At 39.3% G+C, this 142,991-nt stretch overlaps 11 protein-coding genes across 14 annotated transcripts; 7 read left to right on the top strand and 4 right to left on the bottom strand.

The window, feature by feature from the left end:
* Nucleotides 1–1,062: 1,062 nt before the first annotated feature.
* LOC130718628 (uncharacterized) lies at nt 1,063–5,920 on the bottom strand. Its single transcript, XM_057569243.1, has 6 exons — nt 5,567–5,920; nt 5,421–5,471; nt 5,238–5,289; nt 4,934–4,992; nt 4,666–4,711; nt 1,063–1,431 (listed from the first exon to the last, which is right to left on the bottom strand). Exons 1-6 carry the CDS (start codon nt 5,774–5,776, stop codon nt 1,289–1,291), a joined length of 561 nt encoding a protein of 186 aa, XP_057425226.1. The 5' UTR covers nt 5,777–5,920; the 3' UTR covers nt 1,063–1,288.
* Nucleotides 5,921–6,170: 250 nt separating this feature from the next.
* LOC130718627 (dirigent protein 22-like) lies at nt 6,171–8,867 on the bottom strand. Its single transcript, XM_057569241.1, has one exon. The coding sequence runs from the start codon at nt 8,752–8,754 to the stop codon at nt 8,188–8,190; it is 567 nt and encodes a 188-aa protein (XP_057425224.1). The 5' UTR covers nt 8,755–8,867; the 3' UTR covers nt 6,171–8,187.
* Nucleotides 8,868–54,051: 45,184 nt separating this feature from the next.
* LOC130719337 (uncharacterized) lies at nt 54,052–56,949 on the top strand. The gene is made up of 2 exons (XM_057569963.1): nt 54,052–54,564; nt 54,697–56,949. Exons 1-2 carry the CDS (start codon nt 54,052–54,054, stop codon nt 56,947–56,949), a joined length of 2,766 nt encoding a protein of 921 aa, XP_057425946.1.
* A 2,038-nt stretch (nt 56,950–58,987) lies between these two features.
* LOC130719336 (uncharacterized) lies at nt 58,988–60,868 on the top strand. The gene has a single exon (XM_057569962.1). It carries the CDS (start codon nt 58,988–58,990, stop codon nt 60,866–60,868), a length of 1,881 nt encoding a protein of 626 aa, XP_057425945.1.
* A 24,309-nt stretch (nt 60,869–85,177) lies between these two features.
* On the bottom strand, nt 85,178–87,628 carry LOC130717902 (uncharacterized). The gene is made up of 4 exons (XM_057568301.1): nt 87,227–87,628; nt 86,458–87,131; nt 86,071–86,359; nt 85,178–85,983 (listed from the first exon to the last, which is right to left on the bottom strand). Exons 1-4 carry the CDS (start codon nt 87,626–87,628, stop codon nt 85,552–85,554), a joined length of 1,797 nt encoding a protein of 598 aa, XP_057424284.1. The 3' UTR covers nt 85,178–85,551.
* A 24-nt stretch (nt 87,629–87,652) lies between these two features.
* LOC130717904 (uncharacterized) lies at nt 87,653–97,925 on the bottom strand. 3 transcript variants are annotated; one of them, XM_057568302.1, is made up of 7 exons: nt 96,543–97,925; nt 91,290–91,387; nt 90,977–91,204; nt 90,672–90,853; nt 90,383–90,496; nt 89,113–89,828; nt 87,653–88,985 (listed from the first exon to the last, which is right to left on the bottom strand). In XM_057568302.1, exons 6-7 carry the CDS (start codon nt 89,319–89,321, stop codon nt 87,653–87,655), a joined length of 1,542 nt encoding a protein of 513 aa, XP_057424285.1. In that variant the 5' UTR covers nt 89,322–89,828; nt 90,383–90,496; nt 90,672–90,853; nt 90,977–91,204; nt 91,290–91,387; nt 96,543–97,925. The 3 variants fall into 3 exon arrangements, with proteins under 3 accessions (XP_057424285.1, XP_057424286.1, XP_057424287.1); XM_057568303.1 differs by having other exon boundaries at nt 90,406–90,496; XM_057568304.1 differs by lacking the exon at nt 90,383–90,496.
* Nucleotides 97,926–100,016: 2,091 nt separating this feature from the next.
* Nucleotides 100,017–100,968, top strand: LOC130721143 (dirigent protein 22-like). The gene has a single exon (XM_057571883.1). It carries the CDS (start codon nt 100,120–100,122, stop codon nt 100,720–100,722), a length of 603 nt encoding a protein of 200 aa, XP_057427866.1. The 5' UTR covers nt 100,017–100,119; the 3' UTR covers nt 100,723–100,968.
* Nucleotides 100,969–101,462: 494 nt separating this feature from the next.
* Nucleotides 101,463–108,707, top strand: LOC130719335 (protein FAR1-RELATED SEQUENCE 5-like). Its single transcript, XM_057569960.1, has 3 exons — nt 101,463–101,856; nt 107,035–108,327; nt 108,406–108,707. The coding sequence occupies exons 1-3, from the start codon at nt 101,463–101,465 to the stop codon at nt 108,705–108,707; spliced, it is 1,989 nt and encodes a 662-aa protein (XP_057425943.1).
* A 5,715-nt stretch (nt 108,708–114,422) lies between these two features.
* Nucleotides 114,423–116,881, top strand: LOC130719334 (uncharacterized). The gene is made up of 5 exons (XM_057569959.1): nt 114,423–114,586; nt 114,686–114,779; nt 115,356–115,547; nt 115,997–116,050; nt 116,840–116,881. The coding sequence occupies exons 1-5, from the start codon at nt 114,423–114,425 to the stop codon at nt 116,879–116,881; spliced, it is 546 nt and encodes a 181-aa protein (XP_057425942.1).
* Nucleotides 116,882–125,150: 8,269 nt separating this feature from the next.
* LOC130717763 (carbon catabolite repressor protein 4 homolog 1-like) lies at nt 125,151–132,821 on the top strand. 2 transcript variants are annotated; one of them, XM_057568125.1, is made up of 12 exons: nt 125,151–125,710; nt 127,228–127,975; nt 128,436–128,522; nt 128,604–128,687; nt 128,762–128,848; nt 128,963–129,049; nt 129,985–130,038; nt 130,118–130,209; nt 130,318–130,432; nt 130,553–130,697; nt 130,782–130,939; nt 132,168–132,821. In XM_057568125.1, exons 1-11 carry the CDS (start codon nt 125,553–125,555, stop codon nt 130,928–130,930), a joined length of 1,806 nt encoding a protein of 601 aa, XP_057424108.1. In that variant the 5' UTR covers nt 125,151–125,552; the 3' UTR covers nt 130,931–130,939; nt 132,168–132,821. The 2 variants fall into 2 exon arrangements, with proteins under 2 accessions (XP_057424108.1, XP_057424107.1); XM_057568124.1 differs by having other exon boundaries at nt 132,163–132,821.
* Nucleotides 132,822–136,259: 3,438 nt separating this feature from the next.
* LOC130720365 (putative ripening-related protein 1) lies at nt 136,260–137,567 on the top strand. Its single transcript, XM_057570995.1, has 2 exons — nt 136,260–136,422; nt 136,961–137,567. Exons 1-2 carry the CDS (start codon nt 136,281–136,283, stop codon nt 137,383–137,385), a joined length of 567 nt encoding a protein of 188 aa, XP_057426978.1. The 5' UTR covers nt 136,260–136,280; the 3' UTR covers nt 137,386–137,567.
* Nucleotides 137,568–142,991: the final 5,424 nt, after the last annotated feature.

Genomic DNA, 142,991 nt, shown 5'->3' with positions numbered 1-142,991 from the left:
GGTGGAATAGGTGTCAACATAAAATTATTATATTTAAAAAGGTTAATATGTTTTTGGTCTCGCTAGTAATCTTCCGGTTTTCATTCCTGTCTTTCAAAAAAAAAACATGTTTTAGGGTAGGATTTGGATCCCCTCATGTGGCTCTCTGACATGACCATGTCATATGTGGGATCTCAACCCTTAATTTTGAAATCTGATGGACAAAATTATTTCATTCACAATTTTAATTTTCTCTCTCCATAAATCTATTAATGGTCCATATTTTATTTAAAATAAATTAAAGGCTGAGATCCTTCACATGACATGGTCATGTGAAATAGATACATGAGGGGATCCAAATCCACATCCAAGTGTTAAAACTTACAAATGTTAGGCCCTATAAGCACCGGAGCAGAAGGCTCCAAACGTAGTGATTACGAGAAGCCACTAGTGAAAAAAATGAGATACTTCCTGCGCAGGGGAAGGTCCATTAGTGCAGAAAGGGGAAAAGGAGGGAATACTGAAAGAAGAACACACATTAGAGTGAAAAAGAAGGAAAACAGGGATGCGGGAATGGCTAATCTCCTTTTCCTTCTATCTTCAACCTCAGCCAAAGTCCCACATTAGGACTAAGAAATTAAGTTACAATTAGGGTTTGTGGTATTAGGATTAGGAAATTAGAAATGATATGTTACAATTTGATCATAAACATCCCAGCTGGTATCCGTGTAAGCTTCAATATTAACATATGTGGGTGTTCCATAAGAATGTCCACTAGACACATGTACAATACCGTGGCTGGGATTTAGGCATAACCAAAATAGCATATTTTCATAAACTTAGGGATGTAAACTTATAAACTATTCTCTGAAGAGGGATGCAAAACCATATGAAACCATATTAAGGGGCCTAATGGACCTTAGCTCCAACCAGAACACAAGGTATAACCTAAAATCATGGTATTCAATTTCCTTCAAATACAAGGTTTGTAAATAAACCTTATGGATAAAATAATCATTATAAAAGGATGACTTGAGTTTCGTTAGTTTTCTTTCTAACAGCTGTTCCCTAAAACACAAGGTATAGTTCAATAAATAGGCAGTTGCTACTCAAAAGTATAATATACAGAAATATTATTCACATTGTAAGTATTTCCGCCTGGAGTAACAAATAGATTATAAGTTATATTCTAATAATCCTAACCAACAGCATGGTACATCTGGTACATAGATTTTAAAAAAGAAAAATGTAAACAAAATTGCCATACAGTATAATGCTTCATCTTTATAAGTTCACCTCAAATGAATTATCAGAGCCTCTTGAGATGCTGTGTTTCAGAATTGGACTTGTCTTCAATATGCCGGGTGAGAAGTGAGATTCCGTAGTGTGAGGCACTCGAGGCAGCATAATAGGATGTCACAGTGAGTTGAGTGAACTTTGGAAGCATGTAACCTACAAGTTAAACATACATCCATATTAATAATGAATATTTAAGGCTTTATGCAACATCACTATACTAAACACACTTAAACACCTCAAGTGATGTATGCTTCCGGAGACTATATGACATATCAAAGCCCCTGAGTTCCAGACTCGGTTATCAATGTGGTTTGTGGTTTATCCGGCTAGCCGGGTCCAGGATTAAAAATACTTCAGAAGTTAAGATATTTACAAGAATATAAAGCAAATGCTCCCTTTTCAGCTGACAAGGCATTTCCACCATTTGAGATGGGTGGAAAAAAAAGAAACAAGAAGACTCATCGCGAAAGAGATGATAATGGATGCAAATTCTAACATAGTGATTGACTGAGACAAAAAGATTCCCTCCATACAGACAGAAAGAGAGTTTTGTCTTCGATTTCAGTCATCCTATGAGACAGATTATAATTTGAAAACTATTTAATCATTTTTGTGTCAATGAGCACAGATTTGTCAAAGACCAATATTCTTCTGAAAGTTCAAGCTACTATTAGGCAGAAGTTCATGAATGGTTTTATAGATCAAAGTTTTTTCAGACAGTTATGGCCATTAACCAGGCAGAGTGTGTAGGAAATAATAGGGAAACGGAGGAAGAGGAAAATAAAGTTTTGAAGAAAAATATGTCTAGGAAAATAAGGCTCTAACTTTTATTGTAAGCATCAAATTTCAAATTAATTAATAGCATAGAGCCCAGCCAATAATTCAGAAAATACAATTTTCACCACTGCGATTTGTATTTGTACCAAGAGCTCAAACATAAAATGCAAAGCTAAGAAAATATCTAAAGTCAAGGCTGCCAATTTTTTGGGAAAGGGATCCTGGTCATACTTACTGTAACTCAATTCGGTGAGAACAGGGTAAGATTTCTGAGCAAGATTGTAAAAGTGATAAAAATACCAATCTTGTAATGCTCAGGTGAGCCAGCATTTGTGGCTGATCGAAACAATTTGACGGAAAAAAGCCCAGACCCACCTGAACACTAAAGTGATATTTAGCCTCTTCTACCTTATCTAACCCTCTATGTTCCATGACTCACAACCTATGGCTTGGCTTTTTCTTTGACCTATGAGTGGTTTGTTCTTGCTGAAAGCTGAGTGATGTGGCCTATAGCTGACAGCTAGGTGTCTGCTTCGAACTTGTGTCTGGCTGACAGTAGTGGTTGAACTCTTACCTGCTTCAAAGTTCGGTTGTGATTGCTTGCTGGTTTGTTTCTATATTTTGTCACACTATTATCCCTTAAACTTGTTTTTGGTTGTTTGCTGGTTCCTCTTAACTATATTTTACTAGGAGTGGCTACAAGGCACGAACACGACATAGATACAGACACACTAACATGGGCAATGACGAAAAATATAGAATATTGGGACACAAAAGTAGTGTCATGGTGACATGCTGCGTCACAGCTAGTGGCCACAACCAAACTCGGGTTGCCGAACAAATTCATTGCACTGCAATTTGTGGCCCAAATCACATCCGTTCAGTCATTTGCATCAAATCCTTTTCATTTTCATATTTATTGGTTGAGGGTAAAGCCCCCCAATTTTCCCCTGCTTCTTTACTTATCTAAGCCTTGTACTATATTTCATCATTTCCCTGACATATTTGGCACTCTACTTTTAAATATTTTCATCATTTCTGAACATCATTCACAAGCAAGTTTGTTAATTTCATCCATCTTTATGAGCTCAAGCTTATTAAAGGCTGGCAGTATTTCCAGCAGCTCCCAGCATTTTCCATCACCCCCACTGATCACCAACATCCCCTGCTACCTGATCTCAACCATGCCCCTTCTTCCCAGTCTGCTGCAAATCCTCTGTTCATGCCTGTTTCCGTTTAAATCGGTTTTTTTACTCCATGTTCTTCTACTCAAGCTCCCCTCTCTCTCTTTTTCTTTAAAGACTATGACTTACTAATTAGGAATAGTTCTATACTCTTCATGGGTCTACAGTTTTGGGTAAATTCGTTTTTAAGCATTTATATGTATATAGCATAAATTATTTATGTTGGATCTATTATCGTTGATAGCCATCCCTTTATGGGATATGCTGCTTTTTCATTTTTGGGGCCGATCTCACCACGCTGTTATCCGATAACGATAATTATGCTTGATAATATACACTACCCATAAATACATGTGGATGTGGGGTCAACCAGAATAAAAAAGCGAAGAACTGACATTCCTAAATAAAGTGAGAAACTTTTTTTCAGCTTTTATCTACTTGTTTACATTTTAACTTGAGTGTTTGATCCATGTTGAAGATAGCAACAGGTTTTACATTGGCTGGCGAGGCCTAACACAACCCTCCTCCTTCGTCCTGGCTTGGGACCAGCTACGCAAGCATAGGAAAGGTAGAGGGAGACCAAAAAGAACATGGGAAGATATTGTTAGAGATATCTCATTATTAATAGTATCCCTCACAATTTAGTTATTGCTCGAGCTCAATGTCGTAGTGTGATCCATATATCCGACCTCACTTAGTGGGATAGTAAGGCTTTTGTTGTTGTTGTTTACATTTTAACTTGACTATTTTGAAAGTTGTGCAATAACAACTTTTTCTACAAATACTGTGTCCTTCTAGAGTCAAGTCATATTGAAGTGTAAGCATATGTCCATGTCAAGTCTGCCACATGTCTGAGATGATAAATATACCTTCTTAATCAAGCATCTCGTGCGGAGTTCCAAACTCGTGTTGTACAGGTGTCACGTAGGTGTCATGTTGGTGCCAAAGACGTGTCCGTCACTATGACACTTCAAGAAGAAGTGTTCATGGTTATGGCTAGCAATTTAGTGTGTCTTGTATATTATGAGTTATAACATCAAATAGAGTTCAGTTGTGAACTTATGCATTTTCATTTGAAGTTAGATTACATGTTAGTGATTTAAAGTATCTTTGATTATTTGTCTTATATACGTATATATGTTTATTTAAATATAACTTTGTATCTTAGACAGGATCTTATGACCCATGTTACTATCAAAATCACACATTTCACCCTGTTAATAGTGGGTAGGATCTTAACTTTGACAACATTGATTCAAGCAACAAAATTAAAAACAAAGGCATAACCAATGATTTCATACTTCGATTTATGTTAGTACTACTGCCGTGCAATAGTTGTCAAAAGGTGTCAAATAGCCAGCGGCGGGAACTACTAAATTTCTAAGGCCCCAACAAAATATAATCAATATTCATGTACAGAAGTTACCTCCAAATGCAGCACTTGCTCCTGAAAATATCAACAATGGAGGAAGCTGCAAACAAATAAGAAAAGAAATAAGTTAGCTATAGAATGGACCAAGCTTTATGTTTATATAACAACAACTAATCTGCTAAATAAAAAAAGAAAGAATGAAGAACATGAAACCAACTTCTAAGATAGGTCAATTCTAGGCATTAGCATCTAAAAGCATAAAGCTAGGTAATTCCAATTCGCAAAAGAACCTCAAAGCAAAAGTTAGTTAAGTACTACATACCCCAACTACAAAAGGCAGCCACTTCGGTCCTTTCAGACGATTTTGAAGATATGGCAACCCTGCAACCGAAGATCAATGAGCAATACTTTTGACAATGTAACGAGTTTTTACACCATCAATATATAATACAACAACACCTCAAAAAAACATCTCTACACAATTTTTTTCTACTACAACCAAACGATCTGAATTATTATAATCTAAAGACAATAACATGGCAGCTTCTTATTTATCAATTGAACGAAAACATCAAATAGACGATAAATCAAATGCGAACTCAAGCAGTACATCATGATAAAGCTACCTGTATTCAAACCATGAACTGCACTAAGCATACTACCAATTCCGGAGCCAGCCTATTCAACAGGAAACACAAGAAAACATTATCAACAAGATTACAAGATAACACAAACCCAATAAGAAACAAAAACCTCTTGTTTTTCATTAATCTTAAATCGTTTGTTTGATACTATTATTAGGAACTCACAACGGCAGTGGCATCGTGCAAGACGGAATTGATGGTCCATTCGCCTCTTTCCTGAACGCACACAATGACAAAAAAAGATGGGTCAATCTCGTTGAGGCAATTCATCGAACACCTCATACGCAACATAGAGATTAGAAGAGACTCACGGGATTAGGGTTGAGAAGGGAGAGACAGCGAGGGCAACGAGCGGAACCAAGGCCAGGGTTGAGGGTGGGATCGTGGTCGAGATTTCCAGTCTTTAGCTTCTGTTCGTACACTTCTCTTGTACCCATTATTCTCTTCCTCTTCTCTTTAGTTTGAACCTCAACGCTGTGAAGAGAAGTCAGTGCTACTTGGAGTGGTGGTGGGATGCTCATATTATTGCTTAGCGGAATCACAAAATATACATATTGGTGAATAGGGAAGCTAAGAGAGGAAAGCCCGTTTGGAAATTTGTAAGGTGAATTAGGTTGGTTCTTGGGCTTGGGCTTGGGCTTGGGCTGGAATAGTGAACATATGTTACACAAGCTCAACAACGTGGGAAAGGATTAAAGGAACATGAAATAGAAGGGAAAATTGAAGAGCTTTTGGATAACTAATTTTAATAAAATCATGTATTTGTTGAAGTAGTTATAGTGTTTTTAATTTTCTTAGAAAAAAAATCACGAGGTGTGGCATGGTGGTGACTCATCTCTTAACCATGATGTATAAGGGTTCGATTCTTATCATTAGAATGAAGCATATTTCATGGTCAACTGTTTATCGCTTTAATACAAGCACCCGTGGTGAGAGGTTAGTCATTGCTGTCTAGAGGTGTACATGACCCGATCTGACCTAAGTCCTTTATGGTTGGGTTTAGCCCTGTTTTTTTTTTAAAAAATCGACAGTTTTAGGTTAGGACGAGCTCGGTTTAAACCTTCGGTCTCCCAAATATGCATAATTATTTTAAAATAGTTAAATAGATATAGATGTAGCGTATTTTCTACTACAAGGTTTGGCAATATAAGGGGCTTCATTCTCTAAAATTTCTTGACAGTGTGTCCTTCCAACAGCAATAAATAAAAACTATATTTCGAAGTTACCTGGTGGCAGTGTAAAACTTACTAAATAGACATTTAAATATACATGAATAAGCTTAAGGGTCGTGGGTTGTACTTTTGCTAGAGTTTCTATCGGGCAATTAGCTTGTAAGAAGAAATCATGTGATGTACAAATATATGAATGTTGGCTCAATGAAAACATATACATTTATTGGTACACATCATTTTAGGTATCACTCTTTCGTATGAATTATGGTACAGCAAAATTCTAATATATTTTATTTGATCACACAATAAAAGCATGGGTTCTCACTTCTCTCTAACCAATTACTTTATATACCAAATAAATTCTGGCTTACGATCCAATAACCCAAACATAAAATCATGCCCCATTTGTATCTTATGTGCTGTAGCAATCACATTTATTCCCCATTGGATGCACTTTCAAATCAATGAAACTAAGGGCCTGTTTGGTTTGCCTGTTTTCTATTTTCATTTTCACTGAAAATAGAAAATAGGGCTAAAAACACGTTTGTTTAAATTTTTGAGAATATTTTCTCCGGAAACGTTTTCAAAAATAAGCCCAAAATTGAAAATAAAAAAAAGTCGTTTCCGTGTTTTCGTTGAAAATGAAAATGAAACAGTTAAAACGCGGTGGCATGTTTGTAATTTTTAATACATTCTTCTTCTTTTTTATTTCACTCGATGTGTGACTCATTTGCCTGACCCGATACTCTTTCCTGGTTTCAATGCATTGTGTGTCTCATTTGCCAACCGCCAAAGTTCACCGTCCTCACTTTCTCTGGGTATTTGCAATCGGTGAATGCTTTAATCTGTGCAGTGGTGCTAATTTCTTCCTTCGAGTGTCATTCTATTTTGATGTGGATCAATATCTTTCCAGATTTATTTCTTTAATCTTCAGACTTCAATGGAATGAGTCTCCTCTTACTGCGTTCCATTTTTAAGACGTCAATGGATTTTCTTTTTCTTCTGCAACATCACGAAGCTTTTCAAACGAGAATGAAGCTTTCTTCTATTTGCACACGTCAATGGAACTTTATCCAATGTTTATCCGTGCCCCTATCTTGTACACCACACAAATGCCATGCTCTGCATACTTAACTTTAAGTTCAATTTTTTTTCCATATGTTGATAAGTTCAATTCCTTTTTCTTATTGAAATTCCACACACACATATATATATATATTATATGTAAATTGGGAGCAAATATTTATACATGTTCTTCATATTTGTCATGGAATGATAGCTAAAGTGATATGAGTTATGAGACATATGAGTTGGGTGAGAGAGATACAAGGATTAATCTTTAAAGAGTGTCATTTATCTTTTCGTTGTACTAAAAAATGTTCTTCATATTTAAATTCAATCAGTATATTTTTAAATAATATTTTTTAAAAAATATATTATAAGTATATCAATCATTAATATCAATAGTTTTCATTATAAATTTTATTCATAAATTTTTCATAATCTAAAGTTTGTTCATAAATTTAATATAAAATATAAATTATATAGTTCAATTGAAAATGGTTAAACCAAACATATTTCCAACATTTTCATTTTCTGAAAACAGAAAATAAGAAATCAAACCAAACATGTTTTTTAAATGTTTAAAATTTGAAAATGAAAAGTGTTTTCAGAAAATGAAAATAGAAAATGAAAATAGAAAATATTTTCTCAAACCAAACAGGCCCTAAAGCAAAAGAAGAGAAAGAAAGAACTACATCTTAATAATGGAAGACATAGACGTTATACTCCACAACAGCTTCCAATTCACCCAAAAAATGAGTCCTTGCCTGAGCGTACCCATGGGCAAACCGGAACAACCCACTGCCACCCACCACCGGCATCTCCCTCACGGCGGAAAACACCCTGTTCCGGCCAAGCACGCTGAGGTTGCTGCCATTGTACTTCCCTTCCGTGAATGCAAAGTTGAGCACCATCAGATACCCCAATTCGTCCATCGAAGCCGACGCGTACATCCCCTGCGCCCTCCCGACCACTTTGGAACCCAACTCTGGTAGCTCCGTCAGGGGGTTGTCCATCATCACCACCGCGCCGAACCTCGTCGGCGATTTTACAGTAGCCGGAGCTTCCACAATGCGGAAAGCCGTTTGGTTTGGTCCGCCGATGATGTCGTGGAAGAAGAAGCGCAGGTGGCTTAGTTTCTGCGGTTTGTTGGTGAGTCCCAGCGTTGCAGGGGAAATGGTTCGCCCGAAAGTGTGGGTTTCTGCTGCGGTGGTGAAGTGGGAGAGGAAGAAGATGGTCATGATGAAGATGAAGGGGTTGGCCATGGTGAGAGATCAAGTTGCTTGAAGTGTGTGATGAGAAACAACTTAGCGCATCACATTTTATAGATAAAACGATTAAAGTTTGCAAAGTTGTATCACCTATACCATTACCATTTACCAATTACTTACCAAATAGTATAGTTTTAATATTTTCCATTATGACACGTTGGTATTTTTTATCAAGGAAAATAGACAGTTGTTGTACACAAGGGGTAGCCATCTCTAATAAGAAATAGGTAAAACTTACAAGGGGCAAATTTATCATATTGGTTTACAACATATTAATTACTTTTTTCGTTCTAATATATGAGTGGTTTAAAGATATGCACATTATTTAATACTCCTTTTGATAGAAATACTTATATTTAAATTTAGGGTGGTTTAAATGACTCAGGTGGGTTACTAACCCACAACTCAATTGACCAATTGAAATTTTTATAAATTAATTAATAAATAAAATATAAAATTCTAACTCACTTATCTTCAATTATGTACATAATTAAATGATGAGTTATTTAACTCAAGCTTTCTCATGAGTCATTTAGATAACTCCTTAAATTTAAAGTTGTATTATTGATATGGAGGATCAGGGTGTCCAAGCTACCTGGAGCGCTGGGACCGCAAAGAGGGAAGAAGGGCTGGTGTGCTGGCGAGCTGGGTGATCCCGGGAGGGGCTCCTGCAAGGGACTCCAATGCCAAAGTGAGTAGGGGAATCGAGTAAGTGAGTAAGTGAGTAGTGAAGTGAAGAGAATAACGTACCTTAGAAAGGATGTGTCGCCTCCTTTATATACACGTTGGGGTATTAGGGTTGGAGCCATGCAACGTCATGCATGGTCCGTACCGGTGAACTAGGGGCCGTTGGATCCTTCTGCTCCTCCTGTTGTCAACAGTGATCCAACGGCCTAGAATTCCTAGGGACCCACCTCCCAACCACCCTAGTTCCGTAGGGTGGTGGGCCTAGGTCAACCTCTAGGTGGTGGGGGCCAGGTACTTGGATAAGGGGAGGATGTCGTCTCGCTTGTGGTACCAGGCCCGAGGCGCCCCACCCCGGTCGTCCCCTCGGGGCCTTCACTGGGTAACCCCGGTCGGGTGCTAACCATACTAGGGTAGAGGTCGGTGCGTCTACGTCTGCTCTGATATGGGCGTATCAATACATAAGATATTTGGGCTGACCGTTTGTACATTAAATGGGCCGGGCAACCCATGGTTCGTTCGGACCAAAACCCAAGCTATAAATAACAGGAACCACCCCAGCGGTGGGGATCCTATCATTTTCACGCATTTTCACTTATCTTGTTTACTTCTTGTTCGCCTTATACTTTGATTAGCCCGCTGACTAGTTCCATTCCAGAACATTGGCGCCCACCGTGGGGCCCAAGGATACTTTCCTAGGCTTCATTTTTTCACCGCAATGGTGACTCGATCCGGGGCGAACGGAGAGAGGAATCATGTTCAACAAAATGATGTTCCTCCCGATGTTCTTCAGCGGATCATGGATGATCTCAATGAACTTCGTCAACACAATAACAGTTATAAAATCAACTTAATGATCTCAATCAGACTCAGGGGTTACGAGAGGGCGATCGAAGAATGGCTGATACAGTGGTGGACTTTCAACCTTTTACAGAGGAAATACCGAACACCGCCGTCCCAGATAATTTGAAGACGTTAAAGCTTGATTCTTATTATGGCGACTCAGATCCAAAGGACCATTTAGTGTATTTTAACACAAAAATGGTTATTGTAGGCGCATCAGACGCGTTGAAGTGCAAAATGCTGCCATCAACTTTTAAGAAGTCAGCGATGATTTGGTTTACAACTTTGCCTTCAAGGTCAATTGTCAATTTCACAGAGTTATCAACAAAATTCTTGTCTCAATTTTCTACCAGTCGTGCACAAAAAGTGACTCCGGCGACATTATTCAATGTTCGTCAAGGACCAAATGAGACTTTGCAGTCTTACATGGGGCGTTTCAATCAATTATCTGTTCATTTGGAGGATAAGATGCCGGAAATATGCATTGCAGCTTTTGAGTTGGGTTTGAAGCCGGGTGGATTAAACAGTAATTTAAGTAGAAAATCAGTGGAGACAATGGCGCATTTGCGCGAAAGGGTGCAAGGGTACATCAGGGAGGAGCAGAGCGACCAGATAAAAAACAACCGCCCAAATGCAGCTGTTACAGGACAGAAACAGCAGTTTGAGGCGAAAAAGGGAGCGGTTGCGGATCAATATTCGAAGGGATGGACTGAACGTGGAAACGCAGGGTATAACAATCGCAACCGTTATGATAGCCGATTTGATAACCGTTCTAATTTCAAAAATCGTGCTCAACCGTATGGAGTGCGTGGGCCAGGACATTCGATGACGTGACTCGGAATCAAAATGATCGTGCAGTACCTTTGGCGGTTAATTTGACTGAAGCTTTACACACGTGTTTGGAGGCGAACGTTATCCGTTTTCCGCGACAGCCAAAACCGTCAACAGGTTATGTGGATAAGAAGAAGTGGTGTGAGTATCATAGGATTTCGGGACACAATACTGATGATTGTTTTACTCTGAAGAAGGAGATAGATAAATTGGTGAAGGCTGGGTGTATGAAACAGCTTGAAGGACGAAGCAATTCAGATGAAGCAGGAACTTCAACAAGGCGAGCTGAAGATGGAAAAGAAGTTGAGTGCGATGGTCAAAACAGACAACCAAAAGGGAAAGCGAAGGGGTAAATTCATTCCATCTTTGGTGGATTTCGAGGTGGAGGAGTAACTAATTCAGCTCGAAAGAGGTATGTTCATTCAATCAATGCTGTTTATTCTAATGATTGGGGAAGTTGGGCAACCAACCAGCCAGGTATTACTTTCACTGTGCGAGATTTCGAGGGCGTTCAGCCTCACGAAGACGATTCAATTGTGGTGATGCTGACGATCGTTGAATACGAAATTGAGAGGGTACTGTTAGATCAAGGGAGTTCAGCAGATTTAATTTATGGAGATGCTTTTGAAAAATTTGGGCTGACAGAATCTGATTTACAACCTTATGATGGATCTTTGGTGGGTTTTTCTGGTGAAAAAGTGTTTGTCAGAGGCTATGTGGAATTGACGACTGTTTTTGGCGAAGGGAAAAACGCGGAGACATTTGCTATTAAGCTCTTAGTAGTAAAATGTACTTCGCCGTATAATGTGCTCATTGGGAGACCTTCGTTGAACAGATTGGGGGCGATTATTTCAACTAGACAATTGACAATCAAGTATCCACTAAGTAAAGGAGGAGTTGGAGTCATGAAGGCTGATCAAATTATAGCCATAAAATGCTATTTAGAAAGCTTCAAACAGTATGGACATATGGGCAAAAAAGCTGTGAAAGAGGGGCATCGGGTTTATGAGGTTGAAGTGGATCAGGGCGAAGCAAGTTTGGATCCTCGTGATGGGTTTATAGAAAACAAGATGACATCAGAAGAAGAGAGTAAAGTTGTGGTCATTGGCGAAAGGAGTCTGAAAGTCGGTACGAGCTTAACAGCGAGTCAGCAAGACAGGTTGGTGAAACTTTTGGCTGGGAACATGGATTTGTTTGCATGGAGTGCAAAAGACCTTCCAGGAATTGATCCGGAATTTATCTGTCATAAGTTAGCTTTGAATCCAGGTGCAAAACCAATTGTTCAATTCAAAAGGAAAATGGGCGAAGAAAAGGCAGAAGCTGTAAAGGTAGAGACTAACAAGTTATTGGAAGCTGGGTTTATCAGAGAGGTAAAGTATCCAACGTGGTTAGCGAATGTGGTTATGGTGAAAAAGGCTAATGAGAAATGGAGAATGTGTACTGATTATACGGATTTGAACAAACATTGTCCAAAGGATTCGTATCCTCTGCCGAATATTGACAAACTTGTGAATAGAGCATCTGGATTTGGAATGCTTAGCCTGATGGATGCATACTCGGGATATCATCAAATAAGAATGTACGAACCAGATGAAAAGAAAACAGTTTTCATGACAAATCAGGCGAACTATTGCTATCAAACTATGCCTTTTGGGCTCAAGAATGCAGGTGGAACTTATCAAAGGTTGATGGATAAAGTTTTTGACAAGCAAGTGGGGCGAAACATGGAGATTTACGTTGATGACATGGTGGTTAAATCAGATGAAATGTTAACACATTGTTCGGATTTAGGCGAAGCTTTTGGGGAACTCAGGAAGCATAATATGAGACTTAATCCGGAAAAGTGTTCATTTGGGATTCAGAGTGGAAAGTTTCTGGGTTTTATGATCACAAGAAGGGGAATCGAAGTAAATCCTGACAAGTGTAAGGCTATTCTTGAAATGCAAAGCCCTTCCTCAGTGAAAGATGTGCAGAAATTAACTGGAAGAATTGCAGCTCTAGCAAGATTCCTGCCGTGCTCTGGAGATAAATCCGCTCCATTTTTTCAATGTTTAAGGAAAAATAAGGTGTTTCAATGGACAGAAGAATGTGAAGTGGCGTTTCAAAATCTAAAGGAGCATTTATCAAAGCCACCAATATTATCAAAGCCAATGCCAGGTATTTCTTTGTCAATGTTTATTTCCATATCTGATAATGCTGTTAGCTCAGTCTTGTTGCAAGAAATTAAAGATGATTTGAGGATCATATATTTTGTGAGGCATGCACTCCAAGGAGCAGAAGTGAGATATCAAAAAATTGAAAAGGCTGCCTTAGCCTTGATTATATCCGCCAAGAAATTAAGACCTTATTTCCAAGGCTTTCCAGTGGTAGTCAAAACTGATTTGCCACTTCGCCAAGTGTTGCAAAAGCCTGATCTGGCGGGAAGAATGGTTTCCTGGGCAGTGGAATTGTCAGAGTTTGGGATTTCATTTGAGAAAAAAGGGCAGGTTAAAGCATAGACTTTGATTGATTTTGTTAATGAGATGTCTCCAGAAGAAAAGCATGAAGAACAAAGTGAGTGGAGCTTGTCAGTGGGTGGTTCATCTAATGTCAAAGGCAGTGGAGCTGGAGTGATTCTGGAAGGACCCGGAGGCGTGACAATTGAACAATCATTAAAGTTTGATTTCAAGGCAAGCAATAATCAAGCAGAGTACGAAGCCATAATTGCAGGTTTGAGGCTCGCAATTGAAATGGGCGTACAGAATATCAGAATCAAAACAGATTCACAGATAGTTTCAAGACAAATTCAAGGAGAGTATCAGGCAAAGGATGCACAATTGGCCAAGTATTTGATAAAAGCGCAGAATTTGATGAAACAGGTGGCGAAAGTGCAGATTAATCATGTTCCGCGAGAGGAGAATACAAGGGCGGACATATTGTTAAAATTGGCAAGCACTAAGAAACCGGGAAATAACAAATCAGTAATTCAGGAAGTTATAAATAGCCCAAGTGTGGAAAATGAGGAAGTTATGGCTATTCCAATGGTGATTGATCAGGATTGGATGAGTCAAATTAAGTTATGTTTGGAAGCAGAGGGAACTGATTTGCATTTATTCACTAAAGATCAGATTCGTGAAGCAAGCCATTATACTCTTTTGGGCGATCAATTATACAGAAGAGGAGTCGGGGTTCCATTGTTGAGATGCGTTTCAAAGGAGGAGGCTGATAGAATCATGTTTGAGGTGCATGAGGGAGTTTGTGCGAGTCATGTGGGTGGAAGATCTTTGGCTGCAAAAGTTTTGATGGCAGGATTTTATTGGCCAACACTGAGGTCAGATTGCATGGAATGTGCAAAAAGGTGTGAAAAGTGTCAGTTGTACGCAGATTTGCACAGAGCACCACCAGAAACATTAAGTTCGATCAGTTCATCGTGGCCATTTGCAATGTGGGGCGTAGATATCTTGGGACCTTTCACTCCAGCAGGTTCACAAGTTAGATTCGTCCTAGTTGCAGTGGATTATTTTACCAAGTGGATTGAGGCGGAATCAATGGCGAAGATAACAACAGAGAAAGTTAAGAAGTTTTATTGGAGGAAAATAATTTGTAGATTTGGTGTTCCGGCCACATTCATTTCAGATAATGGGACACAGTTTACTAGCAGAAGTGTGAAGAATTTTTGTGCAGAAATGGGTATTGAGATGCGTTTTGCTTATGTGGAGCACCCGCAGTCAAATGGGCAGGTGGAGTATGCAAACAAGGTAATTCTGAATGGAATCAAGAAACGATTGGGTGAAGCAAAAGGATTATGGGCTGATGAATTGATTACTGTTATTTGGGCATATAATACAACACCACAATCAACCACTGGCGAGTCACCATTTAAGTTAACTTATGGAGTGGACGCGATGATTCCTGTAGAGGTGCAAGATATGACGTTCAGGGTGGCAACGTATAGTGAGGAACATAATGATGTAAATAGGCTGGTGGATTTGAATTTGGCAGAGGAAACTAATGCAGAAGTTCGTTTGAGACAAGCAGTGGTAAAGCAAAGATCAGAAAGGCGTTACAATTCAAAAGTAGTCCCAAGGCAAATGGAAGTGGGCGACTTAGTGCTGAGAAGAAAAACAAGAGGACCAGATGATTCAAAGCTGTCACCAAATTGGGAAGGACCTTATAGAATTCGCAGGGAATTGGGACAAGGGGCGTATCATTTGGAAGAATTGTCTGGGCGAAGGATACCGAGGGCTTGGAATGCACAGCATCTCCGTTACTTTTACAGTTGAAGTGCAGGATATTCGTCCAGTTTGCTTTGTGTTGTACAGTTTGTTTTAGTTTAAGTGTGTTGAAGACTATGTTAGTTGTTTCAGTTTGTGTGCGTTGAAGACAATGTTGTTCTTTGTATTGTTTAAGACTACGTTTGTTGTGTAAGACTAAATTTGATGCACTCTTTTCTCTACCCCAGGCGGGAGAGTTTTTAACGAGGCATCAACTATTAATGAATAACAGGTATGCACTCTTTTCTCTACCCCAGGCGGGAAAGTTTTTAACTAGGCATAACCTTTTTTAAAAAAAAATGTTCAAGGGCGCAACATTTCATTTTACCCAGAGCGGAAACTTATATCAACTAAGGTCTATCAATTGGGCGACGTCAGACAATTGAGAAACGAGTAAGTCTTTTAAAACAAGAGCATTTGACCACGAATTCATAAGCACAGCCTTAAATTGGATTTAAGCTTGTCCAAACTAAGCACAAGTCTCCACGCGAGCATATTAATGAAATCAAATATCGTGACTTTGATTTCCATGAATAACTATGTCGAACATGAAAAATTCGACTAAGTTATATACACAAAGGCCTTATGATTCCAAAGTAGTTGATGAAGTTTAAACTTCGCAAAATTTGTGAGATTCACTCAAGAGTATTTTACTATATACAGTAAAATGAGAAAGTGATGTGCTCGACTAATGGTTAAGGCGGATCAATTCTGATGAAAAGGTTAGTGAATGAAATTTACGTTAAGTTATGTTTTGAACTTTAGTATATTGAGGTTATATGTTCGCTTTGGTGATCGGGAACGATAATGCTTAGTCATAGAATTAGTTATTATGGTGATTCTTAGTGTCAATGAGGGAATAATGTGATTTCGAAGGTATGAAAGTTTACGGCGAAACAATTAGAATATGAAGCAATGTTGGAGGGTAAAGAATTTAAGGCATTCATGTACTGAAAGAAAATTCATTACGTTAAGGGAAAAGTTTGTTACATGAAAGCAAGGGGAATAAAGGAGCAGGAAAATTAAAAAGAGACCGGAGGTCTTTTACATAATTTGCTGAAAGAAAACAGAGCAAGAATTATAGCTAGTGGTTTTCCCCTTCTCCTTCTTTGGTGTTGACATTTTCTTCTTCATTTTTCTCTCCTTCATTGGCTTCTTCTTCTTCTTTTTCTTCTTCTTCTCCTTCTTCATCCGCGTTATCCGGGCTGATCAGTTTACCATCCACGATGCGGGCATAGGGGTTTGAACCCTCCAAGTTGATCGCCAGGTCAGGATTGAGGAAGGAGATTTGAGTCAATGCTTTGGCGAAGCCAGCCTCAAATTGATCCAGAACAGAGCATTGTAATTCAGCAATTTCTGTTTTCATTTTAGAATTCTCGTCCAGAGTTTGGTTGTGCACGGTAGTAATCTGGGCGAGATCAGCTTTCACTTTGTCATTTTCTTCAGTCAATGCCTGAACAGAAGCTTTGTAACCTTCAGCAGTCTTGCATTCTCAATCTCTAAAGCCAAATCAGCGGCTTTCTTCTCATTGGCTTTGTTGGATTTATCTAACAACTTCAACGTTGCTTTCAGCTTCCCAATTTCTTTTTCTTTTTCTTCAACAAGTTTGGCATTGGCGAGGCCATCGAATCCGTTGGATTCTAAGTCAATCATCTTGGCGACTGCAGCAATCTCCAAACCTTTGGTCATCATAGCTTGACACGCTTCTTTCAAACCCATCTTCCTCATTTTCTCACGATCAGCCTCAAATACCAAGTTTGTCTCCACCAAAGAATTGAAATCTATCTTTGAATCCCAAATCTATCCTCGAACTCCTTCAACAAGTTTTTCCAGCAAATAGGCTGAGCGCTTGATGAACAGCCTTTGTTCGCCCCGGGAGAGTCATTTATGTTCATGAATTGTTCCAAAGAGGGTTGGTTCTAAGCTTTGTTTTTCTGAGATGTAGGTTCTTCATTCTTTTTCTTAGTAGGGCGACCAACTTCAGTGCCAGAATGGCTGGTATCTTGGTCAGCGATAGATTTTGAGGGGTTCCTTTTTTCACGAGAAGCCTGTTGTTCACGGCGAAAGCGGAGGAGGTCTTCTTCAGTGAGGCGAGCCATTTTCCCTGCAATAATATAGAAGTGTTAGAATATAAGAAGATTTTTACATAAAGTGGGAAGGTAAAATGCATAATGAGATGCCTTACCAATATATTTACCCACTTCATTCTTAGAAAGGGCGGCCATAAAATCTGCAAGGTTCAATCCTAAGCCAGATAGAAGTTGACAATCTACTAATTCTTCTTTAGCCAAGGCATCCTCGGGAATTTTGATGATGCCTTCATATTGGTTCGTCCAGTAGAACGGAAACCGGGGACTCCCGTCATCAAAGTAAAATATATCTTTGCAGGGTTCTGATTCACGAAGTTTGAAAAACTTTCCTTTGAAATGTTTATAGTGGCTTTTGAATAAAGTAAATAGCCCTAGACCCCTAGCAGTAGCTGAAGGTATGAAAAACGGTAGAAAGGGGGGGTTTGAATAACGTTTTCAGTACAAAACTACCACCTTAAAGATTTTAACAAATCTTTTCGAGAACTAAGTGCAAAAGATAGAGATAGAAAAGCACACAAGGATTTTATCCTGGTTCACTTGATAAATCACTCAAGCTACTCCAGTCCACCCGTTAAGGTGATTTCTTCCTTCTTAGAATGAAGGCAATCCACTAATCAGGTAAGAGTTACAACTGCACTTGAAACCTACAAGTGACTAACAATTACACTGACTTAGCTCACACTAAGATTCACTCTCTTAGTCTTCTCTAGGATCCGATCAACCTTGATCTCCTAAAGGAAAATCAAACAACTGTTTGAGGTTGGTGTTTACAAGGGTTTGCTTCTGAATAAGCTGAGTGTAAACTAAAATAAATTACAAGATGAAAGAAAGCTTAGAATATATCTTGCGCGTGTGTATTGCTTCTTGTATATTTTTTTTTTTCTTAGCCGCTTCTTTCAATCTTCAGCCTCTATATATACTCCAAGGATTAGGGTTGAGCGTTGCATGGGAAATGCTACCGTTGGAGGGCAGTTCTGGAAAATCCAGCTTCTGCTGTGGCTGAGAACGTTAGGTAGGTCGTCAGGAAGGTACACTTGCTTTTGTACTTGGATAGCGACTTGACCTTTTAACCTAGGAGACTTCTGATCAGAGGAATGCTTCGTATTGGAACTTGTGAAGCCGGTTGATCAGAGTCAGAGGGATAGCACAGATCCTCTGACCATTGTATCTTCTGATTCTGAACTCAGAGGGAAGAACATGGCCTTCAGAGTTTCTTGCTTCTGGACTTCAGAGTTTCCACTATTCAGCTTCTGGATCTTCAGAGTCTTCTACACCATCGGAACATCTGAACCTTCAGTGTTTCTTGGTTGTCAGAACTTCTGGATCATCAGAGCTTCTAGCGACTGAGTCCTCATCAGAGTTTGTATAGCTTCAGATCTTCTGAAGCTTTTCCACTGTTCATACTGAACATGGTGAATGCGAAAGCGTTGCTTGGGTTACCCTTTATACACAGTGCTTCTGATTTGTGTGAAATTGAGTCAGGGTCAGAGCCTGTAAATAGCACACTCAGAAAAACACGTTAGAGTACCACAATTGTTCATATCAAAAGGTTAACTTGTAATCATCAAAACATAGAGTTGTACTACTAGATCAAAACTTGATCTTACAATCTCCCCCTTTTTGATGATGACAAAACTAAGATTTTTTGATGAACAATTCTTAAACATTAAACTGAATTCACTCAGAGTTTAGAGATATAGAATAAGACTTATCCTGATGTGAATAGTTTATCTTGCTCATTCTGAATTCAAGTCACTGCTTGATTCTGAGCTTAGCTCCCCCTGAATCTAATGCTTGATGAAAACGTTAGTAAAGTCTAGATTCTGAGCTAAATCATATAAGAGTTCAGAGTGAAAAGCTTATGACATAGATGAAAAACGAATAATCAGAGCGCATAAGTGATCAGAGTCATGGACAAGGTATCAGAGTCTTGGGTATCAGAGTCAACTTAGAATCACTTCAGAAGAAGTGAAATGTATTCCTTGTATTTGCCCAGTGACACATCTATGGTCATGAAGGTGGAACTCTTAAAATCTCCAAAAGAAAAATAAGTCACACTAACACATCTTACACATCAAAAACTGGGTTTACTCCCCCTTTTTGTCATAAGCAAAAAGCTTGGGGTGTGAAAAACTTAGCTTGAAGTACAAGGTACTTCCCCCTTAGAGAAGGTCTAAGTTGAAAGAAAATGAAGACGATGTAAGAATCAGAGTGAGGCGATAATAAATAGAAGAGTTAATGCAAGGGATGAACGTTGACCACCGGTCAAGTGAGGAAATAGAAGGGTCAGTTACCAAGTACTTAACCTCGAGAAACTGTAAGAGCATTAACTTTCAGAGAGAAAGTGAAGCCTATAAAAACGTTGGAGAGAAAGGTAAGCTTCACACCTCGAATAATATTCAGAAAAAAAATGGCATCATACAGAATGGCATTAGAAGAGCTCAGAAGGAAGGCGTTTGAGGAAGATATGTTCCTCAATATTAGGCATCCCGATGGTACAAAGACCATACAAGAGCTGACGAAGACACTGCTTGAAGAAGATCTTGGTCCAGAGATGGAGAAAGATCTGAAGGAGTTCCTCTGCTTCGTGGAAGAGATTCAGGAGCTTTGCCAGCGGGAGCTGAATCTGCTGGAAGAGAAGGAGACTGTGGAAAAGAGACTTAAGACGACAGAAGATAGTCTAGAAAAAGATGATCTGAGCATCAAACTTGGCAACATAGAGTATGCATTGGATCGTCTGGAGAAGGAAAGAGTGGAGCAGCGCCAAGAATGCAGAAGAATGAGGAAGGATCCTCCATTCTAGATATAGGGAATAATGTATGATGGAAAGAATTATGATGTAAACATAGAACAATTATGAATAAAACAGGTTTTGCAAACATATGTGACACAAATATATATAGATATATGCATATAGAGTCGCAAATGAACAAATTAAAGTAAGTAAATAAGCAGAGTTTAAATAAAACAACGTTAAAAAAGAAAAGGAAGAAAAAGAAGAGATCCTAAAAGACTAAGATTTGTCAGTACGGCGCAGAAGTTCCATCATCATGTGCTTCATCTCAATCAGCATGGATTCATGAGTGTCAAGACGTTGTTCCATGATGTCGAGTCTGGATGAGCCTGTCGGAGTAGAGCTGGAAGGAACGTTCTGAGCAGCTTGAGGTTCTGGAATGGAAGCAGAAGCAGCAGGAGTAAACAGAACTGGTGCAAGTCGCTCTGCCTCAGCCTCAGCTTCAAGACGTTCTGCCTCAAGTCTGGCTTGTTCAGCCTGAGCTGCTGCTTGACGGGCAGCTTCTTCTTCTTGTTCTTTCTGTCTCTTGGCTTCTTCAATGGCTTCAAGAAGCTTGGTTCTCTGTTCGAGTTCATGAAGAGCCACCCTCCTAGCAAACCTTTGCTTTGCAGCCTCAATGCTCTGACTTCCCTCGGCATGCAGGAGCTGCAGCATAACGGGAAACTGAGCCACCAGCCAAGTGCTCAAATTGTTCCACTCATCAGCCACATTTTCAGCATTCTCACTGAGGTCAGTCTGACCTTGCACATTGCGGAGCCTCAAGGAGGCTTCATGATTGAAAATATTGATGCACTCAGAGAGAGATGTGGGTTGAAAGTGAGTATAGGGAATGATGGAGAGGTTGGGTGCAGGAGAGGCTGGATGATTGCTGCTATGAGCTTCAGAGGCACCTTGTGGAGAACCAATGTGAATTATGGGAGCATTGGGTTCAGAGGTTCCACGGTGAGGGTCTGAAGTTTCAACCAGAGGGTGAGGTGATCTAACCGAGGATTGGTTAGATACTGATTGTTCAGGTTCAGGGTCTGGTTGAATTGGCTCTTGTTGGTCAGGGACAGGGTGAGCCTGTTGGACTAAGGGGTCTGCCTCTTGGATAGGATTGGCCAAGATAGGTTCATCTGGGTCAACTAGACGTTCAGGTCTAGGGCCAGGATATTGCCTAGGGCTTGGACAGGTAAGGTAATATTCTTCCAAGGCAGATACCTTCTCTTTCCTAACCTCCATGAATTTTCTAAGTGATTCAGAGGTATTGGAGGGAGGAGAGTCAATGACATTGATGGGGAAGGATACAGGTGTGAAGGCTGATGAAGAGTCTGTATCCGTGGTTCTGACAGCAGGACGTGCTGATGCTCTGGGAGCAGAGTGATCAGACGTTCTGGGTTGTGGTTCTGTTGGTTTGGGTTCTGGTTGGTTGGGGATGATGGGTTCAGAAGGTAATGGGTCGTATGGAATGGTAAGGAGAGAGGTTGGATCTTCTGACCTAGAGGGTTGGTTCTGAAGCAAATTCCAGAGTGGTGCTTCAGTAGGAGAAGGTTGAAAGAATGAAGATCTTGGGGAATGTGGTGGAGAGGTGGTTTGTGCGGCTGGCTGGGATTCATGAATAGGAGTGAGGGGATTTGAAGAGTGTTGGAGTAAGGCAGAAATTGGGAGTGCATCAAATAAATTCAAATCATCATCAGAGGTAAGTGCAGGCTTACTTGTATGTGCTGATGATCGAGTCACTCTGGCAGGAGGTTCAGTCCTTCTGACCTCTGCAGCAGCTGGTTCCACCCGAGTAGGCTTCACCACAATTCTGACTTTCTTCTGCTTCTTCTTTGGAGGACCATCCTCACTATCATCACCATCATCATCATCAGGCTTGCTCTTCGCCTTCTTGACCAGAGGGACATCAGATTCCTCTGAGGATTCGTCCAGAACCATCTTCCTCTTGGTTTTCTTCTTGGGAGGAGAAGGAAACTCTGGAGCTGGTGGAAGTCTGCTGACGAAATCATCAAGGTCAATCTCGAATCCTTGAGCCCTGAGGTCTTCAACATAGCATCTGATGGCTTCAGGATGGTCTGCTTGAGTCCACAGAGGGTAGTCATTCAGAGGCATTCTTCTTCCTCTGATCTCAGAAGATGTGTCCTCATGAGCAGGAGCAATCTTCTTCTGGACCAAACCCATCTTCTTCAGAGAGTTGGCAGTGAAGACATCGCTAACAATTGTGCTCAAGTCCTCTGTGCAACCAGCATTGATCAAATCTTGCACCAAGTTGCTTTCAATGAGAAAGTCTGAGATCAGCCTCCCAAAAGGGATATATTTGATGGCTGACTTGATGGAGGAGGTGGTGCGAGACTTCCGGATGCATTCCTTCAAATAGGAGAACAGGAAGTAGGGAAGGCAGATCTTCTCCTTGTCTTGAATGAAGAACAGCATCGCCTTCTGATTGAAGTTGATGTAGTCTGGAGAACTGCCCTTTGGTCGTTGATTGATGCAGTTGAGCAGGATCTTGTGCCAGACCCTGAGTTTGGGTTGAAGGTCCATCACTTTGTAGCTCGTCTTGCCCGGTTTGAAGGTGGTGTACAGGGCCTTGTTGACGATGTCCTTGGTTCTGGGTTTCAGCTTCGATTCCGTCAGTGAGAACCGATACCCATGAGCAGTTTCTGCACCTAGCAGATTCACGAATGACTTCTCCGTGATGATGATCTTCCTACCCAGTATGTAAGAGACCACCTGAGTGTCATCACAATCAGCGTGCTTCCAGAATTCCTTTACTAGCTTCTCATACACCGGTCCTCGAAGTCGATTGAAGTAGTTTCCCCAACCTTGAGCTTGGACTTCAGGACGAAGATCAAACCCATTTGCAGCCAAGTTGTCGAGGTTGAATCTCCATTCTGCAAGGACTTGGAGTTCCTCAGGAGGAAATACACAGTGAACGGCACAGCCCCGTTCTGCAATAGGAACAATCTCCTCTTGAGCTTGAGCTTGTTCTTGTGCTGGGTTCTCAGAGCCCCGTTGACCCGTTGCCAAACCGACTACCATGTGAGGGAACTGAGGTGCATCTGCAGTAGATCTTCTGGTTTGTCTCACCATTTTGAAGAGGTTGAAGGTTTGAGGTAGAAGATGAAGTTTGAAGGATGAAGAGAGATCGAGAGAGAAATCACGAAGGAGGCAGTTTTGAAAAGCAGGGAGTGCGAGAGTGAAAACCGGAAGTGAGAGAGAACGTGTGTGTATAGTGGGTTTTATCAAATAACCGTTGTTGATTCAAAAAGCACTTTAAGATCAACGGTTGAAAATTAAAGATAGACAGTAACAGTAAAATACACAATCACACACAGGAGATAAGCATATCTACACGCAATCACAACAGACTGTCACACGGGCACAAGGAACTATGCATCAGAAATTCTGACGCACGTGTTGTTGTCTCAGCTTCAGAGTCAGTACCAGTGGGCACACACACTCTGATTGAGTTACCTTCTGGACTAGACATCTTCTGATCAAGAAGTATCATAGTCAGAGGTTCTGATCTATCTTCACTCTGGACAAAAGTCCATGTTTAGATTTTTCAGAATAAAATTAAATCTATCTTCAGCTAAGGGCTTTGTAAAGATATCTGCCCATTGATGGTCAGTATCAACAAACTTCAGAAGAAGTACGCCCTTCTGCACATAATCTCTAATGAAGTGATACTTTACCTCAATGTGCTTTGCCCTTGAATGCAAGATAGGATTCTTGCTCAACGAAATTGCAGCAGTGTTATCACAATAGATTGGGATATTGCTCTCAAGGATCTGATAATCCTCCAGCTGATGTTTCATCCAGAGCATCTGAGTGCTGCATATTGCTGCTGAGATATATTCTGCCTCTGCAGTTGATAGAGCAATGGTTGATTGCCTCTTGCTTGCCCATGAGACTAGATTGCTTCCCAGAAATTGACAATTTCCAGAAGTACTTTTTCTCTCTGTTCTATCTCCAGCATAATCAGCATCACAATAACCTGAAAGCTTATACTCTGATGTTTTCTTATACATCAAGCCAAGGTTAGTGGTGCCTTTCAGATACCTTAGGATCCTCTTAACAGCAGTTAAGTGGGTTTCCCTTGGATCTGATTGGAAACGAGCACATAAATGAACACTAAATAATATGTCTGGCCTAGATGCAGTTAAGTACAGAAGTGAACCTATCATGCCACGGTAGAGCTTCTGACATACTTTACCACTTATATCTTCTTTTTCCAGAATGCATGTTGGATGCATTGGAGTCTTGGCCACTGTAGATTCCAGCATATTGAACTTCTTCAGAAGTTCTTTAGTGTACTTGCTCTGATGGATATATGTTCCTTCTGGTGTTTGATCAACTTGTATTCCCAGAAAGTACTTTAATTCTCCCATCATACTCATCTCAAATTCAGCCTGCATCATCTCAGAAAATTCTTTGCATAGAGATTGATTAGCAGAACCAAATATAATATCATCAACATAAATTTGCACAATTAAGATATCATCTTTATAAGTCTTGCAAAAGAGAGTTGTATCTACTTTACCCCTTACAAACTCATTCTCCAGAAGGAATGAGCTAAGTCTCTCATACCATGCTCTGGGAGCTTGCTTCAGACCGTAGAGTGATTTCTTCAATTTGAACACATGGTCTGGTTTCTTTTCATCTTCAAAACCTGGGGGTTGATGAACATAGACTTCCTCTGAGATATAGCCATTTAGGAAGGCACTCTTTACGTCCATCTGATGTAGAACTATGTTGTGATTTACTGAGAAAGAAATCAATAGTCTGATTGCCTCCAGTCTTGCTACTGGAGCAAATGTTTCAGTGTAGTCTATTCCTTCCTGCTGGCTGTAGCCTTGAGCAACTAGCCTTGCCTTGTTTCTGACTACATCTCCTTTCTCATTTAGCTTGTTTCTGAATACCCATTTCGTTCCAATAACATGGACATTCTCAGGCTTCTTCACTAAGCTCCAAACATCGTTCTTGGAGAATTGATTCAATTCTTCTTCCATGGCCAGAATCCAATCCTTGTCCTGAAGAGCTTCATCTATGGACTTGGGTTCAATTAAGGACACCAATCCTTTCAGACTCAGCAAGGTCTCTTCAGAGGGTCTGAAGGCAGATCTGGTTCTGACTGGTTCATCTTTGTTGCCCAGAATCAATTCCTTAGGATGAGCTGCAGTGATTCTGCTCTTCTTCAGAGTTTGTGAGTTAGAGGGATCAGCTTCTTCCTCTGGTTCATCTTCCTCTGGCTCAACTTCCTCTGGAGCTTTGCCTTTGTCAGAAACATTAATGCTTAAATCTGCAAACTTTTCAACTAGCTTTGACTGGTCAGAGTCAAGCTTATCATCAAATCTAACATGAATAGATTCTTCAATAGTCTTAGCATCAGTATTATAAAATCTAAAACCTTTAGATCTATCAGAATAACCAAGTAATAGACACTTAGAAGATTTAGCATCAAATTTATGCAATCTATCCTTAGTATTGAGAACATAACAAACACAGCCAAAAGGATGAAAATAAGAAATGTTGGGTTTTATGTTCTTCCACAATTCATAAGGAGTCTTATTCAGAATTGGTCTCACAGAGATTCTGTTCTGAATGTAACATGCTGTATTTACTGCCTCTGCCCAAAAGTGCTTAGCCATGCCAGTTTCTTGGAGCATGGTTCTAGCCATCTCCTGAAGAGTTCTGTTCTTCCTCTCAACAACACCATTTTGTTGAGGAGTTCTGGGACAAGAGAAATCATGTGTAATTCCATAGGAATCAAACAGACTCTCAAACTTGTCATTCTCAAACTCTCCACCATGGTCACTTCTGACACGCACAATTCTACAAGCCTTCTCGTTTTGCACTTGAGCAATGAAGGTAGAGAACACAGCATGAGACTCATCCTTGCGGGTTAGAAACTTTACCCATGTCCAGCGGCTATAGTCATCAACGATAACCATCCCATATCTCTTGCCACCTATAGACTCAGTTTTCACTGGTCCAAACAGGTCGATATGCAGAAGTTCTAACGGCCTTGAGGTTGAGACAACATTCTTTGCCTTGAAAGGGACTTTTGTGAATTTGCCTTTCTGACATGCTTCACAAAGAGCGTCTGAAGCGAACTTCAGATTGGGTAAGCCCCTGACAAGGTTTAGCTTGCTCAGCTGAGAAATCTTTCTCATACTGGCATGCCCTAACCGTCTATGCCATACCCACTGCTCTTCATTAACAGACAGAAGGCACTTCACATTCTGAGCCTCCAACTCAGATAATCTGATCTTATAAATGTTGTTCTTCCTCTTGCTGTTAAACAGAACAGAGCCATCGATCTGACTTACAGCCCGGCAGGACTTTTGATTGAATATAACATCATAACCCTTGTCAGCTAATTGACTTATAGACAATAAGTTATGTGTTAAGCCGTCTACCAATAAAACATTATCAATGCATGGACTACTATCTACACAAATAGTACCAGTACCAATAATTTTACCCTTTTCATTTCCTCCAAAGCCAACTTCGCCTCCAGGCTTAAGTTTCAGCTCTCGGAACATACGCTTTTCTCCCGTCATGTGACGCGAGCATCCACTGTCCAGATACCATGATTGGTGTTTCAGTGGAGCTATCAAGGATATCTGCAACATAGATAATCTTGTCCTTAGGTACCCACTTTCTGGGTCCTCTTTTGTTAGTTACCCCAAAGGTTCTGATCACCTTGGGTGTCTCAACATGATATTTTAAAGGAATATTTGCATGATATTTAGTCATAGAGAAAGATCCCTTTTTAAGAGGGTTTTTAGCAACTTCAGCAGGTACAGGATCAGGCAATATGGTACCAGAGGGAACAAAGCATTCATACAAGGATTTAGCTTTAGACACCGAAGGCTCATTTCTAATTGGTTTAGAATAGCCAATGCCATGCATTCCATTTCTGCTTACACCATAGATCATTGAAGCCATTAAGCTTCTATCTACGCTTTTAGCCAGGAATCTTTGAAAAGATTTTTCATACTTAGATTCATGCTTACTATCAGAGGCATCGCAGGCAATAACTTCTTCTAACTTTGCAATTTGATTCTTAAGCACAGAGTTAGAATTAACTAAAGCATGGTTATCATTTTTCAAATCAGATATGATTTTCTCATGTTCAGAAGGAGTTTTAGAACCAGCAGATAAGTTCTTTTTCAGCTTCTTATGCTTAGACAACAAGGAGTTATACTTATCCATGATATCAGACAAAGCATGTTTCAGTTCAGAGGTAGAGAAGGAAGCAAATACCTCATTTTCATCGTCAGAGTCTGGATCTCCTTCTGATTCTGAGTCAGAGTCAACAGCTTCCTTTGACTCTGTTCCTTTGTCTTTGACAATAGCCATGAGTCCTTGGACTTCACCATCAGAGTCAACATCCTCTGACTCTGATTCATCGAATGTCACCATCAGACTCTTCTTGGTCTTGAAGTGCTTCTTTGGCTTCTTGTCCTTCTTCAATTTTGGACAGTCACTTTTGTAGTGCCCTGATTCTTTGCACTCAAAGCAAGTGACTTCCTTGATTGATGACTTCTTCTGACCTGAGGATTCAGACTTTCCTCTTGCCTTTCCAGAGCCTTTGAACTTGCTCTGCCTGTGCTTCCAGATGCGGTTGAGTCTCTTGGAGATCAGAGTCAGCTCATCTTCATCAGAATCTTCTGATGCTTCTTCAGATTCTTCTTCTTCAGCTTGAAGAGCCTTTGACTTCTCAACCTTAGCCTTTTCAGATTTGGATTTCAAGGCTATGGACTTTTTCCTCAGATCATGCATCTCTGAGCGCTTCAGCTCATGGCATTTCAAAATGCTGATGAGTTCTTCTAAACTCATATTCTCAACATCTCTCGTGAGCTCTATTGAAGTCACCAAAGGCATCCAACTTTCAGGAAGACACCTGATGACCCTTATGACGTGATCTTTTGTTGTGTAGCTCTTGTTGAGAGGACGTATGCCAGCTACAAGCAGTTGAAATCTGGAGAACATTTCTTCAATGGACTCATTTGGCTCCATGATGAAGGATTCATACTTTTGGATCAAAGACAATGCCTTTGATTCTTTGACTTTCTTGTTTCCTTCATGAGACATCTTCAGAGAATCAAAAATGCCTTTAGCAAACTCACGATCTGTAATCTTCTGGTACTCCTCATAGGAGATAGCACTTAGAAGAATTGCTCTTGCTTTATGATGTTGTGAGTACAGCTTCTTTTGATCTGCAGACATCTCTGACCTTGGGATCTTTTTGCCATCTGCATCAACTGGACGCTCATAGCCATCCACAATAATATCCCAGAGATCTGCATCGAAACCCAGAAAGAAACTTTCCAGTCTATCTTTCCAATATTCGAACCTTTGACCATCGAACATAGGAGGCTTTGCGTTGTAACCATCTCTTTGAGTTTCACTGGTGGTGGCAGCCATTGTTTTTCATACCGGCCCGGATCACTGAACACTGTTAGGTGTGGTAATCAGAACTTGCGCTCTGATACCAATTGAAGGTATGAAAAACGGTAGAAAGGGGGGGTTTGAATAACGTTTTCAGTACAAAACTACCACCTTAAAGATTTTAACAAATCTTTTCGAGAACTAAGTGCAAAAGATAGAGATAGAAAAGCACACAAGGATTTTATCCTGGTTCACTTGATAAATCACTCAAGCTACTCCAGTCCACCCGTTAAGGTGATTTCTTCCTTCTTAGAATGAAGGCAATCCACTAATCAGGTAAGAGTTACAACTGCACTTGAAACCTACAAGTGACTAACAATTACACTGACTTAGCTCACACTAAGATTCACTCTCTTAGTCTTCTCTAGGATCCGATCAACCTTGATCTCCTAAAGGAAAATCAAACAACTGTTTGAGGTTGGTGTTTACAAGGGTTTGCTTCTGAATAAGCTGAGTGTAAACTAAAATAAATTACAAGATGAAAGAAAGCTTAGAATATATCTTGCGCGTGTGTATTGCTTCTTGTATATTTTTTTTTTCTTAGCCGCTTCTTTCAATCTTCAGCCTCTATATATACTCCAAGGATTAGGGTTGAGCGTTGCATGGGAAATGCTACCGTTGGAGGGCAGTTCTGGAAAATCCAGCTTCTGCTGTGGCTGAGAACGTTAGGTAGGTCATCAGGAAGGTACACTTGCTTTTGTACTTGGATAGCGACTTGACCTTTTAACCTAGGAGACTTCTGATCAGAGGAATGCTTCGTATTGGAACTTGTGAAGCCGGTTGATCAGAGTCAGAGGGATAGCACAGATCCTCTGACCATTGTATCTTCTGATTCTGAACTCAGAGGGAAGAACATGGCCTTCAGAGTTTCTTGCTTCTGGACTTCAGAGTTTCCACTATTCAGCTTCTGGATCTTCAGAGTCTTCTACACCATCGGAACATCTGAACCTTCAGTGTTTCTTGGTTGTCAGAACTTCTGGATCATCAGAGCTTCTAGCGACTGAGTCCTCATCAGAGTTTGTATAGCTTCAGATCTTCTGAAGCTTTTCCACTGTTCATACTGAACATGGTGAATGCGAAAGCGTTGCTTGGGTTACCCTTTATACACAGTGCTTCTGATTTGTGTGAAATTGAGTCAGGGTCAGAGCCTGTAAATAGCACACTCAGAAAAACACGTTAGAGTACCACAATTGTTCATATCAAAAGGTTAACTTGTAATCATCAAAACATAGAGTTGTACTACTAGATCAAAACTTGATCTTACAGTAGCAAGCGAAACATATTCACCTCTAACGTTTCGCCCACATGTTTTAAAGAAGTAGAAAAACTTATTACTGGTGGGTTCGATTTTTAGAGTTAGGCATAAAATCTCAAAGGCTTTTAAATACGCCCAAGCATTGCCATGAAGTAGGGTGGGAGCTACATTTAGAAGGGTTAACACGGAGCAAGTGAAATCAGAAAAAGGCAGAGTGTATTTCAAATCGGAGAATAAATTTTCGAAGAGATAGGTGAAGTTTCGCCCTTGATTATCTGGCCCCCCAAAACAACACGGCTCATCAGGGGCGCAGGGAATTATATCCAAATGTGCATCTAGGCCATCTTTCCTAAAGTTGTATTTAGTGACTAAATCTATAATAGCTTTTGGAGTACAGTTTTTAGAAAATTGTTTTTTGATTTTACTGGCCACCCATAGGGAATCGGCGGTAGGTGGGACACTAGGGGTAGAAGCCTCTTTACGGGTACGTTTAGAAACCATTTTCAGAGTATCCTGAAAGTGAAAGGTTTAGAAGTGAGATGAAGATGGAATAGAGTATAAGTTTTTAGTTTAAAATGCAAGATTTATGCAGTGTTTTCTGGGTAGAGAAAGAGTCATGGGTGTTAAAGGTAGGAACTTTCATGCGCAAGTTCATGTGAAAGTATGGAAATAAGGAAGAAGAAAGAAAAGGATTGTTACCTGAGAGAAAGATTGGAACTTGGAAGACTGCTGGGATGGTCGATGTTGAGTGCAGGAAATAGAGAAACGGGTTTGGCAGAGAAGAAGTAGAGTGTGGATTTTTCCTTGAAGAGAATATGGGTAGTAAGAAATTGCAGGTAAATGATGAGAGGAGTAAAATATGGGGCTTTATATAGAGAAGGAAGGAGGGGTGAAGGGATGAGATGAAAAGGTGAATTAGTTAGCAGATGAGTGGACGCGTGCTTACATGTGGATACTTAAGGGTCAGGTTTGATGTTTAGATTAAAGGGACACGTTGATCAAGAATTCAAATTTGAACGGATGTGATTCATTGTAAAAGTCAAGTGGAAAGGACATTTTAGTCCGGCAAATATGACGCTTCATGTAAGATCAAGTTTTGATCTAGTAGTACAACTCTATGTTTTGATGATTACAAGTTAACCTTTTGATATGAACAATTGTGGTACTCTAACGTGTTTTTCTGAGTGTGCTATTTACAGGCTCTGACCTCTATTCAATCTCACACAAATCAGAAGCACTGTGCTTAAAGAGTGCCCCAAGCATCGCTTTCGCATTCACCATGTTCAGTATGAACAGTGGAAAAGCTTCAGAAGTTCTGAAGTTATACAAACTCTGATGTGGACTCAGTCACTAGAAGTTCTGAAGATCCAGAAGTTCTGACAACCAAGAAACACTGAAGGTTCAGATGTTCTGATGGTGTAGAAGACTCTGAAGATCCAGAAGCTGAATAGTGGAAACTCTGATGTCCAGAAGCAAGAAACTCTGATGACCATGTACTTCCTTCTGAGATCAGAATCAGAAGATACAACGGTCAGAGGATCTGTGCTTTCCCTCTGACTCTGATCAACCGGCTTCACAAGTTCCAACATGAAGCATTCCCCTGATCAGAAGTCTCCTAGGTTTAAAGGTCAAGTCACTTTCAAAGTACATAAGCAACAGTACTATCCTGACGACCTACCTAACAGTCTCAGACACAACAGAAGCTGGAATTTCCAGAACTTCCCTCCAACGGTAGCATTTCCATGCAGCGTTCAAACCCTAATCCTTGGAGTATAAATAGAGACTGAAGATTGAAAGATGCGGTTGGAAGAATTCACACAAGCATAAGCCATATTCAAAAACCTTCAAGCATTCTTTCATCTGAAATTCATTGTGTTTACTATTAGCTTTTCAGAAGCAAATCTCTTGTAAACATTCTTTGTTAAACAGTTTGTTTAGTTCCTTTAGGAGATCAAGGTTGATCGGATCCTAGAGAAGACTAAGTGTAAGGCCCAAGTTTTTAAGCTTGTGTTAAGTGAATAAAATTCCTATTCACGATTAGGGTTGATGTATCGTGAAGGGAAACCTGAACTAGAGTTTACCAAATGAAATAAATATATGAAGGAGAAAGTTCAGGAAAAGTCTGAGGATCGTACCGAAGTGGATAAAAGTATAGCACGATCGATATACGCTTAAACCTAGGTCAGAAACCCTAGTATATAGCTAGTTTTCACTTTTAGGCACGATGGAAGTTAATTCCAAAAATCTTCAGAGAAATGTTAGAACTTCTCTTTTTCCATATATCACAATCGTTTCGAGGCGAAACTCTAGGATCTACGAACGTCCGATTCCAATCATCGGAAGTTTGCCGAAACCGAAACCCTGGTATTTCAAAACCCTAGAATTTCTCGACAATGAAGACTTTTTCTATTCAGAGCTTCAAATGAATATTCCACACGCGTACACCCATTTCTCTTGATGATTTCAATCTTTCTTCAGAAGGAAGTTTTCCATTCCGACATTCGATGCAAAAAGCAACTTATCGGGTAAAATAGTTTTACACCGACTATGCATTAGTTGCCAAAAATACAAGGAGACATCTTTTTAGTTTTGGAATTCTTTTGCCAAAACATATCTTAGAATTCACGGAGAATGACGCCGGAAAAATCAGATTCGCGACACTTTCATTTTACCGCGTTTTGCCAACCTCTATATATAGCCAAGAAAGGAAGAAAAACACAAAATTTCCACCATTTTCCCCACCAAGGCCGCGAGTTTGAGAGGAGAGGAGGAAGAGAAGATTTTCTTCATTACTTGCTTGATCGTCGATCAATCAGTTGCTGCTTCAAGGTTTCGAGGTATAGTCGCTAATCCTTACCTCTGATCGCTTTTTCCATAGCTTTTCTGTAGACTTTTCTGAGCTGATAGTTTTGAGGTTTTTGCAAAACTATCCTGAATATTTCATTTCTGATTCTAAACCTCTTCCTTATGTGCCCAAGATCACTTCTGCCGGATTAGATTTTCCGTTATGTCGCCGGATTTCCGCCGGAATCAATTTTAGCCTTAAATACCCATTTTTGGAGTTTTTGGAGTAAAGCTTCAACCTTTAGGCTGAAAACTATCGCCTTAGCTTAGTGCTAGTAGGATTAGTTGTCATAAACGTCGTTGGTGACGTCCCTGTCAAATTTGGTTTTTGGGATTTCAGTTTTGAAAATCCTAAGTTAAAAATCATGACCAAAATACCCCTGCGACAGTTTTTGATCCGATAATTTTTCCGAGTTCAGAATACCCTTAGTTACGGCTAATGAAAGCATAGGAACCAAGTTTGATCGAAGAAAAATCGAGTTCCCCAATTACCAAAAGTGGCGAACCTATTAAGGGGGGAGGAGGAAATTTCCTTTTCCGAAAACTTGTCCTTTCGCGCTAGTTTATCATACCTCGGAGTATGTACTACTTCGGGTAACCTTAGTGTGCATCAATAGCTTAGTTTCCGATAGATTCTGATAGTATTCTGTGGTTTATTGTAAAGGTGCTTTTGAGGATTTCCCTGAGGAACAACACTTTGAGTGTGAGGAAGCGTTAGACGATCATTCTGGAGAACCTACAGGTGAGGGCTTCTCACTGAATCTCTAGTTAATACTTAGGGTCGATGCTTTCGACATTGTTTACTGTTTATGCACTGGATTGTGTGTGATTGGAAAATGTTTTCTGAGGCTTCGGCTGACAATGTAGATGATGCATCTACTGAATGTTTTTGATGAGTGAATTACATGCTAAGTGCTAATTGGGTAATTTAGGATGTGTGGTGCATGCCTTATATGCTAAGTGCTATGTGGTTATTGCTTAATATATTGATATATGACATGTTGATTGGTTGTGCTGAGTTATTTATACTTATGCAATGAGATCTGAGATTCTGAATAGTGAGAATAGCGGGCAGGTCATGCCGATTTTATTTTGAGAGTTTTGAGAAAGTTTGATAGGACGAATGAGATTCGGACCTTGTGGTGGTGTTTTCATGGATCGAGACATTCTCTGGTATCATTTGGGAATTAGGAGATCCCGAGAACTTATAGGATTTGCGATAAGATTAAAAAGGATATTATTTTGAAAAGAAAACTCAATAGACATTAAACAACCTCTAAATCTTCAATTAATGATAATAAACTCGAAAGGAAGCTTCAGATGCAAATCTTAGTCTTTGGAAAACGAGAAGTGTCGTCGGATCCAATCGTTGAGGAAGCTGAGAAGTGTTGAGTATGTTGATGCTCTTGTGCTGTTGGAGCAGCTATGCGTTGTTGGGCTATCCTGGGGATAAGTCCGGGAAACCGTTAGTTTCCGAGAGTGTAATACTCTGTGCTCGTTGAGCAGTTGTGACCATCGGATTGAGATGAGTCGGATGATTTGGAGATCATCATGAGTTACCATGTTGTTGTGAAGAAGTGTCTTTTGTCGCAGAATCGACTTTACCTTAGGGTAAGCTTTTAGAGACTTTAATTTACCTAGAACACGTGGCGACGTGTCGAGTGAGATTCGGAGACGTTGTTTGGCTAATCACTGCATTGCATGCACTCATTAAGTGGTTTAAACACGGCGAGATACCGGACCACGGCGGATTCCAAAATTGGTTATAAGACCAGGATTTCCGCGTAAGAGCACTGCTAGGTGACTCTTAGTAGCAGACCGAAATGGCAGACCTACGGGTTACGGCTGATCTGGCTACTTTGGTTTGGTGTAAGAGACACGCGGGCAGAATGGTCCCACCGTTGCTGGTGCTAGGATTGATCCGGTTGATGTCCATCCCAGAGGCACGCGAGCAGAATGGTCTCACCGTTGCTGGTGCTAGGATTGACTCGGTTGATGTCCATACCTATGTTTGGTGTAAGAGGCACGCGGGCAGAATGGTCCCACCGTTGCTGGTGCTAGGGTTGATCCGTTTGATGTCCATCCGTTCCGGAATGCATATTGGTTGACTGGGTTAACCTGCATTGCATATCATGCAACATGCATACTAATTTAGTTGTCGAATGTGATTGTTATTTGTTAATCCTATTTGGAACATGTTAATTGTTATTATTGCTGTTAAGTTCATTATGGAATATGCAACCCTAGGATGTTATCCCTAGCTATAAGCCTAAGTTGCTATTCTCTTATCTATATCTATTGGTAGTATTATTTACATAATTCTTTGGAGTTGACCCTCGCGTCTTCTGTGTGTGCTTTGGCGGACAAACGCCCCTTTGTCAGATGTCTTTGGCGGGCTGGTTCACGATGGTTCACCCTTCGGGGGAAACTAGGGATTGAGATGCTGGAACAGGAGCGCATCGCGGTAGCGAGAGGAGGACGGATGGTGAACATAGACTAGGTCGTTCTGGATTCAGATTCGGACGACGATCATGCTAGCATGTAGGTTTTAGTGTTAGTGTGAGCTCCTCGAGATGGGATTAGTGTAGGAGTAGAGTCTTAGCTCTGAACATCATTTGTTTCATTTGGGACAGGGTAGTTTCCCACCTATAGCTTTTTGTGTGGTTTCTTTACGGGAATCACAGAGAGTTGGTTGGACTTAGGAGGTCTTATTTTCAGACCATTGAGTCAGCTTATTCTCAGTTTTGAGGGATGGTGTTGGGGACACTTACCTTTAGATTTGGTTTGTACATTTTGCCTACGGGCGCTACTTTTCTTATTACCCGTCACTGGAGGTTTACTCGTGACGTGGCTAGCTACTTACAGCATGGGCTGTTATATATATTGTATATTAGTTCTGTTTATCGTTACTGTTGAGTTTTATTTAATTCAGTCTTGTCTTAGTTATTATCGGAAAAAAAAATATTCACGTTTTCCGCATTAAGTTTATTTTTGGTTACTAAAGTGACGCCACCAAAATCGGGGTGTTACACTAAGAGAGTGAATCTTAGTGTGAGCTAAGTCAGTGTAATTGTTAGTCACTTGTAGGTTTCAAGTGCAGTTGTAACTCTTACCTGATTAGTGGATTGCCTTCATTCTAAGAAGGAAGAAATCACCTTAACGGGTGGACTGGATTAGCTTGAGTGATTTATCAAGTGAACCAGGATAAAATCCTTGTGTGCTTTTCTATCTCTTATCTTTAGCACTTAAGGTCTCGAAAGATTTGTCAAAATCTTTAAGGTGGAAGCTTTATTTTGAAAACGTTATTCAAACCCCCCCTTTCTACCTTTTTTCATACCTTCAATTGGTATCAGAGCGCAAGTTCTGATTACCACACCTAACAGTGTTCAGTGATCCGGGCCGGTGTGAAAAACAATGGCTGCCGCCACCAGTGAAACTCAAAGAGATGGTTACAATGCAAAGCCTCCCATGTTCGACGGTCAAAGGTTCGAATATTGGAAAGATAGACTGGAAAGTTTCTTTCTGGGTTTCGATGCAGATCTCTGGGATATTATTGTGGATGGCTACGAGCGTCCAGTTGATGCAGATGGCAAGAAGATCCCAAGGTCAGAGATGACTGCAGATCAAAAGAAGCTGTACTCGCAACATCACAAAGCAAGAGCAATTCTTCTAAGTGCTATTTCTTATGAAGAGTACCAGAAGATTACAGATCTTTTGAATCTCTGAAGATGTCTCATGAAGGAAACAAGAAAGTCAAAGAATCAAAGGCATTGTCTTTGATCCAAAAATATGAATCCTTCATCATGGAGCCAAATGAGTCCATTGAAGAAATGTTCTCCAGATTTCAGTTGCTTGTAGCTGGCATAAGACCTCTCAACAAGAGCTACACAACAAAAGATCATGTCATAAGGGTTCTCAGGAGTCTTCCTGAAAGCTGGATGCCTTTAGTGACTTCAATAGAGCTCACGAGAGATGTCGAGAATATGAGTTTAGAAGAACTCATCAGCATTTTGAAATGCCATGAGCTGAAGCGCTCTGAGATGCAAGATCTGAGGAAAAAGTCCATAGCCTTGAAATCCAAATCTGAGAAGGCTAAGGCTGAAAAGTCAAAGGCTCTCCAAGCTGAAGCAGAAGAATCTGAAGAAGCATCAGAAGATTCTGATGAAGATGAGCTGACTCTGATCTCCAAGAGACTCAACCGCATCTGGAAGCACAGGCAGAGCAAGTACAAAGGCTCTGGAAAGGCAAAAGGAAAGTCTGAATCCTCAGGCCAGAAGAAGTCCTCACTTAAGGAAGTCACATGCTTTGAGTGCAAAGAATCAGGGCACTACAAAAGTGATTGTCCAAAGTTGAAGAAGGACAAGAAGCCAAAGAAGCACTTCAAGACAAAGAAGAGTCTGATGGTGACGTTTGATGAATCAGAGTCAGAGGATGTTGACTCTGATGGTGAAGTCCAAGGACTCATGGACATTGTCAAAGACAAAGGAGCAGAGTCAAAGGAAGCTGTTGACTCTGACTCAGAATCAGAAGGAGATTCCAAATCAGACGATGAAAATGAGGTATTCGCTTCCTTCTCAACCTCTGAACTGAAACATGCTTTGTCTGACATCATGGATAAGTATAACTCTTTATTATCTAAGCATAAGAAGCTGAAAAAGAACTTATCTGCTGTTTCTAAAACCCCTTCTGAACATGAGAAAATTATTTCTGATTTGAAAAATGATAATCATGCTTTGATCAATTCTAACTCTGTGCTTAAGAACCAGATCGCTAAGTTAGAAGAAATAGTTGCTTGTGATGCCTCTGATTGTAGAAATGAATCTAAGTATGAAAAGTCTTTTCAAAGATTCCTGGCTAAGAGTGTAGATAGAAGCTTAATGGCTTCAATGATCTATGGCGTAAGCAGAAATGGAATGCATGGCATTGGCTATTCTAAACCAATTAGAAATGAGCCCTCTGTGTCTAAAGCTAAATCCTTGTATGAATGCTTTGTTCCCTCTGGTACCATATTGCCTGATCCTTTACCTGCTAAAGTTGTTAAAACCCCTCTTAAAAAGGGATCTTTCTCCATGTCTAAATATTATGCAAAAATTCCTTTACATTATCATGTTGAGAAACCCAAGGTGATCAGAACCTCTGGGGTAACTAACAAGAGAGGACCCAGAAAGTGGGTACCTAAGGACAAGATTATCTATGTTGCAGATATCCTTGATAGCTCCACTGAAACACCAATCATGGTATCTGGACAGTGGATGCTCGCGTCACATGACGGGAGAAAGGCGTATGTTCCAAGAGCTAAAACTTAAGCCTGGAGGCGAAGTTGGCTTTGGAGGAAATGAAAAGGGTAAAATTGTTGGTACTGGTACTATTTGTGTAGATAGTAGTCCATGCATTGATAATGTGTTATTGGTAGACGGCTTAACACATAACTTATTGTCTATAAGTCAATTAGCTGACAAGGGTTATGATGTTATATTCAATCAAAAGTCCTGCCGGGCTGTAAGTCAGATCGATGGCTCTGTTCTGTTTAACAGCAAGAGGAAGAACAACATTTATAAGATCAGATTATCTGAGTTGGAGGCTCAGAATGTGAAGTGCCTTCTGTCTGTTAATGAAGAGCAGTGGGTATGACATAGACGGTTAGGGCATGCCAGCATGAGAAAGATTTCTCAGCTGAGCAAGCTAAACCTTGTCAGGGGCTTACCCAATCTGAAGTTCGCTTCAGACGCTCTTTGTGAAGCATGTCAGAAAGGCAAATTCACAAAAGTCCCTTTCAAGGCAAAGAATGTTGTCTCAACCTCAAGGCCGTTGGAACTTCTGCATATCGACCTTTTTGGACCAGTGAAAACTGAGTCTATAGGTGGCAAGAGATATGGGATGGTTATCGTTGATGACTATAGCCGCTGGACATGGGTAAAGTTTCTAACCCGCAAGGATGAGTCTCATGCTGTGTTCTCTACCTTCATAGCCCAAGTGCAAAACGAGAAGGCTTGTAGGATTGTGCGTGTCAGAAGTGACCATGGTGGAGAGTTTGAGAATGATAAGTTTGAGAGTCTGTTTGATTCCTATGGAATTGCACATGATTTCTCTTGTCCCAGAACTCCTCAACAAAATGGTGTTGTTGAGAGGAAGAACAGAACTCTTCAGGAGATGGCTAGAACCATGCTCCAAGAAACTGGCATGGCTAAGCACTTTTGGGCAGAGGCAGTAAATACAGCATGTTACATTCAGAACAGAATCTCTGTGAGACCAATTCTGAATAAAACTCCCTATGAATTGTGGAAGAACATAAAACCCAACATTTCTTACTTTCATCCTTCTGGTTGTGTTTGTTATGTTCTAAATACTAATGATAGATTGCATAAATTTGATGCTAAGTCTTCTAAATGTCTATTACTTGGTTACTCTGAGAGATCTAAAGGTTTTAGATTTTATAATACTGATGCTAAGACTATTGAAGAATCTATTCATGTTAGATTTGACGATAAGCTTGACTCTGACCAGTCAAAGCTAGTTGAGAAATTTGCAGATTTAAGTATAAATGTTTCTGACAAAGGCAAAGCTCCAGAGGAAGCTGAACCAGAGGAAGATGATCCAGAAGAAGAAGCTGGTCCCTCTGATTCACAAAATCTGAAGAAGAGCAGAATCACTGCAGCTCATCCTAAGGAATTGATTCTGGGCAACAAAGACGAACTAGTCAGAACCAGATCAGCCTTCAGACCCTCTGAAGAGACCCTGCTTGTAAGACCTGGATTTTCAGAACAAGTTAAGTTTCCGACTCACACGTAGAAATAGTGTAAGCGTGACAGGAGTTTGACATTTGAGGAAGATTAATGAAGAAGAAAGTTCAGGAATTGCTTGAGGAATGTTGCGTAGTTGTTTTCGGAGTTAGTGCGAGTCGTCTGCACACCTGCCTTATGGCGAGCGTGTCCAGAATAGGCTATTTCGCTCTTAAAGCAACGTTTTGAGTGAGATTTCGAACTCTCGGAAAATTTAAAGATTCTCTTTATTTTTCCATCGACCAGCGTTTCATTTCGGAACTCTGGACTGTACGCACGATAGGTTTCACTTTTCGGATGTCCGCCGATGCTAATTTCCTTGCTTCGAAACCCTATTATCGAGCAATGGATGAAGACTTTTTCTATTCGGGACTTCTAACGAAGATTCCGTCCGCGTTGCCAGACTTGTTTCGACATTTCCAATCTTTCTTCAGTTGGAAGTTTTGTCGTTTGAGCATCACAGCAAAAAGTAGTTTTTCGGGGCAGATTAACCGACACCGCTTTTGAGTTTTTCGATATCGTTTTTCCCAAATCCTAGATATTTGTTTTGAGTTCTGGAATTCTGACGCCAGAATCTCTCTTATAATTTCTCGGTGATCGTGCTGCAAAAATCGGAATCGCGAAATTTTCATTTTCCCGCGATTTCGCCCGCCTATAAATAGGCGAAAAAGCAAAATCCTCTTCATTTTGCACCATTGAGGCCGCGGTTTGTAGAGAGAGAGGGAGAGGAGAGATTTTCGCGAAACCTTGACCAATCTTCGTGCAGTTCGTCCCTACTTCTAGGTATCAAGGTAACTAACACGATTCCTACCTCTGATTGTTGTTTCTGTTGCGTTTCTGAAGTCGTTTCTGTGCTCTAAGTTTTGAGCTTTTTCTAAAATTGTCCGATTTCTCTGATTTCTCGCTTGGGTTATGTTCCTTATGTTCCCCTGAGTCTAAAACCTCTGTCAGTAAACTCTGATTGCGATTCATTTGTCCAGGATCTGAAAAATTGACTCAAAACTCTTTTTGTCTCACATTTCGAAACTTTATTGTCGAAAAGACTTAATATGACTTCGTGCCTTTAGGATTTGTTGTCACGGATATCATGAGGATCGTTGCTGTCAAATTTGTTTTCAGAACTGATAACTTTGAAGTTTTGAGCCTTTATTTTGGACCAAAATGCCCCTGCGTAGTCGTATTTCGGCCCGATTGTCCGAAAATTGTTCTGACAGTTTCTTTGCCTTAGTTTTACCCTAAAACTACCTTGTAAACTGATTTGATCGAAGAAAAAGAGCCGAAGCCCTTTTCTCCTTTTGGCCGTGGGTTTTTCCTAAGGGGAGGGGAGTTTTTCGGTTTCGAAAACTTGTCTTTTCGTACCTGATTGTCCTATTCTGAAGCTTTAATGCTTTGTCTATCGTTTATGTATTGTATTGCGATCGAACTAATCGATATTGTTTGGATTCTGCTTTGTTTTCTCCGAGGTTCAGTTGAAGGAACTTTGGAAGGTTCAGAGCACTTGAGTGAAGGAGCTTGTGATTTCGAAGCTAGATCAGCTCGAGGTTAGGGCAACTTATATATATTAGCTATGACTGCATGATAGGCGTCGATAAATTCGACTTATGTTTTATCTGATGTTGTTTTTGATGATGAGTTGATGTTATGATGCTTTTCCATACTTGTGATGTTGTGCTTTTGTTGGATTGAGCGTTTTGACGCAATTTCGGAGTGGAGATTCATTGATCTGGTGATCTTTGATATTTCGGGTTGGATGAACAACCCTAGGCAAGTCCAAATGTGGGGTTTGAGACTTAGCCATTTGTTGGGATTCGTTGGAATTCCTAGACTTTCCCCGGGAAGTGTATTTTGGGTGGTTGATTTTTGGAAACTTAGAATGATAGAGCTTTCGAAAAATAAAGACTTGGGAAACTTAGACTTTGAGAAATAAACTCATAACTTGGCTAATTCGAATTGAAACAATTTTTATTAACGTTTAAGCATAGGAGAACTGAAGGGGAAAATATTTACGAAAGGCGGGGAAAAGTCGACTTATGTTGTGGGTTTGGAGAGTTTGGAATTGGGGAAAGCCACTGAGGTGAGCTATGGTGATGATTGAAAGTCACCGAGTACTCTAGTACTCCTGGTAGTGTTGTTCGAGTCGTGTTGTATTGACCGGCACAGACTCTGGGTTTTGTTTGTGGGTTTTGTGGTGGGAGTTGTGTTGTATTGACCGACACTAACTCCAAGTCGTGTTGTATTGACCGACACTGACTCTGGTTTTGATAATCATATTGCACACGTGCATATACGCGATGAAGTGCCAAGCAGAGTACTTCGGTATAACAGGAAGTAACGATCAGCCATGCAGAGTTGAATCGGTCCTGACTATATCTGGCACAACAGGAGGTAACGATCATCCATGTAGAGTTGCATCGTGCCTGTTGATGTTCGGCATAGCAAGCAGAAATGGTCAAACCATGTAGAGTTTGTATCGTCTTGACTATAGCCAAAGGTGATAAGCGACGCCCGAGCAGAAATGGTTAAACACGAGGCCAGTGTTACGACCGTCTCGAGGTGCCCAGCCTATAAGTGGCAATACCGTTGGTTTGTCCCGTCGCCAAGCAGAGTGACGTCGTTGATTTGCTCCGTCGCCAAGCAGAGTGACGTTGTTGATTTGTTCCGTCGCCAAGCAGAGTGACGTTGTTGTTCTGTCCCGTCGCCAAGCAGAGTGACGTTATTCGGATTTGTGTCAGCACATTCTGCACTGGCACACAATGCATCTTATTATGACTGAATTGTGTAAGAGATTTGATAACATGCTATGTATAAACCTTAGGGTAAGCAGTGCATAACTTATATGTATATATACAACATATATATATACCCCTTTTATCGCATGTTGATTGTATATCTATTGTATTCTGTAAGTTGACCCTAGCGCCTTGGCTTTGTTTGTATGTTTGTGCTTGGGCGGTCGGCCTGCTGCCAGGCGTCCGTCAGCCGGTTCGTGATGATTCGTTGTGCGGGAAAGACCCGGAGCGGAACGACTATTACTGAAGCTTTCGACGAGGACCCGGACTTCATGACTGTTCGAGGGAGGGTCGATGATAGTAGTGTGGGTTATGGGTGGTTAGAGCCTTTTGAGTTAGTTGTTACTGTAATAGCTCTGATTCGTCATTCATATTTTGGGACAGGGTAGGTTCCCGACGCATGGTTTTTGTGTGATTCACTTACGGAGGGATCACAGTGAGTCAGTCGGACCATAGGGGTCTTTGCTTAGGCCATTTTGAGGCCGACTTTCTCCTGGTGGTTTGTAATTATACTTTTTCTCACTCACACTTCTGGATCTGTAAATATTTGCCTACGGGCACACTACTTTGGAGTCACTGCGAGTGTGTGGGGCGTGGAAGTGCAGCTGAGGCTGTACATGTTTATATTTGATGTATATTGGTTAGTTTAGTAGTTGTGTTTTGTCTTTACTTCTTTATCGTTTTGATTTAAAGGAATCAAACGAAAAAAATTACCTGTTTTCCGCGTAAAGATTATTTTTGGTTACTAAAGTGACACCTGGAAATCGGGGTGTTACACTGCTTAGTCTGAAAGGATTGGTGTCCTTAATTGAACCCAAGTCCATAGATGAAGCTCTTCAGGACAAGGATTGGATTCTGGCCATGGAAGAAGAATTGAATCAATTCTCCAAAAACGATGTTTGGAGCTTAGTGAAGAAGCCTGAGAGTGTCCATGTAATTGGAACAAAATGGGTGTTCAGAAACAAGTTGAATGAGAAAGGAGATGTAGTCAGAAACAAGGCAAGGCTAGTTGCTCAAGGCTACAGCCAGCAAGAAGGAATAGACTACACAGAAACATTTGCTCCAGTAGCAAGACTAGAAGCAATCAGACTGTTGATCTCTTTCTCAGCGAATCACAACATATTTCTTCATCAGATGGATGTAAAGAGTGCATTCCTAAACGGTTATATATCAGAGGAAGTCTACGTTCATCAACCCCCAGGTTTTGAAGATGAGAAGAATCCAGACCATGTGTTCAAACTGAAGAAATCACTCTATGGTCTGAAGCAAGCTCCCAGAGCATGGTATGAGAGACTCAGCTCATTCATTCTAGAGAATGAGTTTGTAAGGGGTAAAGTAGATACAACTCTCTTTTGCAAAACTTATAAAGATGATATCTTAATTGTGCAAATTTATGTTGATGATATTATATTTGGTTCTGCTAATCAATCTCTATGCAAAGAATTTTCTGAGATGATGCAGGCTGAATTTGAGATGAGTATGATGGCAGAACTAAAGTACTTTCTGGGAATACAAGTTGATCAAACACCAGAAGGAACATATATCCATCAGAGCAAATACACTAAAGAACTTCTGAAGAAGTTCAATATGCTGGAATCTACAGTGGCCAAGACTCCAATGCATCCTACATGCATTCTGGAGAAAGAAGATGAGAGTGGTAAAGTATGTCAGAAACTCTATCGTGTTATGATAGGTTCACTCCTTTACTTAACTGCATCTAGGCCAGATATATTGTTTAGTGTTCATTTATGTGCTCGTTTCCAATCAGATCCAAGGGAAACCCACTTAACTGCTGTTAAGAGGATCCTAAGGTATCTGAAAGGCACCACTAACCTTGGCTTGATGTATAAGAAAACATCAGAGTATAAGCTTTCAGGTTATTGTGATGCTGATTATGCTGGAGATAGAACGGAGAGAAAAAGCACTTCTGGAAATTGTCAATTTCTGGGAAGTAATCTAGTCTCATGGGCAAGCAAGAGGCAATCAACCATTGCACTATCCACTGCAGAGGCAGAATATATCTCAGCAGCAATATGCAGCACTCAGATGCTCTAGATGAAACATCAGCTGGAGGACTATCAGATCCTTGAGAGCAATATCCCAATCTATTGTGATAACACTGCTGCAATTTCATTGAGTAAGAATCCTATCTTGCATTCAAGGGCAAAGCACATTGAGGTAAAGTATCACTTTATTAGATATTATGTACAGAAGGGCGTACTTCTTCTGAAGTTTGTCGATACTGACCATCAATGGGCAGATATCTTTACAAAGCCCTTGGCAAAGGATAGATTTAATTTTATTCTGAAAAATCTGAATATGGACTTTTGTCCAGAGTGAAGATGGATCAGAACCTCTAACTATGATACTTCTTGATCAGAAGATGTCTAGTCCAGAAGGTAACTCAATCAGAGTTTATGTACCCATTGGTGCTGACTCTGAAGCTGAGACAGTAAACGTGTGTCAGTTTCACTGATGCATAGTTCCTTGTGCCCGTGTGACAGTCTGTCATAATATGTGTAGATGTGCTTCTCTCCTGCGTGTGATATGTGTATTTACTGTTACTATGATGTCTTTAATTTTTAACCGTTGATTTTAACCTGCTTTTTGATCAACAACGGTTACTTTTAAAAACCCACTATGCACACACGTTCTCCTACACTTAAGGTTTTACATTCTCTCTCTTCAGTTTTTCAAAACCTCTCACCCACGATCTCTCTCTCTCTCTCTCTTTATATTCATCATCTTCATCTTCTACCCAAAACCTTCAACCGCTCAAAATGGTGAGACAAACCAGAAATGAAGCCGCTGAAGCCACAAGTTTTCCTCACATGGTAGTAGGTCAAGCTACATGCCAATTGGGTCCTGAAGCTCCTGATCAAGGTCAAACTCAAGAGCAGATGATTCCTATCGCAGAACGGGGCTGTGCCGTTCACTGTGTGTACGCTCCTGAAGAACTTCAAGTGCTGGCAGAATGGAGATTCGACCTCGACAATCTTGCTACTAATGGGTATGATCTTCGTCCTGAAGTCCGTGTTTAAGGCTGGGAAAATTACTTCAACAGGCTTCGAGGACCGGTGTATGACAAATTGGTCAAGGAATTCTAGAAGCACGCCGACTGCGATGATACTCAGGTGGTTTCCTACATCGCTGGAAGAAGGATAATAATTACTGAGAAGTCATTCGTGAATCTGCTGGGTGCAGAAACTGCAAATGGGTATCGATTTCAACTGACAGAATCGAAGCTGAAACCCAACACCAAGGATACAATCAACAAGGCCCTGTACACCACATACAAACCGGGCAAAACTGATTACAAGGTGGTGGATCTTCATCCCAAGCTCAGAATCTGGCACAAGATTCTGCTGCACTGTATCAACCAAAGGCCAAAGGGCAGTTCCCCAGATTACATGAACTTCTGCCAGAAGGCAATGTTATTCTTCATCCAAGACAAGAAGAAGATCTGCCTCCCCTACTTCCTGTTCTCTTACTTGAAGGAGTGTATCAAGAAGTCCAGAACTACTGCCTCCATCAAGTCCGCCATCAAGTATATTCCCTTTGGGAGAATGCTATCAGATCTCTTCATTGAGAGCAACCTTGTGCAAGATATGGTCAATGCTGGATGCATAGAGGATCTGACCACCATAGTTAGTGATGTCTTCACTGCTAACTCTCTGAAGAAGATGGGCTTGGTCAAGACGAAGATTGTCCCAGCTCATGAAGATACATCCTCTGAAATCAGAAAGAGAAGGGTGCCTCTGAACGACTACCCTTTGTGGACCCAGGCAGACAATCCAGAAGCCATTCGGTGCTATGTAGAAGATCTTAAGGCACAAGGCTTTGAGATTGATGTAGATGAATTCTTCAGAAGACTGCCGCCAGCTCAAGATTTTCCCTCTCCTACCAAGAGGAAAGTTCAGAGGAAGATGGTCTTAGCAGAATCCTCTGACGAATCTGATGGCTCTCAGAAGAAGAAGAAGAAGGCTGACCAGCCAAAGAGGAAATATGATGAAACCATCAAGCCTGATGCTGGTGGTGATGGTAATGTTGGTCCTTCTCCTCCCAAGAAGAAGAAGAAACAAGTAAGACTTGTGGTGAAGCCCACATGTGTGGAACCTGCTGCTCAAGTGATCAGAAGGATTGAGACTCCTGTCAGAGTGACTCGGTCTTCAGCACGATCATCAAGTAAGTCTGCTATTGCTTCTGATGATGATTTAGATACATTTGATGCACTCCTTATCTCTGCCATGCTCAAACGATCTTCCAACCCACTCACTCCTATCCCAGAGTCCCAACCAGCCACACAAACCACTTCACCACCAAATTCCCCAAGGTCTTCATTTTTCCAACCTTCACCAAATGAAGCACCTCTTTGGAATATGCTTCAAAACCAACCTACCGAACCCTCTGATCAAACCTCACCCATCACCATCCAGTATAACCCATTAACTTCTGAACCCATCCTTCCTGAACAACCAGAGCCCAACCAAACAGAACCTGAACCCAGAACTTCTGATCACTCTGTCCCCAGAGCATCAGAACGTATGGCTGCCAGAACCACTGATACAGATTCTTCCACAGCCTTTACTCCTCTATCATTCCCAATCAATGTTGCTGATTCCTCACCTTCCAACAACTCTGAATCCGTTCGTAAATTTATGGAAGTTAGGAAAGAAAAGGTGTCTACCTTAGAAGAATATTACCTCACTTGTCCAAGCCCTAGGAGATATCCTGGCCCTAGACCTGAACGTCTAGTTGACCCAGATGAACCTATCTTGGCCAATCCCTTACATGAGGCAGATCCTTTGGCTCAACAGGCTCAACCTGACCCTGTGCAACAAGAGCCAGTTCAACCAGAACCAGAACAATCTGTGTCTAACCACTCCTCGGTTAGGTCACCACATCCTCTGGTTGAAACCTCTGAACCTCAACTTGGAACCTCCCAACCAAACGCTCAACTGTTTAACATTGGTTCTCCTCAAGGTGTCTCTGAGGCAAACAGCAGCAACCATCCATCCTCTCCTGAAGCCAACCTATCCATTATTCCCTACACTCACCTAAGACCAACCTCCCTGTCTGAGTGCATCAGTGTGTTTAATTATGAAGCCTCACTGATGATTCCCAACGTCAAAGGGCATACTGATCTGAGTGAGAGTCCTGACTCTGTTGCTGAGGAATGGGATAATCTGAGTACTTGGTTAGTTGCTCAGGTTCCTGCTATGATGAGCCTTCTCATTGCTGAAAGGGATCAGAGGATCCAGGCTGCAAAGCAAAGGTTTGCAAGAAGAGTGGCTCTTCATGAACAAGAACAAAGACATAAGCTTCTTGCAGCTATTGAAGAGGCCAGAAGAAAGAAAGAACAAGCAGAAGAAGCTGCATGTCAAGCCGCAGCTCAAGCTGAACAAGCCAGATTAGAGGCAGAGCGACTTGAAGCTGAGGCTGAAGCCCTTAGATGCCAAGCACTTGCACCAGTAGTGTTTACTCCTGCTGCCTCTGCTTCCATTCCAGCTCATCAAGCTGCTCAGAATGTTCCTTCCAGTTCTACTCAGTCAAGCTCGTCCAGACTCGACATCATGGAACAACGTCTTGATACTCATGAGTCTATGCTTATAGACATGAAGCAAATGATGATGGAACTTCTGCGTCGATCTGATAAACCCTAGTTTAGGATTTCTTCGCTTTTCCTTGTTTTTTAACTTTATTTTATTAGGTTAACTTCTGTTTCGTTTTCCTTACTTATTCTGCTTTGTTTGTTTGTGTTTATCTATGCACATATATATTTATACTTTGTCACTTTATGTTTGCAAATTTTTTTTATTATTCATAATCATTATGTTTACATCATACATTTTTCTCTTTTCCTAAAAGTCTAGAATGGAGGATCCTTCCTCATTCTCCTGCACTCCTGGCGCTGCTCTGACCTCTCCTTCTCCAGACGATCCAGTGCATGCTGGATGTTGTTGAGATTGACGATCAGCTCATTCCTCTCCAGAACCTCTTCTGTTGTCTTGAGCTTTCCTTCTATCGTGTCTTTTTCTTCCAGTAGCCTCAGCTCTAACTGGCTGAGTTCTTGAACTTCTTCCACGAAGGCTAGAAATTCCTTCAAGTCGTTCTTCAGCTCTGGGCGAAGATCCTCCTCAAGCAGCGTCCTCGTCAGCTCTGATATGGTTCTTGTACCCTCTGGATGCCTTATATTAAGGAACAAGTCCTCCTCAAAGGCCTTCCTTCTGAGCTCTTCTAGTGCAACCATGTATGAAGCCATTTCTGTTTATGAATTTGATCGAGTTGTGACGCCTACCCCATTCTCCATCGCTTTATATAGGCTTCACTTTCTCTCTGAAAGTTAATGCCCCTACAGTTTCTCGAGGTTAAGTTCTTGGTAACTGATCTTGTCTTTACTCCCTTGTCCGGTGGTAAACGTTCTTCTTGTGCATTAACTCTTCTATTTATTTCGCCTAACTCTTATTCAAGCATCGTTTTAATTTTCTTAAAACTTAGACCTTCTCTAAGGGGGAGTACCTTGTACTTCAAGCTAAGTTTTTCACACCCCAGGCTTTTTGCTTATGACAAAAAGGGGGAGTACAATCCAGTTTTTGATGTGTAAGATGTGTTAGTGTGATTTATTTTTTCTTTTGGAGAATTTAAGAGTTCCACCTTTATGACCATAGATATGTCACTGGGCAAATACAAGGAATACATTTCACTTCTTCTGAAGTGATTTTAGTTTGACTCTGATACCCAAGACTCTGATACCTTGTCCGTTGACTCTGATTACTTATGCGCTCTGATTACTCTATTTCATCTATGTCATAAGTTTCTCACTATGAACTCTTATATTATTTAGCTCAGAATCTACACTTTTCTAACGTTTTCATCAAGTATTAGATTCAGGGGGAGCTAAGCTCAGAATCAAGCAGTGACTTGAATTCAGAATGGGCAAGATAAACTATTCACATCAGGATAAGTCTCCTTCTATATCCCTAAACTCTGAGTGAATTCAGTTTATTGTTTAAGAATTGTTCATCAAAAATCTTAGTTTTGTCATCATCAAAAAGGGGGAGATTGTAAGATCAAGTTTTGATCTAGTAGTACAACTCTATGTTTTGATGATTACAAGTTAACCTTTTGATATGAACAATTGTGGTACTCTAACGTGTTTTTCTGAGTGTGCTATTTATAGGCTCTGACCTCTATTCAATCTCACACAAATCAGAAGCACTGTGCTTAAAGAGTGCCCCAAGCATCGCTTTCGCATTCACCATGTTCAGTATGAATAGTGGAAAAGCTTCAGAAGTTCTGAAGTTATACAAACTCTGATGTGGACTCAGTCACTAGAAGTTCTGAAGATCCAGAAGTTCTGACAACCAAGAAACACTGAAGGTTCAGATGTTCTGATGGTGTAGAAGACTCTGAAGATTCAGAAGCTGAATAGTGGAAACTCTGATGTCCAGAAGCAAGAAACTCTGATGACCATGTACTTCCTTCTGAGTTCAGAATCAGAAGATACAACGGTCAGAGGATCTGTGCTTTCCCTCTGACTCTGATCAACCGGCTTCACAAGTTCCAACATGAAGCATTCCCCTGATCAGAAGTCTCCTAGGTTTAAAGGTCAAGTCACTTTCAAAGTACAAAAGCAACAGTACTATCCTGCCGACCTACCTAACAGTCTCAGACACAGCAGAAGCTGGAATTTCCAGAACTGCCCTCCAACGGTAGCATTTCCATGCAGCGTTCAAACCCTAAACCTTGGAGTATAAATAGAGACTGAAGATTGAAAGATGCGGTTGGAAGAATTCACACAAGCATAAGCCATATTCAAAATCCTTCAAGCATTCTTTCATCTGAAATTCATTGTGTTTACTATTAGCTTTTCAGAAGCAAATCTCTTGTAAACATTCTTTGTTAAACAGTTTGTTTAGTTCCTTTAGGAGATCAAGGTTGATCGGATCCTAGAGAAGACTAAGAGAGTGAATCTTAGTGTGAGCTAAGTCAGTGTAATTGTTAGTCACTTGTAGGTTTCAAGTGCAGTTGTAACTCTTACCTGATTAGTGGATTGCCTTCATTCTAAGAAGGAAGAAATCACCTTAACGGGTGGACTGGATTAGCTTGAGTGATTTATCAAGTGAACCAGGATAAAATCCTTGTGTGCTTTTCTATCTCTTATCTTTAGCACTTAAGGTCTCGAAAGATTTGTCAAAATCTTTAAGGTGGAAGCTTTATTTTGAAAACGTTATTCAAACCCCCCCTTTCTACCGTTTTTCATACCTTCACTTCAAGGGCCATTGGAACGGGCACAACTTTTCGTGTTTGAATTTATTTCGTGTGCTTTTAATTATATTTATTTCTCATGATGGTAATTATGTCAGTGGGATTTAAAGACGCGGTAATGCTGTGGCTCAAGTTCCTAAATATTTGTGGATATCTGTTGATGTAATTGTAGCAGGAAAAACAATGATGACTCTTGCCACAGTAAGGGCGTAGCAGGTAATAGGCACAACGATTTGACATGTTCGATTCAACACGCAAGAAAAGGAGAAGAGGAAAGAGCTAGTCTGACGTGGTTATTGTTATTTGCTTTTATCCAAATGAACATGTGTTATGATTCATACGCCCATTTTAATTACATTATGAATGCTTTAATGATTGTGGGCTGATTAAAGACACTTTTGTCTTATTTTAAGCCTTAGTGTCTTGTGGGCTTGTGGTCTGATATGGGCGTATCAATACATAAGATATTTGGGCTGACCGTTTGTACATTAAATGGGCCGGGCAACCCATGGTTCGTTCGGACCAAAACCCAAGCTATAAATAACAGGAACCACCCCAGCGGTGGGGATCCTATCATTTTCACGCATTTTCACTTATCTTGTTTACTTCTTGTTCGCCTTATACTTTGATTAGCCCGCTGACTAGTTCCATTCCGGAACAACGTCCGTCCCAGAACAGTAGTCCCCCAGCTCTGGTCCACTACTTTAGTGGGCTTGGAGCTTTGGGTGAGGCTCGCTTGAGCGGCCTTCCGTCGTTTCGGTCGGTTCCTGTCAGCCCCTACCAGAACAGTAGACCCCCAGCTCTGCCCTACTGTATGAGTGGGGTATGAGCTTTAGAGTTGTGTCCGGACGGGTGGAGGAGGAAAGGTAGGTGTTCCGGACGACCTGGCATACAGTGGCGGGGGAGAGGGTACACCGGTCAGCTCCCTTCGTGGTCTTGGGACGGCTGGGCGGTCCCGAACTCCAAACGTTATGCAACAGTAATGTGAAGCGACGTTTCTGCGGCGTAATTAATGCGTCTGACAAAGTGTGGCACGCGTTACGTCGTTTCGTTCTCCTTGCTGACGTGGCGGAAGTGGATTGGATGAGATTTTTCCTGCCTCCCAATAGCGTCATCATTACAGTCGTAGGGTTTGGTGAAGCGTCGCTTCCCATTCCTGAGTTCCCTTATAAAAGAGAGGGAAGGGCTTCATTTGCACTTTTTCGCACCTCAAGCTCTCCTCTTTTCTTCCCTAAAGTTCTGAATCTCTGCGCCCTTAGATGTTGTTTTCGGGGTGGTCGTTCCTGATTTCCCGGTGGTCCTCCCCGTCATTTCCTTTGTAAGTTCTTTTCAACTTCTTCTGCCTTTTATTTTATTTTTCTTCCCTTTCTTCCTAGTTCCGCCCTCTAGGGATTTCTAGGGTGCGTCTTCCGGGTGGGAGTGGTCTCCTCCCCCCGCGCGACGGAGGGGCGGTCCGGGGACCGTCCCTTCGGCGCATGGTTTGTTCTCCCTGCAGGGGGGACAAAGGCGAATCCTGGCGGGTTTCCATTTTGAGTCGTGATCAATGAATTGTAATATTGAGACGACGTTTTCCCTTGCGCAGGTTTCGATATGGCTGGTGCCCAAAAGAGAAAAGGTAAAGCAGTCGGGGAGAGTTCCAAACCGAAGCTGAGTAAGGACGCTCCGAAACGGAAGAAAATCGATCGGAAGAAGTATCCCCATCTGGAGGGTGACTTGGCGCCCTTGGACGACTGGTGCAGGGAGATCTTGAAGATCGACTCCTGCTATGCTAACGAGGACGAGGGACACTTCCGGAAGCTGTATTATTTGTCACAGAAGCAAATCGGTCCTGGGCATGACGTTCTTGCTCCTGGAAAGACGGAGAGGCTCCCGCAGACCCCCCCATTCGGCATCTATATGCATATTTATACGATGAAGAAGGTGAAGGTGTGGATGCCACTTACCGATTTTCAGGTCGCTGTGCTCAGGCACATGATGGTGGCCCCCTCCCAACTTCACCCAGGGGGTTGGGGTTTCGTGCGGGGCTATGAGACTACCTGCGCTCTCTTTGGGCAGGTGCCCTCCCTGCCTCTATTCTTCCATCTTTTTGCGGTCGCCCATACCTAAAGGCACGGTGGCCACGACCTGGTGACCTTGAGGACGGTATTCCCGATATTTAAGGCCTTTGCCGATTCTTATAAGGATTTCAAGGACCATGTAGTTCTTTTGATTGGCTGCATTTTGCTCAAACCATGATGTGCAACCATATGTTCCAACATCTGGAGCAACATGGTGGAATTTCATATGTTGTTGGTTCAGTCGTTAAAGTCAAGTTTGTTGTGAGGTTGCTGATTGTATGGGATTCAGAAGATTTATTCTATGCTGTGCGTTTTATCTTCTGAAGGCGTGTTTGTTTTAATCTTGGCTGAAGTAACAAGATTGATAACGTGTGAACCAAGTCTATCTCAAAGTTTGAATTCTGTTTTACTTGGTTCTGTTATTTTATTCTGGTAAGATTTGATTCCTTGAAGATTCTTTCCAAGAAGCGTGTTAGTGGACTCTATGACGTTCAGCCCATTGAAGATCCAAGCCTCAAGTGAACGTCTATATAAAGGAACTTATAAACCCTAGCTGGATACGGATTCAGAGTGCTACATACTGATCTTAGGGTTTTTATTTGTGAGTCCTCTTGTGAGTTTTGTACCAACTTAGTGCTTTCGTTCATCAAAGTACTAAGTTGATTTGTTTAGTTGAGTTGTAATCTCATCAAACTTGTTTATTGATAAACATGACTTGATCGCTGTGGCAGTGGTCATTAGGGGTTAGAGAAAGTTTTCTCATAGCTTAGAGGAGAAGGGCTAAGCTAGATTCACTTGTGTAATAGTGGTGGACATAAAAGAGGCTCTATACTAAGGGGGAGTACTTAGGTATAGGAGGGACTTTCATGTGACCTGTGAGCTATTATTTGATAGTGAATTGACTCCTAGATTGGTATCCTCCAGACGTAGGTGATGTTCACCGAACTGGGTTAACAACTTCTTGTGTTTGTCTGTTTAGCTGTTTGTTTATTTTTAATACTCTGATTGTGTTTTGTTGTGCTACACATTGTTGCAACATTGTGCATCACATCTGTCCTAGGTGAATACGAATTTCAATTGGTATCAGAGCCAGGTCCCGTGTTCGAATCCCACGGAAGGCATGCTGTGCAGCTAGTTTGGCTGGCAGGTGCTGGGGGGGATTGTTGGGTCCAGGTGGGCCAGCATCCTGCCTGCAGGTAGCATTCGAAACGGGGCGTTGTCTGCTACGCTATAAGAAATAACGTTGCGCCCTCACTAACACCAATTGGTTTTGGCGTAGTGGTAAGCGCGTGATCCTACAAGTGGTATCAGAGCAGGCACCCTGTTCTGGTTGGGTGAGCTCCAGGGAAGACAGATTCGGTTCAAATGGACAACTCAAAGGAAGGTGGCTCTGTGAATAGACCACCTATTCTGGATGGCACCAACTACGACTACTGGAAGGCTCGTATGATTGCGTTTCTCAAATCAATTGATAGCAAGACCTGGAAGGCTATTGTCAAAGGTTGGAAACATCCGGTGAACATACCCAAGGAAGGGTCATCTGTTGGTGAGTTGAAACCTGAGGATGAATGGAACAAAGAAGAGGATGAGGAGGCGTTGGGTAACTCTAAAGCGCTAAATGCTATATTCAATGGAGTGGATAAAAACATGTTCCGATTGATCAACACTTGCACTGTGGCAAAAGATGCTTGGGAGATTCTCAAGACTGCTCATGAGGGGACTTCCAGAGTTAGAATGTCAAGGCTTCAGATTCTAACAACTCAGTTTGAGAACTTAAAGATGAAGGAAGATGAGACCATCTCTGATTTTCATATGAGACTGCGTGATATGGAAAACTCCTCTTTTGCTTTGGGAGAACAAATGTCAGAGGAGAAGCTCGTGAGAAAGATTCTCAGATCTCTTCCTAAGAAGTTTGACATGAAAGTAACTGCTATTGAAGAAGCTCAAGACATAAGCAGTATCAAGGTGGATGAGCTTATTGGATCCTTGATGACTTTTGAAATGACTCAGAATGATAGACCTGAGAAAAGAAATAAAAGCATTGCTCTTGTCTCAAGCACAGATTTAGATGATGATATGTCTGATAATGAAACTGGTGAAAGTATATCAGAAGCCATAGCTTTTATGGGAAGAAAATTCAACAAGGTTTTGAAGAGGCTGGATAAGCGATCGAGGCCAAATGTGCAAGACAAACGGCTTGACAACTTCAAGAATCAGCAATTTCAAAGAAAAGTGAAAGATGAAGACAAGACAGGAAATGGCCGAGGGGTTCAATGTCATGAATGTGAAGGTTTTGGCCACATCAAGGCTGAATGTGCCACCTATTTGAAGAAACAAAAGAAAAGGATGGTCACCACTTGGTCTGATGATGAATCTGATACAGAAGGTGAAGATGTAACAGCAAACAGAGTAACTTCATTCATGGTTAGATGTGATTCAGGTGATGGGGACAGTGACAAGGAGATCTCTGATGAGGAACTTGCTGAAGCCTATAAGCTTCTCTACACTAAGTGGAAAGAAGCATGTATCTACGGTCAGCAACAAAAGAAGCAAGTCTTTGAGCTTCAAGCTGAGAAGAAGAAGCTAACTGAAGAAGTGGCCTTATTGAACTCAAAAATGGAAGGAATGACCAAGTCCATTCGCATGATGAGTAAAAGCACTGATATTCTGGATGAAATTCTTGATGTTGGAAAAAGTGCAGGTGATAAGACTGGGATAGGATTTGATTATCGTGCTGTTAACAAGGCAAGCCAGAACATGACCAAGGAACATGTGCAGATTGGAAGGCAATCAAATGTTAAAATGTGGAACCGCAGGCCCCAGCAATCAGTTACACATTCGTATGCTCAAGTCAGGAACTATCAAAATTCAACTTGGAGATGTCATTATTGTGGGAGATTTGGTCACATTAGACCATATTGCTTCAAGCTTTATGGATATCCTATACTTCAAGATGTATCACGAGAGTATGAAAAGAAAAGTCCAGGCAAAAGCAGGTGGAAGCCTAAGGTTAATGCTACTGCTCTCATTGCTCACACCTCTCTGCGTGCATCATCAAAAGAAGACTGGTACTTCGATAGTGGATGTTCCAGACACATGACAGGAGTGAAGAGTTATCTTGAGAAAATGAAACCACATGCTAAGAGCTTTGTTACTTTCGGTGATGGAGCCAAAGGAAAGATCAGACGAATTGGAAAATTGTCTGACACAGGATCTCCAAACCTTGACGATGTTCTGTTAGTTGAAGGATTAACTGCAAACTTGATCATTATAAGTCAACTTTGTGACCAAGGCTTGAAGGTGGTGTTCAAACAATCTGGGTGTGTTGTCAAAAATAAGAACAAGGATGTGCTAATGAGAGGAGCTAGATCAAAGGACAACTGCTACATGTGGACCTCTGAAACAACATCCTTGTCTGCTCGATGCTTGATGTCTAAGGAAGATGAAGTTAGAATCTGGCACCAAAAGTTAGGTCATCTGAATCTTAAGAGTATGAAAAGAATTGTTGCTGAGGAAGCAGTTAGAGGAATACCAAAGTTGAAAATTCAAGAAGGAAAGGTTTGTGGTGAATGTCAGATTGGGAAGCAAGTCAAAATGTCCCACCAGAAGCTACAACATCTGACTACATCAAAAGTACTCGAACTACTGCACATGGATTTGATGGGGCCAATGCAAGTGGAAAGTCTGGGAGGAAAAAGGTATGTTTTTGTCTGTGTAGATGATTTTTCCAGATTCACTTGGGTAGAATTTCTGAAGGAGAAGTCAGACACCTTTGAAGTGTTCAAAGAACTATGTCTCCAAGTGCAAAGGGAAAAAGGGAGTGGGATTGTTAAAATAAGAAGTGATCATGGAAAAGAATTTGAGAATGGTCAATTTTCTGAGTTCTGCTCCTCTGAAGGAATCAAACATGAATTCTCTGCTCCTATCACTCCTCAGCAAAACGGAGTGGTTGAAAGGAAGAACAGAACATTGCAAGAATCTGCCAGAGCTATGTTGCATGCTAAAAATCTACCATATCATTTTTGGGCTGAGGCCATCAACACTGCCTGCTATATTCACAATCGTGTCACTATTCGTCAAGGAGATACAGTCACTCAGTATGAACTATGGAAAGGGAAAAAACCTACAGTGAAGTATTTCCATGTATTTGGCAGCAAGTGTTACATTCTGTCTGATAGAGAACACAGGAGAAAACTGGATCCTAAAAGTGAAGTTGGAATATCTGGGGTATTCTGGAAACAGCAGAGCATACAGAGTTTATAATATTCGTACGAAAGTCATGATGGAATCCATTAATGTAGTTGTTGATGATACATCCAATGAGAGAACGGGACAAGCTCATGATGAAGATGATCTACCATATGAGTGTACAAATGTGGAACCAGATGAGCCAGCAATTCAATTCCCAAATGAACAAGAAAACACTGTCTCTCAACCGCCTTTAGCTACCAAAGAACCCTCTATTAGAGTTCAGAAGATACATCCAAAGGAAAATATCATTGGTGATCTGAATGATGGGGTTATTACAAGGTCAAGGGATCTAGTTTCTAATGCATGCTTCATATCAAAAGTAGAACCAAAGAATGTCAAAGAAGCTCTGACTGATGAGTTCTGGATTCAATCCATGCAAGAGGAACTGGGACAGTTCAAGAGGAATGAAGTGTGGGAATTGGTTCCAAGACCTGATGATGCAAATGTTGTGGGAACTAAGTGGATATTCAGGAACAAGTCTGATGAAAGTGGTAATGTGACAAGGAACAAATCTCGTCTAGTTGCTCAGGGATACTCTCATATAGAAGGAATAGACTTTTATGAAACTTTTGCTCCTGTTGCTCGTCTTGAATATATCAGGTTGCTGTTGGGAGTAGCATGTTTGCTGAAATTTAGATTATATCAGATGGATGTCAAGAGTGCATTCTTGAATGGTTACTTGAATGAAGAAGTCTATGTGGAACAACCTAAAGGGTTTGTAGATCCAAGCTTTCCAGATCATGTGTACAGATTGAAAAAGGCTTTGTATGGCTTAAAACAAGCACCTAGACCATGGTATGAAAGATTAACAGAATTTCTTATCAACAATGGTTATGACAAAGGTGGCATTGACAAGACCTTGTTTGTTAAGAAAAATGGCGGTGAACTTATGGTAGCTCAAATTTATGTTGATGATATTGTGTTTGGTGGCATGTCGAACCAGATGGTGGAACAATTTGTTGAACAAATGAAATCTGAGTTTGAAATGAGTCTTGTAGGTGAATTAACTTACTTTCTGGGACTTCAGGTAAAACAGATGGAAGATACCTTATTCATCACACAAAGTAAGTATGCTAAGGGGATTGTTAAGAAGTTTGGTCTTGAGAATGCTGGTCACAAAAGAACACCTGCTGCAACTCATATCAAGCTCACAAAGGATGAGAAAGGTACTGATGTGGATCCTAGTTTATATAGAAGCATGATTGGAAGTCTTTTGTATCTCACTGCCAGCAGACCAGATATTACTTTTGCAGTTGGAGTTTGTGCTAGGTATCAAGCAGAACCAAAGACTAGTCATCTCATTCAAGTGAAAAGGATCATTAAGTATATCAGTGGTACAAGTGATTATGGCATTCTGTACTCTCACAACACTAATTCAGGGCTAACAGGTTACTGTGATGCAGATTGGGCTGGAAGTGCTGATGACAGGAAGAGCACATCAGGTGGATGTTTCTTTCTTGGAAACAATCTAATCTCTTGGTTCAGTAAAAAGCAAAATTGTGTCTCTCTCTCTACGGCAGAAGCTGAATATATAGCTGCTGGAAGCAGTTGCACTCAGTTGATGTGGATGAAACAAATGTTAAAGGAGTATAATGTGCAACAAGATGTTATGACATTGTTTTGTGACAATTTAAGTGCTATCAAGATATCCAAAAATCCAATTCAGCATAGCAGAACAAAACATATTGATATTCATCATCAGTTCATCAGGGAGTTAGTTGAAGATGGTACTGTTACTTTGGAGCATGTCTCAACTGAAAAGCAGTTAGCAGATATTTTTACCAAAGCTCTGGATGCCACACAGTTTGAAAAATTGAGACAGTTATTGGGTATCTGCTTATTTGAGGAATTATAGCAATTAAAGGGATTTTGGTGTGCCAACGGCTATTTTGTCATTACTTTTGAGGCACGCTTAATCAGGAATTTCCATTGTTTCTTGATAACCTCTCCTGCAACCTCCACTGCACAACTTCAAATCTCTGAAACTCACTCCAAAACCATCCATCCTTTTCTTGAAGACCCGTGTTTCCTTCTTTGTGTCCTCTTCACCATGAGTCAAGACTCTAGCAAGAAACTCACTCCTGAGATGAATGCTTACGGGGTAAAGGTAATGGGTTTGAAATCCAAAACCCCAAAATCTTCAAGGGTTTCAAAATCCTCTCCTCATACCTCTGAAATTGCAATTGCTCAAGGTATTCCTCAACCATCGTCTGATCCGAGCAAGAAGAAAGGGAAAAAGGCACGATCCAAGTCAGATGCGTCCAAAGCAAAGAAGAAGATGGTAACGAGAAGCTCTGAGGCTACCCAGGGAGTGAATTTCGAGGCTGAAATCAACCCAAGTACAGGTGATGATGTTGCTGATCTTCGTATCACTGAAGTGTTGGAAACTCCTCTCAAGGAAGTTTTACATGCATATGTAGATCCAATTGTTCCATCACCAAGCAACAATCAATCAAGCCACGGTGTTGATACTGATTGCAACAAGGATTCTGATCATCTTGAGGAAGAGGTAATGGTTCTCAACTCTACTTCCTCTGTTGATAAAGATATGCATGTCGAGGGTGTTCAGGATGTCATTGAAAACTCAGAATCTGATGAGGTGTTGATCAACACCCTTAGTTCTTCTGCTTCTGTTGCTTCAAAGAGGCAAAAGATGACTGTTGTTCGTAAGTACTCTACGCGTTCCTCTGGCAAGAAGTTAGGTTTGGGTTTGAGTGAGAACAAGCAGCGCAAGAAGGTCATTATTCTTGATGATGATACTCCTGTTGTACAAAATGTCAAGAGAAAGGTTCACAAAGATAATGCTACTCCTGTTGTTGATGAGACTCCAACTGTGGAGTTGGATAAGTCAGACACTGGTTCTGCTGCTCGAAAGCGCAAGATTGGGAAACGAATTCCAGAAAATGTGCCTGCTGCTCCTTTGGATAACATTTCCTTTCACTCTGAAGAAAGTGTTGGTAAGTGGAAGTATGTTTATCAGCGCAGGATTGCTCAAGAGAGGGAATTGACTGGTGAGATTTTGCATTGCCAAGAAATTATGGAACTTATTGAGACTGCTGGGTTGTTGAAAACTGTTACTGAGATTGGTGGCTGCTATGACAAGTTGGTGCGAGAATTTATTGTGAATGTGACTACAAATTGCACTGAGTCTGGGCATCCTGATTTCAGGAAAGTTTTTGTGCGTGGTAGGTGTGTACATTTTTCACCTGAGATCATTAATCAGTATTTGGGAAGGAGCACTATTGCCACAAGAAATGAAGAGCTGTCCTTGAGTGCTATCACTAATGAACTCACGGCTGGTCAGGTTATGGAATGGCCTGTCAAAGGCTTGTTGTCTTCTACTCATTTGAGTGTGAAGTATGCTATCTTGAATCGCATTGGTGCTGCAAATTGGGCTCCTACCACCCACAACTCAGATATTTCTTCAGGTTTGGCAAAATTAATTTATCTGATTGGTACTAAGGCTCAGTTTGATTTTGGTGAATATGTCTTTGCTCAAACTATGAAGCATGCTGACACCTTTGCTGTCAAGCTCCCTATTGGGTTTCCGTGTTTACTTTGTGGGATTATCTTGAGTCAACATCCTCAAATTCTCCTTGTTGATGAGGTTCCTAGCAAGAAGGCTAGTCTACTCACTATTGATTACAGGCTGCTAGCTGGTGCCCATGTTTCTGATGTTGCTGGTTTGGCTGAGATGACTCAGGGGGAGGGTACTTCCTCTCAGAAGACTCCTGAGACTCCTATTGCTGCGCTTATTGCGGTGTCTAAGATGCTTCAGGACACAATTACTAGTTGTACATTGAGGAAGAAGAATGTGGACACTCTCATTCTGCAGTTGACTAAAGGCAAGAGGCCTCTTGACGACAATGCTGCTGCTAATGATCAAAATGATGCTGGTACTTCTGATGATGACACTAATGCTAGTGATTAGTGTATTTGTTCATTCTTCATTCAATCTGGTTGTAATATTTTGTTGGCTTCTGCTGGCTCTCTGCACCCTTTGACAAATTCTGCTAATAAGGGGGAGAATGGTACTGTTGCTTGTGTTTGTGCTGTTGTTGCTGTTGTTGAGTGTTTTTGAGTTTCAGACTAAGTATGGTGCTCTGTTTTCCGACTCAGTAGTGTGTTCAATTCATCATATGTTGTGTGCTGTTTTGTGTTAATGGATGAGTATTGTTGTTTTTGCATTGTTTGACTTTCTGATCATGTTTTAGCAAAAATTTGCCAAAGGGGGAGATTGTAGTTCTTTTGATTGGCTGCACTTTGCTCAAACCATGATGTGCAACCATATGTTCCAACATCTGGAGCAACATGGTGGAATTTCATATGTTGTTGGTTCAGTCGTTAAAGTCAAGTTTGTTGTGAGGTTGCTGATTGTATGGGATTCAGAAGATTTATTCTATGCTGTGCGTTTTATCTTCTGAAGGCGTGTTTCTTTTAATCTTGGCTGAAGTAACAAGATTGATAACGTGTGAACCAAGTCTATCTCAAAGTTTGAATTCTGTTTTACTTGGTTCTGTTATTTTATTCTGGTAAGATTTGATTCCTTGAAGATTCTTTCCAAGAAGCGTGTTAGTGGACTCTATGACGTTCAACCCATTGAAGATCCAAGCCTCAAGTGAACGTCTATATAAAGGAACTTATAAACCCTAGCTGGATACGGATTCAGAGTGCTACATACTGATCTTAGGGTTTTTATTTGTGAGTCCTCTTGTGAGTTTTGTACCAACTTAGTGCTTTCGTTCATCAAAGTACTAAGTTGATTTGTTTAGTTGAGTTGTAATCTCATCAAACTTGTTTATTGATAAACATGACTTGATCGCTGTGGCAGTGGTCATTAGGGGTTAGAGAAAGTTTTCTCATAGCTTAGAGGAGAAGGGCTAAGCTAGATTCACTTGTGTAATAGTGGTGGACATAAAAGAGGCTCTATACTAAGGGGGAGTACTTAGGTATAGGAGGGACTTCCATGTGACCTGTGAGCTATTATTTGATAGTGAATTGACTCCTGGATTGGTATCCTCCAGACGTAGGTGATGTTCACCGAACTTGGTTAACAACTTCTTGTGTTTGTCTGTTTAACTGTTTGTTTATTTTTAATACTCTGATTGTGTTTTGTTGTGCTACACATTGTTGCAACATTGTGCATCACATCTGTCCTAGGTGAATACGAATTTCAGACCAGTTCTGTCGAGTGGTGCCAACCTCGCCTCCTCCCTACTGGTGGTTTGAGCAAGGTCCGAGCGGCGGAATGCGACCGCGCTTCCCGTTGGCCTGGAATGCTGCTCATTATAGAGAGAAGGTGACGTCGTTCAGTTTCTCGGACGAGGGCGCCCTATTGGAGACCGACTTGGAATTCAAACGGTTGTTGATGGGTGCCGTTCGTTACGTCATGGAGGGGGACAAGAAAGTCCCGGTTCGTCCCCTTCGTTGTTATGACTTGTGTTCCTTTAGCGTTCAGAAGAATGCTAAACTATTGCGTAAGTTATATATATATATTATACCCCCCGTCGTTTCTTTCTTTTGTTTGCTAATGTCGTTCTTCTTTGGGCAGGTGCTATGGTAGACATTGATCGAACCCTGTTGGAGGCGTTGCAGGTGGAAGACGGTCAGACCACGGATGAGGAGGAGGATCAAGAGACTGAGGTTCCCGAGGGTGAGCGCCGATCGGGGGGGGGGGGAGGAAGGTGCTGAAAATTAGCCGGTCCCCAATCCTAAGAGTGGGGAAGGAGTTGAGGTAGGAGGAACATCTGGGTCCGCGGAGAAGACTTTGACGGAGGGTGGCCAGGGAGCTGGTTCTCCTCCGAAGGGTGTATCCCCAAGGGGTCGGGGCTTTGTTCCCGTCCAAGAGGAGGGGCGGTCGTCTGATGAGGAGGAGGGTGCCCGGAATCCGGCCCCAAAGAAGCGGAGGGTGCAGAGCAATCAAGACCACTTTGAAGGTGAGGGGCAGAGTTCCAAGGCGGAGCGGGTGGAGCCCGTTACCATGGTAGCCCCCACAGGAATTTCGTTGTGGGGTCCTAGGGCAACCAACTGCCGGGAACATCTAGATCAGATCGACGACCTATTGCTGACGGAGAGTGACCAGAAGTACCTGGGTGATCAGGAGCCCTACGGACTCCTCAATTATGCTCACCGGGCCTCGCTCAAGACTGCCTCTACTGTTCGGTATCTGCAGTTGTTGGCTCTGCCAGAATTGGAGGAGCTCAGACAGAAGGCCGAGAAGGATGGGCAGTTGATATCTTCCATGAGTGAGGAGCTGGAAGCGGGGTGCTCTACGATCGAGGAGTTGAGCAAGGCGTTGGACAACGCGAAGGCCGAGAATGAGCAGGTGAAGAAGAAGGTTTTGGACGACGATGCGACTCTTCAAGACTTGGGGGAACGGTTGAAGCTTGCTGAGGAGGGCGTCGAGACCGGTGCGGCTCGATTGAAGGAGGTAGAGAAGGAGTTGGCGGGAGAGAAGGTCGCTTGGCTTCTTGAGTTCGATCAGAGTACTGCTCTGGAGAAAGAGAAAAAAGAGCTCGAGGCCAAGGTCGCTTCTCTGGAGGCTGATAAGAAACTGGCGGCCACCGTGTCGAAGATTAACAAGGCTTCTTTCAACAATGCGGTGAGCCAGCTTTCGGTTGTCAACCCGGGTTTGGATACTGGGCCCATTGGCTATCGAAAGGTGGTCTCCGGGGGGTAGATCGGAACGGTGGATTCCAAGGGGAATTTCATCCCGATCTTCCCGGCGGAGCAGGCTCTCAGAGGGGGTTGTTATGTTTTTTTTATTTTTTGCTTAAGTGTTTCGAGTCCTTCTGGACGATTGTAATAGTTGACCGTTTGTAATGACAACTTTTGGTGGTAATAGTAATGATTAACCTGTTCGGTTTGTTTGATTTTCGACTTATATTATTCAGCTTGCCCGGTTGGGTCTTGTAACTATTGTGTTTGGTGGGACTTTTAATTTTCGTGCCCGGAGGGTCTTCTAGCTAACGTGCCCCGAGGGCTTTTAAATTTCGTGCCCGGTGGGTCTTGTAAATTTCGTGCCCCGAGGGTCTTTTAAATCTCGTGCCCGGTGGGTCTTTTAAATTTCTTGCCCGGTGGGTCTTTTAAATTTCGTAGGTCGGCGTCCGTGCGAAAATAGCTAAACAAAACACTCCTTCTTGTTTCTTTATAAAAAATGCAAGTGTTCGGCCACAAGAGGAGAACTGGAAACAGTTCCTTGATTCTAATTTAAAATGAAGCTTGACTTAAGGACATTAAAAAAGAAACTGGGCTTGGGGTGCTTGGTCGGGCAGAGCTAACTGTAGTAGCGGTTCAAGTTGGCGGCGTTCCAAGTGCGGTGGATCTCTTCCCCAGAGAGCTTTTCCAACTTGTAGGCGCCGGTGCCGGTTGCTTCAGTTACTCTGTATGGGCCTTCCTAGTTGGCGGCTAACTTGTCTCTTTCGGTCCCGCGGGCTCCGATGCTGGCGTTGCGGAGGACTAAGTCCCCGGGCTGGAACACGCGGTAGACAACCTTCCTGTTGTAGCGAATGGTTGCGTGCTGCTTCGCGATTAATTCTCTGCAGTTAGCGATTGCCCTCCTTTCAGCGAGCAGGTCCAGGTCTTCGTGAATGAGCTGATCGTTCTCCCCCGGGTCGTAGCCAAGGGTGCGAGCGCTTGGTTCTCCAATCTCCGCTGGGATGACTGCCTCGGTTTCGAAAGTTGGGCGAAACGGGCTTTCCCCAGTCGTTGAGTGCGGGGTAGTGCGGTATGCCCATAGGACGTGGTCGAGCTGCTCCACCCAATTGCCCTTAGCGTCGTCCAGCCTTTTCCTGAACCCTCTGAGGATGACTCGCTTTGCAGCTTCCGCTTGCCCGTTCGTTTGGGGGTGTTCCACCGAGGTGAAGTGATGCTTGATATGCAGTCTGTCTACCAGCTCCCTGAACCCTTTGGAGGTAAATTGTGTAACATTGTCGGTAATCAGGACTCCAGGTACCCCGAACCTGCTGATGACGTTCTTGTAAAAGAAACGTTGTATGCGGGCTGAAGTGATCGTGGCGAGGGGCTCCGCCTGAATCCATTTGGTGAAGTAATCTACCGCGACCACCAGGTGTTTCAGCTGTCCCGGGGCGGTCTCGAAGGGTCCCAAGAGGTCCATTCCCCATTGGTGGAAAGGCCAAGGGGAGACCAGAGTCGAGAGTTGCTCGGGTGGAGCTAAGCGGTGGTCAGCATGCTTCTGGCACGGGTCACACTGTTTGACGTGATCGGCAGCGTCTTTCTCCAGGGTGGGCCAGTAATAGCCAGCCCGGACGACCTTCCTTGCCAGAGAACGCCCGCCGGGGTGGTGGCCCCAGCTGCCCTCGTGAATCTCTGCGAGGACATAGTCCGCTCGTTCCTTTGATAAGCACTTGAGAAGTGGAGTGGAGAATCCTCTCTTAAAGAAGTCATCGTTTATAATGGTGTACCAGGAAGCGCACCTAGTCAGTTTCTTTGCCTCCGACTTATCAGGCGGCAGCCAGCCCGTTGTGAGGTGCTTGACAATAGGGGTCCTCCAATCCTCGTCCGTGCTTATGCTCATGGTGTTGACTCTAGCAGGGCGGTTGGGGTCCGCGACATAAGGCAAGGCCAGTGTGCCATGAATGGCTGTCCTGTTCAGACCGGGCTTCCCGGTGCTTACCAGTTTTGCTAAGGTATCCGCGCGGTCGTTTTGAGCCCTTGGGACATGGCGGAATTTTACCTTACGGAATGTTGTGGCGAGTCATTTCAGGTGGGAGAGGTATTGCTCTAGAATTGGGTCTTTAGATTGGGCTTCGCCGTTAGCCTGGGAGACTACCAGGAGGGAGTCGCAGCAGACGAGTATGTCATGCGCCCCCAGGTCTCGCGCCGTTACCAGACCCGCTATGCAAGCTTCATATTCAGCTTGGTTGTTAGTGGTTGGGAAATTAAAGCGCAGTGACTGTTCAACTACCATCCCTGTATTGCTTTGGAGGACGATCCCAGCGCCCCCCCCCCCTCTTTGTTACTTGAGCTGTCAACATGGATGACCCAGGAGATTTCCGCCGGGGGGTCTTCATCGCCCGTGAGTTCCACCAGGAAATCTGCTAGGACCTGCGCCCTGATCGCGCGTCTGGGTTCGTACTGGATGTCATGCTCGGACAACCCGATCGACCAGCTCACCATTCGTCCGGCTAAATTCGGCTTATGTAGGACTTGCTTGACAGGCTGGTCCGTGCGAACTATGATGCTATGGGATTGGAAGTATCTTTTGAGTCGCCTGGCAGTGGTTAGGAGGGCGAGTGCCACCTTCTCGAGCATCTGATATCGGAGTTCTGCACCCTTAAGCGAACGACTGACGAAGTAGACGGGTAGTTGGATTCCCGCCTCCTCTCTCACCAGCACGGAGCTCACAGCCTTGTCCCGAACGGCTAAGTATAAGTACAGGGGCTCCCCCGGTTTTGGACTTGACAGGATCGGTGGAGAGGTGAGAATCTCTTTCAGCCGGGAGAAGGCTTGCTCGGCCTCTTCGGACCAAGCAAAGCTCGCTCCCTTCTTTAGTAGGGCATAAAGAGGTAGGGCTCGTAGGGCGGCCTTGGGGAGAAATCTTCCGATTGCAGCCATCCGTCCTGCCAGTTGCTGGACTTCTTTGACCGTCCGGGGGCTTTTCATGTCTACGATGGCTTGGCACTTCTCGGGGTTTAGTTCAATCCCGCGACTTGTGAGCATGTATCCTAGGAACTTCCCGCTTTTGACCCCGAAGGTACACTTTTCGGGGTTGAGGCGCATATTGTGCTTCTTCAGTTGCTCAAAGACTAGGACGAGATCGGCCGCGTGGTCGCCTCCCCTTGGTGCTTTTACGATAATGTCATCGATGTAGACTTCGACTGACTTCCCTATAAGTGCCCCGAAAATCTTGGTCATCATCCGTTGGTAGGTGGCCACTGCATTTTTCAGGCCGAATGGAAGCATAGTGTAGCAATATGTCCCCCGATCGGTTATGAAAGCAGTCTTTTCTTCATCTTCTCTGCACATCGGAATTTGGTTGTACCCGGAATACGCGTCCATGAGGGACAAATACTCGTATCCCGAGGAGTTGTCCACCAGGGCATCGATGCTGGGGAGGGGAAAGGGGTCTTTCGGGCAGGCCTTATTCAGGTCCGTGTAATCAACGCACATCCTCCACTTCCCATTAGATTTCTTAACCAGGACCACGTTCGACAGCCAAGTGGTGTACTTGACTTCGCGTATGATCCCGGCTCGTAGAAGCTCGGTTGTCTGTTCCTTGATCGCTTCCTGCTTCTCTGCACTCATCTGTCTCTTCTTCTAGGCCACTGGCTTGAATTTCCAGTCTACTGATAGCTTGTGGTTGCAGAACGCTGGGTCGATGCCCGGCATATCCGCGGATGACCAGACAAATAAGTGCCCGTTACTCTATAGAAGTCATGCGGGAGGTCTCGTGCCAGCTTCGTGACTTGCTCGGGGCGATGGCCGATCTCGACAGACCGGGCTTCCCCATCAGGCTTAAGGCGCTGGTCATCTCTGGACTGGTCCACTCTCGGGTCGATGTCGGTCAAGCATGCTCCTGCTCGGAGGTGGAAGCTTTCGACTCGTTTCCCGTGGTCGGGCTTCTTCCGTTTGCGGTTCTCTCGTGCCATCCTACAGGTGGAGTTATAACACCCCCTGGCCATGGTTAGGTTTCCGCGTACGGAAACTGCCCTTCCGGCCCATGGGTACTTCAACATCAGGTGGTGGGTGGAGACGATGGCCCGGTAAACATTGAGGCTCGGTCTACCGATGATGGCGTTGTACGCTGTTGGGCATTTCACCACCAAGAACCGGGCCTTTACAGTCTTGCAAACATCACGGTCTCCTATGGAGAGGTATGTATCAAAATATCCTAAGGGCAGAACTCTGTCCCCAGTGAACCCGATCAAGTCGTGGTCATAGGGGATCAGGTCTTTCACCGATAAGTCTAGGGTTTTATAAGCATCATAAAACATAATGTCAGCAGAACTACCTGTGTCGATGAGAACCCGTCGTACCTTACCGTTTGCGATGAGGGCCTCCACGACAATCGGATCGTCCTCCTCGCCGGTGTCCGTGCCGTAGTCATCTTCCGTGAAGGTGATGGGAACCTTCTACTGCGGTGGGCGGAGGGAGTTGGGGCGAGGCCGTCCAGCGGCTGACATGATGACTCGAGTACTGCTCTTCCAACTGTTGTTTGATGGTCTGCCGGCGGCCCATCCTCCGGCGATCGAACCGACACTGACTAGGTTAGTCCCGTGGCGCTTCGTACTTCATCTTGGCCCCGCCGATCTGGAGACCGGCGTCGATCCGGACTTCTACGGCGATCGGGGCTCCTGTGTCGGTCTGGACTTCTGCGACGTTGGGGGCTCCTTGCCCGAGGGGGTGTCCGGGCTCGGTTCCTGGGCGGAGTTCGGGCCTGGACTCTGGGCGGGGTGGGGGACCTTCTAGGTGGTGGTGAACGCGGACGAGGGAGGTCGCCTGAGGAGAGATCGACGTACTTTGACAGTCTCCCGATTCTGACTAGTTCTTCTACTTTGTCCTTCAGGTTCAGGCACTCGTCCGTGTTATGGCCGGGGCTGTCATGGAATTCGCAGAACCTTTTTGAATCCAGCTTATCCCCCCACGTGAGTAGTGGGGGGGGCTTATCCCTAAGGTCGGTGGAGGCTCTCTCCCGCAAGATGCGGGAGAGGGAAGAGTTCAGGGGGGTGTAGCTATCGAACTTCTTCCGTTGACCTCAATGTCGCTATCCCTATGGACTGGGTTTTGATTGGTTGACCTCAATGTCGCTGCTTCCTCCATGTTAATATACTTCTCTGATCGGGTTTGAAATTCCTCCAGTGTCCTAGCTTTCTTCCCATCCAGGGAAGTCAAGAAAGGGCCTGGCCTGAGCGCTTGCCGTACCAAGATAAGGCGGACTTGAGGGAGTAGGTCCGGAATGTCTCCTGCTTCTTTGTTGAAGCGGTTAAGGAAGGCCTTCAGGGATTCCTTCTCGCCCTGCTTAATTAGGGCTATGGTCTCTTCTGATTTCGGAATATTTCTCACTGAGGAGTACTGGGCTAAAAAACTTGACATGACCCCTTCCCAGTTGCGAATGGAGTTGTTGGGGAGGTTCTGGAACCAGTTCATTGGGCCCTTCCCCAAGCTCATCGGAAAGCAGCGGCAGTAGATCGGGTCGCTAGCTCCGGCATACTGCATGGCTCCCACGAAGAAGTTGATATGCTCAGTCGGGTCGGAGTCACCCTCGTAGAGTTTCATTTTAGGCCTTGACCATCCTGGGGGGAAAGGGGTTGCCATGATGTCTGGAGAGAGAGGGTCGTTGATCACCTGCGGTAGGGTAACCAAGGCGTCGTGCGGGCGGACCGGGTCCCTGAGTGGTTCCCTGGTGGAAATGGGGCTCCTCCGTCCAGAGTAACTCCTGCGAGGGGAGTGGTGCCTGCGGTGATGGGAGGGCTGATTTACGGCTCTTTCCGTAGTCTGCTCTCGGCCATAGTCGTCTTGGTAGTTGGAAGGCGAGGGTGGTCTCCTTCCCGTCTCCCCCTCTTGAGAGAACATCGGATCCATTCTGGATCGTTCTTCCAAATCTTCTAGTTGGCGGAGGCGCGCTCGGAGGGCGCAGATTTCGTCTCGAGTGTTGCGGGCCTGGACATTGCGTTCCTGCCCTACCTCCGGAGGATGCTCCTCCTCCATCGCCTTAACTCGGGCCTCAAGCCTGCACATGGCCTCGTGCGCAGCGTGAGGGGTAAGGATCCCTGGCTCCGGGGATCGGCCCCGAGGCGGCGTTGGAGGGGTGGTCCTCTGGGGTCGGGGGGAGGGTTGACGGTTCGTGGATTCATCAAGTGTTTCCACATGGCCCTCGGGAGTTGGGTTGAAACGGCGAGAAGTTTGTCGTGTCTCTACCATTGCGTCTCGTAGTTGTTCTTGTCTCTGACGGCACGCGGCGGAGGAAATGTTTACTAGTTCCCCACAGACAGCGCCAATGATCTGGAGGATCAGGGTGTCTAAGCTACTTGGAGCGCTGGGACCGCAAAGAGGGAAGAAGGGCTGGTGTGCTGGTGAGCTGGGTGATTCCGGGAGGTGCTCCTGCAAGGGACTCCAATGCCAAAGTGAGTAGGGGAATCGAGTAAGTGAGTAGTGAAGTGAAGAGAATAACGTACCTTAGAAAGGATGTGTCGCCTCCTTTATATACACGTTGGGGTATTAGGGTTGGAGCCATTCAACGTCATGCATGGTCCGTACCGGTGAACTAGGGGCCGTTGGATCCTTCTGCTCCTCCTGTTGTCAACAGTGATCCAACGGCCTAGAATTCCTAGGGACCCACCTCCCAACCACCCTAGTTCCGTAGGGTGGTGGGCCTACGTCAACCTCTAGGTGGTGGGGGCCAGGTACTTGGATAAGGGGAGGATGTCGTCTCGCTTGTGGTACCGGGCCCGGGGCGCCCCACCCCGGTCGTCCCCTCGGGGCCTTCACCGGGTAACCCCGGTCGGGTGCTAACCATACTGGGGTAGAGGTCGGTGCGTCTACGTCCGTCCCAGAACAGTAGTCCCCCAGCTTTGGTCCACTACTTTAGTGGGCCTGGAGCTTTGGGTGAGGCCCTCTTAGGTGAGGCTCGCTTGAGCGGCCTTCCGTCGTTTCGGTCGGTTCCTGTCCGCCCCTACCGGAACAATTATATTAAGACGAGATAAATGTATTATTCGTTAAGTGCAAAGTGAGACCTATCAAGAAAAAAGTGCAAAATGAGGGTTATGATAAATGAAAATTGAAAGTGGTAATTAAGAGATATAATATTAAGGGAAAACTATGAAAATGGTCCCTGATGTTTGAGCGAGCGTTGGTTTTGGTCCCTTCCCGGAGTAACTTCCGGAAATAGTCCCTCCGGTGAGCCAAACCGCCGTGCTAGAGTTTAAGTCCGGCAACCCTGCTCACATGGACACGCCACGTCAATTAATGAGATGACGTGGTTTTTTTTATATTTTCAATTAAAAATAAATAAAAATAAAAAACCTTTAACCCATAATTTTAAACCTTTTCTAATCTTATCTTCTTTTTTTTCTTTTAAAAAATCCTAATCTTATCTTCATCTAAGCATCATCGACAATTCAGATCTTCATTTTTTTTTAAATTATTATATTCATCTTATCATCATTGACAGAAACACAACACACAACAGGGATATGCGGTTGCAGCTTCATGTTCTTCCCTTCCTTATACATCTTCCTTTCTAATCCTCTTTCCTTATCGGTTCTGATTTGTGGGAGGCGGAAGTGGGTTTCATTGCAGATCTGTCGTTGGGGTTTGGAGACCAAGTTCGCACCTCCATCACCACCACGTTTGCAGCTTCTCTTTCTCTTCCTCTTTCGTCTTCTCTGTTACATCTCTCCCACGCCCTTTCTGTCTCTCAATGGGTTTGAATACAAACCCATAAACATATCAATCAAACCCACCAACAGTCACACCCCCAATCGCAAACCCAACACCCAGATCCATCCAACCCCACCGCAAGCCCCACGAAGAAGGAGATGAAGGAGGAGGAAGATCTAGATACTGTTGTTGTTGTTGTTGTTGTTGCTGGGTTCGGTAGGGAAAATGATGGAGATTGTTGGTGACGGAAGGGGTGGTGGTGAAGTTGTTATAGGGGGAGAGGGATCTGGGTTGAATCCGGTGGCACTGGAAGGGGGTTAAGGATTTGGAAGAAGAAGGGGGTTTCTGGATTTCTGAAATTTGGGGTTGTTGTACAAGGGTTTCTATGTTTCTAAAATTGAGGGTTTGGGTTTCTGAAATTTGACAAAAAAGAGGAAACTTGCTAGTGTGTGGGTGAAACAGAGAAAGAACAGAGCAGAGAAAACAAAATGAGAAAAAAAGAGAGGGAAGGTCGATGATTTGGGTTTGGTTTCCAGAAATCATGGCAAGGGCTTTGATTGTGAGTGTTGAAGGTGGCTCTGTTGAAGGTGGGTTTGGGGCGTTGGCTGGCTTGGAATGGTGTCTGATGATGTTCTTAATCAAATGAGGTTTCAATCTGGAAGGTTTTGATTTGTATAAATTGGAAGGTTTAAATTGGATTAAGATTGCTGTAAAAAAAAGAGTAAAAATTGGATTAAGAGTAATTAGGTTTAATTGCATTAAATTAATTAGATTTATTTTTAATGATTTACTGATTTAAACGAAAATAATAATAAAAAAATCCACGTCGGCTCCTTAATTGACGTGGCATAGCCACATATGCACGGTGGCCGGAGCAACTCTCCGGCGAGGACCAAGCATGGCGGTTTGGCTCACCAGAGGGACTATTTCCGGAAGTTACTCCGGGAAGGGACCAAAACCAGCGCTCGCTCAAACATCAGGGACCATTTTCATTGTTTTCCCTAATATTAATGAAGGTATATAAGGAAGAAAGTGAGAGAAAATGTTTTGAGTTTGAAATAACTTATATTTTGGAACATAGTATAAATCCTAAACCGACTTCTTTTAAAACGGAGGGAGTACGTATATATTAACTTTGGTAATTTAATAATTACCTATTAATTTTTTAAAATTTATATAAAATGTAAATTAAGGTCAATATTACATTTTTAGAGATGAAATTAGAATATATATTACATTACATTATCAATTCAAAGCAACACAACCAACTTACTATTTACATCCGATTAAGTTTGAACTCCTGCATCAACATTAAGATTAATATTAGTGTCGTGTTGAACCTTGTTGGTCTTTCAAAATCATATCCATCCAGAAACCATATGTTATGATGCAGTAAATGGGTCTGATCTCCATAGTAGGAAACATTTACTTTTATATTAGTTATATGTTATAACATGAAATATTTTCATGTAAAATTCTCATCCCGTGGGATCGTTTTACTGTGAAATTTAAACATAAACATATGTGTATATATATTACTATTTTTTAATTCCCGTAACATGTTTCACCGTCAAATTTTCATACTTTTATATACAACTAGTTCTGAAATTATTAAAAAAGCACTGTGAAATTTTATTTTTATATTGGTAAATTCTGTGGTACCCTCAATTTTTTTTGGTTATGGTACCCCATTAAGTAATTTTATAGATTATTATCACGTTATTTAAGGTAAATACTACATTTTTAGATTTTACTTTACTTGTCAATTAACTTTATCTCATGAAATTCATTTTTTGATGAAAAATGTACGAGTTGTGGAAACGAATGATCGTGATGAGATGCGCGTAAAATGACCATGGTTGATGAATTCACAAAGCTCAGAAAACACAACTTTCAAATCTCATGTCCCTAAGAATGGGATGCTGCATTACTACGATAGAACACAATCAAAATTTTAACCGGTACATGAGTCTTTATTATTGAACCGATTCATTTTGGGTACGACACCTTAATCTGGCTTAACGTACCACAGCAAGCACCTTTTATATTATTATTAACACATAAATATTTCCTTATAAAACGTTACTCCCCGTAAAAGTTTTTGCCCTGTAATTTGTATAAAAATTAAAGTAGACTATCTATCTATATATATATATATATATATATGTAAAGGAGACTTGAACTTTTTTGCATTGATTATCTTACCTTTATATTAAATACATTAGATAATAAAATACAAAACTAAAAAAATAACTACAACTACTTTATTATTCATTATATTAATTAATAATTGTTTAACCTTTCAATTTCCAAATTAGAAAAAAAACTTTTCAATTTCACATATTGTAAAATGATTTTTAATAATTATTAAATTTTAACTATTAATTATAACTTGAGGACAAATTTTGAATAATAATAATTTAAATTGACTACCTTTACATTAATAAAAATATATAGTAAAATAAATTTTACATGTATAACTAATTGTAAAAAAATTTAAACTCTAATATATTAAAATTATAGTTATAATTTTAATTATAATTATTAATCATAAGTTGATGAATTTTAAAAATTAACCAATAAAACTTACTACTACATTTTACGTATAAATAAAAAATTAAGTACTAAAGATAGATATCATCTTAATAAATTATATATATATATATATATAAATAAATAAGACTTGAGTTCTACATTACTGGCAAGATTACATAAATTTTCATTTTCATATCAAATAATTATCGGCATAAGGTTGAAAAACTGAAAAGATACAAAAATAGCACAAATAAATATATTTTAAATAAAATAAACATGTTAAATACTAAAATTAGTTAATGGTTGAATGCTTTTTGTAAATATATATTTTGGAATTTACTTTTAAAATGTGAAATGATTATGCATGTTGTTTAAATTAACTATAATGTAGTTTTGTATTATTTTAAAAAATAATTTTAAATTAACTTGTGATTTTTCTTAATAATGATAGTAATAAATTATTGATGAATATTTTATGTTATTAACATTATTATTAACTATTAACTGTCAACTTTTCATTTTCTTATACGAAAGATTAACTTATTACGTAGTACTTAAAATAGTTAGAATATTAACTATCAATCATAAATTGAAAGAAAAAATCAAGAAATATATTTATATGCAGACAATTTTAATAATTTAAATTAAATTAAATAGTAGTAAAGATAAAACTTATTAATGAACAATCTAGAAAAATAGTTTCAAAATTAAATGAATGTCTCTATAAGATATTTACTATCTATCTATCTATATCTATCTATACTATATATAAAGGAAAAGTTTTGGCAGCTTGGAGGGTTAAACGGGAATTCAATACATCATTACACATGGTTGAAATTTTTGCTATGGATATTTCTGTAATTTTGTTAATTATTGAATAGAGAATCAAATCTTGGCCGTCCCTTTAGTCTTTAGTTTGATATTGGCCGTTGATTCTTTGATAGAAAGCAAAGTGAAATCCTAATTGGCCAATTAATCGACCGTAACGGATTTCCCTTTAGCATTCGCTCGGTAGATTTCCGTTTTCATTCTACCATTTCTCTTGCCAAAAAAGGCTTACGTTTTGGTTCTCTGCAATCAAGGCTTCCGTTTCAATTCCACCACTTCTTGAAACCCCATTCGTTTTGTTCCAGTATTAAAGTGAGTGATCGTTTCTTTCGCTCTGTACATTCCCCTTTCGTCAGATTGTCTGCATCAGAGAGATCTAAGACGACTTCGATATCTTCGCAAGGTATCGTTTTTTTCCCTCTTTGGTTAGTCTGAATCCCTTACCTTCATCTTACTCCGATGGCGGAACTGTCGAATCCTCCGTCTCCATTGGCTTTGCATTGAATCCATGCCTAATTTGCAGGTTTTAGAGCATTTTCTTTTCAGAGAAGCTTGAAATTTGGTGTAGCAGAACACGAATCCTCAAGGACTAAAATGGGTAGGTGTGGTTTCTTTCCTTTTTTCTCATGCAATCTTCTTAAATTTCGGTTCTTATGTTTTTATCTTTATAATTTGCATTATTACTATGAAGAGTGGAGCAAAAAGAAGGGACCGGACCAGAAGTCCAGAACATCAAAAGTACATTGAATGAGTATTTGTGCAATATTACTAATCCTTGCATCAGATTTGACCTTTCCAATGAGAAATGATCGTGGAAGGGTTTATGCCTTAGAGATTGATTGAGAGATCGATGGCTGCAAGTACAAAAAAATCATCTAGCTTGGGTGCGGAGGATCCTACTCAGGTAAAATCTATTAAATGCATTAGATTTGACCCTTTCAATGAGAAGTGTAACATTATTAAGATATACTTAGTGGAAAGGTTTCAGAAACATGCTTACATGATCATAGCTAATAACATATTTGGGCAATCATGAATTCCACTGATTCAAGGGTGATATTATATAAGGCTTGGCCAATAGCTTGCAGAAACAATCAGCCATACATTGTCCTCCAATCATAAGCTAGCCTTTTAAGAGAAGATGCATGATAGCCTTGCAACACCAATCCTTCCATGTGGGGTTCAAGCATGGCTGGATCCCACGGAACATAAAACTTCTCTTATAGTTTTAAATTCACATCCTTCCATATCCTTGAAGACTAAGGTTTTTGTTTCTTATATTAATATGAGAATTTGTATAACCGTGTTGCGTGTTTTTCTAATGTATAAAACTATAAATTATCAATCTGAGATAATATCATAACACCACATTTCTGATCAAGAAAGAAGAATTATTGTCAGTTCTGTCCTTTTCACTAATCATTGAAGTTAACATGTTCTCATTACCATGTTAGTGTGGTTTAAAAGTGTTATTTCAGCTTTTGGTGCAAGACATGGAGTCAGCTACTTAAGTTGCATTTGTATTTTTTATATGTATTTAAATTTCAAAGACATGAGCAACCACATAGAGTTATGATTTTTTGCAGGCTTAGGCAAACATCATGATGTTAGGTTTCTTTCGCTGCAACTCTTTTACTGTTCTTCTTTCTGTCTTTCATTTGTTCATCTCAATCGACCTTATTATGCATTTTTAATTTACCTGCAGTTCTGCTCTGGAGAGTCCGAATTTGAGGGACTTTGATTCACTTGAACTGACGCACATGCTCGCATTTTGGGGGTTAGAATTGAATTAATGTTTTATGCATTTGTGTTTTTTTACTGTTATGGAATCGCCAATCCCCATTGTGAGAATCATTCTCTTTTTTCCTCCTTTCATCTTTTCACTTCACCATTGTGATTTCACCCTATCTATTCTTCAGATTTTGTTGTGAGACAAGCAGTGGCTATTGTCATGAAAGAAAAGCAAAGGGATGCTTCTAAGGTAACTTGATAAAGACACCTTCCGTTCTCATTCTGTGTTGCAGGGACTACACTTCTAAAATGATGTCTGTTGTCGGCTTCAAGTGAAAGCAGGTTATTGCTATTAGTTTTTTTGTTTTTCTAATTTTTTAAAGATGGTAACGTAGGTTCATCTATGATTGTGTGCTTGCAAGTACATGCTTAGATTTTGGTTCCTATATAGTATTATTACATTTTATCTCCTTCTGACTTATTTCTACTACTATAATCAATTGAAATTGTTTTATTTCCCTTTCGACCATGGTCACAAGTGTGAGATTCAACTCCTCACTATCCATTGTGCCAACAAGCATCCTAATACATGATATTGTGTAGAAAAGCAGTGTCATTGTGATAACAAAAAACTGTAAGTATTAATTGCCTCCATTTTTCTTGGCTTAGCTTCAATAGCTGCCTTTATGTTGTTTTCTCAAGCAACAATAACATAGAGCTTATTTGCCTATGCAGGTTCATATACTACTGGAAATGGATTTTGTTCACTAATTTTTTAAGGCTTTGAGATTTTGTATAGATCAGAGGATCAAGGATCCAAACTGAAGCTGCAAATAGTGATTAGAAAGGAAAATCAAGAATCTGTCCAGGTTTGTTTGATTTATTTGAGGCTAAATTGTGGATTTAACTCAACGTGGTTGCTGAGTGACTCCAACTCTATCTGTTCATCTCTTATATATTGTGGATTTAACTCAAGGTGATTGTTGATAAACTGAGAATGAGGACTCAGATCAGTGATTATTTGAATTGTTTTTCCTGACATGTTCCATGGGCAGGACTGGATCTTATCATCATATCAGATATGTGGCTTCTTTCATCAGATTTGCATTGCATTGGATGTTCATGTGGGAAAACTATTGAAGACCCTAACTGGGAGATGGAAATCTGCACTTTTGTATATTTCAAGGTTTATGTTTCCATTTTGCTTTAATGGTTTAGTAATTTTTTTAGTTCCTTTTCTTTATATGCTTCCATTTTTTGCTTATTTAAGAAAATTGCCTAATTGAAGTGTTTCTTTAGACAGTGATTTTTTGTGCTTTAATTCTGGTGTGGAAAGGTAGGAAAAAAGAATAGTTTGTTAGGGGACCTTTGGTTTTCTTATGTTATGAACATAATTGAGAATAAGAGGTGAAGCTTATGAACTATATTTTCCAGACAAATGCTCATTTGGGGCAGGAAAAACTTTTACAGTGGTAGGGGTATAAGTAGTTCATGTAGTTAAGCTAATTTCAGGAAATGAACCACATATGGCTGGAAGAAGGTAGAGTATAAAACCAGTTGTGGTTAAGTTTTTGCTATTTTCTACCTAATAGGATTTTCCAACTATACTTATTTGCTTGGTTTTTTCTTGCAGTTTTTAAGATTAGTAACTAATAGTTCAGTAAATGAGGTTCATTGTAGGCTTACTTGAAATTGGTGCCTGCAAGCTGTGATGGACTGCAACCTGAGTTGATGATTGTGGTGGGAAACCACCACTAGGAAGTCCCATGGACTCAATGTGAATCATAGGTTGTTGAACAACTTTCAGAGGAACATCGCCTTGAAGACCAACATCACCTTCAGAAGCACTATGATCCATTTATTTTTTCAATGGTGGAATCAGGGTTTTAATTCTTAAACCTGTAATGTAGGCAAGTGTAACGAGGATGACTTATAGTAGTTTATGAACATAAAATGTTTAATGATTATGATTTTTGGAGAGTGGTTAGAAGAACTGAAATGTCAGGTTAGAATTAGTAAGATCTGAAATGTTAGCTTCAAATTCTGTTACATTTGAATAACATAAGTTATCAAATTAAATTGTCTTTAAGAATATAAGTGAATGTAGTTGAATACTTTATAAAAGAATTTAAGTGCAGCTTTAAAGTGGACAATGATAATACAAATTTAATCAAAATATAAGGTTAAAGTTGTCATGGAATTATTCTCAAAAAAAAAAAGTTTGTCATGGAATTTGACTAAAGAATGCATATGGATAGTAAAACAAGTCGGTTACTAATTTTTTTTTGGTACATAGTCGGTTACTAAATTTATTTGTCTTTAATAATTGCATAGTGGTTATAGAATTTTAAATACACCAAAAACAAATTTTTAAACACACCATCAAATAAAACAATATTGGGTAACTAATAAATTTAATAGCCTTACTTTCAAAAAAAAAAATTAATAGCCTTGATTGCCATGGTAAAATAAACATAGAAAAAACAGAAATGAGTAAAATAATATATTTTTTAACTGAGGCTAGGAAATCTATTATGCTAAGGACCGAAAAAGTGGGTTAAAAAGCATGCCATCAAATAGTGTAGATGATTGGATAACTAATTTAGGAATTAATATTAACTATGTAGTTGCGCACAATCTAATTAAAATATAAATTGAAAGTTTTTGGCAACCAAAAAAAAAGAAGCAACCAAAAAAAAAAGTTTTTGCAGCTGAGGGGCAACTTTGTCATTCACTAATTCATTGTACACCACTCTTAAATTAAGCATGAGTATTTATGTAAAAGTGCTAATTATTTCTCTTAGGTTCAATCAGGATTTTGTTCATTCCATCTCCATATGTCAATAGAATTGAAAAAGTTGATTGATTTTTGTGTCATTGTTAGGTTGCCAAAAAGTTAATCTTTAATGGGTTAGTTCTAATACAAAAACACATTAAATCTTCCATATTTGTATTCATTACTAAATTTTTTATCATAAATGAATTTTACATGTTATTGGATATTAATGAAAAAAATTCGAAGTAATCTTAAACTAAATTAAAAGAGAACAATAATGATTTTTTAATATAAAATAACCAAATAAAAGTAAATATATAGTGATTATATTAAAAAAACTTATCATTTAATACACATAGTTAGGTTAAAAGAGTAAAGATTGAAAATGAAAGCATTTTCATATAGTTTTGAAATCCACAACGGTGTATTTACATTGTACTTCATATAGTTAAAAATTGTATTATTTACATGGTACTACATTTTGTCTGTAAGCAAAAAAACCATCAAAAAAATTAAGAAATAAGCTTAATACATCAGAAGGCCCCTGAAATTGTAAAGGGAATCAGTTCCAGGGCCTGAAAAAATTTCGCATCAAATTGGGTCCCTAAGAATTTTTTTTAATTCAATTAAGGACAAATGTTGCCAGACTTCAATTTTAGCCTAGTCAGCAATTCCACGTGGCTTTTTTATTTATTTTTAAATTATAAAAATTATTAAAAAAATATTTTTAATTCCAGTTCATTTATTAAGTCAGAAAAAAAAATTAAAAAACTTAATAAAATCCTAATCTAATAATCTCTTAACAAAACAATTACATAATCTAAATAATAAACTAACCTAATAATCTAATTATAACCAATCCCTGATTAAATCCTTTCATCCCCAAATTGAACCCAATTACAAAACTTCCCCATCCCCAAATTGAACCCAGACAAGAAACCAAGTTCTCCTTCCTCCTCCATCACTAAGAACAACAACCAAAAATAAAATTCCAGCAAGAAACCAAAAATACCCAGACAATACTCAATCTCTCCTTCCTCCTCCATCACCAAGAACAACAACCAATCTCAAAAAACCCAAAGCAAAGGTGGGTTCTGGAGTTTGCGGTGGAAGGTGCAAGGCATGGTGGTGGTCCATCGTCTCTCGATCTCGCTTCGCTGTCTCTCGGCTCCTCGCACCGCGCCTCTCCATCCCCCCTCCGTCTCGATCTCGATGGAGGTTGGGGTGTGAGGTTTCTATCGGGGGTTCTCTGTCTCTCTCGATCTCTTTCCCTGGATCCCTCCTTCTCCTTCTCTTGTCTGTTTTTCTGGGCTCTGTAGAAAGGGTGAAGGTTGTGGGTTGTGGTGGTGGAGGCTGTTGTTGCTGTCTGTGTTCATGAAGGTTGTAAGGTTGTTGTGTTGCTGGGTTTAGGGTAAAGATTGGAGATGCAACCGTAAACTTTGGATCTACGAGAAACCCTTGCCTCTGTTGTTTCTGCTTCTCTCTACCGTGGGTTGCTGCAAAGGAAAGATGGAATTGGAGCTTGGCTGTGATGAAGCTTCGATAGTGGAGGAGGGGTTTTCTTGTGCTTTTGTTAAAGAAATCCTCCGTTTAGATTAGGGATTGATGGAAGAGAGAAGATGAGGTGGTGGTGGTTCTAGATTGCTGGGTTTGATGGAAGAAGAGGAAGTGGAAGATGAACAGAATGAAGATGAAGATGTGGGTGGAAAATAAATTTTGGGGTTAGATGAGTTAATTAGGGCTGGATTGATTTATTAAGTTTTTAATTTTTTTCTGATTATTTAATTGAGCTGGAAATAAAAATAATTTTTTATTATTTTTGTAATTAAAAAATAATAATAAAAGCCACGTGGAATTGATGATTGGGATAAAATAGTCTGCTGGCACACTTTGGCCTTAATTGAATTAAAAAAAAATTTCTAGGGACCCAATTTGATGCAAAAAATTTTTAGGCCCTGAATTTGATTCCCTTTACAATTACAGGGGCCTTCTGATGTATTAAGCCTAAGAAATATAACTAGAAAAATTCAAAAAAAGTATAAATTAATTGAAAAATTAAAAATATAATAAATAATAATATAAATTGAATTTTTTTTAGTTAAGAATGACTTCAAAAACTATTAAATTTTTATATAGAAAAAAATAAATAATGTAGCATTTAAAAAAAAAATAGGGTTAAAAACCACAAATAAACAAAAAGATTGTGCTTTTTTAAAATTTAAACAAACACATTCATCACAAAAAACAAATTTTTATTTTATTATATAAATAATTGTTTCTTTTAATTCTTAAATTATCTTCTAATAAGCATAATAAAAATAACATATATTTAATAAAAAAATTACGCGATAAACTAAAATGAAAATCCCCCGTGCATCGCACGGGTCAAAGTACTAGTTAAATATATTGCATGTGTGTATTATTTGAAAAATAATTTCAAATATTTATTTTGATCTATTATATAGTACTAAAAATATTTTCTCAAGCTTTCTTATATTATTAATAATATTTTACTTTTAAATTTTTTTTATTAAATTTCAGTAATATCATTTATTTACATAAAGAGAACTCTAACTAAGTAATTTAATGCATCAAAAAAACTCTAATACTATCTATTTCGATGTCTAAACACAATAATTTTTTCTGTTATATTTATATTTAAGAAATATTTTAATATTTATTATTTATATAATTACACTATAATAATTTTCATATAATATTAAAAAGTATCGAAAATAAACTCGTGCAACGTACGGGTATAATATCTAGTATTGTTATATAATGCACTTTTAACATGCAATTATATTGTAAAGTAGTGAAATTTATTAAAATTTGTGCTTCTATTAATTTGTACTTGAAAGTATTATCATGTAAAATGTCACTCCATGTTCCTTTAAAATGTTCCTCCCCTTTTAACATGAAAGTATTTTTATGTATAATATTCATCAACGTGAGTACTTTTGACCCTATAAATTAAACATAAAAAATAAAAAAGGTGTATAAGTTATATTAAAATTTATTTTTCTATTAGTTTTAACATGAAACTATTTCATGTATCATGATCCTCTCTGTGCGAGTTTTTTGCCCTTCAATTTAAAGTTTAAACACAAATAAATATAGACCATATTTTTACATGAGTATATTTTAATCCTCATAATTTTCACCGTTAATTTTCATGCTTTTATATATACTTACTTCTAATTTTTTGAAAAAATTTGAAAAAATGTACTTACATTATTTTAAATGTAATTTTTTATTAGTTTTAACATAAAACTATTTTCATGTAAAATGTTCATTCCATGTGAGCTTTTGACAATATATTTAAACATAAATAAATGTCCATGAGATATGATCATATTTTCTAATCTCTCTATGAAATATTTTCCATATCGAAGTTTGATGTTTTTATGTAAATTTATTCCTCAATTATTTAAAGGTTTATGAATATATGTATTATAGGCTATCTAATATTTTTAGGCTTGGAAGCACAGCGGGAATAACCATTTCAACTTGGATTCAGTGCTTCGTGATTGTCGTTTAAGCCTTCCAAACTTTGATGTTTTTAGTTCATTTTTTGTTCATTAATCTAATTCTTTGTTCCTTTGTCAAAATGTTAGATCCCACATTTGCTAGAGATGTGAGATTCTAACATAGCCCCTCACGCACAGGGTTGGATATCTTGCGTGGAATGAAACAGGTGATAGACTCTGATATCATATAAGAATTAGGGAGACCTAACTCAACCTAAAAGCTATCTCAAGAGTTGAGGTTTGCACTATCATTTATAAGCTTTTTATTGGCCACACTTCTAGCCAATGTGAAACTCTAACGCTTAACACTTTACCTAAGTTTTCTTTAAGGTGTGACTTTTTGTTTGAATTGTCTAGATGTATCCTCTTTTATCTAGCTTAATATGTAATGACTTATGAACCTACTGTTTCTTCTTAATGTATGATGTTCAGTTTTAAAAAAAACTAAGCCTACAAATTCAGGGAAATAATCCCACATGTATAGCACATTTCCTTTCCGATTACAAAGAATCATAATTTCTGGTTCAGCATCTTTGCATAGTGTTCTTCTTTTTTCGGCAAATATGTTGCACTCCATATCAAGTCCATTATTAATCTGTTGAAGGAAGCAAACTAAAGTTTGATCACTTAATGCACAACTCATGATAATGTTTTTCAGGTATCAAAAAAATAAAACTCAACTTTCATGCTTTTACATGTTCTCAATTGAGGTCTAAGTTTGAACTGTGAAGCAAGCACTCACAAACTCACTTTTTGAAGCTACATAGCAAAATGAGCGTTAGCCGTTTAGTTGCACTTGGTAAATGTTCAAAGAAAGGGCTTCTCGGAAATGACCTTGCATCAAACATTCTTAATTAAGACTAAGATCTCCCTAATGACTAAATCGATCTGTTGCCAAATTCTACTTGTTAATAGTATTCAACAAATTAGAATAGCTACTGCAACAACAATGAGATTAAACACTCCTTGTTGATTGAAGCCAAGTCATCTATCTCACTTCTTCTCATATATAGAACCAAAGGCCACCAAAGTTTACTCGTTTAAGATTGTCCCGGCAAGATTGAGGTCGGGTATGCCTAAACAAATTAACAACAAAACCTTAATCCTTATTAGTGAAAGGTTCATCTTAGAGAAAAAAAAAATTGGGTAAGCAATTAATCAATTAAAAGGCACAAAGGGTGCCACCCAATACAAAGGCAACAAGATTTTTTTTTTTTTTTTTGAATTTCTCAAAGGCAACAAGATTAATTACAATACATATGTAATTAAAAAGAAATGGAAGGGAAGAAAAGGAACAGGGAAATGAAATAAAAAAGGCTTAATTGCAGTTTTCCTCCCTCATGTTTCACCGTTGTGCGAAGTTCCTCCCCCATGTTTAAAAGGAGCAGATTCGCTCCCTCATGTTTCAAAATGTGCAGATTCGATCCTTCCGTTAGTTTGCCGTCTGAAAGCTAACGGCAGATGCTGACCTGGCTTTCATTAATTGACGTGTCTCTGTCACATGTCCACCAGGATGCCACTAAGCTGCCACTAAGCTCATTTATGCTTGAGAAAAAAAAATCACGTGACAAACACGTGACTTCCCTAAATTACATCACCATCTTCTTCTTCCTCTTAACATCTGCCCTAGATTCAGAAGGGAGCAGGAGCACGACGGCAAGGAGAGACAAGAGGAAGACGAACGAAGGCCATAAGAGAGAAGAGGAAGACGAAGGCTAGCAGAGGAACACGAAGGCTAGCAGAGGAACACGAAGGCCAGAAGTGAGAAGAGGAACACGAAGGGCATTCGAAAATCCATAAGAGATCGAAGGAGAACGAAGAAGCATGACAAGAGTTAACGATGGGAGCCAATCTTCGACAAGCACTTACAGTGATGCCACTGTTCGTAGAACTCTCTACTGTGACTGTGGGGTGTTGTCTCCGTTAAGGACTTCATGGACAGAGGAAAATTTGGGTCGAAGGTTCTATGGGTGTGGACAATACCAGGTACTTTCTGAAACAAACTTTCAATTAAAATGTAATTTTCTTACATCAAAAAACTAATATTTGTTCTGGGCAAAATTGCAGGGTAGGGTAAGGAGGTGTGGGTTCTTCAAATGGCATGATCCTCCTGTAAATACACGCCAGAACTTGATGATTTCTGGATTGCTGAGTCAGATTGAAGTCTTGAAGAAGAAGGAGATGTTTTTAATTAGGTGTTTAGGGTTGTGTGTTATTGTGATTGTACTGTTGATCATTGTTATTGGTATCATGGTTATCAAAGCATGATTTTTTAGGTAGTATTTGTGGGGGTATGTAGTTTGAGGTTTGGTATGTTATTGTCATCATGTTTGGCAGCCTTGTTTTTTTGTAACTTGAATATGAATGCAATGAAAATTACTCAGTTCTATCCTATTTTCTTTGATTCCTATGTTACATATTGAATGAATTCCTATTAATTTGTAAACATCATATGCAAATAGCCTAACTGACCATCATCATCCATAAACAACATTCAGAATAACTGAATACTAAACATCATCCATAACAGAACATCATCCATAACAGAACATCATCCATAACAGAAAATAGCATAGTCAAGTTACACACAACTTGAAAGCAAGTGACATAGTCAAGTTACACACAACTTGAAAGCATTAACATACTCGAGTAACACAAACTAACACAAAATAACAGTAATAAGGTTCTGCCCGGAACAAGATAACATAACACTTTGGCAGCAGCCTAACAAAAAAATCTTATTATGCATTGTTGCTTTGCTTAACATCATCCTAAAACAACAAGCTTCTGCTTCTTCCCAGGCCTTCCAGTTCCCTGAGAACCACTTGCTACCCCTGGAGCATGAGTTGTTATTGAGCTGGCTGTCTGTGAGCACTATGTCAGTATATATGGTGCTTGAACTGGCTGCTGAGGTTGAATTGGTTGATGATTTTGAACTGGTTGTGCAGCTTGGGAGGCTTCACCTTGAGGTTGTCTCCTTCTACTTGCCCTTGGAGGTCTCCTTCTAGTTGGAGCAGCTTCATGTGCATTGGTATCAACAGCAACGCCATTTCCTTCACTAGCAGCTCCAATCCCACTTGCTCTTGTAGTTCTCTTTGTAGTAGTCACCCCTGGTTGTTGTGCACCAGTTTCAACAGCAGCATCATTCCCTTGTTGATTAGCTCCACTCCCACTTGCTCTTCTAGTTCTCCTTCTAGTAGTCAACAATTGTTCTTGTTCACCAGTTTCAACAGCACCATCATTTCTTGCTTGAGCAGATCCACTCCCACTTGCCCTTTGTTCAGGATGAAGCATCTGGGAATTATCCTGAAAGGGAAACAACCTCAACCTAATCAGTAATGCATATGACAGAATATAATCAATTGTACTAAACAAAATTAATCATTATCTCACCTTGTTCCCTCCCACTGGTATAGCCCTGTCAGCAGCTTGCTTACCAGTACAAGTCCTTTTGTTATGCCCTGGTTCACCACACCTCCTACACTGAATTGTGGTCTGGTACCTCCTCAGCCTATTGGGGTCTCTGGGCTCATCATTTGTTTTCCTCCTCTGCTTTTTGGGCCTCCCAGGTGCCCTTCTCATGAAAGGTGGATCAAGTGGAGGATATCGACTAATAGGCCACAACTTGGGCCCATTAGATGGCAGGATAATGTGATCATAAGTAGCCAAGAAGTTTTGTTTGCTACAAATGTGAGTGTAAACATCATTCACATGTGAAAGGTAATAAACATTTTTTTTTAAATCAAATGAAACAAGTGGAGGATAGTGTTGAAATAATACCTATAACAAGGGTGAACATATTCTTCAGGTGCCACATGGTTGTGCCACATACAAGTTATTGCATGGCAGCATGGAATTCCACTTAGGTCCCATCTCCTACAAGAACAAGTCTTTGTAGCTAAATTCACAGAATGCTTGTCTGTTTGACTCCTACTAACCTCAAACAAAGTGTAACCACCATCTCCATTCCACATAGGTATCCAGTTATCAGCCTTCTGCTTGTTCACCTCTAGCTTTTGTTGGATCATAGGGCAAATTGCACCCCTGTACTTTAACATCAGTTCTCTTTGCTTCACTATCCTGTTAGTGATATAATATTTGAGGCCTTCAATTAGAGTAATAATTGGCTTATCTCTCCATTCTAATATTGCCCTATTGAAGGCCTCACACATATTATTCACCTGCAGATCGCACACTGTATTAGTACTAAAAGCTGACCTACTCCACATCTTGGCTGGTACCTCCATCATATCCTTCCATGCTTCCTCATTTAATGTCTTCATATGATCCATAGCCCTTTCAAACTCTGGACCAGTACTTGCTCTAGCCGCTGCCCAAAGTGCTCCTTTCATTTCTTGACCGGGGTATTTTTTCCTCCAATTCCCATATAAATGCTTTACACAAAGTCTATGCTCCACATTTGGATCCAGCTCTTGTAAAGTGGGTACCAATCCCTGTTAATAACATGAATGTGATGGAGATGCCAGTTAGTTGATAAAAAATGAAAGACCATATAAAAGACAAAAAAATGATAGTTAGAGTGTGGTACCTTTTGTTGATCAGAAATAAAAGCCCAGGCATTTGGACTCACACTACTCAAGTCATCAACTAGCAGGTGCACAAACCAAGCCCATGAATCCTTTGTCTCTGCCTCTACAACTGCAAATGCTATGGGAATCATTTGATTATTCCCATCCTTCCCAACAGCTGCCAATAACTGCCCACCATATAATCCCTTTAAAAAGCACCCATCCAAGCCTATTAAGGGTCTACAACAGGTTGCAAAGGCTCTCTTACAGGCAGCAAAACAAATGTAAATTCTCTCAAACACTGGATTACCAGCTCCCACAACACTCTTGATCTTGACTGTACTACCTGGATTGCTTCTTAGGAGTTCTTCACCAAAACTCCTAAGATGTCTATACTGCTCAAGCACTGCTCCTTGTATCATCTCTAATGCAGTTACTTTAGCTCTCTAAGCTTGAAATCTAGACAACACAACCCCCCACCTTATCTTTGCCTCCTCTACCAAAGCACCTACCTTCAAGGAAGGTGTGTGTCTTAGCATAGACACAAACTTCTTTGCTATCCACTTGGTCTTAGCTTGCCTATTCTTGCTGGTCCTTACACATGTATGCTCATCATATAATGTGACAATCTGAAAGTATGTGTTCTGCTTGTACTTAGATGCCCTAAGATAGAATACACATTCCTCAGTACATTTAACTACAACCCTTTTTGGATCATTTTTTTCCAAATAAACATTCTTCTTATTCTGCAAGGCATAATCCTTCACTGCATTCTTAAGAAGAGCAGCAGAACTAAATATCTGACCTACCTCAAACCTGACTTCAGAATCATCTTCCTTTTGCTTGAACTTAGGAAACTTGGGTCTCTCCTCAGTATCTGAATCACTTCCAGGTGGAGTATCTAGGTCTGAAGAGTCTCCATACTCATCTTCAAAACTATCATAGTTGGTAGAATTGGGGTTTTGTGAACCAAGCAAACTAGTTACAGCTTCAACATCTCCAGTTGGCAAAACAGTAGTCCACTCCCATCTCTCATCAAAGTCTGAGTCATCAAGGCTCACATCATCAGATTCTTCTTCCCCACTCAGTGCTTCATAATCATCATCCAAGCTGTCATCATCTGATATGTGCTCCCCAGTCAGGCTAACAATATTTTGTTGTACCCCCTGTTCACTCACAACCTCAGACACAGTCCTCTGTTCACTCACACCCCCATGCACCACAACCTCCTCTCTCACACCCTCAGGCAGCACTCTCTTTTCACTCACACCCTCGTGCACCACACTCTCTTCACTCACAACTTCAGACACCGCCCTTACCTCACTCACCCCCCTTGCAAGACTGTCAATCTCAGCCTCTGCCTCCCTTGCTACACTCACAAAAGCAGACTCTGTTTCAGAGTCAATGTCCTCCACAAATATCTGTGTCCCTTTCTGCAATTCACCAGTTTGTACTCCAGTTTCTTCCAAGTGCTCAACATAAAACTCAACTTCAGAGAAACCCTTGACATCACTCAGAAATTGATGAACATCTCCATCATCCCTAAGTGGTTTGCGGCCATCAAACAACCCTAAAGTAGGAGCCCTATACCACAAACACTTATATGAAGCATACCCTAAATGTGCTGTCACTATCTTGTCTACTTCTATTGAATTTATTTGATCTGGATCCCAACCTGGCAATATTTCAGACTCCCCTTCAACATACGCACATGTAGGCTCAAACACAAAATGACCTTTATGCCAAATAATCAATGTCAATTTACTCACAACAGTAGGCCTGCAACCAACACAGTTAAGATTTCAACAACCCCCATTAAATTCCATTCAATTTACAATGAATGTACACTACCTAAAAGTAAACATTGAACAAAAAATAAGAGGAAAAAGGGCAGAAATGTTGGTACCTAAATCGGAAATGGTTTGGAATATCGTCGGCTCCAAACAACTGCCACCCTTCGAGCACGGGCTCCTTTCCTTCTCCCTCGACAGGTTCTTGAACGACAGGCTCTTTTCCCTTCCCCTCACGTGTGCTTTGTTCACCGACAGGCTCCTTTCCCTTGTCGTTGCCTCGTCGTTGTCGCCCTCTACCTCCACGCCTGGGACCACCAGCCATTGAAGGGAATCTCAACGAAGAACCGTGCGATTGAGCAGTTTGGGTGAAGAGATCAATGGACTTTAGAGATTGAGGGGAAAAATGGAGGAGGGAAATCGCACAAAGAGGGTTTCTAATTTTGGTGAAGGCTTATGAAGTCTGATTTGGGGATTTAGGTTTAGCATATTTTCATTTATATTTATTTTTCGTGTTTTTCTTTTAAAAAATAGGGGTGGTATGCAAGGGGGGGTGTGAAAAGGAAGCCAGGTCAGCATCTGCCGTTAGCTTTCAGACGGCAAACTAACGGAAGGATCGAATCTGCACATTTTGAAACATGAGGGAGCGAATCTGCTCCTTTTAAACATGGGGGAGGAACTTCGCACAACGGTGAAACATGAGGGAGGAAAACTGCAATTAAGCCAATAAAAAAACCAACGAGACAAAGAGCAACAAGCCAAGGCCAATATCCAGCAGTTGAAACACGGCACCATCTCACACTATCAAGCCAATAATCACGAGCTGTCCCACCTGTGATGTGATATGTACTAACTATTAGAGAAAGTGAGCTTCATTGGTGGAATATCGCCTACCTCCTGTGATGTGATATGTACTATGGAAAATAACATTGAGTTGCAATAAAATTCAAGAAATTTGTGAATGCTTTGATTCATTCACACTCTTATAATTTTTCACTTTATTTTTAGAGTTGGTCTCCCCTGTTTCCTTTCATTTATTTAGAGAATGCGCCACAAACAGACACAAAAGACAGCTAGGATAGATCATAATACATGTTTCACAACAAATAGGAATGAAAATACATTGCATACTGGACCACACATACCAGATTGCAGCTTAAGGAATGTTTAGCAAACTCTTGTAAAAATTATAAATGCAAATAAAAGTTAATAATATATTTGGATCAATTTATATTTCAAGTAAAGTTATAGCTGAAGTATGCGTGTGGCATAATAAGCACTTGAAAAACCTTCCTCCCTTGCGTCATCAATAAACCATTTTAAATTAAAAAAAAGGGAAAAAAGACAAAGTGTACCATGTTTCCATTATAGATTTGTAAATTTTACCTTGTAACAAAGGACAAACTTACACTTCCTTAAGAAGTACTTATGTAGCCTCTTCTACTGGTTGTGGCTTACTTTAATTGAAAGATAAGATTTTAATAAAGTATCCTTGTCAAACTGCACAAATAATTTTAACAGATCAGAAGAAAGCCTATGGAAAAGCACAGAGAAAGTGAAAACCCACATGTAAAACAAAAAGAAGAGAAGGAAAAAGTTGTAAAGATGGAGTGACAACACCAAACTATTTTCAACGAATCAGATTCCAAACGAAACACGAACTTCAAACACATACCTCTGTGAGCATATCCAAGGCGCCAAGATTCAACTTCATGAACAACCTGCTATGGCATTCTGCAGCCTCCATTTCTCGATGCTTTATCTTTGCTATATATCAGACCTCAGACGCATCGATGCTAAGCCTACCAAATCCGCTTTCTCTCCCTAATCTTGTTCTGATCTGTGAAATTCCAATGCCTGCATAATCAAATAGTAAGCTCAATTACTCAATTGTAAAAAACATACATTCCAATTACATCAAACAAACCTGAAGTAAAACAAACCCAAAGTAAGCAAGAAGAGTTGTGAAGTAATCAATACCATGTTGAACTGCAGTGTGATCAGCATTGCAAGCATTAAGCATAGTGCTTATGAACGCGAAGGAAGAGCTGCAGGTATCGGTAGTCAACCTTGCAACTGATCCCATAGTTATGGGCTGCATGCTTGACAGCACATAACTTACTCAGCCAAATTCATAGCAGTGCATGCAGACACATCACCAAGTGCATGAGAAGTGTACGTGTTCAAGAAGGATTTCAAGAGCAGAAGCTGCAAGTTCAAAAGTCAAACATCACATGGGCTTCACTAAGCCACTGGTCCACTATGGAAACTCATGTGGGATATCAATTCAAACCTTCTCAAGAAGAGGTACTCGCCACCAATGGAAGCAGGGGCTTTGTCAAATGCCACGTGAGTAATGGGATGTTGCAACCCTTCTTGTTTTTCAAAGTCCTGCACTAATTAAATTAAAGCGCTGTTAAGAATTGATGCAAGTTTCTAGAATTATCTTTTAAAATCTACATTATTGTAGAAAGCACATAGACTATCTTAATGTTTCTATCTCTAGAATGTTCCAATTGTATCATATAATAAACCGCCATAATCAAACCGACTACTCAAGCCTATAAATAGGCATGTAGTGCATCATTTGTAGTGTGTGGAGGAACACTAAATCCTCTCCACCCAATGTACTCTGCTATGACGACGGCCTCTGAGGTTCCGCTTGAGTACATGCCCAGGCAATCCATGTCCAACAAAATGACTCTAGTTGGATTTGATGAGAGTGATAAAATAGCCAACAACAATAAGTTTCAAGTCGATGGGTTGGAGGCAAGAAGAATGATTTCTAAGTGAAGCAAGCTAAAATTGCACCATGAACAGTGGAAGCATAGACAACTGGAAGATCAAGTTCAACTATTGCAAGATGAAGACTAGCTAGCAGAGATATTCATAGAGGCATTGCTAGGAGCAAGATTCAAAGAGCTGCGAACTATGCTTCAAGTTGGAGAAACTTACATCAAGGAGAAGTGTTAAGAATTGATGCAAGTTTCTAGAATTATCTTTTAAAATCTACATTATTGTAGAAAGCACATAGACTATCTTAATGTTTCTATCTCTAGAATGTTCCAATTGTATCATATAATAAACCGCCATAATCAAAGCGGTGACTCCAGCCTATAAATATGCATTAGTGCCTCACCATGTAGGTGTGGCAACACTAAGAATCTAAGTGTTGTACCCACCATGAATGTAATAAAACCATACGATTTTATAGCTCATGCATTTCATTCTAATATTGCTAAATCCTACCACTTTTTTGTTTCTTCAATTTTCAACAGTGGTATCAGAGCCAGGTTGTTGTGAGTAACCCTTCGCTACTACCACTAATAAAGATGATTGAGAAAAACAACACATGTGAATTAGTAGATTGCCCACATGGAAAAGACATCATTGGGGTTAAGTGGGTCTACAAGACAAAGCTCAACCATAATGGCACTATACAGATGCACATAGGCATTGTCAAAAGCAAGTTTGGAAGAGCTACGAAGTAATGCTTGCAGTGATGGAAATTTGTATCAAGGAGGAGTGTTGAAAGTGTGTGCTACAAATTTCCACAAGGTTCTAAAGAATTCTAGAAAGCAAAGGAATCAAGTAGAAATGGCCTTAATTAGTCTAGTTGAGTATACTCTAGAATGTACTAAAAATAAGGTAATAGGAAACCGACTTTGAAAGGTCGGTGAAATCATGCCTATAAGTAGGCTCTGGTACATGATAAGCAATTTGAGGTGTGGAGATGCTCCAACTCCTCCAGCCTATGTAATCTATTCCTTCCACTAATGATCAAACTATTTTCTATCACATTGTTAGGGATAGTTACACGGCTATACTTCTCATTTCCAACCTATCTATCTATTTTTAAATTCTAACAAGCGCGTTGAAACTGAGAAGGTTGATTGCAGGTTTTTGTTCTCCAAAGTCAAGATTAAGGTGAGGATCGGAAGACACCTCAAGGCACACCAATCTGATTTTTTCCACAAAAATTGCTGCAAAAGGTGACCGAAAAAAACTCCTCTCACATAGTCCCTGTTGAAATTGATACTCATGTGAATCGAGAGAAAGAGATGAAAGTGCTTTCTGAATATTGAATGAAAAAATCAACTATTACAATGAGGGTATTATCTATATATATACAAAGAAATTGGTAAAGCTATCTTTTACCACACGTGTAACCAACTCTGATTCAGTTGTAACTGAAAGTCAAACTAGTCTAACTGCTCTAGCTTCTGTAACAAACTACTCTAACTGCTCTAACTTCTGTAACAGAAAATGTAACTAATCTAGCTGTCTAATTGATCAAGGTATAATTGTACTAAATCTAAAACTCCCCCTCAAGTTGGGAGATAAATATCTTTCACTCCCAACTTGCTCAATATTTGCTTGAACCGTGGAAGAGGTATTGCTTTAGTGAGTGGATCTGCAAGCTGATGTTCAGACCTAACATGAATCAACCGAAGAAACCCAGAATGCACATGCTCACGGATAAAATGAACATCGATATCCACATGTTTGGACCTGTCATGGGATAATGGATTGGTAGCAGGATGCATAGCTGACTTGTTATCTGAAAAAACCTTGACAGATTCAACTGGGATCTCAAATACTCTGAACAACTGCTTCAGCCAAAGAAGCTCACTAGCTGCATATGCTAAGGCCCTGTACTCAGCCTCTGCAGAGCTCCTAGAGACAGTGGGTTGTTTTTTAGATTTCCAGCAAATCAAGGCATCTCCCATGAAGATACAAAGTCCAGTTGTAGATCTGCGGGTTACTAAACAAGATCCCCAGTCTGCATCTGTGAATGCACTCAGTTGAAGATTGGACTTTGCTGAGAAGAAAATACCCTGTCCCGGAGCGCCTTTCAAATTCTGTAATAAATGATGTACTGCATCCAGATGACAGGTTCTGGGTTGTGCCATAAACTGACTCAACTTATTCACTGCAAAGGTTATGTCAGGTCGAGAGATTGTCAGGTATAATAACCTTCCAATGAGACGTCTGTACATAGAACTGTCAGGAAGTAAAGTACCCTCTGTATCAGTGAGCTTGATATTAGGATCCAAAGGCAATGATTGTGGTTTTGCCCCCATAAAACCTGTGTCAGACAGCAGCTGCAATGTGTATTTCCTTTGGGAGAGAAAAGTTCCAGAACTAGCTCTTGCTATTTCAAGACCAAGGAAGTACTTTAAATCTCCAATAACCTTGAGTTTAAAGGACTGTTGAAGCAAGGTTCGGACTTGATTGATCATTTCTAAGTTGGGACCAGCTACTATGATGTCGTCCACGTAAACAAGTAGGATGACAAGAGAAGTCCCTTTGCCTCTTGAGAAAAGAGAATAATCTGAGGTAGCTTGTTGAAATCCTAGAGACTTTAATTCAGTGGAGAACTTGAGGAACCACTGTCTAGAGGCTTGCCTCAAACCATACAATGATTTGTGTAGTTTGCATACCATTCCTTGTTGTTGTACCGGATATCCCATTGGCAACTGCATAAAGACTTCCTCAAAAAGATCTCCGTTCAAGAACGCATTATTCACATCCAACTGCAACATGTGCCAACCCCTAGCTGCAGCAACACCAAGCAAAACTCTCACAGTAGTGAGTTTTGCAACAGGAGAGAAGGTGTCCAAAAAGTCTATTCCAGCCTGTTGAGTGTTTCCTTTAGCAACGAGCCTAGCTTTGTATCGATCAAGAGAACCATCGGCCTTATATTTTACTTTTTAGACCCATTTGCATCCTATGACCTTTTTATCTGCCGGTAAAGAGACAATTGACCAAGTATTATTGGCCTCCAAAGAATCAATCTCTTCTTTCATAGCTTGCCTCCATTCCGGGTATTTCACAGCTTGATGAAAAAACTGAGGCTCATAAATCTCAGCAACAGTCAGCACATAATTCCTATATGTGGGAGATAACTTGTCATAAGTCAAGTAGTGATGTAGAGGATATTGTGTTTGGCAAACATAATCTTGAAGATAGGAGGGTGCCCTGACTTGTCTACTTGATCTTCTAGTAGGAACTTGTGTGGGAGAGGGAACTTGTGATGTAGAAGCTTCACCTAGATATCCAAGAGAAGGTGAGTTCGATGTCTCTGGTGCTGATATAGGTACTGTAGGAGCCATATTGTGCTCTGGAAGAGGTAAATGAATAACCAAATCATTGAATAAATTTGGTTGTGCAGCAGTATGGTGCACACTGTGAAATGGAAACTGATCCTCATGAAAAACGATGTCTCTGGACACCAGAAACTGCTTGGTTTGTAGATTATAGACCCTGTAGCCTTTGTATCCAACAGGGTAACCCATGAAAACCCCAGGTACTGATCTAGCAGTAAACTTGTTTCTTTGTGCCGGTTGTGTGGAAACAAAACATAAACAGCCAAACACCTTAAGGTTAGTGAAATCTGGTGCCTTCCCATACAGTTTTTCATAAGGTGTCACATAATTCAAAACATGTGTAGGTGTTCTGTTAATGAGAAAGGTAGCAGTAGCTACACATTCACCCCAAAAATGCAATGGTACCCTAGACTGGAACATAAGGGACCTAGCTACATTCAACAAGTGTTGATGTTTCCTCTCTACAACTGAATTTTGTTGGGGTCTATATGGGCAAGAGAATTGATGAAGAGTTCCCTGTTGCAACAAGAATTCCTTTAACTGAAACTCGGGTGCATTATCGGACCTTAGTTGTTTTATCCGCTTGTTAAATTGAGTTTGAACAAAAACAAAGAAGGACTTGATACAAGATACTGCCTCAGACCTAGCTCTCAACAGATACAACCATGTAAATCTAGTGCAATCATCCACAATTGTCAAAAAATATTGTTTTCCATCATGTGTGTGTTGATGATAGGGCCCCCATATATCAATATGTATAAGATCAAAGGAAGAAGCTGACAGATTATTATTGGAAACAAATGAAAGTCTTCTCATTTTAGACAAAGGACAAACATTACAATTGTGTGAATGAAAATCAGGAAGTACAGTAAAAGGAACTAGATTGCTTACAACCTTTAGCACTTTATCAGACAAGTGCCCTAGTCTAGAATGCCACAAACTGGCAATTTTATTTTTGTTTGAACTAGTGAAAACAGAAGACACAAAGGATTGAGAAAAAACACTTGAAACAGAAACTTGTGGTGAACCATTTGCTTCAAAAACTTGACTTTGTGCTTCAAAAAGATAGAGTTTGTTATGCAGGTTACCCCTGCCAATCATCTTCAATCGCACTGGGTCCTGGATTGTAAAAGAATCACGAAGCAAAGTCACAGAAAGATTAGAATCTTTTAAAAGTGAACTAACAGATATGAGGTTTACATGAAACTCAGGAATATAGAGCACATTTGATAGAATCAAATTTGGTGTCAACTTTACAGAACCTATAGCTCTAACAGGAACAGTGACCTTGTTTGGCAGCATGACAAACTTGTGCTCTAAGAGTTTATATGATGTAAAAAGATCTAGGATATGAGTTATATGGGAAGTAGCCCCAGAATCAACAATCCACATGAATGGAGAAGAAACATAAGAAGAGGCAGCAGAGAAAACATTACCAACTGAATTAGCAGGTGATGGTTTCTTTGAGGCAGAAGCAGCAGCTAAATTCATCTGAGATTGCAGCATAGTCAACAATTGCTGGTATTGTTGTTGTGTCAAACTGGTGCTGAGCTCACCAATGGTTTGAGAATCACCATGAGAAACATCTGAGACCTGATGTGCAGATGGATAACTTCTTGCCTGATTTTTATTGTAATGAGGTGGATAACCAATCAACTTGTAGCACTTGTCCTTCATGTGACCAAGAAGGCCACAGTGAGAACAGAGAGGACGATTCTTGTTCCCTCTTGGATCTGCCTTTCCTTTGTTATCATAGTTTCCTTGTGCACCAGATCGACCATAAGAAGACTGAGAAGAATTCTGCACAGCAAATGCAGCACTCTGATCTGTGCCCATAGAACTTGAAGATCCAATCTCACGCTGCTTCTCTTCTTGCACAATTAGAGAAAAAACCTTATTGATTGATGGAATTGGATCTTGCAGGAGGATTTGACCACGAATTTGAGAAAAAGACTCATTCAATCCCATGAGAAAGCTCATGACATACTCTTTTTGCAGATAATCAGAGAAAGGTTGAAGACCTCCGCACTGACAATTGATTGTAGGGCGATATTCACCAAGCTCTTCCCAGATTGCTTTCACCTTAGTGTAATACTGACTGACAGATTGAGTTCCATGTGTCAGACCTAGAAGTTGCCTTCTGAGTTGGAAAACACGAGGACCATTCTGCTGCTGAAACCGTTCTTCCAAATCTGTCCAGATTTCCACCGCTGTTGTGGAATAGATCACGCTAGCTGTGAGTTCCTTCGAAATCGAATTGAACAACCAGGACGCAACCATGTTGTTGTTCCGCTCCCAAAGCCGATAGAGAGGATCATCAATTGCAGGCATCGGAATCGTTCCATCAACGAATCCAAGCTTGTTTTTTCCAATCAGTGCCATGCGCATAGCTCTGCGCTAGGAATTGTAATTGTCACTGTTTAGCGGTTGTGAAACCAACACCAGACCTGGATTTTCTGATGGATGAAGGTAATAGACGCTGCTAGGGTTCTCCATGAGAAGAAATCAGAGAAGAAAACGATGAAATCAGAGAAACAAAACAATCCGAATCAAGCAACGAGATGCAATCAAGCAACAGGACACAAATCAAATCAAAGAAGAAGAAACGATTGCATCGACCAACGAATCAATCGCAGCAAGACACAATCGAAGGAAGAAGAAGAAGAAACGAAGGAATTGATCATCCAATCGACGAATCAATCAACGAAATCGCGGAAGAAAAAAACTTCTGATACCATGTTGAAATTGATACTCATGTGAATCGAGAGAAAGAGATGAAAGTGCTTTCTGAATATTGAATGAAAAAATCAACTATTACAATGAAGGTATTATCTATATATATACAAAGAAATTGGTAAAGCTATCTTTTACCACACGTGTAACCAACTCTGATTCAGTTGTAACTGAAAGTCAAACTAGTCTAACTACTCTAACTTTTGTAACAAACTACTCTAACTGCTCTAACTTCTGTAACAGAAAATGTAACTAATCTAGCTGTCTAATTGATCAAGGTATAATTGTACTAAATCTAAAAGTCCCTACTCCCTACAACTACAATCCATTCTTTTTTAGCGGGAAGTTTTGCTGTGATGACACATGGTCTCTTCTTGTTTTAGGAGTGTGAGGCGTGAGGGATGCTTGTATATGAGATGGACACATCAGATCAGACAATGGGTCTAGTAAAGGTTTTAATTTTTTTTCGCCAAGACACACCATTAAGCCACGTGGTTAATTAAGTTTCATATGGTTTCAGCAAAGTATCAAAACATATACTCAATGTGTACACTTCTTCAACCACATACACTATATGACCTTTTTTTGTTCATTTCACATGTACATTTCAACCATATTTATGAGCACAAATTTCATTGCCTTTACTCCTTCCTTCCATCCATGTACAATGTCAACCTTATCGGATGAATGCTTCAAGCATCATACACGTGTTATACTCAATTCATCATACTCTCTTGACTCTTGTCCTTAGTTTGTATGCAAAGACTATAAAAAAAAAAAGGCAAACTTTTACATGTTGGTCGGTGAGAGGGATGCTGTTTGCCTCACACCCAATAAATGAATGCCAAATGGAGGTTTATGCCATATCATTTTAACTTATAAATTTTTTAAATTAGTCCTCCAACTATTTATATTATGAATTTTACATTATAATAAAAAACTGTTTTTTTTCAGAAAGTAAATATTTTTTGGTTTTTAAATTGATTAAAATTAATTAAATATTTCAAGTTTGGGGAAAATTCGTTAACCTAAACTTTCTTCCTCTTCTTCTCGGTGTTTCATCTTTTTATGTCGTGTTCATCTTCTTCTATGGCATGCAGCCGTGCTTTGTCGCAGTGCCGTCATGCTTAGCCGGGCTGGTCTAGTGAGAGGTGATGTTTCAATGGCACTCGCTTACAACCGCAGGAGTGCTACTGCTAATTAGAGTTTTCGTTTTTTTTTCTTTCTGGAAAATTGAATGACTGATCCCTTAGTCAAACCAAAACAATAAAAATAGTGGTAACTGGAGATAGGATTTGTTGCATAAAAACTGATACTATTATATATTGTAGTTCATCATGTTGAGCCATACTTCACTGCGAGGCAATATGCTATCATGATCAGGAGCACCATTTGGTGTTGCAGGTGTCAACATCTATTGGTGATGTATATTTAAAGAAACATAATTTCTACATAGACCCTAACTTTTAGCAATTTGGAAATCAAGGAGGCCCGTGCTAAAAAATGAAGTTGGAAGAGGAAGAGTGAGCAGCGGTGATGGAGGTTGCGGCTGGAACTTTTGAGCAAAGGAATGGGGCGCAGAGATGAACAGTTGCGGCTGGAACTTTTGAGCAAAGGAATGGGGCGCAGAGATGAACAATTGCAGCTGGAACTTTTAGGTTTAATTTAATTTTTTAATTTCAAAAATAATTAAGATATATAAATAGTTGGGGGACAAAATGCAAAAATTAAAAAGTTTAGGAACCCAAATTTAAAACATGAAATGTACCGGTCAAATAGATGACTTGGCATCTTAACACCTTACTATTGGTTACTATAGGGGGGTTTGACTACTGTTTAAAACACAAACAACATTTTAAAGTTTGCCAAAAAACAATCCCCGTGAAGTACAGCCATGAGGCTACGTGATTGTGTAAAAAGAATTCCTAACACTTTAACAAAACCAAGCTTGCAGGGATTTGAATTTTCTCATGTCTGTATTTTACATAATCATGTCATGTGGGAAATAATAATCATTCATTAATTTTAATGACATCAAACGGTGATACTGTATTTGGTTTTTTTTATAGACAAAATATTTTTTTGATAAAAAGATAGAAAAATATAAGTTGTTAGTAATATTAGTAAATTAGTCCTCCCGCTTCGAACCATGTACTCTACCCTTCACCTTATTTGGTAAAGTTGCAAACTTTCATCGTTTTTTGTGTTATATGTGGTGTGCTCGATCAATTGATTCCGTGCCACTCTTCAAGCACACATCTCTCCCGACCCCAACTCACCATGGCAATTTCTTTACCAAAATTCCATCCCTCTTCCCTAATCTACCAGCACCCCTTCATTTTCATCATAACAATTTCTTTCCTCTGCAACTTCACCACTGCAGAAACCCACTCTTTTGGGCGAATCATTTCACCCTCAACGCTGGGGCTCAACAAACCGCAGAAACTGAGCCACCTGCGCTTCTACTTCCACGACATCGTCGACGGGCCAAACCAATCGGCTTTCCGCGTCGCTGCTGCTCCGTCCACCAACAACTCCCCGACGGGGTTCGGCGCGGTGGTGGTGATGGATGACGCGCTGACTGAGCTGCCGGAGATGGGTTCCAAGGTGGTGGGGAGGGCGCAGGGGATGTACGCACTGGCTTCGCGGAGTGAAGTGGGTCTCCTGATGGTGCTCAACTTTGCATTCACGGAAGGGAAGTATAACGGGAGCAATCTCAGCGTGCTTGGGCGGAACGCGGCGAATTCCGCCGTGAGGGAGATGCCGGTGGTGGGTGGCAGTGGGTTGTTCCGGTTCGCTAATGGGTATGCTCAGGCAAGGACACATCATTCCACAACAGTGGAAGATGTTGTGGAGTACAACGTCTTTGTCTTCCATTATTGAAATGTGTGGTTCTTTTTTCTTTGTCTTTTGCTTTAGTTTCTATCAGTTGAAAATGGTGCATGCAGCTGCATGTAATGGGGGGGTAATAATTGTGATTGCTACTCAAGTCTTTGTTTTTCTTCTTTGGCGTTACTTTTTAAGGCTTGCTTTTTGAAAGTGGTTGATTGGTCTTCTTCTAGTGATCGAGCAATTGATCAGGGACGACTGAAGTTTATGTTGAATTACAACATGGAATTATCATTCCAATTACTGTAGTTTTTTAAAATGCTTGTAATCAATATGTTAAGCGTTAAAATACTAAGTTTTTTTTTTTTAAATCAAAATACTAAGCTTATTGAAAAGGCTTCCTACTTCAATTCGCGGATGATACACTTTTTATTGGAAAGGCTTCCTTGCAAAATGCCTTAACAATTAAAAGTGTACTTAGATGCTTTGAGTTGGTGTTCGGTTTAAAAATTAACTTCCACAAAAGCAAATTGGCGGGGATTCATATGGAAGAGAGTTTTACTAGAAGACTTGCAAATCTCCTAAATTGCAAGGTCATGAAAGTGCCTTTCACTTACTTAGGGCTACCGATTGGAGGAAACCCAAGAAGGATTGCTTTTTGGGACCCGGTGGTGAACAAACTAAAAGGAAGACTATCAAGATGGAGGCAAAAATCCATTTCATTCGGAGGACGGGTAACTTTAATTGCAAGCGTCTTGTCATCCTTGCCTTTATTTTACCTTTCTTTCTTCCGTATGCCTTGTGGTGTGTTGAATAAGTATCATGCGTTCTTTTTTTGGGGAGATTTTGAGGGAAGTAATGGGGTGGCTTGGATAAAATGGGAAGCGGTTTGCAAACCAAAGGAAATTGGCGGCTTGGGTTTGAGGGATTGGGGTTGTTTCAACAAAGCTCTACTTGGCAAGTGGCGATGGAGGATCCTTGTGGAACCGGACAGTTTGTGGGTCAAAATTCTTAGAGCAAAATACAGAATTCCTACACATCTTGACAAATTCACAGTTGAGGCAAAAGCTTCAAATTGGTGGAAGGATGTTTGTAAAGCGTGTTATGAGGATGATGGGAGAGGGTGGTTTGAGCAAGGAATGAAGAGAGTAGTGGGAGATGGAAGGGAGGTCAGATTTTGGAAAGATTGTTGGATAGGGCATGAAACTTTGGAGGTGAAATTCTGCAGGCTTTTTAACTTATCTACTCACCAATCATCCCCTATTAGCGACTTTGGCTACTAGTAAAACAGTAAGTGGCATTGGTCTCCTTCTTGGAGAAGGCCCCTTTTGGCTCGCGAGGAAGATACTGTCGGAACTATAGCTTGTGTTTTGTGCCATGATGGAGAAGAAACCTTAGAGCACCTCCTACTGTTTTGCTCCTTTTCTTCTCAGGTCTGGAGGTTGTATCATAGATGGATGGGTGTGCTAATTGTGACACCCATTATTTTATTTAAAAACGTTTATCAGAGTATAAAAACATATCAAGGGAGCATTACACTTCTTCACGAAAACTCATTAAAATTAACACTGATTGTGTTTGAAAATTTATAAGTTCATATGCTTTCCAAAGAATGAATTATTCCTGCCAGTAAAATTTCTAAACCAGTCAGATAATCCAAAAATGCATAAAATCACTTATCTAAATAGGTTTATCTTCCATGATATTCCAATAAAATTCATCATCCTCAAAACTGAATTTCATAGGCACTTCGGCCATCAACAGTACGACATCGCCATCATTTAGAAAATTATTCAACAACTTCCATAAGGAGAGGTTATAAAATCCTCTCAACATAAGTGTAAAAGTAACATAAATATCTACCCAGTGTTACATTACAGAGCAAGACACTTATTTTATTATAATAATAATAATAATAACATAAACTAAGACTCTCCGAAGCTACTCCTCATGAGCCACATCTCTACCTCCGTACCTGAGCGATGTCGCATAGAACATCATTCCAACAGAAGGGTAAGAACTTACATTGTATAAATTATAGCATAACAAAGAGCAAGTAAACAATTCAGATTCAGCTTTATAAACACTTCACCTTTTCTTTAAAATCTGAGTGATTATAATATTTGCTCTCAAGACAGTTTCACAATTCTTATTAATGTTTTGGAAAATTATAAGCTTTAAGAAGAATAATAATTCGACTTTACCACAGCAGCAAAACAATTCACCAACAAATCACCAAACACATAAAACCACTGAAAACGTGAAACTTAGTGTGTGAGACTCTAATGTATGCATGTGGTACCAATTGTTAACCTTAGCGGTATCACCGCGTCCACTCGAGATAGTTAACCACCAATGAAGTCCACTCCAGACTTCCAGAACCACTCCAGTTCTGGGACAAACCTCAGTTTTCCGATGAAAACCGACACGTTGCCTCTTGACTAAATGAAGTGTATTTCGTGCAAAAACTCATAAATTAAAACATGCAATTTGAGACCACTCCAGCCCCAAGTATATAACATATTTTCTCACCAAATTCCGTAACGGAAATCACACCAAAATTGCACAAAATAACACTTCAATATAATTATCAAATCATTCACTATTCCACCAACATACTAGCAACACAAAATCATCAAATGTTTCACATCAATTATCAGAATCAGTTTCAGAATCAATCCCAGAAATAAGCAGAAACATAGCAAACTTGCATATGATCTTGGTACTAAATGAGCAGTTCAAAAATTATGAAAATTTTATCAAACATAGCCTTATACGTTAACTTTCTTATAAAATTAGTTTCACCCAATTTGGAATTCTGTAGAGAGAGTTATGCTCTCTACAGCACAGGCTGTTAGGGTGTCTGCGAGCAGAAACAGAGTGAACTTGCAGATAATTCTGGTATTGAACCAACAATCCAAAAAATTATGAAAATATTACCCAATATAACCCTATGAGTTAGCTTTCATACAAAATTATTTTCACTCAATTCGGAATTCTTTAGAGAGAGTTATGGTCTCTATAGCACAGACTGCTAGGGTGTCTGCGGGAAAACAGAATGAACTTGCATATAATTCTGGTACTGAACCAGCAATCCAAAAATTATAAAAATATTACCCAACATAAGCATATGAGTTAGCTTTCATACAAAATTGGTTTCACTCAATTCGGAATTTTGTAGAGAGAGTTATGTTCTCTACAACACAGACTGTTAGGGTATCTGCGGGTAGAACAGAACCCAATTTTCCCTAGAACCTCAATTTCGCTCAAAATCAATTTTGTTCACCACATGTTAACACTCAACACAGTCTCTCACTTCTGAATTTTCAAAGAAGTTGGGGGTTCCTTCATGTTAAACTCAACCTCTGTTATTCTACAATTATACAAGGTAAATTCAAACCCTTACCTTCAATGACACCGGTACAAAGCCTCCTTGACCCTTTTCTTCTTGAAGATCAAATTCTAGGTTTTCTCCACCTTTTCTCCTCTCCTTCACCTTTCACGTGTTTCTCTGTTCTCCTGCTTCTCTAATCCTAATTTTTTGATTTCTCTCTTTTTAATTCTTTCATAACCCTTAAATAATCTTACAATGGACCCCACTCCCAACTACTCACTTAAAACCTAAAACCCTTATTTATCTATATCACATAATAACTTAATTATCTAATAAAATCACTTAATGACCTTATCATCTAATTAAATCACATAATCAGATAATCATCTAATTAAATCGCATAAATTATCAAAATACCATATAGCATAATAATAATTAAGATAAAATAATAAACAACCTAATAACGAAAAGTGGGGTGTTACAACTCTCCCCCACTTAAGAATTTTCGCCCTCGAAAATTTCCTTAAACGAACAACTCGGGACCATTGTCCTGAGAATTCCAAAACAGTACCGGTTGTGTCATAAACACATATCGAATACAAAAGGAATTTGACATGCTAATAAACCTAAACTACTGACCAACCAGGCTCTGATACCACTAATGTAACACCCCATTTTTCCCATTGTTTTATTTAAAAACGTTTATCAGAGTTTAAAACCATATCAAGGGAGCATTACACTTCTTCACAAAAACTCATTAAAATTAACACTGATTGTGTTTGAAAATTTATAAGTTCATATGCTTTCCAAAGAATGAATTATTCCTGCCAATAAAATTTCTAAACCAGTCAGATAATCCTAAGATGCATAAAATCACTGATCTAAATAGGTTTATCTTCCATGATATTCCAATAAAATTCATCATACTCAAAACTGAATTTCATAGGCACTTCGGCCATCAACAGTACGACATCGCCATCATTTAGAAAATTATTCAACAACTTCCATAAGGAGAGGTTATAAAATCCTCTCAACATAAGTGTAAAAGTAACATAAATATCTACCCAGTGTTACATTACAGAGCAAGACACTTATTTTATTATTATAATAATAATAATAACATAAACTAAGACTCTCCGAAGCTACTCCTCATGAGCCACATCTCTACCTCAAGTACCTGAGCGATGTCTCATAGAACATCATTCCAACAGAAGGGTAAGAACTTACATTGTATAAATTATAGCATAACAAAGAGCAAGTAAACAATTCAGATTCAGCTTTATAAACACTTCACCTTTTCTTTAAAATCTGAGTGATTATAATATTTGCTCTCAAGACAGTTTCACAATTCTTATTAATGTTTTGGAAAATTATAAGCTTTAAGAAGAATAATAATTCGACTTTACCACAGCAGCAAAACAATTCACCAACAAATCACCAAACACATAAAACCACTGAAAACGTGAAACTTAGTGTGTGAGACTCTAATGTATGCATGTGGTACCAATTGTTAACCTTAGCGGTATCACCGCGTCCACTCGAGATAGTTAATCACCAATGAAGTCCACTCCAGACTTCCAGAACCACTCCAGTTCTGGGACAAACCTCAGTTTTCCGATGAAAACCGACACGTTGCCTCTTGACTAAATGAAGTGTATTTCGTGCAAAAACTCATAAATTAAAACATGCAATTTGAGACCACTCCAGCCCCAAGTATATAACATATTTTCTCACCAAATTCCGTAACGGAAATCACACCAAAATTGCACAAAATAACACTTCAATATAATTATCAAATCATTCACTATTCCACCAACATACTAGCAACACAAAATCATCAAATGTTTCACATCAATTATCAGAATCAGTTTCAGAATCAATCCCAGAAATAAGCAGAAACATAGCAAACTTGCATATAATTCTGGTACTAAATGAGCAGTCCAAAAATTATGAAACTTTTACCAAACATAGCCTTATACGTTAGCTTTCATATAAAATTGGTTTCACCCAATTTGGAATTCTGTAGAGAGAGTTATGCTCTCTACAGCACAGGCTGTTAGGGTGTCTGCGAGCAGAAACAGAGTGAACTTGCAGATAATTCTGGTATTGAACCAACAATCCAAAAAATTATGAAAATATTACCCAATATAACCCTATGAGTTAGCTTTCATACAAAATTATTTTCACTCAATTCGGAATTCTTTAGAGAGAGTTATGGTCTCTATAGCACAGACTGCTAGGGTGTCTGCGGGAAAACAGAATGAACTTGCATATAATTCTGGTACTGAACCAGCAATCCAAAAATTATAAAAATATTACCCAACATAAGCATATGAGTTAGCTTTCATACAAAATTGGTTTCACTCAATTCGGAATTTTGTAGAGAGAGTTATGTTCTCTACAACACAGACTGTTAGGGTATCTGCGGGTAGAACAGAACCCAATTTTCCCTAGAACCTCAATTTCGCTCAAAATCAATTTTGTTCACCACATGTTAACACTCAACACAGTCTCTCACTTCTGAATTTTCAAAGAAGTTGGGGGTTCCTTCATGTTAAACTCAACCTCTGTTATTCTACAATTATACAAGGTAAATTCAAACCCTTTTCTTCTATGACACCGGTACAAAGCCTCCTTGACCCTTTTCTTCTTGAAGATCAAATTCTAGGTTTTCTCCACCTTTTCTCCTCTCCTTCACCTTTCACGTGTTTCTCTGTTCTGTTGCTTCTCTAATCCTAATTTTATGATTTCTCTCTTTTTAATTCTCTCATAACCCTTAAATAATCTTACAATGGACCACACTCCCAACTACTCACTTAAAACCTTAAACCCTTATTTATCTATATCACATAATAACTTAATTATCTAATAAAATCACTTAATGACCTTATCATCTAATTAAATCACATAATCACATAATCATCTAATTAAATCGCATAAATTATCAAAATACCATATAGCATAATAATAATTAAGATAAAATAATAAACAACCTAATAACGAAAAATGGGGTGTTACACATGTCAATTTAGGTAGGAATGTGCCTGATTCGCCTGAAAATAGTGCACATTCTGAGGAAAAGGGTGGTTCCACTGGAGTTGAGGATGAGGACGATGATGGTGCTGTGTATGAGAAGAACATTTTAGATTTGACAGAAGATGATATAATGGGGATGAAATTCGATTTTGAAGAGGATGCAATTAAGTTCTATGAAAGATATGGTCAGTGTTATGGTTTTTGGGTGAGGAAAGACAATGTCTATCGTGGTTCGCAAGGTTCCATTGTTACTCGTCAACTGGTCTGCAGCAAAGAGGGGGTGAGGCATAGAAAATACTTGGAGTGGAGGGACCGGGTTAGAGTTGCAAAGGGAATTACCAGGGTGTCGTGTCCAGCTCGCTTCCGTGTTCGCTTTGAACGCAACTCATGTAAGTGGAAAGTTATTTACTTTGTCAAGACTCAGAACCATGTTCTGGCACCTGTGGATAAAGTCCATCTGATTTCTTCATATCGGCACCTGAATGATTCTGACAAGGCTCAGATTAATAGCCTTAAGCTACATGGGGTGAGGACTTGCAATATAATGGGTTTGATGCTGGGGCAGAAAGGTGGTCACGAGGCATTGGGTTTTACCAAGAAGGATCTGTTCAATCACATTGATAAGGAGAAGCAGATAAGGGTTGGAAACGGAGATGCGGTTGCTGCTTTGTCATATTTTCAGGCTAAGGCTGAGGGTGATCCAATGTTTTTCTCCAAGTATACTAAAACTGAAGATGAAAATCTGAAGGACTTATTTTGGAGTGATGGAGTAAGCAGAGTGGATTACCATGCATTTGGCGATGTAATGGCCTTTGACAGCACTTATAAGAGAAACAAGTATAATAAGCCTCTGGTGATTTTCTGTGGCTACAATCACCATGGTCAGACAACTGTTTTTGCTTGCGCTTTGATTACGGATGAGTCGATTCAGACATATAAGTGGGTGCTGGAGACATTTGTTGAGTGTATGTTTGAGAAGCATCCCAAAGCTGTTGTTACAGATGGTGATTTAGCTATGAAAGAAGCAATTAGGGTTGTCTTTCCTAATGCCCGACACAAATTGTGTTCATGGCATATTCAACAAAAAGCTTTAGAGAAACTGGAGAATCCAGACTTCTTGGAGGATTTTAAAGTTCTGATATATGGTAACTTCAACGCGGAGAGATTTGAACATCTTTGGGCTAAGGTTATGGAGAAGTATGGATTTGGTAATAATGAATGGATAACAGGAATGTATGGTATGAAGACAATGTGGGCAAGTGCTTATATGAGGGACAAGTTCTTTGCAGGCATGAGTACGACGTCAATGTGTGAAGGGACCAATTCATTCATCAAGAGCTATGTTTAATGTAAAAACAGTTTGATAGATTTCATTCATAATTTTGAGAGGGTTGTGAGGGAGTACAGACACAATGAGTTAGTTGCTGATTTTAACACAATGTATTCGGAGCCTTTGCCCACAACTCCTCTTGGTTATATTGAGCGTGGTTTCTCACAGCATTTGACCAGGAGCATGTTCAATGAAGTGAAAACCCAGATTGAATATGTGGGTGACTTAAATATTATTCAAAGGACTGAGGTCAATGGTGTGGTGATGGTGAAGATGAATAAGGCTTTGTGTGTGATTGTGGTCACTTTGATTATTCTGGAATCCCTTGTTCTCACATGATATGTGCAATGAGAAATGAGAGAGTGGATGAAGTTCCTGCTAGTCTTATATGTAAAAGGTGGTCAAGGACGGCTAAGGTGGACTACATGAACCAGATTAATGACACTGTTACTGGCAATGATGCAAAGAAATTGGCAATGCTAAGGAGGGGTGTGCTTTCTGCTGCTTGCAACATACTCAGTGAAATAGCTTGTGAGAATGCCAATGATTTCTCTCATGTTCTGCGGGACATATACAAGTTGGCTGAAAGTGTTCAAAAGCGTCGGGCAGATAGCAGAAACATCCGCATTGGACCATTCTTGATTGGGGATCCAGCTGTGGTGACCACAAAGGGGCGCAAGAAGAAAGGTGGGAAGAAGAGAAGGCTATGCTCAAGATGCAGAATGGCTAGACATACAATTCGCACATGCCCAGAGATACGTCAAGGAGTTGGTACTCAAGAACATGCTATGGGTGATTCATCTGTGGACCTTGATGATGTAAGTATACATGCTGAGTTCTTAAACTATTATGTTTTCTTGTAGTTACTTTACTTTTCAAGTGATGTAAATTGATATTTCTCTGTAGGTTGAAGAGGATTTGCCATATAATGCAAGTATGCCTGAAGTTGTCTCACATTAAGGTGCTGCAAAAGGCAAAGGCAAGGTAAATATCCTTACGTTTATGCTTAGTTGATTGTATGGTAATAAAATGACCATGAAAATTTGAGATGTTATTGCGATTTACAGAACCAGAGTGATAATGAAGCTTGTTCTCAAGATTTGGTTTATCCTTTTATGACTCCCATGACTCAGGAGTATTATCATCCTGGAATGAACATCATGAATGGGTTCACTATGTTCCCTCAATTTCCACCAACTCAAAATTTGAAATCATACCCTGGAGTTCGCATATGTGAACCTGGATCTTCTTCCCAAGTTCCAAATGTAAATGTGAATGTGTTTTTGAAGGGGATTAAAAAGTTTGGCCACATAGATTATCTATTCTAATTTAGTAACTTTACTATTTTTGTAACAACAGTTCATGGGTTACTTAAATGAAGTTGAGCGGAAGGCCAAAGCCGCACGCATTGATGTTGATCAAAGCAGTGAGGAAGATTGATGGTGTTGCAGATGAAGCTGGGGAGGAGTTGCAGATGAAGACACTTTGACCTGTTGTTAATTTGACGGTTGTTTTTTGGTTTGATGAATGGCCAATAGCTTGTTTAATTGGTAGTATTATGTATTCTTGTTTATGACAATTATTAGGGTGATTTGAGACTGGGTTATTTAGCTACTTGATTTGTAATGAATGTTTTGGTTGGAAAGGAAATTTTACAATTTTTCAGGAAAGGAAATTTTACAATTTTTCAGTCATTATAGGACCTTAGAGAATTTACACGCATAGTATTTACCACTCGGCTAGGCATTGATTTATGTAAGTTATTCCAGATTATTAATTTTTATCTTTTAATTACTGAAAGTAGAAAAAGAATAAAGAAAGGCGAAATGAAAAATGACGATAATTAGTGGAGATTCGAACCCTAGTCATGGGGCCTAAACGCGTTGACATCTCCCACATAGGCTAAAGAAATTTGTTGTTTTTGAATTGCGTTTTAAATATTATAGTTAATGCAATAAAATGAAAATATCTAAAGAAAAAATAAATGAGACAACTACGAGTGTCGAACACGGGACCTGACGGTATTAAACACAAGTATTTGACCCAGTTGGCTGGCTACGGTTTAATGTTTTGGTTGTCGATTAATCATATTATATAATTAGAAACGTAAGGTTCAAATATTATAATGTAATTTACGGGAAAAAAGTCGCCAACAAGATTCAACCCTAATCTCATAGGGGGAATCATAAGTGTCGGTGGATCGTTTAAGCAACCCTAATCTCATAGTGGGAATCATAAGTGTCGGTGGATCGTTTAAGCAACCCTAATCTCATTGTGGGAATCATAAGTGTCGGTGAATCGTTTAAGCAACCCAAATCTCATAGTGGGAATCATAAGTGTCGAGGGATCGTTTAAGCAACCCTAATCTCATAGTGGGAATCATAAGTGTCGGTGAATCGTTTAAGCAACCCTAATCTCATAGTGGGAATCATAAGTGTCGGTGGATCGTTTAAGCAACTCTAATCTCATAGTGGGAATCATAAGTGTCGGTGGATCGTTTAAGCAACCCTAATCTCATAGTGGGAATCATAAGTGTCGGTGGATCGTTTAAGCAACCCTAATCTCATAGTGGGAATCATAAGTGTCGAGGGATCGTTTAAGCAACCCTAATCTCATAGTGGGAATCATAAGTGTCGGTGAATCGTTTAAGCAACCCTAATCTCATAGTGAGAATCATAAGTGTCGAGGGATCGTTTAAGCAACCCTAATCTCATAGTGGGAATCATAAGTGTCAGTGGATCGTTTAAGCAACTCTAATCTCATAGTGGGAATCATAAGTGTCGAGGGATCGTTTATGCAACCCTAATCTCATAGTGGAAATCATAAGTGTCGGTGGATCGTTTAAGCAACCCTAATCTCATAGTGGGAATCATAAGTGTCGAGGGATCGTTTAAGCAACCCTAATCTCATTGTGGGAATCATAAATGTCGGTGAATCGTTTAAGAAACCCTAATCTCATAGTGGGAATCATAAGTGTCGAGGGATCGTTTAAGCAACCCTAATCTCATAGTGGGAATCATAAGTGTCGGTGGATCGTTTAAGCAACCCTAATCTCATAGTGGGAATCATAAGTGTCGAGGGATCGTTTAAGCAACCCTAATCTCATAGTAGGAATCATAAGTGTCGGTGGATCGTTTAAGAAACCCTAATCTCATAGTGGATATCATAAGTGTCGGTGGATCGTTTAAGCAACCGTAATCTCATAGTGGAAATCATAAGTGTCGAGGGATTGTTTATGCAATCCTAATCTCATAGTGGGAATCATAAGTGTCGGTGGATCGTTTAAGCAACCGTAATCTCATAGTGGAAATCATAAGTGTCGAGGGATCGTTTATGCAATCCTAATCTCATAGTGGGAATCATAAGTGTCGGTGGATCGTTTAAGCAACCCTAATCTCATAGTGGGAATCATAAGTGTCGAGGGATCGTTTAAGCAACCCTAATCTCATACTGGGAATCATAAGTGTCGGTGGATCGTTTAAGCAACCCTAATCTCATAGTGGGAATCATAAGTGTCGGTGGATCGTTTAAGCAACCCTAATCTCATAGTGGGAATCATAAGTGTCGCGGGATCTTTTAAGCAACCCTAATTTCATAGTGGGAATCATAAGTGTCGCGGGATCGTTTAAGCAACCCTAATTTCATAGTGGGAATCATAAGTGTCGAGGGATCGTTTAAGAAACCCTAATCTCATAGTGGGAATCATAAGTGTCGGTGGATCGTTTAAGCAACCCTAATCTCATAGTGGGAATCATAAGTGTCGAGGGTGAAGGTATGAAAAACGATAGAATGGGGGGGTTTGAATAGCGTTTTCAGATAAAACTTTTCCCACTTGAGATTTTAACAAATCTCTCAAACAAAGAATGCAAAGTGCTAAGATAAGAGTTGAGGAAAGCACAAAAGGATTTTATCCTGGTTCACTTGATAAATCCCTCAAGCTAATCCAGTCCACCCGTTAAGGTGATTTCTTCCTTCTTAGAATGAAGGCAATCCACTATTCAGAGTTTGTTACAACTGCACTAGCAACCTGCTCAGTGACTAACAATACAATGAACTAGTAAACACTAAGATTCACTCTCTTAGTCTTCTCAAGGATCTGACCAACCTTGGTCCCTTAAGGAAAAAACAAACTAACTGTTTGAGTGTTTGGGTTTACAATGAAATGCTTCTCAGAAAGCTAAGGTAAACACAATGAGATCGGTTTGAAGAAAGATTGCTAAGAGAATATTTTAATACTGCTTGAGCTTGAACAAGGTTTCTTAGGCGGCATCTTTCATCTTCAGCCTCTTTATATACTCCAAGGATTAGGGTTATATCCCGTTGCATGGATTGCAAACGTTGGAGGGCAAATCTGTAACTTCCAGATTCTGCAGTGGTTGAACGTCTTAGGTAAGGTCGTCAGGATAGTACAATTGCTTTTCTACTTGGATAGCGACTTGACCTTTATCCTAGTTGACTTCTGATCAGAGCGACGCTTCATGTTGGACCTTGTGAAGCTTGGTGATCAGAGTCAGAGGGAAGCTTGGATCCTCTAACCTTCGTAACTTCTGCTTCTGGACCTCAGAGTAGAAAGAACTTGGTCTTCAGAGCCAGCTTACTGTTGGACTTCAGAGTCTTCACTTCTCAGCTTCTGGACCTTCAGAACTTCTGGTCTTCAAAACTTCAAGTGATTTGAATCGATATCAGAGCTTGTAAACTTCAGAACTTCTGAAGCATATACTACTGTTCAAAAGAACATAGTGAGTGCGAAAGCGTTGCATAGGTTACTCTTTGGGCATAGTGCTTCTGATAAGTGTGAGTATTGACCAGAATCAGAGTCTGTCACATAAACACTCAGAAAACAACGTTAGAGTACCATAATTGTTCGTACACAATAGTTAACATGTAATCATCAAAACATAGAGTTGTACTACATGATCAAATATTGATCTTATAAAGGGATCGTTTAAGCAACCCTAATCTCAGAGTGGGAATCATAAGTGTCGGTAGATCGTTTAAGCAACCCTAATCTCATTGTGGGAATCATAAGTGTCGGTGGATCGTTTAAGCAACCCTAATCTCATATTGAGAATCATAAGTGTCGAGAGATCGTTTAAGCAACCCTAATCTCATAGTGGGAATCATAAGTGTCAAGGGATCGTTTAAGTAACCCTAATCTCATAGTGGGAATCATAAGTGTCAGTGGATCGTTTAAGCAACCCTAATCTCATAGTGGGAATCATAAGTGTCTGTGGATCGTTTCAGCAACCCTAATCTCATAGTGGGAATCATAAGTGTCGAGGGATCGTTTAAGCAACCCTAATTTCAATATTGCAGATTATATTTAATGGAAAAAAAATTTGAATGCACTAAATTTTTTTCCTATTTAAATATTGCAGATTATATGTAATGGAAAAAAATAATTTTGGATTCATTAATTTTTTTCCCTATTTAAATATTGCAGATTATATTTAATGGAAAAAATAATTTTGGATTTACTAATTTTTTTCCCTATTTAAATATTGCATGCACTATTTAAATATTGCAGATTAATTTTGTTTTCCTATTAGTTTTGTTTTTTAAGATTATAAATGGTAATTAGATGAAGGCCTTAAGTGAAATTAGTATTGGAAACGTAAACCCTAAACCACAATGATGGCTGATTTCAAATTTCATATGAAATCACGAGTCTGCCCCTATTTAATGACCCGAGTTCTCGATTAGGCCCCTATAAAATGCACTACTATCCCCTTTCTACCCCTATGTCTTCTCTGGAAAATATTATTATGCCCCTATTATTGTGAAAATTTTGGGGGGTCAACCAGTGTTGGTACGCGGGAAGTCATGAGTGGAAATGGGTTGGGATTTGGGATTAGAGGGCAAATCACATCCAATTAGCCTATCTCTTCTCATTCCTGCAGTGTTGTGAACAAGTTTATCAACCCAGACGTCGTTTAGCTCCTCCACGCCAGCTAGCGTAATGGACCTTTATAAGCAACCTCTAGAATTGTGTCTAGCCGCTTTGAAACCCATTTCTCTCCAGAAAACACCCCCTAGAACCAACCCTAAGAAGCCATGTCTGGAAGAGGAAAGACCCCGAGGAGAGCGACCACGAGGAAGAGAAGGACTCGAGATGTTGAGTCCATCACCTCCCCCATGAAGACTCGCACCCACCACACCCTTTCCATCCTTTCAGATAAGTCAAGGAAGATCCCGTCCATCATTACCATATCTTCAAGGTTTGCTCTAAACCCTCATCGTTTTCTTTTTCTTTGGATTAGACTTGGTTTCTAATTTTTTTTGGTTTTTTTTTTCATTTCTTCATCTTCTTCATGAAGCCGGCAAGACATTAAAGCTCAAGCTCCCACCTTTAATGCACACCCATTGCCTGAACCTCAGATCTGTACCCAGAACGAAACCCACGATGAAAAGGTATGTTAAAGTTTTGATTTTTATTACCTTTTTCATTTTGTTTGTTGATGTCAGGTTTTATTTTCTTTCCTTCTTGTTCGTTTTATGTTGTTTTGCTCCTCCAACTTTTTCTGTTGAGATTTTGTAAGTACGAAAAGAAAAAGGAAAATCTTTTGAAAATTATTTTTAGGGTTTGATACCCAGAAATGAAACCGCTTGATACCTAGAAATGAAACCGCTTGGGTGTGTCAGTTTTTTATTCTTGGTCTGACCTGTGATGAGGTTCCTGTTGTGTTTGAAAAAAAATGATTTTCCTTTCTGACTTTTGATGAGGTTTTGTCCTTTCCTCTTTGTCTGACAACTTGAAAATGTCTTTTTTTTAAGGTTTTTGTTGTCCATACACAAGCTCAAGGGTTATACCACTATTGATTATTTTTATATTCCCCATGGCCACGATTTTTTGTTTTGTCTTACACTTTCATATAGCTTCAAAGTTTAGAGGAAATGGACTATTTTTCTACATTATATATTGCATGTATTGTAAGTTTATAATACACCATCATTTTGTTTAACAAGGACTTGCATTTGAACTATCAGGGAAAACTCACTAATGGAACTGTTTTCGATTCTAGCTTTGAAAGAAATAGTCCAATCAAATTTGAACGTGGCAGTGGTCAACTGATAAATGGGTGGGACCAAGGATTACTAGGAATGTGTTTGGGTGAGAAGCGTAAGCTCAAAATACCAGCAAAACTTGGCTATGGGGCTATTCCAGGTGGCGCAACACTGGTATTGGACACTAAGCTTGTGGGAGTGAAGGAAAAAAGTATTAGTGAAGAGAAACCAGACTCCGAACTGTAGACAATTCAAAACTAATGCAAAACCAGACTTTTGGTGATCTTTGTTAGCTTTTTCTTTTGGTCCTCAATAATGTTTTCATCTCCAGGGATTCAGTGTTTAATTTTGAGGGTAATTTAGAAGGATTAAGCTGGTGTACTCTTCTATCAGTTACTTAAATACATCTCTAACTGGTATTTATTGGTGATTAAGATTTTTTGACAATTTAGTTTTGTCTTGGCCAAAAAAAAACAAGGACTTGCATTTCAGTTTTGTTTCTGAATGCCACAAATACGCATAATCAAATTACAAGTCAGGATAAGAATACTTATTTAAGTACATTAGAACATATCTATATTTCATAACTTGAGGTTCATAATTATACGGTTTCTATAATGCAGTTAGAACTAGAAAATCTGTCACTTACGTTCACAAATGCTGAAGATTATGCTAAGGTGAAGAGAAGAGCTGCAGACTAGACATAAAACATAAGAACTTTTGGAGGTAATTCTGGTGATCTTATCTGAAGTTGTTTAAATAGACAAGTTAAAAATTATATCTGAATGTTGTACATTTCTATGTCCATTTATAAAACTTTGTTCATGATGATCGTGTTTCATTGCATTCCACTGATCAAACTTTCCTTTTCTACAATTCTTCTTATGAAAACAACACATTGGTGAACAAAATCAAATTCAATTCAGTTTTTCTTTTTCTACATTTCATCACGGGCAAACAAAACAATGTTGTTTATCTTTTATCTTCTTAATTCAATTTTTATCCTTCAAATGACATTAAATATGATGTTGTTGTGTGAAAAAGGGTCTGTCATTAATTGCTGATATTTAAGTGGAATTTGATCCTTCAAATAAATTTTATTGATGGAATTGAATTTTTCAACTAAAATGTGTTTAGCTTTTATGTGATCTCTTCACTCCTCGATAAACAATGAGTGAAGAAAGGCACTAACCTGCACTTTGTATTAGCTTTAGAAACAACTTGCTCCTACAAATTCAAGTAATGTAAGAGGGTAAGAAGGGGAAGGAAGTGTGAGAGATGTGAGGTTGATAATGACTCAGATCAATTTTTTTGCAAAACAATGTTGATGAGGCTCTGTAAATGTATGAGCAGCTAACAGAAAAGGAGCCTGATGATTTTAGGCCTTACTTTTGAAGGTGCATGATTTAAAGCATTGATTTACAAAGCATGCCTTGACAATATGTGAACCTTTTTTCTTTTTGCAGGTTATGAAGATTAGAGAAGTTGTGAGGCTTAAAGTCAAATAGCAGAAGAAAAAAATAGATTATGTGATAAGTAATTATACAAGTGGCTGGTATTGAAAGTATTCTAACTAACCTCACCTCTGTTAAATTAGTTGCTAAAGGTGTTAAATGTTAATAGCTAATTGATATTTGTTAAATGAGGATATTTAATGGTATATGTCAATACCTGCCACAACTAATCAATATCAGCACAACACTACATATTTGAGCTTGTCATCTAATAAGGATTAAAATATATTTCCTTTTAGCACTTGTATTTGTAGTAACATTGTGTGTGATCTACATGTATTTGCAAGAGTTATTACATGTTTGTATGATAGGCTAAATATCTAGCTAGAACTGAAATTGTCATGATCCCACTCTTATGCCAGCCCAAACCAGATAGACTCTTTTGTAAGCTCAATGGAAAAACCTCCTTCCTCGAGTATGTGTCATATGCACTTATTATGAGCCTTAAATTGTGATTAAGTAAACGGGGAAGACGAGTATTTCATTAGTTTCTTTTGAACTTCATTATTTATTTCTGCTCCTATAGAGTTTTATTTTTTAAATTGTCTATTGATAAAGAATTGTAGTGAAAGTTAAAGTCTGATTGTTTTGCATTTCTTTCCTAATCAGTTATCATTTTCTGACCTGAAAGTTTATTGTTTTTTTCTTTTCAGGTATCCAAGGGTGGTAGTTCAACATTTTCATACGTGGTAGACAACCAAAAGTAAGTTAGTTGCTTGTATGTTTTACTCCTTACTCTCCACATAGGTTAACGATGTGAAAAACGTGCTGATTAAAATGGCGTGTTCTTAGGAAAAGTTTTCAGAATCCATGGCCCTTATGCCTAAACTATATAGGGCATTTTAGCCAGTGCCCCATTTTTTCAACATCTGTTAAATCTGAAATCATGCATAAAGCTGTATTTATTTATTGAATAGTTTGTCAAAGACTCAAAGTTGTTTTAAAATACTGAGACTTTATCATCTCGCCATGTGTAATATAAATCAATTATGTTATAACGGCTTAACCCTTAATACAGACTCTACTGGTTTTGGAAATGCAGTTGCAATCCTGGAAGGATACTTCTATTCATGGATATTTTTATTTATTTTTGTAGACTTAGATATGTCCCTTTTTAGCTAAGCTTATGCATTAAAATAGAGATAATAATTAAATATAAGTGAGGCAATTTGACTGCTGCCTAGACTTTTTATAATTTATATGAGTCTCTAATTATAACGAATACTCTCAGAAAAACTCGCACAAGTATTTACACCACAGTAGCTAATTTACCGTATATTTTAATCACTTTGTTGTGGCTGGTATTGAATGTATTCCAACTAATTTAGCTCTTACAAATACATGTAGATCACACACAATGTTACTACAAATACAAGTGCAAATAGGAAATATATTTTAATCTTTATTAGACGACAAACACATTTTGGTGTTAAATGTTACTTTACTGTTTTCAATTGTGAAGACAAGCATTGTTGTGCTGATGTTGATTGCTTGAATTCAGATTTATAAGCTACTTTTGTTAACTACATGCTATATATTAAACATGAAGCCAAAATACCCATTGCTCACTAGGCTTTAGAATTCATGAATCTTGCAATGTTTCTTCACTATACCTACCTCTTTATATCAATTAGCACAGAGGAATTTTGAAACCATTTCACTTTACTCATGGATCTAAATGAGATTTTGGTCTTGATTTGCAAGTACGAGTTGATGATGTATCCTTACAAGTTGGTTTATTTTCTACCAAAAGGGATCAACCTAAGAGGTTAGGAATTTCATGGGTTTCCCCCTTTTACATGAGCAATTTTACATATCAATGTTTTGCCTTGGTTTATAGAATACATATGCTTATCATGGTTTGTTTGCGATTTTGTTTGCAATGAGGTGGCTGGCTGCTCTTCTTCCTTCCTCTGCTAATTTAGTTTTTTCAATCTGCTTGACTGAGTTTAATTTTTCCTACCTTCATTATTTTTTCTATGTTTTGATAGTGAATGTTCTCTTTCTTCAGTTGGACTTTTATCTTGTGTTTTCTTCTAATATTATTGTTTCTGTGAGAGATGTGTTCATCTTGAGTGGAAACTGTTAAGATTTTCTTAATTACTTTTAGTATTTGGGGTCTTAGTGAAGTTGATAATTATGAGACAAGAGATACATCTTTCTCTGGGCAAGAGGATTAAAAGGACTTGAATGATAATCTTCAATGGGCTAAAGTTTGTAGTTTAATTAGAACATATAGCTGTTTGTACCTGGTATTTGGTGATGATAGTTATAGCTGATTGTATTTTACCAATTATTAGCAACATAATCATAGACCTCTACAAATTACAAGTGAGTATTATCGTTTGAGTTCTCCTTCCAATGGCTCACCACTTACATCTCATCCTTTGGAATATCATAGACCAGCTGGGTCATTTCCACATCTTGCTGGTTCAACTGTTCATTTGAAAACTTGCAATACCTTCATGGAGTTTGTTAATGTATGTTGTCATAGAAACTTATGACTAGATGAGCTTGCTTTTATGCCACTTTAGTATTAAGATTTCAGCTGTCTAGGCAGCATTTTGTGTGATAAGTCATAACCATATTCTCTTGGTAAACATAGTACTCATTTTTGTTTCTTCCTCTCAGGCACATAAATTTCTTTCTTTTATTTCATTTTTCAGTCAGTTATAACTACTTTAAAACTCAGTTTTTTTTAAAAAAAAAATTGGGCATCTGTGGAGAAATCATTATACAGTTTATGGCAGGATTTGAGACAGTAGTTACAATTCATATCGGCTGATATGACATTTTTTTTTACTTGATGTTGTTAGAAACATGAAATTTGAATTACGAAGAATAGAAGCTTGAGTTATGAATTGATTTAGGACATGTGTCTATTTGTTATTACATCACTTAAACGTGAGGGCTTATACTCATAAATGAAATGTAGATGTAGAATTTATTAGGCCTCTACTGCCAATTTTTCTGAAATGATTTTGTTATTCACTACTCTTTATGTTCTAGATTTAGGTGAAAGGAATGAGCTCCTGTTGATATAAACTCCCTTCATGTGCAGCTTTGGGGCACTACTCTATAAATTCCCTTAGAACTGCCACCAATACAACCATAGTTACATGCTCTGCCACCCTAGAGGGGTGGTTTACATCTTGTGAGTTAAAGGGGTGGTTTACATCTTAAAGGATTTTTGTATTACTGGTGGTTTAGATTTCTAAGGATTTTGATTTTTTTGAGCTGTTATCTTTGATTAGTTGTATTTTAAGTAGGTCATATGGCTGTTTATGCATCTTTAATATTATATTCAAATTGTTTTCTAATTATTAATTAATTTAATTTAATTTGATAAGATATCACGTTTTCAATGAATAAGCCCGAATTTTTTATGTGGCAAAAAAATGAATAAATTCGATGGATAGTCTAATAATATTTTGGCTTAATTCCAGTTTGGGTCCCTGATGTTTCAGAAATGTGCGATTTGCGTCCCCCGTGTTTAAAACGTGCGGTCAAGCTCCCTGACGTTTCTAAAATGTGCGATCGAAGCCCTTCCGTCCATATCCATTTGGTTTCGTCTGTTGACCAAACGGAGCTGCATCCACGTGTAATAAAACGAGCGAATTTACTCCCTGATCTTTCATCTTTGTGCAATTTGCCTCCCTAATGTTTAAAAACAGAATTTCAAAAAAAAATATTTAACAGATTGTAACAAAAAAAGATCATTAATTTGTTTTAGAAAAAAAAATATCATTAATCTTGAATGAAAACAAATCATTCATTATCAAAGTAACAAAACCTGAAACAGATTCAAATCAACAACAATTCAAGAAAAAAAATTGAATCTTCAATTCATGTTCGTTAACAAAACAACACCTTTATCAAGAATAGTAATAACAATTTTCTCCCTAGTTCATCTTCCATTTTCAAACACACACATTTATCTCTATCTTTCATGAAAAAACAGATCCAACACAAACAAAAAACACATAAATAATGCAAGAAACCAGAAATCCAGAAGATGGGAGGAGGTAAAACCCCATAAAATTTAGAGAGGGATAAGCCATTTTCATTTCATCAGATTTAGCCACCCATTCATCTTTCAGAATCATCGTTGCCCTCTCTGGCTGAAATTCGTGTCCATTGCAAAACCTTAGAGCCACATCCAGATTTGCAGCAAGCCATCAGTTACTACCCAGAAAACCCATAAATCATCAAAGCAACGAAACCTAGAAAGGAGGGTGGGACTAGGGGATTTGTAGGAGGTGATAGCGTTCCTTGTGAGCATACTGGGAGTGGCGTTCTACATGTTTAAAGATGATGTCCTCATTGAAGTTGTGAGAGTTGGGATTTAGGGATTTGAACAGAAAAAATTGATGTCGATTTTGCAGATGTGGGTTTTGTAATGGAGAATAGATGTTCAGATCTAAAGGAGAAGAAGAAGATAGTGAGTTCAGAAGGAAGAAGTGGTGGTTTGGGGTTGGTTGTATATGGTAGACCTTGGTGGTTATGGCTATGGTGAAGAGAGTGAGATTACAGGTGAAAAAGATGAGCTGATTTGGATTTTTTATAATTTATATTTAGTTATATTCTGATATTATTTAGTTTTTTAATTAATTGTTTTATTTTAAATTTTATAGAAACATGAGGGAGTAAATTCGCTCGTTTTAAACATTAGGGAGGCAAATTGCACAAAAATGAAAGATCAGGGAGTAAATTCGTTTGTTTTATTACACGTGGACGAAGCTCTGTTTGGTCAACAGACGGAACCAAATGGATATGGACGGAAGGGCTTCGATCGCACGCTTTAGAAACGTCAGGGAGCTTGACCGCACGTTTTAAACACGAGGGACGCAAATCGCACATTTCTGAAACATCAGGGACCCAAACTGGAATTAAGCCTAATATTTTTACCAATTGTGTTTTTTTCTTCAACTAATAAAATTATATACTTTTCCATCATCTTGAATTTAAGTTGAATATATAATTGAAATTTCATTAATATATAAATAATAAAAATAAATAAATATTACATGCACAAGTATCTACTACTTCTTATTCGTGAGTTTGGATTTCACTATTCTTAAGAAACCACCAATCCTATTTTTTCTTTCTCTAAGGTTGGGTACTAATTCAGTTAATCAACATTTGAGCAACATATATTATATACCTTATTCGTACCTTTTTGTATGAATTATTTGTTTATATTTTATGCAAGATTGCGTTGGAGATCACACCCACAAGCTCCACATTAACCGTAAAGGGCGACCCAAACTTAAATTGCAGAATTATCCAATTAATGTCTATAAGTAAGATGAAACATTGAAACATAAAAGGAAGATAATGATAACAATAAGTGTTTTACTCATTAAAATTGTATGTTTTAGTAAATATGTCATTGTATTATTTCATATATCAAATAATAAATGATTATAATTAACAATTAATTTGGTAAAAAGTTACCCGTGCATCGCACGGGCTAACATGCTCTATCCTTGTAAATGATATTCAAGCATAACTTTTGTTCAGGTTAAAAAAAAATTAATATTCTGATTGTGAATATATCGAAACTCTTAAAATATTAGTGAATACATTCTTATGTTTTTATATGTCAAATTTTTTTATGTTTCTCTCTCTTCATATGTATTAACACATATGATATGAAGGTTCTCTTTGAAAAAACTTAGGTAGCGTTTGGTAGACAGATGGGAAGGAACAAAACAGGACATTGTGGTTATGTTCTGTGTTTGACATGTTTTTAAGAGAGAACGGAACATAACAAAAAGGTCATGGAACAAATCATTTTGGTTCTCTAGAAAAAGGTGGAACGAAAGGGAACAGAGCAAGACACTCTAATAAAATACAAAATTGTCCCTAGGTTTTTTTTCTTTCATCTTTCCATATCTCTATACTTCCCTCTTCTATTTCACATCAAGCCGTCTCTTCCAAATTTCTTTTCTGCATCAACAACTGCATTCCACCCGCTGTATCAATTCCAATCACTCCAATTTTTAATTCGATCCAATTCGTAATATCAATTGAAATTCTTATGAGTTTTTAATTCAATCTAAATTCCTTCTTCTGGCAACATATATTACCATGGCAACATATACATGAAACGTGGTGGCTTCATTTTTCTTTGGTTTTATATGGATTCCTGTTTGCATATATTAATCTGGGGTCAATCAATTTGAAGAACACGGTGGTGGCGTGACCTATCTCTGATACAGTATTACACTAATTTTAAATAAAATTAATTTAATAATAATTTGCGTGAATAACTAGTAGGAGATGAGATTAAAATAATATATACATAAAAAATTATTCTATTTAATCCATGTTTATGTTTGATTACACATTGATGTAAAAAAAAACGTTACACATAATAGGGGTATAAACGTAATTAATCTTATGATCCTGTTCTGTGTGTGTTGTTTTCGCCAAACACAACACACAGAACATTATTGTCCTGTTCCATCTTGTTCTTTCCATTCCGTCATGTTCCGTTCCGTCACCAAACGCTATCTTAATATATACCATAAAAGCAGATACAAGTGTTTGAGGAACTTATGTAAATAGCTTATTTTGTCTACCTTCCTGGATTAGATAATGAATAAGCGTTTATACATGCCCACAATTTATTTTAAACCTATTTTAATAAGCTTTTCAAATTAGTTTATGAGTAAACGTTTATACAATAAACTCCTATGACCACTCCCAGGAATGAGATTCAGAATTTTAACCTCAATTGGAAATCTTTGAAGGATAAGCATATATGTGAGAGGGGACACGCAACGCAAATGTAGTTTTTTTTTTTGTTGATTTTGAACTTTTGTACTTGCCAAGAATGCTTATGAGCCAGTTAGTATCTTTTGTACTCAAATTAATAATTTCTCAACTCAAAAGCTTTATTTATGCCTCTTTATTCGTTTGTCCATCACTATCTCTTTCTTCTCACTTCTTCATTTGTGGTAAGTTTTAATTGAGTTCTACGCACTCGTATCACATTCAAATGCCCTCAATCTATTTTGCAGGGTCTTACAACAATCAACTTAAAATATTATAACACAGAACCATCAAAACCTCCAATCTTCAAACCTTTCGAACCTATATCAAATTCCTTCAAACCCTCAGCGACAACAGTAACCTTTTAAACCCAAATTGGATTCTCTCTAACCTTAAAACCCTTTCATGATTATGGAACAATTTGAACACAAATTTGAAGAAGTCCCACTAAAAAAACTAAAGCTAGTGCATACCTAGATCTAAATACCTGTAAACCCTGCACCACCACGTCATGACAACCTTAGGTCGTTGCCAGAAATGTTCTCGACGATAATGCATGCGCGAGCTCCTCTCTTTTCCTTTGGGAGATGAAAGGGTGAAAAGAAAAGTGAGGATGGGGAAAAAGGGAGGAATTGGTGGAGGAGATAGTAAAACTAACATTAAGACTAAAAATTGAACTTGTAATTTGGAAGGATGAAAACACACAAAATTAAAATTAGAATATTTATATATGGCTCGAAAGGATAGCCCACGAAACAAATGTATGATGTTGAATCTTTATTTACATCCTTCACCATCCTCAATTGCTCATCACATGTTACCATTCCAAACACCATACAAGAGAAAAGAGATTAATTAAACCAAATTAGATTGCAACATTTGCACCCACCGAAAAAACAGAGTGAAATGAAGATCCCATTTGGGTTTTGCAGGTGATTAACGAGTGAGCATATTGACAGGAATTGGAGAGTGGTAGTTGTGGTCGTTTGGGTATTATTGATGTAGAGGCAAAAGTCAGTGTGCAACGGCGATGGGCGGAATTGGGGCGTCTGCATTTGAGGAAGGCGGCAGGCATCCATGCGTGAGATGAGAGAAAGGGGCCCCTTAAACCCTAGAAAGCCAAAACTCTTAACCATGGTTCCATAAAGTAAACTTTGACAAAAGGGGATTTGGGAAATCCAAACTAATAATTCCAAACTGTCCATATTGATCATAATCACACGTCATTCGCAAAATTCGTATCCCTATTATTTTGAGCGCGCGCCATTCAATATTTCCGTTAAAATTTTACATATACAGTTGACTTCGACTTCTGATTATTTAGGATGGAAAACTTAACGATAAGGACAAATTTAGGTAAAATTTCGCGCGCTAGCAAAAAAACTATTTAAAGAATTTAGTTAATAATCTTTTTTGAAGAAAGAATATCTTAAATTGTAAGAAAAAAATCATGTAATTTTGTGAATAAAGATGTGTTGTGTTGTGTTGTCTATCCAGTCTCGAGAAATTTGGGAAGAAAGAAGGCAATCCAAACCAAAAATTCATACATAGAGTCGTATCATAATTCGTATATACAATCATTTACAAATACCCTCTCTTCTCTTCTCCCTCTCACTCTCTTTTTCATTCTCCCTCCGCCTCCAATAGCAAACCAAACAAACAAGCGCGAGTTCCAATTTCTTGTTCTTGTTCTTGTTCTTCTACTAAAACCCTAACCGCCATCGATCCCTTCTAGAACCTTCGATCCGTTACTGGGTTCGATTCGGGCTCGTCAACGCTGGCGGGTCAAGTAAATGTAGGATCCGCCAAGTGTTGTTCAAGATACCAGTGCTGCTACGCCGACCACCACCATTTCCGCCGCCGCCGCCGCCAACAGTAGTGAAGTATGCTGACCGTGCTGCGGGTGCACCTGCCTTCCGATATTCCCATTGTTGGCTGCGAGCTCACGCCTTACGTTCTCATTCGCCGCCCCGATACCAACATTAACAACGATGATGTTCCTGAAACCGCTCCCGTTGGTGGCCATTTCTTGCGATACAAGTGGTTCGTTCGTGCTCTTTTGCTTTTTCTTTTGTTAGTCTCTGCTTGATTGTTATGGTTTTTCAGCTAGGTTACTTGTGTGTTTCATTCTTGGGTAATGGTTCTATTCATTTTATGTATTTGTTTTCATTTCAATGATTGAAATTTTTGAAACTCTATGCACATGTGTAATGCGAGGTTAAAGAAACACAAATTTGGTATGAGAGGAACTAAAGCTCATGTGAATTGGCTGAATTTTTAAGTTTTAAGTGATTTAACAAGTAACAGCCACTTCGTGTTTGGCGCGTTTTCGAGCATCGGGATATAATAGAATGTGGGCCTGCCTTCTAATTCACTTTTTTTTTTTCTTCCCTTATTGATAATTCAAGTGATTGGGTAGTTATTGATAGCGCGCGAAGCGCTGTCGCGTAGCGGACCCCTGTCGCGATGGGATCGTGGCCGCGAAATCCGGCTATTCGCGATCAATAGCGGCTTTCACTTTTATGTGATTTCATTTTTGGGGGGTCATTCGCGACAGGCCGCGTTCTGCGATTGACTACTATGGGTTCATATATATTGTTTTAATTGCTTATATTGAATTGCCTTGATTAAGCAGTCTTGTGTGGCTTTTTTATTTAGTGTTGGTCTTCTCCATGTCACTGTTATTTGTGGGGTAATGTGAGTTAAGGACTTAAGGTATACATATGTTTTGTCTGTATCTACCTGTATAGGTGTAGAATTATACTTATGAAGACAGCCTTGGTGAAATGGTTTGATTTGCTACTGGGTGACTAGGAGGGTCACAAATTCGGGTTGTGGAATCAGTCTCTAGCAAATGCAAAATGTGTGGTTTCCTATAATAGTAGACCCATAACAAGTCCAACCATTCCCTGGACCTTGATATGGCACGAGCTTTATAACATCCCCTGTATATCTGTACTTGTAGAGGTGACTGTGTTACTACTTATTGACACTTGTTTGGGGGACTGCACCAGAGTCAAATAGTTTTTGGAGTTCTTTCGGGTGCTAAGATATGCCCATTTATGCAAAACTCTATGATTAAAGGACGCAGAACTTTTTACAAGTGTCTCACGTTTATAGTTCTTTTGTGTTTTGTGCTATCATGGTGTATTTACATGCAATCGAATGGGAAACTGGGGACAGATATAACTGAAGTATTATCCGTGCGGAGTGTTATATTTGAAACTGTCTCATGCATGCTATGAGTTTGTCTTAGGATGTGATGCATAAGTATAATTCGAAAGTTTTACAGATGATAGGTCGTGCTTGTAGCAGTTTTATATTAAGGTTCAAATTCCACATTTTAACCCCTTTCCTTCATGTTTTGCTGTTATGTTCTGCTTTTTTAATTGTTCACTTATGATTGATGCACATATTTGTTAGGTCATGGTTATATTGGGTAGATGAAAGATTAAATTGATCCCAAATTTGCTGCCTTATGTGCTTTTCTATTGGTCTGATTTATAAACTGGACTTTTAATGTTGTTTACACTACAACCTTTGGCCCTTGTTTTTGGTAGGTATCGTGTACATAGTGATAAAAAGGTCGCTGTCTGTAGCATACATCCATCTGAGCAGGCCACTCTGCAGTGCTTAGCTTGTACTAAGGCCAACATACCTGTTTCCAAAAGTTACCATTGCACCACCAAATGTTTCTCAAATGCATGGCAGCATCATCGTGTCTTACATGAACGTGCAGCAAATGCTGCTAATGAAAATGGAAATGAAGAGGAGGAAGTATTTGGGCGCTTTAATAGTTCTGGTTCAGGGGTAATCAATTCCAACTTGTCTGCCTCTGCTTTAAGTGCTAGCTTGACAAATGGGTTTGCAGCACCTCTGTATCCAGCAGCTGTCCCAAAAAGACTTGGTGGTGAAAGTTGGCATGAAGTCGGACGATCCAAGACTTATATCCCAACTGCTGATGACATTGGTCATGTTCTTAAGTTTGAATGTGCTGTAGTTGATGCAGAGACAAAGTTGCCTGTTGGACATGTGAACACTATACTAACTTCGCATGTCATTCATGCTCCCTCTCCCATTCCACGGCGAATGATACGTGTTGATGGCACGGGGCATTTAGATGCAAATGGGCGTCAGTCATCTTCAGGAACTTTTACTATTCTGTCATACAATATATTGTCTGAAGCCTGTGCCTCAAATGCTCTGTATAATTATTGCCCTCCATGGGCTCTTTCTTGGCCATATCGGAGGCAAAGTTTGTTACGAGAAATTGTTGGTTACCGTGCAGATATTATCTGTCTTCAGGAGGTACGTTAACATGATCTTGGTTATTGTTTTGGTGGTTGAAAAACTTGATTTAATAACCTGGCTCTTCATCTTATGTCAATGGGATTGGTGTTAAATTAATTGTTATTTTATTTCAAAATTTTGAAGTCATCTTTTAAGTTCTATAGCAGTTGGTTTTTAACAAGACATGATTTCGCAATTGGGGGAACAAAGCATATCTACAAGTGGTAGCTTATTCTAAGATTTCAAAACTTAAACAAACTTCACTCTAACTTCCATTATGTGGAATTGTGTGCATTTTTTTTTGGCGGGGGCTGTGGCGGGGGGGGGGGGGGCGGGGAGGGACGAAGGCAAAATTTGAGGGTTATTTGGGCAGTTTGAGTTATATTCTTTAGTCCATTATCCTTTCACTTAGAAATATGATTTGTTTGTGTATTGTTATGGCTTCTGTTCAGATAACGGACAACCTTTTCTCCTGCAGGTTCAAAGCGACCATTATGATGAGTATTTTGCTCCTGAACTGGACAAACATGGCTACAATGGTCTTTTCAAGAGAAAAACAACTGAGGTTGTTGCAATATTTCTGTCCTTGTGGCTTGTGGTCATAAAATTATTTTTTGGTGTTAACCTGTTTACTGTGGGATTTCAGGTATCTAATGGAAACACCAACACAATTGATGGTTGTGCGACATTTTTCCGTAGAGACAGATTCTCACATGTGAAAAAATATGAGGTTGGGAACGGATATTTTGCATTTGATTAGTTCAAATATGGTTGTACACAAATATAATGTGTGCTTGCATGCAGGTTGAATTTAATAAGGCTGCTCAGTCTTTAACAGATGCTATGGTTCCAACTGCTCAGAAGAAAATTGCCTTGAGTCGGCTGGTTAAGGTGGCTTATTTCAAGTTTCAACAAATATTAAAATTGACTTTCACTTTTGAGAGAAAAATGATTGTCTCGCCTCTTGTGTGTCTGTTGCTGACCTAAACTTCTTTGAATTCTTAGGACAATGTTGCACTAATAGTGGTTCTAGAAGCAAAAGCTAACAATCAGGGAGTTGATAATCCTGGGAAAAAACAGCTTTTTTGTGTGGTAAGCTACTAAGCTCTTTTATGTTGCTGTTATTTATGGCCTTTAGTTGATTTTTTTTGTTTATGTCTTCATGGTGCATGATGGATGGTATATTATATTCAGTGTTTGATTTTGGTTGTGTATGCCCTTTGTTTATTGTTCCCCAGTACCTTGATTGTAATTGCATTATCTGTCGAATACTAGAGGGAGCCTTACCTTGCGTCATGCTTCATGGTTGTTGATTTCTTAAGTACACACACAGACACACATAATGTCTATATGTATGAATATGTGTAATGTAGGCAGTCTTGGGTTGAATGATGTTTTTCCCTGGTGACAGCAGTGGCTTCTTATTTTGCTGTTGGTTTTTTAATCTGGTGTAAAATCTCTATCATACAGGTCCTGAGGCTCCTTTTCATATTAGCTCTAAAATCTCAATTAGAAAGGACCTAGTTAGATGTTTGTTTTAAGTGTTCCTTGAAACTCAAAATTTTGATGTTCCTATAAGAAAGATATGCTATTTCTTTTTGTATTCTTCTATTAACTTGTATATTGACCCTGGAGAGTCTAGTGCCATGCTTCATGGTTGTTGATTTCTTAATTACACACACACACATAATGTCTGTATGTATTAATATGTATTATGTAGGTAGTCTTGGGTTAATGATGTTTTCCCTGGTGACTACAGTGACTTCTTATTTTGCTTTGGTTTTTTATCTGGTGTAAAACCTCTGTATCGTACAGATCCTGAGGTTCCTTTTCATATTAGCTCTAGAGTCTCAATTAGAAAAGACCAAGTTAGATGTTTTTTTTAAGTGTTTCTTGAAGCTCAAAATTTTGATCTTCCTATAAGAAAGATATGCTGTTTCTCCCATATCCCTGCCCCCATTTTTAGGTATACGAAAATTCTTTTTGAGTATCCTTCTATTAACTTGTATATTGACCCTGGACTTTAGGCAAATACACATGTAAACGTACAACACGATTTAAAAGATGTCAAACTCTGGCAGGTAAGTTATTTCTTTGGTTTGTTCTATTGAATTGTTTGTTTTTAGCATAAGAGATACTAATTTTCTTCCCCAATTTTAGGTGCACACTCTCTTGAAAGGATTGGAGAAAATAGCTGCAAGCGCAGATATCCCCATGTTGGTTTGTGGAGATTTTAATTCAGTTCCAGGAAGGTTTGATGACTTCTCTCCTTCTTAATTTTGTTTTTGATATTTAGCAATGGTCTTGTATTAAGTATCAGTACTGTGTGTGTATAAACGTTATTCTGAACTTTGTTACAGTGCTCCTCATGCACTTCTTGCAATGGGGAAGGTAGATCCGTCACATCCTGATTTAGCAGTTGACCCACTTAATATTTTACACCCTCACAGCAAGTTGGTTCATCAGTTACCACTGGTAATATATTCATTGAAGCGCATCCCTTAAAAGAATAATTATTTAAATTGTGTTTTTATTCATTTTTGTTATGTACTTGTATCAGTTTTTTGTTTGATTTAATTTATTATGTAACTTTAGGTCAGTGCATACTCATCTTTTGCAAGAACGGTTGGCCATGGATTTGAGCAGCATAAAAGGAGACTGGATGGTGGAACAAATGAACCTTTATTCACAAATGTCACTAGAGATTTTATTGGCACTCTAGATTACATATTTTACACAGGTGAGCTGTCTTGCAGTGTTATATCTTTTTGATAGATTTAATATATCGGTCACTTTTACGACCTGCTGTGGCTTTTGTTTTCAGCGGATTCATTGGTTGTGGAGTCATTGTTAGAGTTATTGGATGAGGAGAGTTTGAGGAAGGACACTGCACTTCCCTCACCCGAATGGCCCTCAGATCATATAGCTCTTTTAGCTGAGTTTCGCTGCACTAGGAATAAATCTAGACGTTGACACTTGAAGGTAGGCACCATTCTTTCACTATCATTTCTTTTCCCATTATTTTGTTTTTGTTTGATCTGCATTGGATGTTCTTAAATGGTTAACTTGTTTTAAAATAATTGTTTGGAGAGGTCAATGCTAGTAGCCAACTAGCCATTTTCATCTATGTTTGTTTATTTCTGGATGGCTTAAGGCTTATATTGTTCTGGAATTTGTAGTCGGATATTCATTTATGTTGAGCTTTTTTGTTTCATATTCTTTGTACTTTCTTTCAGAGTTGGTTGTATAGACTGGGCACTATTGTGATAATGTGATCTCATGTTTATCAGCAAAACGACGAAACTTGAATCAAGTTTCTCATTAACTTGAATCAAGTTTCTCATATCCATTTCATTAAGTTCTCCAACCTAATAATGACATTGCGATAATTTTTAAAAGGGTTAAATATGTTCCAGGTCCCCAACATATAGGGTCAAATCCAAATAGGTCCCTAGATTTTTTATTATGATTTTGATCCGTGACAAATATTTTTTAATTCGAATAAGGACAAGTGACGTCATGGTGATTCTAAAACATATTTAACCTTTATTGCTAGTAAAAAATATCCATGTGTCATTGTTTGTGGGGAAAACTTAATGGCAAGTTAACTTGATAAAATATACAAGGAACTTTAATCTAAATTTTATCCTTAGCAAGTTAACTTGATAAATTTCTGTTATTTAGAAAGTGCAGATTAAAGAGGTAATGGATTAAAATAATGAGAAATGGTGGAACTTTGAAGTCCTTAAAAAAGGGCCTTGTGATTCTGATTTACGAAATAGAAATCACATTGCTCGTTATTAATTTCAAGAAATAAATTTACCATTAAAGTAAAACTGGATTTTATCTGATTCCTTGGAATGCTGTTTTTACTTTGGCACTGAGAGATTTCTAATTTAGGCAGTGGCAGTCCTTCATTTTGTTGAACATGTTGAATATGGGCATCAGAAAAAGGTGAACTGATATGATCACTTAATGGAAATGTCACAATATGAAAGTAGGATCTACCCTTTCCGAGTAGTTTGTCTTCAAAGAGATTTAAATGCAGTTAATGTATCTTCAAGTTTTATGTCACCTGAGCTATTGCTCCAGTACCACTTTTTTGAAGTTCAGACTGAAAACAAATTGAACGAACAATTTGTATGAGGATTGTTTATGATTTATGATGATTGTCTATGATTTATGATGATTGTCAATCTTTGTAGGTCAGATCTAGAAAACGTGAAGGTAAAGCTGGAAGAGGCAGTTGGTTGGTAAGTTCTTGAAAGAGGAGTGGATCAAGGCTGTCTTTTCCTGGTATCTCCGTGTGGGGATCCTTGCAGTTATCTGCTTTGTATCATGGCACCTCTTTATCTCAGAAAAATTAACGACTATTATGTCTTTAACACCCTCCCCCTGTTCCCCTACTCTCCGGGTTCTTTTTGTTCAAAAGGTGATTTTTTTCCAGTAAACGACTAACTTCATCCATTATAGTGGCTGCTGAACTAGGGGCTCTGATATCTATAGTGATATTATCCAAATCATAGTTTTTTTTTTTTAATGTTTTTACTCTGTTAATCAGAAACATGACATCAAATTGGGAATGACCTAATTGATAATGAAGTAGGAGAATTCTACCCAGATACTGAGATGAGTTACTCAATGTGGGCATGGAATGTGAACTGTATTAGCAGTAACATAGGAAAAGATGCTTACTATTAGTGATTGTAAAGAAGGGCATGGGAAGTTCAATTCTTGATATTTCCGCCATCCCTTTCACAGATATTGATAGCAAATGATCATTCAACCCATGTCCTTGATAGAGAATAAGTGACTTTTTTTCCAGTGTGATATGAGATAATGCATAGATTATGGTTTTGCCGAATGAGCTGTTGGGATTATTCTCTATTTTGTTACACCTTTTACTTTTTCTGCCACCGTTTATTGCCCGAAGCTTTTATTTTGTTCTTGTGTCTACATAGATCAAACCTTTCTGCATGTTGTAGGTTTTAAGAATTGATTATTGGGATGATACATAATCTAGCATATGCTTTATATATCACTATGATATAGTGGGTTCATTTACCGTACACAAATATTTTCTTGTGCAAAGTTACACAAGTTCCATTTTTACTTGCTATTGTAAGTTTTCAAGTCACCTATATTTTTAATTTTAAAATTTATATGTTTAATTCCTCCTCCCCTCCACCAGCCTTCCTCCCCTCAATCTCACGCCATCCGCCGCCGCTGCCACCACCGGATCTTCTCCTCCCTCCCCCACCAATCACAGCCCTTCCCTTCCTCCACCATCGGTTCCACCCCGTTCATTCTTTTCCCACTCCTCCTTCTTCCTCTAGAACCCAGCAACAACAAGGAATGTATCATCCCCACAAAGAATACCCAGAAACATATCATCCCTAGCACAAAAAATTTCAAGAAACAAATCACCATTTCTCTTCATTAATTTATCTTTGAATCTGTACCTACAGAAAAAATTTCATTTTCTCCTGCTTCTATGATAAAGACCAGAAATCCTCCTCCTCCCTCAAGAGTAGAACGAACCCAGAAAATCCCCAACCCCAATTCCTCTCCTCCTCTCAATAGCAAAATCAGAGAAAGACTTCGTGAGAGAGAGGAAATTAAATTGGAGAAAACCCACTGTAGCCACCGTCGTCCACTTACTCCTCCTCTCCACCCTTTCCACCGCAAAACCCTCATCCTCCTTCAACAACAGAATCAAAGAAAGAAAGGTGGTGACTTTGTTCTTAAGAACCCAGATTTGAAAGAAGAAGTTGGTGGCTTTTGTGACTTCGAATCTGCCTCCTTCACACCGCACCAACGCAGCCTCCTGCTTCAGATCCGTCGTTCTTCTACCTCTTGTTGGTGCGGCGGAAATTGGAGCTTCGATATGATCACCGGAAGAAGAGATTGGCGGAGCGAGTGCGACGGAAGGTGGAGCTTCGACGATGACGGTGACGGAGGAGGAAGGGAGAAGTGGAGGAAGGACTTGTGGTAAGGTCCTCAAATTAGAGCCTCACTCTAACTGCCACCGCCGACGCCACCACTTTCTTCTCCTCCTTTCCTCTCTCTTCAGCCAAAGTCGTAAGAAGGTGGTGGTGGGTTAAACACTTAAACCAGGTTTTTTTTACAGTTAAACCAGGGTTAATTAAATAATTATTTAACAAAAAAATTCAAAAAGATGTTACCCGCAAAGTAACCTACTATAGCAAGTAAATCTAGGTTGGTGCAACCTTACTCAAGGATTTTCTTGTGTACACTAAATGAACCCTGATATAGTTGCCTTAATGTTATGATATTCCTATCCATTCAGTGTTGAAATCTGCCCAAAGAAAGGTGAAATCAAACCTACCAGTTATGTTGGTATTTTTGTTTTTATGATTTTCGCCTTAAGTTGAAGTCATGAATAAAATAGTAAATCCGAATGGGCCATCATGGTTTTTTATTATTACCGTCAAAAGAGAGCAAAATAATTTTAACCAAAAAATATTCAGGGTTTTCGCCTTAAATTGAAGTCATGAATCAAATAGTAAATCCAAATGGGCCACCATGGTTTTTGATTATTACAATCAAATGAGAGCAAAATAATTTTAACCAAAAAATATTCAGAGCCTTAGATTTAAACTATGTAGATACATCATGATGTTTTACCATTTAGTGTTCGATACTCACCCATAAGAATGAATTCTATTTTTAGGCCATTTGTACATTGTTCAATCAGAGAACCTGTGTTGAGATTAGGCACTGCTATAGGTGGTCACTCACAAAATTATGTAGATGTATCACTTAGAATCTAAAGGTTTTAATTGTTGATCATTTTAGTGCTTTTTTTCACGCTAGTTGAGTAATGATAACGATACCATTTTGTCCTGCCTACCATATTTAAGTGAGGATAACCATTTTAAATGGCATAACTTTAGTCCATGGACTATTTATCTCATTATTTTAGTCCATGGTATCCATGGGTCTTTAACCTATCTCTAGAAACAATTCTTATAAGGTCTTAATTGGTCCTTGTAAAATACAAAAATGAAAATATGAATTGAACCCTAATAAAACGTTGAAAGACTCAATTTTTCTTCAAATTTGAGCTTTCACTTTTTTGCGGTTATTATCTATGGTATACCATCTTATCTCCTTAGAAAGTTTCAAATTAGTTTTATAAATACTTTTAAAAGTCTTAGTATTAAAATTCTTACACAAATCTTGTACGAGGAATTATTTCATCTTAAAAGTTTTAAACATAGACAGTTCCTAAAGCTCCATCACAGTCTGAAGGCTGATATGTAAGGTCTGGATCCGCCCCTGGTCTGAATCATTACCACCAATTGTATTTTTTGTTTATGCCATAAAATAGTACTGCTTAATGGAATGGAACGTAATATTGTTATTTGACTAAGTTAAGAGTAACTAATTATCCATCCATGGCTAGAAAATAACATTTGGTGATCATAAAGCGACAAAAAACTAGTACCTCTCCAACCCAGCATGAATAAAAATACATGTGGGCTATGTGCAAAATAAGACACTGTTGACAGAAAAGAACAAATAAAATGAGACACACTAAAGTTACAGATACGGCACGAAGAATCTGTATAGAAGAGAAACCGGCATCTGCATTTGTTTCCTGAATCCTGATTGATGAAAATTTCAACTTTGCTCTTATAATGTCTTGTAATCATTTTTTTAACAATGAAGTGTGACGTAGTGATTAGTGCACTTTGTCCTTTAATTATGAAGCCGGGGTTTGATTCTCACCAATGGCAATGAAGCACATTCAAACGCTAACACGAGACAGGGGAATTTATCCAATTTATTTTTGTTTCAAACTTGGATGAATATGCGAGATAATGTCATTTACTACTCATGATCATTAAGCTAATTTAGCTATGTCCTTAAGATCTTTACGGGTTAACTCATAATTATAGTAAGTCCTAGTTAGCATTCAAACATAAATATTGCATCGCATGACTGGAAATTGGAATTTAACTCCCCTACATCCAGGACATTGCTTCGGTTGTCGACAAATTATATCAATTTAATATAGGACCATAAAACAATTGAATAAAATTATATCACTTTTCTCAACAGTTTAAAAAGCCAAAAAACAAAGTAGAGGTTTCACTTGTTATTGGATAAACAAGTAGTATGTGACTTGTTCTTTGACCACAAAAACAAACATGCAGTGCTGTGGTTTACATGAGTATGTCATAACCCATTAATATCTTTATGAATAAATTTACCTCTATATATAGCCATTAGAATCCCAACTCATGAATCAAGCATTCAAAAGAAGAAAAAAGAAACAGAGAGGTCAATAGACAAGATGAAGAGTTTTTGCACAAAGTTATGCTTTGTTTTTCTAATTTTTCTTGTTATCACAAATTGCTTGTATTCTGAAGCACAAAAGTGCCGGCCAAGTGGAAGAATAAGAGGAAAGAAAGCCCCTTCAGGACAATGCAACAAAGAAAACTGATCTGGGAGAGACCAAACTACCCGTTGACAAGGGGTAGGAGAGGGGAATCTGGACGTGTTGAAGGGCTCCAAGTTGGCAAGGTCCCGGGAGGGGCTCCTGCAAGACACTTCGATGCTAAAGTCAGTGAATGAAGTGGTGAGAATGGTGAGAATAGAGAGGATACGTTACCTTTAGCTTGAAGGAGTGTTCCCTTTATATAGGAGAGGTAGAATTAGGGTTGGAGCCATGCAACGTCATGCATGGCTCGTACTTGGGGGCACGGACCACCGTTGGATCTCCTGCTGAGGAACAGTGATCCAACGGCCTGGGAGCCCCTACGGATCTGCACCAGCCAACCTACCCCCTAGGGTAGTTGGCCTAGGTCAACCTCTACATAGTGGGCCCCCGGCTCCTTGTCCTCACCCTTGGTGGTGGGGCCCAGGAGTAGGGGGCCTTTAAACTCCCTCAAGGTGTCCCCTAGCCGGGACGTTCCGTGGGGCCCAGCCCTGTCCTGGGTGTCCTGTCCGTTCCCGGTCAGGGTTCCCAGAACAAAAACGATTCTGATTGCTGCGTACAAGGAAAAATGTACACAACTTATGAATGCTCTCCACCGGTGTCTGTTCACACCAAGGCATATCTTACTCTTAATAGTTTCGAAAAAGGTGGAGATGGAGGTGGTCCTTCAGAATGTGACAATAAGTACCATCCTGATGACACACCAGTAGTTGCACTTTCCACTGGATGGTTCAACCACAGGAGTAGATGCCTCAACAACATTACCATCAGTGCCAATGGAAGAAGTGTGGTGGCCATGGTTGTTGATGAGTGTGACTCTACCGTGGGATGTGATGATGACCATGATTACCAACCTCCTTGCCCACCCAACATTGTTGATGCTTCCATGGCTGTGTGGAAAGCCTTGGGTGTGCCTCATAATCAATGGGGTGGGCTGGACATTACATGGTCTGATGCTTGATATTGTTCAAGTATTGTAAAATGGATGTTTGTGCTTCTGTATTTTAGTTAAGTGTTGAGGTGAATTTTCATTTGTGAACATGCATGCATGTATATGTATATATTGTGTTTATTCTATTAATATATGAATTTTTATCTCCTAATGTTTCTTTGTACACAACTCAATCTTAGTTTAAATATCCCCTTGATAGTTGACCACTTCATAGTGTTTTTTTTTTTTTTTTTGAAAATCACTTCATAGTTGACCACACTGAAATTTTCTTTATATAAATAATCATGGCTAAGAGACTACTGAAATTGCAAAATAGGATTTTGAGGTGGAATTCAAAAATGCTTAAATAATCTGATTGAGTTTCTATAAATGGTTAGCAATTGGTCTCTAATAATTTTTTTTTAATTGCAATAGGTTCAAGACATCAATTTTGACCGGTCAACTGACTACGCGGCGAGCCTAGTCAGCTGAAGGTTGACACATTGGCTTTACACATTAGTTTTAGCCTATGTAATTTTTTTTTTTAAATATCATCTAATCCTCCCCCTCTCACATTCTTCTTCAATTTTCTTTTTATTATTCTTCTTCTTCTCCTTCCTTCATAACTCAAAGCTAAATCCATACGAGGTTTACATATTTTTACAGACACTAAAACTAATATGAAAAGTCCACTGTCAACCCTCAGCTGACTTGGCTCACCAATAGAGCAATTAACCGGTCAAATTGAGTTAGATGATTGAATATCTAAACCATCGGTTCGAGTATCGAGTTAGATGATTGAATATCCAAACCAGCCCAATGCTATTGAAAATATATTTTTTACCATTCAGCCCAAGAGCTCGAGCCCATTAAATTTACTCAATTAGGAGACACTTTCGCTGCTAGCTGGTTGGTTTTTTTTTTACCAACCAATTTTTTTTTGGGGGGGGGGGGGGGTGGGAGGGGTTTTATTTATCCTCTGCAGGGATCGAGTCTTGCATCTGCACCTCCATATCCCTCATCTCTTACTACTTGAGCTATTCACCGAGACTGCTAGCTAGTTGTTGTTTGACATTTTGTTGTCTATTTTATTTTAATGAAAATTTGGAGAGTACTGATACTTTATGACCTAAGTTAATGTTTGTTTTAGAGAAGACCTTAGTTACTTACGAATAATTTAACTTGTTTGTGTTTATTTTGGAGATGTTAGTTTTAGTTTTATGTTGGATTATATGGAATGTTTTGGTCTTTCAAAGATGTTGGATTATATTTTTTAAACCACATGCATCCTGTATTGAGAAAAATCTATTTGACTCTGGTGTGGTATAGTTCAAAGGTTTTCTCAAGAGTATGTCACTTAAGGATCAAACACTCAACTTCAGGGGTTCAAACAACCACTTTAACCATTGCGACTGACACCCATTAGATGATGTTGGATTATATGGAGTTTCTATATTTTTTTCTCCTAATTTTTCACATTTTTAAAATATAACTTTGATTCAAATTCTGAAATAATATTATTTTATTTTGAACCTGACCACTCGAACGGAACTAACCTAATATACAGATGGTTTGGTTCGTGTCCAGAAACAATAATCAGAAAACCCAATCAATCTAAACCAAATTTGTTTCATTAGTTCTAACATTGAAACACCCTAAATTTGAATTAACAAGTACCAACAACCAGCCTCGACAAGACAACAAATTCTTGAAACAACAATCACAAGAAATCACATTCATTTCACTCCCCAAGCTTTTATGTAAACAAGCATTCGAATTATCGCATTGGAGAATATAAAGGCGAAAAAGGAATTTTTGCAAGAGCAGACTTTAATTGATCGATTCAACATAAATTATGGTAGTTGAACCATGAATGCCTTGATAAAGTGGTGTTCATCCCCTTCAAAGTATTTTTCTACTATGAAGCACTCTTTCTGTCGTGCACTTGATCAACACTCGATAGCCTTCTGTAAAAGTGAAATTTGAAATAGTTAGACCATTAAAGACACAAAGTGGAGGCGGTGAATAATTTAAAAATCATGAGTCATTCTTAGGGTTAAAAATCAAGTCCTTCTACCTTTTTTCTAAAGAAAAAGGTGAAAAAAAAGCTCCGAAATGCAGAAAAATGAAACCAGGTCATGCAAACCCAACCTGTTTTAATTTGGACTTGCGTATGAATTGATTGATTCAACATAAAATCGTAATTCGTCTAATAAGATACAAAATAAATTGATTCACCTCAGATTCAGAGGACAGTTTGATATATTAACTAATTGTTATCACCCAAACATGAAAAATAAGTTGAATTGCGATACAAATCGTTGTATCGTATAATTACTTAATACCATGAATTATATTCATTGTTTCAATTTAAACTAATTGGTGCCACCTTTGACTATAACTTGCGTTTGTGTAAAGAAATTTTAAAACTTAAGTAGCGTTGCTAACGAAATCAGACAATACAGAATAAGACGGGACAAAAAGAAACATGACAATACTGTTCAGTGCATTGTGTTGGATTGACATATATATGTTAGACATAACAGGATTATAAAGTTAATTACATATATACCCTATCATGTTTAATGTTTGATTAATTTAAAAGATGAATAAATAAAATACTTTACATATATATATATATTATTTTATAACAATTATCGTATAAAATTAAAAAAATCATATCACAGTGTTTATGCCGGTGCTCCCTTTGGTTAGTGAGTATGACAAGCATAAAAAAAATAATGACAATTTAATAGTATAGTTCATAAAAAAAAACAATTTAATAGTATAGTTTGGAGAAAACAAACAATTCATCACCGGCCATAAAGACTGTTGATTGGGAAAAGTAAAAACGAATCAGTATCATAAAATTAAACAAACAACAACGTGAAGATCATGTTAGGTTGCTCTTGGCTGGTAATTTACAACATTTTCTACTCGCAAAGGCCAAACCATTGATTTTTGTTTACTTGTTTTGTTTTAGTAAAAAAGAAACAATCAGTTGAACCAGCGAATTGAACCATTACATGTTCACATGAAAAAAAAAATTGGGTGAAGTGAATTATCAATGATGTGCGACCGTGAGATGGATGAAAAAAAAAATGTGTGCAAGTGGGAGAGGCGGCTAGATGAGGAAGAAAAGTGAAGCCTACTAGAAAAATAGAGAGTAAATTAAACCGAAGGAAAATTTTGTCAATGTATAGGTATTCTTTTCGGTTCCTTTCCATTTCACCCTTTTTCACGGAACCAAAGTGTCAAATTTCTGGAGCTTAATGCCTTATTCCGTTTCATCCTAAAAACACACGACAAACACAGAAAGAAACACATGTTCTGTTCCGTTCTGTTCACTTTCCACCTGTCTACCAAACGCTACCTTATTTCTCTATTATTTTCTATATTACCCTTCAACTTTATGTAAAGACAGTCCATGAGAAATTAACACATTCATAGACTATTTTGTGTGCATAGCAAAAAAAAATTATCATGTGTGAGTAAGATCAAACAAAATAAATTTTCTTTCCACAGGTAAGAAATTAAAAAGATTAAAAAACAATAATTTTAATGTAAATTAATAATGTTACCTGTGGATCTTCAGCTCCACTGTCAGAAGGTGAACCACCACCACCAAAAAAGAAAGCCACGACAATCAGAGCTATGATGAGAAACCCTAATACAAGCTTAATATTCATGTTTGCAGTTGAGAGGTCTAAAACTGCGAAAAACATGAATTCAAAGATTGGTTGCTGCATTCAAAATATATAAAACTATATTTATAAAGGTAAAGAGAAAGAACAAGTACTAAACAAGGCACCAGATCAACACGCTGGGAACACAGAACAATGAATGAAGGACATTGAAAATCACAGCCCCAACAACAGCATCATCAAATGCAAAAGTACACTCACAGAACAACAAACTGTTGAAATATGCTTTCTAGAAACTACTACATTATACTATGATAGAACTAGAAATATGTAGACAATGTAAAATCTAGAAACTCACTAGAATCATCTAATAATTAAAAAAGTTAAACAACCGACATATACAGTCGGTGAAGACAAGCCTATAAATAGGTATGATAGTCACATTTGTGAGGTGAGCTCCAGCAAACTAAAAGCCTTCAAACTACAGACTCTAAGACGAGATTTTGAATTGTTAAAGATGAAAGAGTTTGAAAATGTTAAAGATTACTACTCTAGAATTAAAGAAATAGTAAATCAAATGAGAGCCTTTGGGGAAGATATTCTTGACAAGAAAATTGTTGAGAAAATTCTAATTACTGTTCCCCGAAAATATGACTCAATCGTGACAACGATTGAACAAACCAAAGATCTGTCTACTCTATCAGTGACAGAATTAATGGGCTCTCTTGAAGCATATGAGCAAAGATTGTGTAGGCATGATGAAGATACACTTGAAAATGCCTTTCAATCAAAGCTCAAGTTTCGACAACAGAATAAAGGATATGGAGGGAAGAGGAATAATGGAGAAACTTCTAGAAGAAGAGAAAGTTCTAGAAACTTCTCCAAGAACAGTCAAGATAAAAACCCTGCATGCAACATATGCAAAAGGCTAGGTCACGCCGAGGCAGATTGTCGGTACCGTGATAAGCCACAATGCAACTACTGCAAGAAGTTTGGGCACGTGGAGAAAAATTGTTACAGCAAAAATAGACATCAAGCTAACCTTGCAGAAGAGCAAGAACAAGATCAATATCTTCTCTATGCCACCCAAGACTCAGCCGGAGAAACCGGAGGAAGTTGGTACTTGGATAGTGGTTGCAGCAATCATATGGCCAAGGATGAGAGTATCTTCAAAAACACTGATGACTCTGTCAAAGTGAAAGTTCGTTTGGGAAATGGCGCTGTGGTGGAGTCAAAAGGTAAAGGCACCGTCATAGTGGAGACAAAGAAAGGTACGAGACTCATCAGTGATGTCTTACTAGTTCCCAATCTAAAGGAGAATCTCTTAAGCAATGGCCAAATGATAGAAAGAGGCTACACTCTTCACTTTGAAGGAGATGTATGTCGAATCTATGACAAGCATGACAAAAGGGTTGAGATAGCCCAAGTTAAGATGCAGAAGAGCAACAGAAGCTTCCCTCTAAATTTCAAATATGTAGCTAACATTGCAATGAAAGCGCAAGTTGATGATTCATGGCTTTGGCATCGAAGATTTGGCCACTTCAACACACATGCCTTGAAGCTGCTATATCAGAAGAATATGATGAGAGACCTTCCATCCTTAAAGGAGAGTAATGAAGCCTGCGAAGGGTGTCTCCTCGGAAAGCAACGCAGAGTGTCGTTCTCAACAGGAAAAGCATGGAGAGCAAAAGACGTGTTGGATTTGATCCATACGGACGTGTGTGGACCGATGAGGACGCCATCACATGATAACAACAGGTATTTCATCCTCTTCACCGATGACTTCTCTAGAATGACATGGGTCTATTTCCTAAAAGAAAAATCAGAAGTTTTTAGAGTATTCAAAAAGTTCAAGGCCCTTGTCGAGAAACAAAGTGGAAAACATATAAAAGTACTTAGAAGTGATCGTGGCAAAGAGTATACATCCCGCGAGTTTGACAAATTCTGCGAGGAAGAAGGCATAGAGCGACAACTTACAGTCGCATATACTCC

Source organism: Lotus japonicus, chromosome 5 (assembly GCF_012489685.1).
Source record: "Lotus japonicus ecotype B-129 chromosome 5, LjGifu_v1.2".
NCBI classification, from domain to species: Eukaryota; Viridiplantae; Streptophyta; class Magnoliopsida; order Fabales; family Fabaceae; genus Lotus; species Lotus japonicus.
Note: the sequence above shows the minus strand (reverse complement) of the source record. Positions and strands in the feature narration are given on the sequence as shown.

Bases quoted from the DNA above. Each gene is read 5' to 3' on its own strand.
- LOC130719336 (XM_057569962.1), top strand. From the start codon at position 58,988: ATGAGTCAAGACTCTAGCAAGAAACTCACTCCTGAGATGAATGCTTAC.
- LOC130717902 (XM_057568301.1), bottom strand. From the start codon at position 87,628: ATGATACAAGGAGCAGTGCTTGAGCAGTATAGACATCTTAGGAGTTTT. The intron at 87,132-87,226 runs GTACCACACTCT...TGTTATTAACAG, and splicing joins TTATTTCTGATCAACAAAAG to GGATTGGTACCCACTTTACA. The intron at 86,360-86,457 runs GTATTATTTCAA...TCACATTTGTAG, and splicing joins TATGTTCACCCTTGTTATAG to CAAACAAAACTTCTTGGCTA.
- LOC130717763 (XM_057568125.1), top strand. From the start codon at position 125,553: ATGCTGACCGTGCTGCGGGTGCACCTGCCTTCCGATATTCCCATTGTT. The intron at 128,523-128,603 runs GTTGTTGCAATA...GTGGGATTTCAG, and splicing joins TCAAGAGAAAAACAACTGAG to GTATCTAATGGAAACACCAA. The intron at 130,210-130,317 runs GTTTGATGACTT...ACTTTGTTACAG, and splicing joins TTTAATTCAGTTCCAGGAAG to TGCTCCTCATGCACTTCTTG.
- LOC130718628 (XM_057569243.1), bottom strand. From the start codon at position 5,776: ATGAGCATCCCACCACCACTCCAAGTAGCACTGACTTCTCTTCACAGC. The intron at 5,472-5,566 runs GTGAGTCTCTTC...GTGTGCGTTCAG, and splicing joins CCCTTCTCAACCCTAATCCC to GAAAGAGGCGAATGGACCAT. The intron at 4,712-4,933 runs GTATGTAGTACT...ATTTGTTTGCAG, and splicing joins GGCTGCCTTTTGTAGTTGGG to CTTCCTCCATTGTTGATATT.
- LOC130721143 (XM_057571883.1), top strand. From the start codon at position 100,120: ATGGCAATTTCTTTACCAAAATTCCATCCCTCTTCCCTAATCTACCAG.
- LOC130719335 (XM_057569960.1), top strand. From the start codon at position 101,463: ATGCCTTGTGGTGTGTTGAATAAGTATCATGCGTTCTTTTTTTGGGGA. The intron at 101,857-107,034 runs GTTGGATAGGGC...ATGTCAATTTAG, and splicing joins GGTCAGATTTTGGAAAGATT to GTAGGAATGTGCCTGATTCG. The intron at 108,328-108,405 runs GCATGAGTACGA...ACAGTTTGATAG, and splicing joins GAGGGACAAGTTCTTTGCAG to ATTTCATTCATAATTTTGAG.
- LOC130717904 (XM_057568302.1), bottom strand. From the start codon at position 89,321: ATGGCTGGTGGTCCCAGGCGTGGAGGTAGAGGGCGACAACGACGAGGC. The intron at 88,986-89,112 runs GTACCAACATTT...TGTTGGTTGCAG, and splicing joins CCAAACCATTTCCGATTTAG to GCCTACTGTTGTGAGTAAAT.
- LOC130719334 (XM_057569959.1), top strand. From the start codon at position 114,423: ATGTCTGGAAGAGGAAAGACCCCGAGGAGAGCGACCACGAGGAAGAGA. The intron at 114,587-114,685 runs GTTTGCTCTAAA...TTCTTCATGAAG, and splicing joins ATCATTACCATATCTTCAAG to CCGGCAAGACATTAAAGCTC. The intron at 114,780-115,355 runs GTATGTTAAAGT...TTGAACTATCAG, and splicing joins ACGAAACCCACGATGAAAAG to GGAAAACTCACTAATGGAAC.
- LOC130719337 (XM_057569963.1), top strand. From the start codon at position 54,052: ATGGACAACTCAAAGGAAGGTGGCTCTGTGAATAGACCACCTATTCTG. The intron at 54,565-54,696 runs GTGAGAAAGATT...GAAATGACTCAG, and splicing joins AAATGTCAGAGGAGAAGCTC to AATGATAGACCTGAGAAAAG.
- LOC130720365 (XM_057570995.1), top strand. From the start codon at position 136,281: ATGAAGAGTTTTTGCACAAAGTTATGCTTTGTTTTTCTAATTTTTCTT. The intron at 136,423-136,960 runs AAAACTGATCTG...GTTCCCAGAACA, and splicing joins TTCAGGACAATGCAACAAAG to AAAACGATTCTGATTGCTGC.
- LOC130718627 (XM_057569241.1), bottom strand. From the start codon at position 8,754: ATGGCCAACCCCTTCATCTTCATCATGACCATCTTCTTCCTCTCCCAC.